This window comes from Tympanuchus pallidicinctus, unplaced genomic scaffold (genome assembly GCF_026119805.1).
Source record: "Tympanuchus pallidicinctus isolate F22 unplaced genomic scaffold, pur_lepc_1.0 scaffold4, whole genome shotgun sequence".
Classification (NCBI taxonomy): Eukaryota; Metazoa; Chordata; class Aves; order Galliformes; family Phasianidae; genus Tympanuchus; species Tympanuchus pallidicinctus.
The window spans coordinates 41347504-41491682 of NW_026294758.1; the positions used below are offsets into that span (position 1 = coordinate 41347504).

The 144179-nt window shown below is 38.1% G+C and overlaps 2 protein-coding genes across 4 annotated transcripts in view; both read right to left on the minus strand.

Moving 5' to 3' along the window:
- Positions 1–9298: 9298 nt before the first annotated feature.
- SH3GL2 (SH3 domain containing GRB2 like 2, endophilin A1) lies at positions 9299–97619 on the minus strand. The gene is made up of 9 exons (XM_052701119.1): positions 97410–97619; positions 30588–30656; positions 28218–28290; positions 23431–23574; positions 20939–21072; positions 19837–19995; positions 17877–17980; positions 14686–14819; positions 9299–12395 (listed from the first exon to the last, which is right to left on the minus strand). Exons 1-9 carry the CDS (start codon positions 97452–97454, stop codon positions 12196–12198), a joined length of 1062 nt encoding a protein of 353 aa, XP_052557079.1. The 5' UTR covers positions 97455–97619; the 3' UTR covers positions 9299–12195.
- Positions 97620–125873: 28254 nt separating this feature from the next.
- The window catches only part of CNTLN (centlein), a 187176-nt gene continuing 168870 nt past the window's right edge, over positions 125874–144179 (minus strand). For all 3 annotated transcript variants that reach the window (XM_052701101.1, XM_052701102.1, XM_052701103.1), the window contains 3 exons: positions 135800–135985; positions 134400–134477; positions 125874–126589 (listed from right to left, as the gene is read on the minus strand). In XM_052701101.1, the coding sequence (XP_052557061.1) occupies positions 126485–126589; positions 134400–134477; positions 135800–135985 (369 nt within the window). In that variant the 3' untranslated portion in view covers positions 125874–126484. The remainder of the gene's footprint in view (positions 126590–134399; positions 134478–135799; positions 135986–144179) is intronic.

Sequence of the window (144179 nt, forward strand, 5' to 3'; positions counted from 1 at the left end):
CTAACTGAGGATATTGCATCTCAGATTCTTGTTTTTGCGTGTCCTTTTGTTTTAAAGTTTGTGACCTTTGTTTTTATGCACATATTTCTTTAAAAATACTATTTTGTCATGACATTGTCATTTTTATGTTCTCTTCTTATCAACCTCCTACAGCAATCCAGAATGATGTGTACAGTTTTGAATGGAGCAAACTCCACCACTCTGTTCATGCACCAAAGGATCACTGTTACAAAACATGGAGGTGAAGTCAGAGCATAGATATTGCTAGATGGGGAAGAAAACCTCACAAATCTTCATATTTTTTCTGGTAGCCTACACAAATATGCAGGATTGGAATTTTGATCAGTTAGTAAAGAATAGCTGTACGTCTTCACTGTTTCAAGTCTACCCTTGCATAGAATTTTGGTAAAGATTTGAAGATTTATGCACCAATAACTCATAAAAAGTTGGTCAGATAATGTAGTCTTTCTTTTTTAAAGATAAAATTTTACCTAGTAAAAGCATCCATGGTATCTCATCAATTTCATTATCTGTGCTGTGGTAATTTTCAACACATCAGAAACTATGCTAAACACTGTCACAAAGTTCACAAAATATTTCAACTGGCAGATCAACACTCTGGGGATGTGTTTTGTTGAAATATTTAGGTTTTTTTCTCTTAAGTGGAAATAATAGAAGTGGAAATTGAGATGCTCACAGAAGAAAATGTTGTCAGACTTGATGGGAAGATAAGAAAATATCCTGAAACATTTTTTCTTATTGCTCTGAGGGGTGAGCATTCCCTCAGAAGTTTCTTGCTATCTGCTATCTATATTTACTTTGTGTCAGCCTGAGCAAGGACCTTGGGTGGCAACTCGCTTGATAGCATCCATATAGGAATTGCAAATTAGTTAAATTACTCAGTCAGATTCCTATCCTCCAGCATCCCTTTCTGCCTTCCTCTACGTATAGAGCTCTCAATAGCTTTTGTCTTCAGCAGCGCTAACCGGGCCCCCTAAATGCACAGGTTTAGCTGTTCCTATACACTGCTAGTAAAAGACACTTAGTCTTTTTTCTCTGTAAGTGCAGCAGTGCAGCATCATCTGAATAATGTCATTACAGTCTATATTTTCATTAGAGATCTATAGATCTTTAAAAGCAAGTCCAAATATTATTGCAGAAAATACAGGGAAAATCTCCTTAGATTTACAGGGTGATATGTAAGATGATGTCTATAGTTGCTAAGACTTAATATGATTACTTCTGATCTTGTTCCATGTCAGTCATAACTCTCAAAAAAAAAAATTATATTGGGATTTTTTTTTTTTTTTCTCCTTCTATACTAAAGGCCTCTTCTCTTGTGTTACTAGTGATAGGACTGGGGGGAATGGCCTCAAGTTATTCCAGGGGAAATTCAGGCTGGATGTTAGGAAGTACTGCTTTTCCAAAAGAGTGGTTAGATGCTGCAATGGGCTGCCCATAGGAGGTGACGGAGTCATTGACTGTAGAGATGTTCAAGGAACATTTAGACATCGTGTGTCGAGGGACATGATTTAGTGAGAACTACTGGTAATAGGTGGATGGTTGAACTGGATGATCTCGTAGGTCTTTTCCAGCCTTGGTAATTCTATGAGTTTATGCTGTAGAAGTAAAGTTAGGTAATTCGTTGCCTAGGCGTAAGATCAAACTATTTGAAAAAAACTAGATGCAAAAAACTTATGACAATGCAATGAATACTTGCATCTACACATATACTCGCAGTGCACAAATTTGCAGGATTTAAAAAAATATTTTCTTGGCTAGATCCCTGTTCTCTGAGTATCATATGGGAAAAACAAACAAACCTACCACCTCCATGAAGTTTTGAAGAATATTAGGTAGATGAGAACAAAGACCAGATACAAAAATGCTGAGGTAAAAAGAGAAGTAACTGTTTTCAGTCTCTGGAACACGGCCAGATTCTCAGGATTTACAAATCATGAGAGACATACAGGTGATGACAGGAAAAATGAAAAGTAAGAAGAATCTTGATAAAAGAGATTTGAAGATGGAATTATCTTTATCAAAACTGTCTCCTTAAGGACTAACTCACTAACAAGTAGCTGTGAATCTTATATGTAAACCAAAGTTATTCTCCATAAAACATGAAAAAAAAATACATAATAAAGACTGTTGCTTCCACCTGCAGACTGGAAAACTAATATGAGGTTAAGACATGGTGCAAGTTCTCCACTAATTTTTTAATATCAAACCTAAGCAGTTCTAGATACCACATTACATATCACCAAAGAGGAGTCTAAGAGCAAATGTTTTAAATATATTTTTCACAGCTAGAAACATTCCTGCAGTTTTTCAGTTTGTTGTTTCACCAAAACCTGGGCAAATCATATCTTATAACTGTGTAAGAGAAGATTACAGACCTTTTACTTGCAAATTTATCTTAAAAAAAAAAAACAAAAAAAACCAAAAAAAAAAAACATAACTGAACATTAGACAATTTCAGTCTCCATATTGTTTCAAAAGGGAGAAATTACAATCCGTCCATCAACCAATCAATCAATCAACAAATAAAATTTTCCTCCAGTGTTAAGTTTTATTAAAGAAAATGTTTTAAAAGCATTTTAGTAGAAAAACAAAAATACAGTGCTCCCCAAAAGGAAGAAAATATTTTTTGAAGGAATGTAACCTCTGGGGTTTTGGTAACGAAACAATGTAATGCAGACAAGAGGATAGCCAGGTAGTATGGCATGGCTGAGTTAATTTTATTAAGGGAAAAAAATGTGGGATAATCTGTGTCAGGTAAAAGAATTATACTTGTGTACATGCACGTGCACACACATAGTGTTAACATACGTAGTTATGTGCATGCTTCCTCTCAATTTCTCATGTCAGGTAGTTCAGGCAGCAGAAAAACTATTTCTCTTCACCTATTCCATGGCAGACTCCGTCTGGGGGCTTGGCACTAATGCTTCAACAGTTGCACCTCAGATCCTCTGTTTCTAAATGCGTCAGATGCCCACATATATACCAACTTTCACCAGTATCTCTTAATAGAGCATTTCACAGCCAAGTGCTGTCTCAGAGTGCTCCAGCCTGTTCAACAGTTTCAGACGTTGTTCTCCTGTCATAGGGTCATCACACTCAGTTCTTGCCTGCACTGTCCTGTTAGCTATGGCTCATCATGCTCAGTCACCCACTCCTGTTCAAGGCAAAGGTTATGATGCTCCCATGGCAAATAAAAGAGATGCTGAACACAAAAAAAGAAAAGAAAAGAAAAGAAAAGAAAAGAAAAGAAAAGAAAAGAAAAGAAAAGAAAAGAAAAGAAAAGAAAAGAAAAGAAAAGAAAAGAAAAGAAAAGAAAAGAAAAGAAAAGAAAAGAAAAGAAAAGAAAAGAAAAGAAAAGAAAAGAAAAGAAAAGAAAAGAAAAGAAAAGAAAAGAAAAGAAAAGAAAAGAAAAGAAAAAAAGGTGGAAAGGAATGATTAAAATATCCTATGAAAGGGATTTACTTTCTTCCCTTACATGATATTTTGCCACGGCTGCTGTGTAGCATAGCACAGAACATGAGATTAATCTGGAATCTACTCTTCAGAAGGTGTGTACATTGTCGACACAGGAGTTAGAGCCTTAAGGAATTCTCCTAGGTCTTAAGGAAAAAAGTATCTGCTGAAGCAAGTGCTAAATCAACTAATGATGCTTTGAAAGGACACAGTAATAAATACAGTAAAGATTGGTTGCTGGAAGGGAATTTCCAGAGCTCATCAACAAAAAGTTTTCTACTCTGCAAGTTCAAGATACTTGCAAGAACTGTACTGATGCTGTCATGTCTGCAGCACAGCTTGCATGCCTTTCCTAGGACAGTGGTATGCAGGTGGAAGCAGCAGCACACATTCATGAAGTTCTAGCCTCTCTCTTTTTTTTTTTTTTTTTTTTCAGCCTCTTTTCCTCTCTTTTTAGCCCTAAATTCTAAAGAGTCAAAATGATAGCTATCACAGGAAAAGATGTCTCTGTTATGCTGGGAAAGAAAATGTATTTCATCATTGGCTTTGCTGATAACTTCACCACTTCACGGTGAAATGCCATGCAGGAGCACATGCACAATGCTTTGTTGTCCTTGCTCCTGTCCCTTCGACACCCTAAGGAGCCTCTGTCTCAACTATGCCAATCCCATAATGTCTCAGATTATTTTCCTTTTACCCCACACATTGTCTCCTCTTGCAGAATGATGTTTATGAGGGGGGTAGTTTTAAAAATTGTTTTTGAGTCCAGTTTTAAGATTTCACAGTGAAGAATACATTTTTTCAGCACTTCAACAGGTGCTTTTTAGTTTAGCTGTTTACCAATATGATAGCTATTGGAATTTCTGAGGATAATACATCTGTACTCCTTAGGATCAAGTTGCCAATTAATTAGATTGTTATTTTATTAGTTCCCTCAGCCTCCGCACTTCCCCCTGTTTGTCTTACATCGTTAGAGAAAAAACAAAAACACATTTGAAATCATGCTAAGCTTATAGCGAAGTACAGCTTGGGACCAAAACAACTACTTCAAGATATGCTCTGGAAGAGGTTGGTCTTAATCACATATTTCTCAAGGGTCCATCTGTAAAAATGGCATACTAAAAAGAATTTTGCTACAAGAAGGGACTGCAGTTAATATGCATGAATTATTTGAAAAACTTCAGATGAAAGGTGGTATGAATGGTCAATGCATTCATATTGTAATACTTTCCCAGAGACAGTTTGGCCCAAAGTAGGCTTAGCCTCCTTATAGCTAGAGGCTGACAGATGTATTTCATGATGAATAATTTGTGCTTGAATGAACAATTTCAGAAGTGATTCTGATTTTTTAATGTTTTCTGAAGGTGAGCATCTGCAATTCTATTATTATATGGGAAGAGGGGAGAAAAAAGCTGTATCCATGCATGTGTCTGTCTGACTGAAATTATAAAGCTTTGTGCTGGAAGGATCTGTGGCTAGGAGACAGCTAAAAATAATTTTATTCAAGACAGATGGGTGATGTGGATATATGGGTGCTATTCAACTGTTTTACTGGACTTTTCAACCCTTTGATATGTTTCATTTATCCACTCTGAAGATCTGCGTGAACAAAAGTTTGCCTATATTATGCAAAAATAAAACACAAAGATAATGCATGAGTAGATAGGATTAACTTAGGCAAATTTCACAGGCTTAGCCTATTTTCCTTTGTTGCACAGTGGCCCTCATGAGAAATCTCTACATTTGTTAAAGTATCTTCTATAACTTCAAATCTGAAGGGGGAAATGTATTTAATAGTTAAAAACATTAAAATTAAATACCAGAGTGCCCTCTACTGGCCTCCAATATTAACATCGGGCTAACAAAAATCAAGTATTTGTAACCTGGCAAACAAACAAACAACAATAACCAATGTGCCATAATTTATGAAAAGTTTACCAGCTGTGTGTAATTCAAAACGTGCCGAATTTGTTAAAAACAAGTCCCTCCAACGTCTTGAAAAGATGGTGGCAACATACAGTGCACGGAGCTTGAAGAGATAGACTGACTTTTCCAGTGGCTGCCAACTGCATGCTGGTAGAATAAACCACATTCATAGTCAAAAAACAATCTGTATTTATATGTCACTGATTTAAAAACATGCTTTGCAGGGTTTGAAAATAGAAACAAATTATGCCCTATTACATTATCTGCAGACAGTGGAAGTCCATAAGCTCAATAGGGACTGTGAGTTTCCTGCTCCTGCAGTCCCTCCTTGCTATTGTTTCCCACATGAGCAATGGAGAGAGAGCTGCTGTCCTATGTTAGATTTAGGAAACAGAGTGATAATTGCTCACTATCAAGAGGGATTTCCTCACTGCAGAGATCAATAAGAAGTTTGTTGCACAGACTGGAAAGAGTTTCTTAGAGGAAGCAGCAGGTGATTGTCGATCTTCAGGAGGAGATGACTCACATAGGAATAGCAGGGATTTTAACACCTGACTTTCTTGCAGCTTCACCTCCTGGCAACTTCCAGAAGTTACAGTGCTACAAGGCAGACCAGCAGTCTTGTTTCTTTGTATGTCTTCAGACTCCAGTGTTGCAGGGAGCAGCAGACAAACAAGGGTACTTGTTACATAATGCATTGCAGAATTCCAAGAACTCCTTTTAGACATAAAAAAAGGGGGAAAACATGTAAGCTGATGGGAATGTTTTTTACGTCGTAGGCCCAGAAAAATAGAGAAAGAGCTGGAAACAAGCATGGTGTGACATCAGTAACCTGGGGATTCCCTTTTAGGCCAAAAGATAGTAATTTCACAGTGCTCTCTAGGGCGAACTCAGGGAGCAGTTTCTGGGAGGAAAAATGCTGAAGAAGCTATGAAATGATCTGTACTGTCCTGAGCCTCTAAAAGTCCCTCATTTTACACAGCTATATCAGCTTCATGCACAGCTGAATACAACTGCTGTTCTGCAGTAAATGTAGTGCATCTAAGCTATTTTTCATGTAGTGTGCCACGTTTTTATCTTTTTTTTTCTGAGAAATGTTAAAATGGGTGCATATACAATCCAGCTGCCTTCTATTTACTTTGTAATTCATCTTGCTTTTTGAAGAGCAAGGCTTAGTGCACCTGTTATCATGCAGGGACTCATAAGTTGCCTCAGAATTGTCCTTTTCTCTGCTCCAACTCATCATACAGAAACTGAGTATAATGCTGGATGAGAAAGTCCTGTATTGTTGGGTGAAACTGATGCGTCTGCAGTTTCCTTAGGGCATCATCACTGATATATGCTGTTGTCCATCACCATATCATATCCTTTCCTCATGGATCAAGTTTATATGAAGGTAACTGAGGTGTTAACAAGCTACTTCTGCTTACTGCACAAGGCTACTTGTCAGAGGCTAGCTTCTTCTCTCACGTTGAATAGATATGCTTGCAAGGCTTTATGTTTGTGCCTCTGATTTGCTCTTCATGTCAGTATTTATTTTAGGACCAAAACCAGTTCTGATCACATTTCACTTAGAGATAAAAATCAGAGAAATTTCAGGAATACAAGCCAGGGGAGAAATTAAATAAAATCCCTTCCTCTTTCACTTACAGAATACACTGCTGTCTCAGTCCAGCAATTTAGCAAATGTGTTTTTCCCCTATGTCAGCTGAAAACACAGTAAGAAGAGAGGATAGCTCCAGCTCTGAGGCTTCCTGCGAACAGACTGAACATCCTTTGTGCCTTTCCTAGAGCTGCCTTCATCATGAAAGCCCATACATGAGCTAAAAACTTATGCATTACTACCAGAGCTTCTGGGTTTCATACTCTTCTCTTGATCTGTAAAAGGGCTCCGGAAGAAGAAGATACAAAGTGTCTGCCTGGGATCCAGCTAGTTAGTGCTGTAAATTTGTAAAACGTGTTTGAAGATCAAATCACCCAAGAGGCCTCAATGTAAATTAAAAAAAAAAAAAAAAAAAAGGGTGTAAGCTGGACTGAGTTCTGCTCTGCTTGCAATATTTTGATCCTGCAATGCAATGTTACTTGTCAGTTGCAAAGAGTAGGGTTTGTCAAGGTTTCAGTGCTCCTGGGTAAGAAATTCAGGCACTTGAGGAATTTGGCAAACAAAACTCGTTATCACCACCAGCTTAAGTGGAAACTCAATGGGCACTTTGAGAAACCAAACTTAGCCTATAAGCACTTAAAACAGACATTTAATCCTTGAAACCTAACCAAGGCATTTGTGGAATTTTCCTAATGCAATTAACTCAGTGTGATTATGCAAGTTCTATATTCTCATTTCCACCATTAAAATTAAATGCCTCACTGTCCTTCAAGTACTTCATGCTGTCAAGCACTGTAGCTCTAAACACTGCACAGAGCCATAACTAGTCTTGATCTCATTAATCCTTAGAAGCAGACGATAAAGGCCTGAGGAACTACGGGTGTTTTGATGCATAGTATACAGCAGTTACATTTTACAAGTCTGTGATTTCATTAATTTCAGTAGATATTAAGAATGTTCTACCTCTCTGTAACAGGAAAAAAGTTTGAAGAATCCACAGCTGCAACATAGAGATGCTCAGGACTTAACTGGACATATGTCTTCTGAGCAGGAGGTTGGACTAGCCCCCTAGATAGCTCTCCAAATCTGATTTTTCTTTGATTCTGTGAATTTTTTTTTCCCAAAATGTCATGAAAATGAATGTCAAATGTCGAATGTAATATTCCAGAATCCCCCAATTAAAAAGAACATTCAGCTGTATATATATAGGCAAGTGCTACAGATACATATACGCAATTTATTATTTTCTAACCTTTCTTAGTCATACAACATGTCTGTAATTTAGCATCCTCATAGATAAACTGTTAATGTATTTGGATCTGAAAACTGGCTGAATGACTGGACCTGCCACATTATGAATCGATGGCACAAAGACCAGCAGTAGGCCAGACAGAAGTAATATACCCTAACAGTCAAAATTAGGTCCAAACACATTCAACATCTTCCCTCATGGTCTGGCAATTAGGCAGAGTGCATCCTCTATGACTTTGCTAATGATAGTGGTGAGAAGTGGCTGATATACCGAAGGACTTTGTTTCCAGCCAGAATGGCCCAAACAGACTGGAGAAACTGACCAACAGAAAATTAACAGGCTTCAACAAAGGGAAACATGACATAATGCTGTCACGTCTAAAAAGAATGTTACCATAGTGAAAGTTAACGACAATATGGGTCTCCATGTAGGACAAAAGAGTTTATGCATTATACAAAACTGGACGTAGATGTTATGTGGGGTATAAGTACAGCATCCTGAGCAGAGCAAGGCAGCTAACAGACACAGCAGTCTGCATAGCTCTGCTGAGAAAGACATGTGAGTCCTAGTGGAACGAAATCGTCAAAACTTGCAGTGAATAAGCCAACAAGCTCCAGGGCTGCTTAAGGCAGTGCTGCCAGTGGGGCTGGGGAACAAACCCTCCCCTCTAATCAGCACTGCTAAGTTAAATTTGGAGTCCGATGTCCAGAACTGGGCTCCCCAGCAGAAGAAGGGCATGGATATATTAGAACAGAAAGGGCTGCTGTGATGGCAGCCAGCCTGGAGCATCATGCCCCAAGAGAGGAGGATGAGAGAACTGGGGCTGTTCAGCCTGTAGAAGACAAAGCTCAGGGAGATCTTACCAGTGTGTACAAATACCCCAGCGGACTGAATGAAGAAGATGAAGACAGATTCTGTTTGGAGGTTCACAGTGAAAGAGTGAGAACCGAGGAGCACAAATAAAACATATGAATATCCACCTGAACACAATAAAACTTTTTAGTTGTGAAGGTTGTCAAACACTGGCTAAGATTGCTCAGAGAGGCCATGAAGTTACCACCTGTGGAGGTACTTAAACCTGAATGGGCACAGACCTGGGAAAGGTGCTCAGTGGGACTAGAGAATTTCGGAGGTGCAAATGAGCTTCATAAACCAGTGAAACAAGATAGCAGTACCTTTCAGAAATTCCAAGTCTGCATTTGGACTACTAGAGACTAAGATTAATAGAGATTACAGAGTAAAAGTCTAATTTTTCATGTAGTCAGCCTACTGGTACATTACAATAAATAAAGACCGAGTTCATTTCTATTGAATGGAGTCAGATTTATAAAGTGTTACCTGAATATGTTAGTCTTTATGTGTTTGTTTGTTTGCTTGCTTCTTACTACCCAAATCTAAATTTTCTCTAAGTTTAGCTGGTGTGGTCGTTCACCCTGCTGGGCAGCTAAACTCCACCACACTGCTCTCATTCCCAACCTTCAATGGAAGAAGGGGAGAAAATACAATGGGTAAGGTCTCAAGCGTCAAGATAAGGACAGGGAGATTACTCACCAATTACTGTCATGGGCAAAACAGAATAAATGTGCGGAGATTAATGTAATTTATTTCCTGTTTCTAGTAGTCTAGAGAATTGAAAACAAAAAAAAATTCCCCCATTCACCCTATTCTACCTTCACCTCCTCTGAAGTTCAGGTGGAACTGGCAATGGGAGCTTCAGCCAGATCAGAATACTACATCTCTGCCGCTCCTCCATGGTCCCTGCTCCATGTGGGTCTCCACCATGGAATGCTGTCCTTCCCAAACTAATCCCACATGGGCTTCCCACAGGCTGCAGCAATCCAAGCAGTGCTTCAACACAGCTTCATAAATATTTCCCATCCTTTACAAAGTTGCTGCTGCTGTATAGCACTTTCTCCATGTCTTGAGAATGCTCTCCCAGAGGCACAAGAGTGTCTCTCACTGTCCAGCAGTGAGTTTTCTAGACAGCTGGAACTGGCTCGTATCTAAAACAGGGCAGTTTCTATGTTCTTTTCACAGAAGCCACCCCTGTAACCCCCCTGCTACCAAAACCTTGACACATAAACCCCATAAAGTCAGTTTGTCAGTGACAGTAACAAGCAAATGATCTCCCCGTATTTATCTTGGCTCACAAGCTTTCTCTTCCCATTTTCTCTCCCAGCCCACTGAGAAGGTACCAAGAACAAACCAGTGGATGGATGTCCAGTTCTTTGCTAAAGCTAACCTATGATCATATCTGTACAACAAAGAATATAAACCCTATTTAACTCTGATACAAAACCTTCAAAATACAATTACAAACTAAGTAAGCCTAAGCATTACTTGGTATTTTTTGAAATGCAGCACACTTTAATAGGAAGTAACCTGTCTCCACAAGATTGCATGCTGATCATAATGACATTAACTTTATGTGCTTGATGTTCAGCCTACCCTATTTATGAAGATCATTTTACATATACGGGTTTAAATTCAGAGAAGATAGGTATAGAATAATACAAAAATATCTTTTTTTCACATTTTCAATTAAGGCTTGTGAAACACATTTTCTGAAACAAAATTCTTGTTAGCCAAAGTTAAGCACGAAATGTTTTTAAACAATAAAATAATAATTCACAAAATTTTTCTAGTTATTCTCTCAGTATTTATTTGAAATATCAATATTCCATTATACAGTTTATATATTAAGCAATAGGGAATTGTCATCATTTCACATCATCCAGTACTGAAGTGGCACGTTCAAAGCAGCACATTAAACCTTTGAAAGAGTCTCTATAGTTTAGATAAATAGAACTTTGTGTTACTAAACTAATAGAACTTTTGCATCTGAAAGAACGCTGAGAGGCTAGGCACAGCACTGTACACACCAAGTGCAGTAAGGAGGAAAAAAAAGAGTGAACTAAACATATGGGGAAATGTTTTTGCATATACAGCCACATGTCTTTAATTGCTCAACACAGAAAGAAATAAGTTTTATTTAGTCCTCATTGAGGGCAGAATACACACAAATGATGTTCGAAGAACACATGGCAGACAGAAATGAAAGTAGGGAAGATTGTATTTGGTTGGTTTTCCTCCACAGTGAATGAGTTTACAAAGACTATCTGGTGCTTAAGCAGCATGATTTTGTGCCAAAACTTGACAAGAAACAGTTAACAGTTAAAACTAATAACAGTTTTATCCCCCATCCTGCCCTTCTACTGGCATTTTATTGAGCATGCTCAAGGTTTCTGAAGGGCAAATTCATGTAGTTTCATGAATTCATGGTTCAAGCTTTTTGCTATAGGAATCCCCTTATTATGGTTCAAAGTTTACCTATAGATGGAAATAGGTCTTTTAATAACAATCAAAAATACAAAAATGAGCAGGGACCAGAAGGGCACAAGTACAGTGGTTCACTTTCTGAGAAACCAGAGAGTCTACATTTATACTGTCTCTGTGAGAATAGCAAGCCATTTTGGTCAGAAGATACAATTCTTGTTAGTCATGGTTAAACTCATGTGAACTGTATCACTAGGAAGGGAAAGATGGAATGGCAAGAACTTTTCCCTCTTTTTATAGAGAACTAAGACTGAAAAGTAATACAGTGGTGATAGGCATTATCTTCCCAATGCAATCTTCACTTCCTGCTACTTCACCATGAGTTACCTGTTTGGCTTGCTATCATCTTCCCAGCATCATCTCAGCAGTACTCTGCCTACCACCAGGCCAGTGTGGTCAAGTGGTCTAACCCATACTATGTTGGCTCAGAAGATACCACACATCACCACTACATAGTATAACAACACATAAACCAAAGATGCTCAGTGGGATTTGACGATTCTAACCACTGCAATTTGCACTTGTAAGGTGTAAGAAGCAGCATTTTGAAAGCAGTGGTACTGACATTACTATCTGGAACAGAGGTGGTTGATCAGCTATCTTAATTGGGTAAAGGAACTAGAATATCAACATAATTGATGGGGAAGAAACCTGACTGGCCATGAAGCATTCCTTCATACCAGTTTTCATCAATCTGGTTAGTGAGGGTAATGATATCACCCTCCTTAAATCCCAGCTCCCCTTCATTTTCTGGTTCGAAGTCATACAGAGCTCGGCAGCATGGCTGATCCATGTGAGCACCTATGGAGAAGAAACAGAAAGAAATAATGTTTTAAAATCCCAGCAGTTACCTTTTTAACCTTGTATTTTGTATAGATTTTGCTGTTTATATTGTATTTCACATGGTGATGAGACAGCCCCTTGACAGCATCTAAATCTGGACTGCTAAACTGTATTAGAAGATAGTTACCAGCTTTTGGCAGTTGGGAATACTGAAAGAACTAAACTACATTCAAGCCCACACTTAAAAGAACAAGTACTATCAGTTCGGGATCTAATTTTTATCTGTTGGCAAAACACAAAAAATGAAGCAAAAGCCCAAATGTATTTCCAGCTTTACTGGCACAGAAATGCTTTGTCTATGTCTCAGGGAAACAGTGAAAGGGTATCTAAAAATAACAGCAAAATAAAACTGTGTCTTTATTTCGAATCTTCATTAGTACAGCTATGCGTATATGCTCCTGACCTCATCAATTTTTGTATGAGGTTTCCAAAGAAAAGCTTCTCATCCCTATGAAATGACTGATGATTACAGAGCCATCAGAACTGGTTTGGAACAGGTTCAAAATGGAATGCTTTCTAATACGATATTTCACGAACATCTAACCATAAACCATTTAGCATGGCCAATGAATATTATTATAATTATTATATAAGACTTTAATTGGTTATATGAAATCTAGAAATTTTATTTTCTCCTTGTTCTCCCATCCTCTCTCAATCCCCAAAGATTCTATAGCTTTAAGCTTACCAAAAGCACAATTGTTCATAGTCAAAATATTTAGGATTTATCAGCACTAAAATGTATTAAGCTTATATCTCTATCTGATTTTCCGTAGTGAAAGTCTGTGCACTTCCACTGGTCAGAATCTAATGATATGTGCCTCTAAATCATGCCAATTCTATGAATATGTGTTTCAACATTTTCACATGAACCAGTTTCAGGATGAATTGATTTCAGATTCAGACTTTTTAAGTATTCATTTCAACTGCTCCTTGTAGCTAGAAGATCCATGCTTGAGCTATTTTAGGATAAGAATATTCTATTTCTATAGACGTCAGTAGAGCAAGATTTAATGCAAAGAGGAAATCTTTGAATAAACTAACACCAATGTACATCAAGGAATTTTAAAAGAAGATGTTTCTCTAAAAATAACGAGCCCCTCAAAATAAAGAACTCCTACTCAAGAAAACGTTAAATACTGCTCTCTGAAAGGAAAAGCACAAGCCTGAGAGATACAGGAATATCAGCTTGTACAACCTTATCACAAAGAAGTGTTCATGACACCACAAAAACACAAGTGAAGAAGAAAATTGTGGTGGTATGACATGGAGATTTTCACTATACAAGACTGAAGCTACAACTCATGCACAAGGAATCCCCAGTTTAACTCCCATCCCTTGTCTACATAATCACAAAACTACTAGTTTACAAGACCACTTCCAGTTGCCAAACGAAGATAAGGTTGCTGCATATATCTGGAAGTTTAAACACTCACACTGGATACTATGAGAAGGAAGAAAATCCTGACTAATAATCTAGTGAAAAACATTTAATCTTGCAACATAAGGTGTGTTAGCAATTGTCAATGAGGTCAGTTGCAATATTTGAGGTCAGGGTCTGGGAAGAGGACGACCGTCATCATAAAATGTATCAAAAGAATGTTATTGTGAGGAACATGTGATAAGGCTTTCAGAGTAAGTGCTGATAGGAAATGAAATACATCTTGAAGATACTAATGAAGTACAATGATATAAATGTTTTCACCTTGTATATGCTGCTCACCAATGGACAAATAACATACCTCATTTGCCTTTGTTTCCGGTTTAGTGATTTTTAATTTCAAGTTACATGTACCATAATGCCTGTTTTTAAAAAGTAGTATAAGATTATGGAGATTTTCAGTGTTTCAGAGTTCTGTATTTTTTGGAAAACTACAGTTGATCTCTGAGTTTTCTAAATGCCTGTTCTATGATCTGTATTTCAAGAGGAGTTTAGTATGGCAGTAACTCTTTTTACTTCTAGTACTAAGGACATTTTTAATCCAAAGATGGATGATCCATCTATGTTTTTCTGCCTGAGGAAATGAGTGTTTTACAAAAAATTCTGTACTGTGCTTTGCAACCAGCCTAGGTCTTTCAGTAGAATAATGTAGTTAATTCAAACAATTCAAATAGTTCACCTGTATTATATTAATTCTCATTTTCCTTACTAAGGAAGAACTAGCTTCTAAGAGGAACATCCACACTGTAGGAAAATTCAGCTAGATTTGGCCTTTTTTTTCTTTGTTCTCATTGCTACTGCTGTTACCTGCTGGTTTTGGAGTGGTGGCATGGGATATTCCTCCATTGTGCTGGGTATTGTCACCACCAGTTGTGAAATCCAGGCTCATGCGAGGTTTGGGTTGGTATTCTCTTTTGGGCTGAGATGAAGCCTCTTTTATTCTGTGAAAACATGAAATTAGTCAAATGTCAAGGCTTACTTCCTTGAACAAACAGATGAGATGCATCAAACAATATTTCTGAGGCTAAAAGTTAATATTTGTCGATCAGCCAGTCTAAACAAGTTTTGGCAATTGGGGTAATTGTTGTTTAACCCATTAGTTTAAATTATCATGTGACATGAGTATGCCACTAATTTAATCATTTTTCTTTTCCCTTAAGAATTAGCATTTTGGGCCAAGATCCTTTTAACAATAACAAGAGCTCCTAATGAAGAAAACCTTGTGATATGATCTAGCAGTGCTTAGAGAATAGCTCTATACTTATTTTTAGATTGACTGAAGCTAGTTATTTTGCTGCCACTGCTGTCATTCCTTGACTGTTCAGCAGTTTAATGCCAATCCTTGTCATTTTATGAGGAGACTATGTGAGAACGTATTGACTTCTGCTGCAGACTTTTTCACCTGTAATTGGGAATTCTTGCTTCATAGAGACACACAACTCAAGTTTTCCTGACTCGCAGAATAAAAATGTTACGCATCATTCATTTCATTTTACTCTTCAAATTGAGAAATCCATAATTTCTAGCAAAGAGCGCCTTTTCAGATTCCTGGCTAGACAGAATTCTAGCAATTTATGCAGAACAACTTCCCATACTGTTTCTAATATCATGTAGGGAAGAATAGCTGAGTCAAGACCTCTCCATTCAAACTAAAGGTTGGTTTCTCTCATCTTTTCTAGGCTGGCCCTAGATTCATGGTTAATAAAATATTTTTATTTATTTACTGAAAAAGCTGCTTATATCTTAACCTGTTCTCATCCTGAAAACGAGAGTCTCCTCACTATTCAAAATACTACCAATATTAGTCAATCCTAGAGACTGCTTTCTTCTTCAGAAACAAAATAAATTCACATATATAAGTAGAAAGCAATGAAGTTAACAAAGGAACTTTAATAAAAAAGGCTTTGTTGCATTTCATTCATTTATAAAAGTTGTTTTTTGGTGTTTTTTTTTTTTGTTGTTTTTTTTTTGAAACCATAAAGCATTGAAAAAAATAGATTTAACCAGTAATTACTTGTAATACTTCTGTTAAGAAACAACCATTTTTCATATTTCATGAACTTGAAGGTGATACTTTTACTGACTAAATAAAAGTTACCTAAAAGCTTAGCATAAGCTTTTTTTCTTAAGAAAAGAAATATCTCCAAGGAAACTGTTCCTGTTTCCTAGCTGCTCTGTCATGATTCTCTGTCTTGATAGCTGAAGCTTCCTTCTGCTTGCTGAAAAAGAGAGTTTAAAAGGAATAGCCTTTCCATGACTTTCCTGAATTCACTGTGTTTTTAAATTTCTTTTGTTTGCTGTTTTTTTTTTGTTGTTGTTGTTTATATCACATTCTTTTAAAATTATTTGAGCATGATTTTAAAGAAGATGCTCTTAACAGCAAGAAGACAAGAGCATGAACAAAGTGCATTCACATCTTTTAATATCATCTGCAAAATCAGCAATATGCACTGTAGATTCTGTAAGATTGAACAGAGTCAGATTTGCTCAGCTTAAAAGTAAAGCATTATTTATTTTGTGGTCCATAACTAAAAAATCAATCAAAAAAATGAAGAATTATTTCTTCTTGGTTGCTTGCTTACTACCACAGGAAATGACAGGTATTTGAATAATAACAGCTTGACATCTCTGCTTAATGCCTTGCACAAACAGATCACAATGCATTAACTTGTGCCCAGTGGTGTGAAGTGGACAATTTACAATTTAGGATTGCACAGTATGCTTATGTAGGGTGGGTTTTTTTATTATGATTATTTTATTCTGGGTAATCAGTAATAGTAATCTGATGCAAGGCCCTTGAAGTTAAGTCAAAGCAAGACCATTCAGCAGAAGTTCCAAAAGAACAAATAATTATCTAATAATCTGAAATTAATTATCTGAAATCATCTTATCTGACACAAGATGAGAAATCTGTTGTGAAGACAGGAATCATCAGTTTGTTGCATAACTTATGGACTACAAAACAACCTACACCCGAGAACTTTTTAATGTTTTCTGTGCAGTATGTGAATTACATTCTTCATTTGAAAGTGTAGAAAATCATTCTGTTAGCTCCTCAAGCAGGCCTGTAAACTGCAGCCAGAAACAGAAACTCGTGATCTCAAAAAAACTTCAAGAGTTAGAACTGGATGAGGCTTACAGACTACATATTCTGAAAAAACAAATACTGGCAGATCCAGTACCACCAGAAACTAGATGTACAGAAGTGACAAAAAACAGCAAAGAATTATCTGCAACCAAAGTGTTGCCTTCATGTAGTATATGAAGACAGGGAATCATGGCTAGCTTTTAGGAGTATCCTTTCAGAAACATGTGGAATCAATGCTATGTTTCCTTGAAGGATGTGTAGGAGATTGGTGAACTTTTAATAAATGTTACGTTCCTCATCTCAAAGCCATACAATCTACTTTGTGTTGATAGAAAAAAAAAAAAAAAGAAAAAAAAAGAAAAAAAAAAAGGAAGTTTTAAAAAACACTGCATTGATTTAGCAATCGAATCGTAGTTAAGTGGATGGAAGAGGTAAACTCAGTTAAGTGTGATTTGATTGGGAAAAAAAAACTGACGATTATTTAACAAGGTGGCAATTACATGGTACTGGGAGATCCCCTTCAGCTAGAATGTAAAATATACTCTTTTTCTAGCAGACATTAAAATCTCTGAAAAGACAACTTCACATGAATGGAAATGAAAACAAAATTGTATGTACAACTGGCATCCAGTGCATCTAAACATATGTATTCAATTAAATACAATTAATAGCCCTAGTGTAGTGAGATTCTGCCTTCAACTCAGATCTCATTCAGTCATACTCAGAAGTATTTGCATCTTTGAAATACATAAATCTCAATTTGTGGTTGCCTACTGAGATCATTTTCCTTTCATAACCATACAATTACCACATTCCAAAAAAACCAAGCTTTTGTATTCTATTCATAGATTCTATTCTGCCTCTGCAACACATAAAAACCAGTTCAATAAACTTAGAAAAAGAGCAATACCTGTCTTCAAGCTTAGAAGTAACTCGCTGAAGGATCTGTGTGGCCTGCTTGTGGTACTCCAGCTGGGCTTGTACAAGAGCAGAAAGCTGGCTCACTTGTTCAATCTGATGATTGACATGAAAACATATCTTAGGTCACATCATTACACATCAGTAACAGAAAACAAACAATATCACACTGAAACTGCAAGGGCAGCCTTAATTTTTTCTTCAAAAATTTTATTTCTCCTTGTAGTTCAAGAACAATTACATATTAGCCTTTATGGACTACCATGTCTGGTTATGACATGATCAGGAATGGTGATGAAAGCTCTTCTCTGTTGATTATCTCCAGTGTCTATCTGCATAAACAACAGCCTACAGATCTTCTTTGTTCCAAAAATACTTTCACTCAGAAAGTCAAAATGAGACTAAAATTAAAGCATAATACATCTTCTCCATTGCAACCTCTGGTGTCTCGGAGGGACACAAAACCACAAGGATCACAGATATCCCTCTTTTGTATTCTGGGTTACAGAAGATGCAATGCTCCTTTGGATATAGGTTATTTGTAGTGAAGACAGACAGCATTTTACTTCATAAAGAACAGACCAGCGAAAACTCTTGTGAGGGGAGCACCTCTCCAATGAAGAAAGGCCAAAGGAGCTGAGGTTATTCAGCCTGGAGAAGAGAAGGCCGAAGGGAAACCTCACTGTGGTATTTTAATAAAGGGCACTTACAAGAACGATTTAGAGAGGTTTTTCTACACTTTGACAATGACTGGACAAAGGGGAACACTTTTAAGCTGAAAGACAATAGGTTTAGATTAGAACCTCAGAAGAAATTTTTCACTATGGAAGAGGTAAGGCATTGGAACAGGTTGCTTAGAGAATCTGTGGGTCCACCATCTCTGGAGGTTGGATGGTGTCCTAGGCAGGGTGATCTGGTGGGTGGAAACTCTGCCCATGGCATGGGGCTTGTAACTGGATGGTCTTTAAGGTCTCTTCCAACTCAAGCCATTCTATGATTCTAATATTCTATTATTCCATGTATTTCTCAGCAGTTTCTATGATGCACAATGCCTCAGTGGTGTATCAAAAGCCTGGACTATCTGGTCATATAGGGTAGTCCCTTAATAGAAACATTAAAATTGAAAATTCAATACACTAGTTTCATTTTGCAAATGTGTTCATTCTTTTAATATCTCCTTTAGAGCGCTCAGGAAACAAAAATGAGCTATTAAGTTATGTGCGAATTTAAACTTTTAATAAATCCAGTCATTTATTTAAACAACAAACTTCAACTGTAATGTATAGTTGTTTGTTTTGTTTTGTTTTGTTTTTCCTCCAGAACAGGTAGATTTATTTCTAGTTTGATTTTACAGTTACATTACTTACACAAAGAGAATTTAAAAACCTGATAGATGCAAAATCCTAAACCAGTCTCTAAGCGAAAAAGTAGGCTTCATAGTCAGGTTTCAGCAGTCATATTAACTCTGCTTTCCTATTTCCTACTGCATTTCTTTAGGGCGGAGATCAAGACAGTTGTGCATTTATCATCTCTGATCTTTACCAGTCCTCTCAGCAGCATATGGACTTGAGCAAAAGCCTCAGATTAAACTCCACAACCACAGCCAGGTAAAAATCATGATTTGCATTTATGTCATTCTAAGAAGGAAGATATTTTGTCTTTTTAACTAATACTGTTTGGTTAGGAAGCACAGTGGTAGTATAGGGGATTTATGTTCCTTATCACTTATCCATCAAGTACTTATTAAATCAGTCTCATATGCGCATGCTGTACATTAACACAGCTTCTGAGCCTATCACTGAGTGCAATGAAGTAGGAAGTACTTTCTCATTTTAAAGTTATAGGACTCTATGGCATCAACAGATTTAGAAGCTTTAGACTCCTTTAGATTGCCTTCACTGCTGAACCAGCATCTTTCACTTAGCTCAGAGTATAAACAAGGGGTATCTCACATCCATCTCCAGAAGGTTGAACATGCTTGACTCAGCAATTTCTTTTGATTCATCAAACTTCTCTAGAGCTTGGCGAAGCTCTTCATCAGGGAGCTTGCCCTGTCTTTTCTTCTTGTAATCAAAATCCAGACGCCGACCTTCCATTTTCTTTAGGTGATGCTGAAAACCAAAAATGCAAAAGAATAAATAAGAATAAAGAGTGTTTCCCAACTCCCCTTGCCTTTCTCTACCATGGGCTCTCTGTAATGTAACTGATACACCACGTACATTTACAAATATGTGCTGTTTGCCATATGTCATCCCTTTCTGAGACAGAAAAAGCAGTACAATTAGGTGGTCTTACATCTCTTTTACTACTTTCCAAATATGAAAGATATTCAGCACTAAAACAGGCTACATACAATGAATAAATACTGTTGATACTTATACTAAATATATGAAAGTTTCTGACATTAAACTCTCTTTGGCTTGCTAAACACTTTTCATGAGCAAAGCAACACAGAATACACTTTTAATTACTTTCATCAGATCATCAGAGTATCTTAATGCTATCTTCTATTGAAAATTCTCTGGTGTATTAATTGACAGATCACTCTTGTCATTCCATTTTGCACTTGCCATGCCACACTGGCCAAAAGGTAATATTTCTAGTCAGAAAACTTAAGATCTTTACTTTTCCTCAGAAAAATCAATTTGTCATCTATTATGATTACTTTATCAGTTTTGTAAATTGTATCAGACTGCCTAAGACATCTTTGTTCCTTGTTTATTTAACCATGTGAAAGAATCAATGATCTTTTCACACAGATGGTACAGAATGTACGTAGATGATACAAATTACAGTACTGTGTTAATGCCTACCAAGGTTTGATGATGCTAATCTCAAAAAGTTCATTTTTGATCTTCCTGACTCTGAACAGAGAGACAGCCATGAAAAGGAAAATTCAAAGCAAAAGAGACTAAGATCATTTGTGAATCTAAGAGTTCTTTTTAAAGTACACAACTAACAGATTTTGTATATATACACACAGAGTAAATATATTCATATATAGATACGCTCCGTAAGGTTGGCACTATGAAAATGCCACAATGATGACAATACCTGTATTTCTCTCAGATCTTTGTCATGGAGATTCTGAAGTGGGTCAATGAAGTTTTGTTTCACTTCCATGTCTAAAGAGTCTTTGACCTCAGAGAGCTCCTTCATTGCTTCTCCCACATCTGCAAGTGCTGGTCCTGAAAAAAGATTTTCACTACATCTTAAAATAACTTGGTTCCAATGCACATAACTGACTCATGGATTTAGTTAGCATTCCATTTTCACCTTCAAGTTTAGGAAAGAAATACAGTATGATGCACCATGTGAAAGGGTAACAAGTATTTTACACTTGCACAGCCCCCAGAACTTATGCTTTGTGACACAGCTGAACTTGAGAATTCACATTGCATACAGTCTGCCTCCTCACACATCAATTTATGCATTCATTTGTTGCTGTGCTGAAGGAAGCATTGGAAAATAATCATCTTTATTTGCTCCAGAATGGTCTCAACATTAGATTTCGTATACAAAGAGTATTTATGCAAGTCAAAATTTTCCTATTTGTATCAGTTAAAACATTGTCAATTTCAAATGTAAAAACAGCTAACCACTGTTTTCTTTTTATTTGATGAAAGATTCATTTAATGAAACTCCCAAGTTCATACACTTAGCAAAGTTAATAAAAGTCAGTAAGAATTAGCTGTCTGAGGTTCACAAAAATTACTGTTCTGGTTTATCTCCTCTGAACGAAAATAAAAGCAAGAAGCTAAAAAATACTCTCCCAGTTTAAGGTGTAAGTTGGTGGAAGAAAGTCTACTTTCAAAGAATACTAAGGGTCTGAAAACTTAAAAATGCAAGAAATCAGGAAGACATTTATTTCCCAAACAGGGGATGAATGCCAGGGATGCACAGTAAAACTAAAGAGTCTGCCAAATCTGGGTGAAGAGTGACAAACAGTTACAATAGCTGTGATTGGTTAAGAATGTCAAAATAATTCCTATATCTATTCTGCCGTGTGCTAATATAGTCACTAAGGTATGTAGAGCAATCTGCACAAACTAAATTCCATTAGTTCTCCATTTTCCCTTTAAGAATGTATTTGAAAATTAGCAAGTAAGAGGCAACCAATTAAAACAAAAAACAAAAAACACACAATTAAATAATCTCTAGTACAAATAAGGCCACATCAGCCAAGATAGTCAGCTCCTAGTCAACAAGCAAGATAGTGCCTTTTCTATTGCTGATGTCTTTAAGCCGGAAACAATATACTGTGAAGATTCAAATAGGAAATAGAATTTTTGAAATCCTACTTGAGTGTTCAGTGTTGACAGATAAAAATAGCAAGAGAGAAGCCTGAGCAGTTATGACAGAGATAAGGGAACCTGCTGCAAATATTACTCTTCTAATTAGACTCCTGCTGTGGATGAACATGATATAAAATCTTGGTATAACACGTCTCACTCCGGCAGCTGTAAACTCATTTGAAACTTGAGTAAGGGGAAAGGCTTTACAGAAAAAACAGTTGGTAACTAGTGCCTTAATTATTTAAGATGGCCAGGAAAAAAAGGCCAAAATACAAGGAATTACGTTTAAATTTATTTTTTTTTTAAACTATTAGCTTTAATTCTTTGCCTGTAATGAAGACAGTAGCAAGAGTTATAATTTTTTTGTCTGAGGACAAAAAACAGGTCACACTGAAAGTAATGCCTCCTACTTATTTTCATGAAAACTACAATAGATAACAACACTATTTGAAAGAGAAAATTCTCAGCTACAAAACACTATTCTTCAAAATAGGTACTACCATTAGCTATGTTTTTTTGCCAGTAATATACAAGCACCTGCTGTTTGGAATGTGGGTTGTCTTTCACATCGCTCTTGCCACTGTTGAAACACACTATCCACTGCCTCACTGTGCTCACATCCACTGTTTGGTCTCCACAAACATTCAACATCAAGGAAAGTCAGTGGGTGCTTTTTTTCCACATGAAGGAACTCAATTCCACACCGTTGCTTCAGATGCACTTCCATGTCAGACATCATTTTGTCAGATTGCCTCTCTGCTGCCATCTGTCACATGGCAACAACATGGAATACTAGTGGGAAGGTTCAGCTTCTACTGCTGTACCACCAACATCCGCTGCTAATGTTGTGGGCCAACATAACAAAATAGAAGGCATTATTTTCAGAGCAGCCCTTATAATTCACAGACAGTAATAACCTTTTCTGAACACATATATCTTCCATCAAAATATAGTCCCTGTAGCACAATCTACATTAAAGCCTAAAGCCTGTATTGATATGGTTCTAAGTGGAAACAATTCGATTTTCATTTGTGAGAAAATATCTCTAGTCCAAACCCACAGAAAATACTGGATCCACATAATGTCAGCAGACCTAGGCCAATCTCAAAGTAGAAGTCTGATGGAGCTGAACATGAGATTCTTGCATAATTTCTTTCTTTATGAAACCATAAGACTTTAATGACGAAAATTACATTAAATTTTGTTATCATTTTTATTCTGGCGTAATGGAAACAGAAGTAATCAAATTACCAAAGTTGCATTCTTCTCCAAGTTCTCGGCCAAATTTCAGCATTGCATCTGCCAGCAAGGCTTCAGCCTGAGGGTAACCCGGTCCTTTTTCCTGGCCTCGAATTTTTGACATAGTGTTGATCATACTGAGTTTAGCTCTGGAAGCTGAAACAGGAAGGTGACAGAGGTTATACAATATTATATAGAAATGTCTGAAATGTCTGTTCACCTGAAATGTTACCGTGTATGCAACGATTGATGCACCGGCGCTCTAAATTTATTTAAGCTTCCTACAGTGTGTTTGAAAAACATTGTCCAAATTTGGGATCGAGCACTGATTGTCAGGAATGATCTCTGGAGCAAGGAAACAAAACATTGTCAATCACTGACTTTTTCTTTTGCTAGTAGTCCAGAGAAGAGGCTCAGCCCTTGTTTTTAAATCAAAGCCTCCCTTGAAACGACACAGATAGAAGAATGCCAAGAAAAACTGCCAAGATATCATGTTTGATGTGTTACAACTCAGGAAGAAGAATTTTTAATCTGCCTCAAAATGCTTAATCTTGAAATCTCTGCCTAGCAGACAGGTACTAGACTGAGCCAATCTTCCCCTCAAGTCCAGACTAGGCACACTCAAGAATAAACTTTTGATGCCCCTGGTGTTTATTTTTCAGTTTTTCCTCTGTAGAGCATGAAATAAAAACTCTGTCCCCAGATATGAATGAGGAGTTGGATAAACTCCCACTTTAATAAGCTTTTGAATGCACTTTAGTTTACATTTTATTTCAGATATAGACAACTACAGATCAGAAGAAAGCACACAATCATCAAATAATGAAAACAAAGAGAGCAAAAATAAATAATTTGCCTGCTTTTCTGCAGCTACAGAATGTAAATAGCTTGCAGACATTGAATTAAATTGAATTTTTCTACAATTTTTGCCAGCTGACTGAGAGTGTGTTTTTCTACTTACACTATTGTATTTAGTACAGAAGGGTGCCTATGAATGCCTCTACCTTCCTCATCAAAAAGATTTGATTTGGCAGCAGCTCTGATAAGTTAATATTTCTACTGACAAAGTGTCAAATAGCTAATGTAATTGTTCAAAACTTGGCCTTGTGCACATCTCTGCAACAAAGCAAATCATTAGCAGAGCTCAGTCAACAAGTGTCTTGCTTTTAATTTATTATTGAAGAGTATTTATCATGCCATAGTTCTTGCTGCTGAATATATTTCACTTTGTGGTGTATATATTTATGCATAGATATAGTCATGGTTCAATGCATGGAGACAGCAAAATCAGACAAGTGTCATAGTACTTACTTTGGCTGGGAAACAGCTAGGAAAGGTTAGCACGCTTTTAACCAATAGTAACAGTGGTTTTGTAAGCTGTCTCAATACACTTCAGTGCCACCAGATCATGCTTTTCTGCATTTGGATTTCTTGATGCCTTCTGTTGCTACTCATTGCAAAATGACCATTAGCAGACTGACTGTTCACTATAAGAAACTGAATATTAATGAAGTGTGTGGCCATTAAAAATTGCATTGAAAGGATAGTGGCAATGGGGAAATACAGAAACACAAAAGAAACTTTGGCATTAACAAAATCAGTAGGTTGGGAAACAGAAATGGATGCATTAAGCTGAAATAAAACAGGAACAAACGTGAATATTTTCAGAAATCAAAGCAAAAACATAAGAGGAGGAAATGTTAAAAAAGGATGTGGCTATGTCCAAGACTGGCTACCAAGAGAAGAAAGAGAAAGGTACGGGAAAGAATTAAGCAGACATGAAAAGAAAACCAACATCAAAACAAACAAAAACCAATAAAAACAATAAGGAAAGGGGAAGAGAAAGGTAACCATGAAAAAATCATATTTCAATGATTCATTTAATCATTAGTATCAAATCTGGTTTCTATACTTAATTGGAAAACTCAGGTCCCAGATAATCTAGTTTTAGTAGGAAATCTTAGAATATGTTCACTGGGCCCTCATTTCTCCTCTTTTAAAGTGGATTCCATTAGCGTCTATGCGAGCTGAGATAAGTCACTGCTCAGTTGATCTAATAATCCCATCCTGACACATTTCAGTTCTATTCCTTTACTATGCTAATGCCATGTATTCCCTTTTCTAATTTATGTCTCAGCCTGAGAGAGGACAGGCAGAGATTTACAAAACAACATATGGAAATGGCTTGATTCTCTTCCCAACTGCACTCCCTCTCCTTTGCACTGACATTCCTGGTGTCGCTCTTGATTTCTCTTAATAACAAACGTTAACTGACCCTCTGTAAAACATAAGAATTATTTATTTTAATTCTTTATACTCTCAATGTCTAAATTTTTCTCCTTCATGTTATAGCAATGTACATAATTTTCCTGGTGAGACTTCATCGTGTTCAATTTTAGCTATTTTTAGATAGCCTTCTACTTTTTTATAATTGGGAAGTCTACAATGCTAATTTTATCATTCACAATAACTTTAGCCCAATATCCCTTTAAAAAAATTCACTTTCATCATTAAAATAGTTATTTTCTTTTCCTCATTCCTCTCTCCCCTTCTCTCCCCTTCTCTCCCCTTCTCTCCTCTCCCCTCCCTTCCCCTCCTATCCTCTCTTTTTCCTTTTCCTTCTTCCTTCTTCCTTCTTCTAGCATCAGTCCATTAAATGTTTAGTGAAGTTGGGCCATGCTGCAGGCCTCCAGTGTTGATCCCTCAAAATACCATGAAAACAATTGATCTCTCACAGGGCTCTATTTTATTAACGAAGTATACTGCTGTTTTCAGGGTTATATTTTACTTCTCAAGAAGTATGTGCCTCAACCCAAACCCTCTTCATCCTATGAGAAACAGGTAAACTTCTAAATAAAATCATCTGTTAAGTATTGCCATTATTTTTTTCACTCATTCCCACCCCACTCTCCAACGTAATGCTTCTTTAGTAAAATGAGAAAGAAAATAGAAAATACAAATGTCCCAAATAACATTTTAGTTAATAGTAACACAGTTGTACAGAGAATTTTTAAAGATCCTTTTTTTTTTCCTTTTATTGAATTAGAATGTCATTTTTTTTGTGTAATTCCTATTGCAGGGAACTCTTCTGCAATCATGCAGCTGGCATAAACCAATCTCAGATCAGGTGAGAGCAGAAAGAGGCATTTCCTCGTTCCTCTTATTCTATCTGCCACCTTTATACAGCTGTGGAATGAACAACATGATCTCATTTGATATGCAAAAACATAAATCTTCTTCCTGACTGTTACAATTTTAATTTTCTGATGTTATTCACATACTCTACAGCCTCTGGTGGCTGAAATCACACTCTGAGATACTTCCAAAGATTCTGCTCTCCACTGTTGTCATGAGCCTCTTTTGTGATTCACATAAATCATGATCACTCACATGTATCAGGATGGGAAGCACAGAACAGTCAAAGTTTATTACTCAGTCTATATGTTGTTGCACAGCAGCGGCTTGACAGTAGTTAACAATTTTATCACTAACTCCATAACGCTTGTCAATCCTACTGCTTTTCCTGCAGAGAGCTTGTTGATGATGAGCAATGAAGCTGTGGACTTGAGTCATAAACAGTGTTCCATCTGTTGATATAGAACCTGTTTTAGTCATCATTATTTTCTTTTTAATAGTTTTCATAAATATTCTTCCTTCTTTTTTCAACCCACTGACAGCATCATCATACTGTACTCTTTTCCTCTGCAATCTAACACATAAAAACCACAAAGTAAGCTATACCAGCAACAGTTCTTCAACCTACCACGCTGGTGATAAAATATCTCACAGTAGTTTGAATTTGTTTTCAGCTATTAAGAAATACTGACTGAATTTCTGTCTGTTCCTTCAAGAAACTCCAAAATACTAATGTTAGGTATGTGGCCTAGTTTTGCTTTCAGATTAATCTTTCAGTTGCTTAACTCCATTGATTCTGTTGGTGAAGCAGGTACAAACAAACCCTTTACATTTCTAGACCAATCACATCTATATGTTCTTGAATTTACTATTTACTAGTGACTATAGCAGCTCCAAGTCATCCTGCATGTGACAATCCTCTGGCAAGACAGCAGCATGCAGCTCTCCATCAGCCCAATCAAAAGGCCATTCTTTCTTCTCCCCATAGAAACCAGTTATTTAGTTCTATTTCAAAGGCTCAAGTTAGCTATCTCTGATTAGGACTGCAGACACCTCCTTTTTTACCAATTCACCACAAAAAGCTCTTTTGCAACCCCCCTTTTCTAGCAACTCTAATGAGGGTGGGAAATTGCTAGAAAACCATGTGAAGCGTGTTACTTCTTGTGCCCTGCAGGAACCAGAGAATCTCCTTCAGAACTTTATTGTTCTTCTTGGGAACTGAGAAGTCTGGCAGATCCTGATCCCCAGCCTAGTCCTGTTCCCATTCCCAGGGAGATAAACAGGGCTGGTGCCTCGCTGCACATCGTGGGACAGGTCCTGACTGAGGCTCTGCTCTGCCTTCTTTGTGAAGGCAGCCACCTCCCATCTCAGGGAGACATACTGATGGCTGGCACATAAACACACTTCATGTCTAAGCATATATTGTGTTCTTACCTAAAGTAATAATATAACAAAAACAAAAATCTCCTAAAGCGAGCTTCCATTCCCTGGCAACCTAAAACAGAAACCCATACTCACCTTTGTCTTTTCAACCCAAGAAAGTTCACTGACTTGGCATTAACTTCAGCTCTACCAGTAAGGAAGAGGGTCTGTCTCATGCAATGCTGAGAAAAAGCATTTTTTCAAAAAGTGCTCCAAGTAGAGAGATTGAAAAATTATATTACCTGGATTGGGCTGAAGATACTCTATTGTCTTAGCCATTATTTCCATAACGGCCCTGCTGGTAACATCCACTTTCTAAAGGACAGAGAGTTAAACAAGAAGAAACATGGAAAGAGATGTCAGACAAGAGGAAGACACTTTTGTCTCTTCTTTTTGCTCTTATGAATTTTTTTAACTGTTTTCATCATTTTAATCTTGTGTCTCTGTGAATAACTGTGGAGCAAATCCAGCCCTCATTCCAGAATGGTGATAATGCTTGAAAAACTACCAAAATACAAACCCACCATTTTTGTTTGTAGCAGAACCAATCTTTAAGTGAAACCATTACTATAGCATATCTTGAGATGATCTATCAGGAATCTGACAAAATTCATTGTGCTATACTGAACTATACTGATGCTTTTCATTACCCTGGAAAATGTCCACAATTAAGAAATATTTTTTATTGAAAGATCATTGAAACTATCTAAAGAATTATTAATCTGTGGTCCCCTAATAGGTGGAAACTAATGGAAAACAAATAGATGTAAATCAAAACCAACCACTAAAGAGAAAATGAGCTGTCCACCTCTTTCAGAGGGAGTTCTGGTAAAACAGGGATAGGAGAGACAAGGTATCCCTCAGTGTCCAATTTCAAGAACATTAGCAGCCAGAAGGCACTGACAGTTTATTTCCACTGAATCACTCCATGAAGAAATATTTTATATTTAGGAACTTAACTAAGGACAACTGTATAGAACTGCATATCATTATTTTCTTCTGCTGTAGAAGGAATTAGAAGGAATTCTTGATTTCTTAAGTAGCTGACATCAGCTTATAGTTGCTCATACTGAAATATACAACTACACTCTCTCAGAATCAAATGCTGTTTTGACAGATCTGGGGTTCATCATAATCTACTCTGTATTTAAGAAAATACATTGCTTTTCTTTACAGGGTGGCTTCTGTCCTACAGAGTGATCTTCTTTACTATAATGGTGAATTCCTATTTTAAAAAAGAGCACCTGAGATAAGTTGTTTGCAGCAAGCTGTAACTGACCTCCTTCCTGTGTTTTTTTGTTTTCCTTTTGTTGTTTTGTTTTATTGCTATTGCCATCTGCCAGGTCTTGCTCTATGCTTTTCACAAAGAAGCAGCAGAGGTCTGCCAACCCTGGGTGAACAAGTAGCTGAACTGCCTGGTGGGGAGCCCAGAAATGGCAAGAACGCTGCAGAGGAGTGAGGGGGCGAGAGAACAGAAGGCCATGGACAGGCAGAAGGAGCATGTCCATTGCGTACTGAAAAGCTGGCAAACGATCTGGGACCAGTGGGGAGTTGGGGAGTAGCCAATGAATTTACTCCGTGCTGTTCTTAACTCACAGTGCTCTCATCTTCAAGGCTGCCAAAGCGTACCTCCCACAATCACCCTGTGGGACTCACCCTTGTTTGCTGACTGTCCTATTTCCAGCTCTAAGGGTAACATTGGGTTTCCAAATCTTCTTTAACAAATTCCAGATTTGATGGCAAGGCCTATGGTTGTAGCACTTTCAAAAGGAAGCTGGGCAAGGGGGAGAAATCACTTCTCTAATACTCTGCTATGATTTTAAAGGATATGCCCTCCACCTTTGATTTTCATCCACAACTTTTTTCCTTGTCTTCCCATACAAATGCACATATATTTATATCTTTCTATTCTGTTTATCTTGATCTGTTATCTATTAGATATACACTCGCCAACCCACATAGAAGTAGTGTTGTAAGATTTGGTGGCATCTCTCAAAGACAAAGTTAGAAAAAAAAAATTGAATTTTTCAACTAACATATTTTCACCACTACACAGAGCTGTGTCACTTCTTCCCATGAAGAAAGTCAGTGCTACAACTGCCACCTTCCCAGAGGATTCCACTGGGGGAAGTTAGTTCTATCCTCCCAAGATGCTATGGCAGCAAGGCTGCCTAAGGATATCTCAGAATCTGTAAATGAATATCCCACTGCTAGTGTCAACCTTCTTCCTCAGACAGCTCTTGCTTCTCAAGTGATGCTCAAGTAGCTGAGAATTACACTAGCACATTTTCCACTGAAATGACCATACTTACAGACAGACTCTCTCTGCTTACGGTGTCCCTCTACAATGATTTAACTGATGGTAATTTGTAGCTGGCATCAGCTCCAATCTCTGAATGAAATATTGACAGTATAAAGGGTACCATATATTATGTATTCCTCCATCAAAAGATAAAGAGGGACACAAGAATCAGAAAACTCAGTCTTACTGAACAGAATTTGAGACAATCAAAACTATTCAAATTACTCAGAGATAGAAGCTTCGGAAATCCATCCTGAGAAAGGAAAAATGAACAGAAATAATGATAGTGCATATCTGTATTAAGACTTACCCTTTCCATTTCTTTGAAGTCATCATCTAGCTTGGTTCCTTCTGCACCTCCTACTTTTTCACTCACTTTCTGCAGTTTAAAAGAAAGAAAGAAAAACAAACATTCAGCAATATTAGGGAAGTGTACCAACTCTGCCATGAGTTGGTACAATGTTCAGACATACTTTTTCTGAAAAAAATTACTTCAATCACATTTTATCATAGGCAATCAGAAAAAAAAAAAAAAAAAAAAAAAAAAAACCCAAAAACAAACAAAAAAAAAAGGACTACTTTGTAAGTCTCAGAGATCCAAACCTTTGCTCGTACCAAAGGAGATACGTACTATCACATCTTTGCACTATCACACCTTTTCTTTGTCTGTGAAGTGGATGCCTGTATCTTGAACTTACCAAGCAACTAATCAACAGTGACAGAGCTGAATTCAGCAGACAGAAACATCCACGATCATTTGTGCCGGTGGAAAACAAAATCACTTGACAGAATGAACGGGGGAAGGAATCAAAGCATAAAAAACTTCCTAATCACAGTTGAAAAACAGCCCAAGCTGCAATGTTCAGCACATAAAAATGCAATACCTAGAAAAATAATCATGTATAAAGCCAAAGCTGAACCCTGACTCCAGTATTCCTGAAACGAACAGGTACCCATACCCTTGAACTCTTAGACACATTTTGACTCAAGCCACAATTAAGCCTTCTGACTTTAAAATCAAGGTTTATAAATAAAAGTGATCCATTAAAAAAAAAATCTATATTCACACCATGCAAGAATTTGAGGGTATATGAGTTGCATACAGTCTTTTCACCCTGGCAAAGGCCCTGGGGGACCTTGTCACAGTATTCCAATACACCCAAGGTCAGCTAGAAAGAGGATGGAGGCATTCATTTGCAAGGAGCCACATTGAGGAGAACGAGTAATAAGCTGCACTGGGAGAAAATTCATGTTGATACTAGAATATTTTTAGGGTGAGAACAAACAATCACTGAAAAAACCTCCCCAGCATGGTGGTAGAATCTCCAGCACTGGAGGTTTTCAAGCTGTGATTGGACAGGGCTCCCTTTTCTCACCAAAGATCAGACCTGATTACATTCTGAAGGTCCTTCCCATCACCGCTGTTCTGTCTGATTCTCTGATTCTGTCATTCCATATACATTACTTAGTTGACAGACCAAAAAACAAAATGTTGAACTTTGCCATCATTTTTTAAGCAAATATTCTGTTTTGCTTTGTTTCTTTTTTAATTGTATAAAATAGTCATCTGGAAAATGAATTGGAAAATGAAACGTTTTCATTTCCCTAATTCAAGCTGGAAGACATTCAGGAGAGTTTCTCTCTGAAGTCAGTAGGAGTGAAGTAGTGGATTTGAATGATGACCGCTACACAGTACAAGTCAAAACGGATTTAGTAATTGCATTTTTTCTGTCACAGATGCATATTAGTGCTGTAACTCCACAGGTCAGCTAGAAGCATGTGACCCAGTGAATGTACTGCTCTTTCATTAGGTTGCCAGTTGCCATATGAAATTCATCAGACATATTAGTTTCTGTTCTCTGTACATTTTCAGTTCTTTGCACTGAACATGATTTAATTTTATAAACTTTCCTAGGAGCTTCTGAATCTTTTTTCAACTGTTTTAACAAAGTAACTACTGACTTCAGTAAAGTGATTTCTGCATCATACAGGCAGAAATTAAGGAAAAAATGCACTTTTTTTTCTCTTTGTTTCAACCCATGCTAACATAGTTTGAAAAACAGTCTACAACCTATCATTTATTGGCCGTTAATAAGATCCAGATATGATTAATTTTATCATCACTATAGTTCATTCCTACAAAGTGGCAAGCACAGCATCACAAAGCACTTACTGATGTAGACTATTATTACATTTTGAATAGAAAATGGCAATAGAAAATCAGTTCTGTTTTTTTCTGTAAGCTTACTGCTAATTAGTGATTAGTAATTACCCAAAATAGTACCAATTATCACTATGAAAAGCTCAAAAAAAAAAAAAAAAAAAAAAGACTACACTTACCCATTCTTCAATTCAGATGATTCTCTGTGGTCTGAACTGCTGAACTACTTACCCTTAACAGAGACCAGTGAGGTACCACAAAAACTAAATATTTTAAGCTCAGTGCTGTTAGAAACAATTCTACTATGGATAACAGGTAGATTAAATATCTGAAAAGGTATTATTCACCCACAGCATCTACAACAAATAGTAACAAAGGAAGTAAAAAAACCCTGAAGTTTTCCTCACCAGCCCATGAATAAGCCTTCTGTGAACAGACATTCTACTGCAGCTGAAATAGCAAAATCTGGACAGAAGCTGCTATCTACTACAAGGCTTTTAGGTCCCTGAAAATACCAGGTCTCAAATATGCTAGTACTTAAATATTCAAAGCAGATTTTGAATAGATGATATTCATCTTTAAGGATAGAAAGTACCTGAAGGTAATTAAAGCTCCCGACTTTTAGATGTAGCTTTACTTTTCATAACTTAGGAGCTCCTCATAGCTGGGAAGGTTTTGCAGACAAGTCTTTTCATCCCCAGTGATTCCCTGAAGATCCCATTTCACATTTACAAACATTACCAACTTCTCTTTCTCCTAATATTCAGCTGAGAAATTCATGACACTTAACAGTGCAGCTCTGTAGTCAGCTAGATTGTAGTCAAAGAGGCAGTTCAGCCCCTTTTTCTCAACATGCTTTCCATTTTTGATCCCTCTGTCAATCACAAATCCACACAGAAGTCACACATCTAAGGTGGCAAACAAAATATCCATGTTGTGTGCAGAAAAAATGTTCTTGACGTTCTGGGTAAAGCGCTGTTAAAGACAACAGGAATGAGTCACATGTTGAGAGACAAGCCATTGAGCCTTCTTGGAGTTGGGTGACTCTTGCAGGGTTACTTACATAATTTCAGGGAAGCACTTTCACCTCTAGTATCTAGACCAAAGTCTAGTTTGGAAAACCACTGTTGACATGCAGAATCAAACTCTGTAACCCAAGTAAGATTACAAAGCAGGTATGGTTTATTCAGCAGTGTGCATATGCTGGCTGCAATGGGGGATAGATCCATCTAGCGTGCGCACTGTCAGGAAAAAGTGTGCTATAGAAATAGGCTGAACTAATCCATAATCAGAAGTTTTCCCAGAATTCAGATACATATTCATTACACCCCCCAAGAGTTCATTAGCATGTAGGCCCTCCCCTGTTGTGCGTGCCTAGAGGGTCATGGGATGAAGATTTGTCTTCCTCATGAAAGCTTCATTGTCTTCCTCACTGTAAACTTTTGACCTTTCTGGGGGCCATCCCCACAAGCTGGTTTCTTTTAGCCCTGTGGACATCTAATCACCTCCCTGCCAGATGTCTCTGGGTTGTTCTCAAACCTTATTGCTATGGCCTTCAATTTAAGAGAAAAGAAACCTGAAGAGTTCGTCCCTCTTATGGCAGAAGACAGCAGTCTGCTCAAAGATACTATGATATTATTATGATATTAAGATACTATGCTCCCATTTCAAGGACATAATCTAAGCTGGTCTAGTGGGAGCTGTGGGCCTGAGAAAAGCAACTGAAACACTTGCAACTCAATCATATTTTTGTCAGCCCATTTGTATCCATCCTCCTAATCAACTGTTTAAGCATTTAATTAAGAGCTGTTGTTCCACAGATATGATATCACCAGACAGGAAGCTACAGCAGCTTGCATCAGCTGAGGATCTGCTTGCTTAAGAGATTCAGAAGCAGTCAGAAACCCATCAGTGCAAGGTTTAGTCTTCTGGAAGCACAGAGGCAGAAGTAGCCTCATGTTTATGAAGGTTTTTCAAACAGGTTCTAAAATGCTGTGATGCTTTGTTAGCATTGCAAACACAAGGAAGACATAGCTGGCTTGCAGAAGTAGTGATAAACATACATTTCAATGGAAAGAAGTCTGTGTACACATGCAGAAGTTCTGCCAATGCTGTGGGCTTTTCAGGAGAAAACATTCAAAAAAGTACATTTATAAAAAGCACAGTCTCCAATCAAGATTTTTTTTTTTTAATTCTGTCATTTCACATTCTGTTGAGTGAAAAGAAACTTGCAGGTTAATATTTCTGCCTGTTTGATTCCCACACAGAATTTGTACTTCAGAATTTGTTACCACAGAAAATCTGATACTTGAAATTCAAATTTATGGCAACAGTTCTGGTTCTCTGCACTCAATAAAAGATACATCTTGTGGCAAATCACACTCTCAGCCTTAGCAAGAAGCAAGAGAGAATATTTTCTGGTAATTTCAGTTAAATTATAATACAGATTAAAAGAAAGAATGCATCTAAGAGGAGCAAGTAAATCAGCTCTATTTGAGACTTCTCTTTTTCCAAATATCATTGAAATAGAAAAGAGGCACCTTTTCCAAGATAGCTATCTCCAGTAAAATAGAAATAGCTTATACTCAGAAATCCTGCAATGCTATAGAAAATATCACTGCCAGTGCATAGCGCCTGACTTTGGACCAGAAAGGAAATCAATGTCTGATTTCAACTGAGGGCACGTAACCTTGCTCAAGCTCTTCAGAAATAGCCAGCTAGGTGAGGAAAGTCCCAGCTTACAAGCCAAATGACCCAAAACCATTGGTCCTGGAAAGCTTCAGGAAATTCAGCAGGTTTGACATAGCTCATCAGAAGCCAGAAATGTCTGGTTTCCCTTACAAGCCATGTCACTCATTTGTTGGAAAAATTGAGCAAAAAAAAAAACAACCATATTTTTGTTAAACACTGAAGATTTCAAACAAATGGAAAGCTTATCACCCTTTCCCTTGCATTTAATAGTCCTTGTACTTCATTCTATTTTTCTTTTAATTTGTAAAAATACTGTACAAAAGAGGGATTGTCAATAAGACTTGACAAGAACAATGTAAAACAACCCATCTCAGTGGTAAAACACAAACAGGATCCCAACTTAACATATATTTAAGTCTAATGAGGGCAGTAAAGGCTATTTACATCTCATTAACAAATTTCTCAACCCTAGCAGCCAGAAGAGCAGTCCCCGACACCAGCTGAATTTCATCAGTACAGGATCCTCTCTGTGCAAAACTGAGAAGCACAGTGACTTCATCACTACAACAGAAGCTGTGAGGAGCAAGGAAAACAATGTGAAAGGCAAAAGAGTAAAAAAAGAGATGTCCAAGAATCTCCAGGAAACTTTGCTGTTTCTGTTCCATTTGTACTAAGACACTGATTACGCCACTGAAGCTTAGCTTTCTCTCTGGTAAGATGAAGAAATACATTTGCCAACCACAAGGTAAAATTGTGAGAATTAATTTGCATCTGCTACTGCTTGTCAGCATGAATGTATCTAGCAGAAATGTTCGTCATGTAGTTAAGGTGAGCATCTGCCAGACACATCTGAGATTCTCTCTTCTGTTTCCCTTCTACAATTTGACAGATATCTTTAATCAGGAAATAATACACTAACTCCCCTGATAGTACTGCAATCACTTTCTCTCTCTACTAGTATTTCATGGATCTGTTCCACCCAGGAGTGTATCATCACAGCTAGGTACATTCACCCTTTCTTAATATTTCCCTCAACTCTGATGATTTCACACACAGTATGACAACAAAAAGTACACTACTCAAAAATCAGGAAGTAAATTGAATTTGGGAGCCACAATAAGGAAAGAGAAGACTAAGACTGGGACACAAGAAGGTTGTCTTGGCCTCCCACAAAGCATTTCCTAAATACTCTTTATATACATATAACAGCTTGGCATTGATGGTGCTCACAGCTGCTAGCAGTAGGGCCCATAGCCTTATAAAGAGCCCTGAGTCCAGAGACAGGTTAGAACTCCTGGGGAATAGGCTGTAACATGACATACAGAGGAGACAGTAATTGGCAGTGCCACTGATGAAGCTTGTCAAGTCACAGGGGAAAATTTTCATGGGACTGGATCTCCAGTAATAATCTGGAGCAATGGCAAAATGTCTCACAGAAACTTTTCCTTTGAAAGAAATCCACTGAAAGAAACATTCATAGTGAATCTGTCCTATGCATTTAATCTCATCATTCAGAATCAATCCATAAATTGGTCTTTTTTCATTTTCAGTTAAAGGTGAAGGGGGATGGGGATGTCTACATCAGCAATTACTTTGTCCATTCTAATACAGCATTTTTCTTTCTGAGTGCTGGTAATGGCCAAACTGTAGAATTCTGCTCTTTCAGAGTTGTTCAGCACTAGCGTACAATATGAAAGTATGCCTGCATCTGTGCAAGATTCTGCACTGATAGCAGTTACTGCAGAGCCTCTGCTGCAGTGCCACTGCATTAGACTGGAGACTGGTGATAGAAATGAAGCAGGATGAGAGCAGAGACAGAACTGCTGAGAAAGTGCTGGGGAGTAGCAGCTGACTGTATTCCTGCGGCAAGTCCTTGGCACCCACTGCAAGAGAGCATGTAAGTAATACCATAGGAAAGACATAAAACTAAATCAGTATTATACATTGTAGTGCCAGACGTGTACTGACAACTGAGACACTGCCATATACCCAAGACAAGCACTGGAATCTATTTCACATATATTACTGAAGTTTCACATTAGCCATACAAGGGCCTCAGAAGCTCGGTTCTCTGTGTGCTAGTGTTCAGTCAGAAAGCTGGTCACAACCTCAGCATCTTTGCTGTTCAAAGTGGGCTCAGGAGCTGGCAAAGAGGAGCTGAGAAGCTGGCAAATGCTACCAGAGAGCTGAGGACAGTCAGAACACTGTGTGCTTTTTCGACACTACCTTTCCATCCCCAGCAGGACATCAGTACCAGCAGCAAAGAAGAAACTGGCATAAGAAAGGTCACTGTATCAGCTAGAATCAGCTAGAATATATGCCAATCTTTTTTTCCTTTTTTTTTTTTTTTCTTTTTTTTTTTTTCTTCAGTAAGCAGAAGGGGCAGAGAATCTAATCCCATATGGTATTCCCACTTCTGATGTCAAGAGTGCTGTGATATAGAAGCAGTAAAAGACCTGCAGACAATAACATGCTCATACACTTATTGCAGTTGCCCAAAGAGACCTGGACTCAGACCCACAATCCTGATGAGTTCTCCCCACAGCAGCAGTGAGAGCTCTGCCATACACTGTACTGTCACACAGAAGGCAGACCTCTGTGCTTTACTTCACAGAGTGCCAGAAAGTATGATAGCACTGATTTTTCAAGATAATGATTCACTCAAATTGGGTAGTGATAACAAAACTCTGAGGAAAGGGCAAAACAAGAATATAGTGCTTTTTGGATTACGAAATTTATTTCCTGCAGAGGTGAGCAGTGCCAGCTTTCTCATGGAATGTTATCAGCAGGCAGTTCCTGGCCCACCATGCTTTGTTACTATAAACAATGTTTTTGTATTTTAGGAGAATGTGCACAACAAAATTACACATTCATTCAATCTGTCATGCTTCTTTCATATCTCCATAGCAACTTTAATGAAATTATAAAGGGAAGATCACAGAAACACAGAATTGTTTGAGCTGGAAAAGACCTCTATAGGCCACCTTGTCTACCTCCCCAGCAATGAACAGGGACACCTGCAGCTCGATCAGGGTGCTCAGAGCCCTGTCTAGCCTGATCTTCGATGTCTTCAGGGACAGGGCATCCACCACAATTCCAGACAACTTGTTCCAGTGCCTCATCATCCATACTGTAAAAAAACTACTTCCTTTTGTCCAGTCTAAATCTCCCATTTTTTAGTTTAAAATCATTTCCCCTTATCCTATCACAACAGATCCTGCTAAAGAGTCTGTCTTCGTAGTTAAGCTCCCTTTTAGACTCTGAGAGGCCTCTGTAAAGTCTGCAATACTCTTATAATAATACTCTAGGCAGAATCTAGAAGTGTAGCTTTATATTCAGTTGCTGCACTTTCAGGCAGTGAAGCTGTGGACATAAAAACTATTACAAAGAAATAAGACAGTACATATAGTGAAAAAGAGGCTAAGAGAAACAGACCATGTATCCATCCAGAAAGCTGCATTATCTGGAGCTCAGGTACATCATGTTTATGGATCACGAATTACATTCTTTCAGGAGCATACAATAACACATGACTGCCCCATCTACGTAGCTTCTGACTTCAGAAGAACCAATGACCACTTCCTTCTCCCTGCTTCACTTGGCTTACCTCACCACATAGCATACATCAGATCTCCAGGTGTCAGGTGCATAAAACCAAGTCACCAGACTGCTTGAGGTCATCGACTCCATTTCAGTACAAAACTGTGAATAAGTTTCTGATAGCAGTAGCTTACAAACTGTGAGGTAGAATTCGCATTCTCTCCTCATGAAAAACATCGTTTGCAGTAAACTTCAGCTTCGAAAAGTTGAGCACCTCACATGCAAGTATGAAGTGTGCAAGGGCATGTTTTTATGCCTTTAAGATCTCCACAGAGCACATAGTCCAAACATGTGATCAGAGGGGGGAGTGCATCTCCTATGAAAAAGGGCTGAAAGAGCTGGGTTTGTTCAGCCTGGAGAAGAGATTCATCGTAAGACAACACAGTCTAGTACAACAAACTGTGCTTTACATGCATACTGCAAATACTTACGTCAGTTCTGTTTTTTACAGACCAAAGTATTGTGGCATACCTACCTTAAGTTTCACAGAAAAGAAGGGGAGAAATGCTTCTCTGAAAAAGCAATTTCAGTTGCTGTTTTTTGTCTGATTATAGTCCCTGTAATTTTAACATGATATGAGAATAAACTATTCCATGAGCAAGTTCAGCTTTATAAAACTGCTAGATTTTATTGATTTTTCCTAAAAATATTATGGAGCCTTCATGCACTTGCAGTAGGGACTCATTTTAAAATTATTTAAATTGAATTTTAAAAACAGATTAGGAAGATTCAAAAGTAGAATTCTTTCCTGATATCAGTGTGGAACTCATTACTCAGAACAGAAACATTTGTCACTGCAGGCTTTAGTCCCCATAAGAAATAAGGGGAAGACTATCAATGCTGAAGTTCTGTCCTCCCTGAGTTACATTATAGACATTTCTGATCACAAAGATAGGCAGTACCTTTTAAACAGTGCATTACAAAAATAAAATCACTGGTATGAGAGGGGAGTAATGTTCACAGTTCAGAGTGCAGAAATTTGCATGGGAATATATTTCTTAGAATTACATACACCTAGTCCTTTCAGCAGGTTCATGTAGGTGAAGAGGCATCCTAATTGCATTCTAGAAAGACAGCTGCATACCTACCAAGTACAGACAGAGACCCGTACTTTAATCCTGCCTCATCCATTTTATAGAGACAGACCACAGCTGTGTTTCACAGGTCAGGGAAATCACCCCAGAGTCCACAGAAGCTGGCTGCCTACACATCCACAGCCATCCCACTGAAACCAGTTTTCTCCTAACTGAATGTATTTTGCAGTATATAGCTGTCATAGGGCATGCTATACAGTCCTTGACACGTGTTCAGGGGCTTTCCAACTGCTGTAAAGTATTTGAAGGTTGCTGCCTGCCATCTGCAAAAGCAGCAGAGAGGGGATGTGGAAAGAGAAAAACCAGAGAGAGAAATAAAGCAGGTATAGTTTTCAGCTGGTATAAACAAACAGATCTGCTTTCAGTTCACCAGATGTCATCCTAAGTGATGCTCTATGCTGTCCCTGCAGTTGAAAAGCCAATCTCCTTGTATTTCTTCTATTTTCTTTTTTTTTTCCTAAATAAAAAAAAAAAAAAAATTAAAAAAAAAAAAAAAGTGTTCAAATGTGTAGGATTTCTCTTCCATTTGAAATAGCTACTCCAAATTCCAATTGAAATGCCAAGTGTATTTAATGATAATCACCTTATAGAGCAGGTGAAAATAACAGTTTGTCTTCCCTTCCTCCTTGACATGTTTTCTGTAATGGCAAGTCTTAAAATTTATCTTGGATTTTAAGATTGAAATATCTTGTAATCTGCATGGAATTTTTAAGCATGTGCGATCCTTCATGGGAATCTACTGATTAAATTTATTAAAACATTTATATTCAACATGCCAGCTACCAATAATTATTATGTGGTGGTAAAAATGCAAACAAACAACAGCAAGTACAAAGCAGGTGAAAATGACTACATTTAACATCAGAATGAACAATAAAAATATAGCATTAGCCTCTTCATGTCATTTACTTAATTAGCCTGATCATCTGACCTATCCACATGCTCAGTTACTGTCCTCTGTACAGACAATTACTGCAGTAACATCTTCATTATAACCATCCAGTTTTATCTCTTGGGGATATAGGGGGTAAATTGATTTGTATTCTTTCACATCCTTCAGGTCTGAACTTGGCTATAAAAGATGAAACAGAGCGACAGAGAGAATGCTAAATACTTCATTGCTTTAGTCTACATTATGATACTTCACAGTGTAACTTAGTCTGAGGAAAGAAAGAATTTCTGAAAAATTCTAATCTCATATGGAATCATTGCTTGCTTTAAAATACTGTGTTTCAATTAGTTTCCGGCAACATACAAGTAGAAATTATACACTGAGGTTGTTGAAATATGTCAATATACTGTGCTAGACTTGAGCTGTCTTAATTCAACTTCAAATCCAGAGAAGATCCCAGATTAGCCGGGACAAAAAGGTCAGTGACAGGTGGAAATTCCTAGCATTTGTTACAGTATCACCTGTAGGTTGTGGGGACACTGAGAACATAGCTTTTTCATTGTTACCTGCTTATGATGACATCTGACATTTATGTAGCTTTAAAAAATATTTTAAACTAACAGGTTCACAGAAGATAAGTAAACAAGGAGGGCTTACATTACAACCAAAACAGCACCCCCTACCAACAGACACCACTTTTGTTCATATGTAGGTCTCAGTTATGCCACAGGCTTTACAGCTTTTTTTCCAGCAAGGTATCATATTGGCTGAGCATGGCCTATGCCAAGTCATTTAATCCACTTTGCTCAGATTTCATCCCTTCCTACACCACATCAGTAGCAGGGTGGATTAGTCAACTAGGATCAGTTTCCACAACAATTTTTTTTTTTTTTTTTTTTTTTTTTTTCTTTTTTTTTCTGCAAAGTACAAACATTCTTAATGAGCAGGCAGCATAACCTCCTTCTTAGCATATATACCATAGCTCCCAGAGCTCACTTTTATCCAGAAGGGACAGGTAGGAAAACTCCCACTGATCTTACTGATAGAGGATCAAGTAAAACAGCAGAAGTGATGGAACTTAAAACTAAAAATTGCTACAGTCTGCTTATCAATAATCTCATATTTAAGACAATCTTAGCAATGTCAAGATTCTCCTCACAAGCCACTAATTCTTCTTCCACGATTCTTGAGTGTCCTGCATTAACAAAAGAAAACTGAAATTGATAATATTGTACTATTCAGATTTCAGAAATACCAGCTCAAAATGGAACAGCAATGTTTGACACATTTGTGAAAACAAACTTTTACAGAAACTTTGACCTTGTAATGGTTTTGCACTTCATTAGTATTTAATGGCTGTTGTTTGAATCCATATAAAACAATCAATATTAAACAACCATAATGTTATAGCCTATGGTTAAAACCATTAGTCCCTTTGTTTTAAGCACTATTTTAACTGATTAATAAGGACACATAAAAGCTTTGCCTACTCCAGGGAGTCTTTTCCAAAAACACCTCCTTTATGGCTAGAAGTACTCCAGCACAGGACTTCAAATGCTGGCAGTACATTGCCAGCAGTTCAAACACAACTACTTCTAACCCTACTCAGGTTTTCACTATGAAAAGCCAGGTGACCTGCCTATACTTGGACTGCCAATACAATTAGCAGTGGTGGAACCCAACCAGGTTAACACTTCTCAGTTGCTAGTTATGATACAGCAAGGGCATCTGAGACTTAAAGATGGCTGCTGGAATTCAGTAGGCATAAATGCACAGTAACATAGAATAATTCAGCATGCTGAATTATGCCCACCTTTGTATGCATGGAAGGCATGAAAAAAAGGAATGAGTGAAAATATACCTATATTTTAACTAACAAGATCTTAAATACATGAATGGAAGCATTTTGATCCTGTATATTAAATGCAAAATGTGGAAGCTGAGAAATTGTTTACACAAATTCCAGTGCTAACAAGCACCATAACAGCATGCCACCTGCTTCCTAGATGATTCATTCTTAACTCTTAGGTCTACAAGATAAAGATGTGACACCATCCAAAAAGGAAAAATATTCCTTGTCTTCAAGAATAAGTTACTATTTGTATCTTAAGTTTCTACACTGCTAATAATAATTTATTGCTAAATTTGCATTGCAATTGTCCATCATGAAGTTACATCCAAAACATGAAATATATATGAATACAGGTGAGGTTTAAATTGTATAGAATTTTGGAAGTCTTTAGGTAAAAGTGTGAATATTTTTCACTGTTGGTAATAGCAACGCAAAACAGGATTCCAGTGGTGGAAAAGTACCTTGAATTGAAGGTAGGGTGTATGGAGACTGAGACATTGCAGCGGGTTTTGCAAGATCTCATTTTTCATTCTTATTTTATGCAGAATATGCCACTCACTCTGAAGTTGTGTAGTCTGCTGGACAGTAAATAAGTCACATTCTGAATATTCATGAATCTGTGAATAACGTTGTCTGTGTCCTAGTTTTTTAGCTGCTCTGTGAGGTGATAATACTCAGAATAAACCATTTTTACATCTTCTCCTTAAAGCATGCATAGGCTGTGATAGCATCCACAAATCAGTTGTGCCTTCTGGTTATGATCTGATTTACTCATATTCTAGCCACTCTGTGCCAATCTAAGCTTCAATAAATGGTTTACAAGAGCCCTGAATAGGTGAGATTACTTAAATATAAATTTTTCAAAGGGCAAAAGAATTCCTCACGCATCTTGGGACATGCAATCACAGAACAGTTGAGGCTGGAAGAGCTGCCTTTTTCTGAACCCATGAGTTCTCTCACTTTTATCTTTCTGATTCCCCTTCACAGCTGGGGAGAGTAAGCAAGGGAGCGAATGGCTGCAAGGGGCTCAGTGGCTTTCCAGGGTTTAACCATAAGGGGGACAATAAGAAAACCAACAGCTCTCAGACCCACAGCTGCTCTTCTTTAAGATTTAAGATTTAAGATGGATCCAAGTTGAAGGAGGGAAGATTTAGGTTGGATGTTAGGGGGAAGTTCTTTACAAGGAGAGTGGTTAAGCCCTGGAACGGGCTGTCCAGGGAGGTTGTGGATGCCCTGTCCTTGGACGTGTTCAAGGCCAGGTTGGACGGGGTCCTGGGCAACCTGATCTGAATGTGTACGTTTGGTGGCCCTGCTAGGCAGGGGGGTTGGAACTGCATGATCCTTGAGGTCCCTTCCAACCTGGGTGATTCTGTGATTCTGTGATTCTGTGATATGCCAGAAAAGCATAAGCCAATACCTTTTTCCAAGAGAAGAAAGTTTAGCCCCAGCTAAACTAAACCATCTCCTGCTTTTTACCAAGAATATGAGACAGTGTCTAGTGATGCTGCTGTCAGAAAAATGGTTACAAGTTCACACAGCCTCTTGACCACTCAACCATTTACTTTCATTTCCAGTCAACAGGTACCAGACTAGAATCTGTGTATCAGTTCTGCCACAAGCCACTCTGATTCAGGTTTTTTGTTTATTTGTTTCAGCATCAGTATAACTGGAGTCTTTCAATAAGATAATCCAGCAGAACGATCAACTCTCATGGTCACTAGCCTATTTCAGTTAGCAGAAAATGAGGAAATTAGAAGCCTTTGCTCCTGAACAGGTTCAATTTCAACTTCAATCTTATCTTACCACAGCACAGTCAGTCTGAAGGATAATGCAACTTTAAATTACTGAGGAAAGAACTACTGTGCTTAATGCAAAACAGCATTTTGCTCTTGTAATTTGCTCTTGTAATAGACACTGTCCTTATCTTTTGGATAGCTGATAAAGTTTCTACTTCTTCTTTGACAAAGACAATTGTTTTATGAAGTTAGTGTTCTTTCAGTTCACTTTTCCTTTAACAAATGAAATTGATTCTGTCAAACAGAGGAAAATAAACAAATCAGTGTTTCCCTTTTTTATACTGAAGGGATATCAGTGGGGAAAACAACAAAGATGACAGTTTAAAAATAAGGACATTTTCAAAAGGTTATTGTATCCTGAATATTTTATCAGCAATAAATTTTACAATCATCAAGAAATTTGAAACTGGAAAAAAAAACCCTAAAATAATGAACCTAAACCAAAACAATTAACAGCAAAACAATTGCTGACCTGACAGGAAAGTGGAGAAAAATCACCTCTGTAGAACTGCAGAGCTGCAGATGCAGTACCCATATAAGCTGACAAAGCTACTAAAGTTTTGAAGCTGGTAACACTTCTTTATCACTGTTCTTTGCATAAATTGTAGTATCTCCCTTTTCCTCTACTTTCATCTTTCTTGTCAATTTGAGCTGTAAAACTGTCTGAGTAAAATTGGGTTTATTTGTATGCAGAATACATATACATCATTAAGACAACTCAGTGGAGACCATGGTCTTGACGTTCCCTAGGTACTTGTGCTAAGAAGATTTACCTACATTTTGAGATGCAAAATTAAGTGAAAGCTTTCCCCCATCAAACTATCGTAGGAAAAGTCTAAAACCTCTCACATTTATCATTACATGAGCTTTATAGCCCTGTGCAAACTACAAGCAAACCAATAAAACTGAGGGTATTATGACACATAGCCCTATCAAGCTCTGTGTAAACAGCTCAGATGATGCAGTATGATGATCTCTCATTCTTTCTCGAGATCTCTTCTCTGTAATAGATTCTGATGACTCAGATGCTCTGCATGAATATAGTCAGGAAACCAAAAGATCAGCGTGTTAAATAACTGCAGAAGGACTTTTATGGTTTAGTGCATGGAAATGGTAATTAGAAATAGTAATTCTGACAGTATGCTATAGAGTAACTTCGGAGATGCTACATATTTCTCAGTTTGACAGATAACATCACTTGGCCGAGTGAAATATTTTCTTGGCAGAGTTTGAGTGGTTTTGGTATGACTTCAGAAACGATTTCTGCATTAATAGATAGCTATTCCATTAAAAATCACGCAGAATAAGTGACTCTGGGAAACTCTCTAACTGAAGAGACTAAAATGCGGGTTTCTGACATCTCAAAGACTTATCTGTTCAACAACAAAAATTACGTTGGCCCAGTTAACATTTGGAAGCAAGGGATGTGGATCTCACACAACATGGAGGAGGTCCAAAGGGAGAGACTACGATCACACTGTTCACAGACAACACTCAAATGAACAGTATATATTTCAGCATACTACTCTCTGCTTTTTACATAAAAATTCCTCTGCTATCTCAGAACTGTTTTCAGCATCATACATGTTAGCAGATTTTCTGTCATCTCTGAAAGATTTATAAGATAAGTAAATCATGCTTTCCTAATCTGATCACTTTGTATCTCATAGAGTTTCCAGGTTCACTATTTTTAAAAGACTCTGTGGAAGACACTTTGCTCTGGAGGTCAATGACAGGTTAGCTGGTCAACTCCAATTCTTTCAGCATGTTGGTAGGGCTGACACCTATTACAATGTTCCTTACTACATAAGGTAGGAAATGAAAAAGATAGCATCTTAAATACAGAATGTATGAATCCACATAAATACAGAGTGTATGAATCCACTTTTTGTGTAAATCATAAAACAACAGGCTTGGTTTTCCCTTCTGTGTCAGCAGTGAAACTTCCTTTATGTAACTTCTGCTTCTTTTTAGACCAGAAATGCTACAATAACTACATGCACAAGAGAAAAACATCCTTTTTTTTTCCTTTTTTTTTTTTTTCACAGCAAAAATACAAAGGAAAATTCTTTGTGATCTGTGAATTTAATTACATAACATTTCTTAATTTAATAACCCATTACAATCCATTATCTATAGCTCTTGAAAAGGGAAATGATCAACCATGCTTGATGAGGGAAAGGCATTCAGGCAGTCATTGCAGAGTTAGCTGCTATAAGACACAGTAAATCTTCCTTTCTTTTTTATGTAACCACAAGTTATAATCTATGTATTTCTATTGCACTGTAATGAGATGTTTGAGTCATTTCACCATAGCCTGCAGAACCTAATAAAAGGTTTTACTGCATCAGCATTCACAAGGGATGAAATATGTGCCAATTATTCACAGCAGAATGATCCTTTCCCTTTAACTTTGTCATTCTTTCCAGCAGAGAAAATGGTCAGAGTTTTCATACAGGTTTTCGCAGAGATTTTTAGACAAAATGCACCAAACTAGTGTGCAGGACTGCAAAGGTTTTTACCCAGGTGGTAGACATAAAAGAACTAAGGAAGCAAAACCTCCACTGGTGCCTAAACATCTGCTTCCACTTAACCTTCAATTCTATATACCTAATTACCTCAGGGAAATATGGAGGCACCGAAACTTGCTGATATTAAGCAAGTTGATAGGTTTGCAAAATTAAGTGTTGTAACAATTCCACTGCAGTGAGAGAGAACATTAGTCCTTCTGAGCAGTTCCTGTCCTAGGTCCTCAGAAGTATGAATTTGATCCTCAAAAGACAGGGACTTGTGCTGAAGTCACTTTCAGAGATAAGATTTGGATTTCCCAAGTCAAACAGGCTTTGCTTAAAGTGAGCGTAACTGTGCTTAAATTCTACTGAAATCTGTACTTCAAGTTTTGTGTCATAGTATGTCCATTTCCCATTACTTTTATGGAGTTTATGGATGACTAGCCCTTTTCTGAAATTTCTGTAATCTAAGTGGTCTGATTAACTGAACAGTGGAAACATAAGTATTTGTAAAACAAGAACTGTAAAGTCCTGGTTTTGTATATAGACAGAATCATCAAGGTTGTAAAAGACCACCAAGATCATGCAGTCCAACAATCCACCTACCACTAATATTTCCCCACTAAATGTCCCTGAGTAGAATGTGCAAATATTTCTTGAACATTCGCAGGGAAGGTCACTCCCCTAGGCACTCTGCTCCAGCAACTGGCCACTCTTTTGGAGATCACTCTTTTGAAGAAAGATCCTTCTGGACTGGATGCAATAGACAATCTCTGCCTAAAACTGGAATAGGATACATCAGTATCAGAAGAAAGCTCAGGGAAGTTTAAGTAGAGAACACAAACTGGAAAGATCCAAATGTAATGACATAATTAGTGCAAATTTACTACTGTTTATTTATTAAGATAATGCAATGGCTGGATAGCTGTTTTTTTTAAGGGCAAAAAGAAAGTAGAACTAATAGATACCACAGCATCTTGCAAAGTACATACATATACTAACTGAAGTCTTTTAGCTTGTAACTGAAAGTTGCATTTGAAATGCATAAACAATGCATCTGCATCCCTAAATCAATTTTTCGTTATACAGTTATGGGAAGAGAATAAGACTTTTCACATTAAAATGAAGTTTTGATCAACACAATAAATTTGTAAGCTGTGAAGGCAAAAGCATTTGGGGCTAACATCCAGTAAGATGTATCAGCATAGATGGATACTCTTTTGATAATAATCACACTGGCCACTATACAAAACATAACAGGAATAATGTACTTAAGCTTCACTCTTTCCCTAGTAAGGAGTCCAGTTGAACACTGTGTGCAGAAATGCAGCATACCAGATCACATTCATTCTTATGAGATAGAATTATTACTTGTTGCAATATGAGATAGAATTATTACTTGTTGCTTTCCTTTGGTTTGTACCTGCATGTAAAAAGAAGAGCATGAATATCTAAATGCAGCCTTAGACTGCACACATTTATAACCATTTTTTCTATTTTAAAATGATCACTAAAGAGATGAAGAATAATGTTTTCACTGCTTTAACTTCTAATTGCTTTCTTCTATGATGAAAGCTATTTCAATATGAGGTATTTCTTGGAAAGTGAGCAGCCGTTGCATGCAAATAATTCAAAAACAGATCTTATTTCTTGTCTTTAGCCTCATTAAACTGACTTCTGCAGCTGGCCAATTCAGTAGCAATGCCAGTGGCACAGGTTTTCCTAAATTACCTATGCTCAAATTAAATATTTAAAGAAGAAAAGCTTTTAAGGCAGCAGGATATCATTAAGCCACAACTGCCATGCAGAGCTACTGAAGTGTCATCTCAAAATACATGCAGAAAAGAAAATCTGCTGGCTTCAAGGCAGATAATTACCAGGATCTATAGGTTAATTTTAAGGATTCAGAAGCACAGTGCATCATCTTGCACTGACTTACAAACTGTGAATATGTATTTCCTGAAAAATCCAAAATTATGCATATTTAAAGTCTAAGAGAAAACAAAAAATAACAACAATATCCACCACATTTTTAAAGCCTCACTCACCAACTGTGATGTCTGTTGAAAAATATGGGAGAAAACACAGGTCTCTCAAAGTAGTGGAGACATAATTTCTATGATGTTTTTCTTAAAGGAGCTAGGAACTAATTGTTCCAAGAAATGGTTAATTTATACCAACTAAGGTCACTAAGTTATGTAAATTCACTTATTCAGGGAAATTAATGGATGTATACATTACTGTGGAAATCCAGACCACTGATTTCACATACCAAAAGCATTTCTGTGTTAGACCTACATTAGAATTCGACATAGAGGAAACAGTGTTTATCATAGATGGGTTTTGTACAATGTCTTTAATATCCACTACTGCACAGAAATTCGCACAGCCAGGTTTTGTTTTTTTGGTTTTTTTGTTTTGTTTTTTTTGTTTGTTTGTTTGTTTTGTTTTATAACAACTCAGAAGTAAAATTCGTTTTAATTCAAAATCAGTTTTACTTTTTTTAAAATTACAATCATATCCTTACTAAAAACTATCTCTCAGGAAAGATAAATACTACCAAAATAGCGGTGGAAATGACAACCCACATGAAAACTTAGTTCTGCTTTTGTTCTTTGTTATGTTTTGTTTTGCAAGCACTCTCAGTGACAGCTAAAAGCAGAACATTCTCATTTATGCTACCACTTCTACATGAATTTCTGCACAGTGTTTGAACTTTGAGGGGCATTCTCTGAGGTATCACTCCTCAACCTCAGACAATCTAGCTCTCACTTCCCACACAACTAGCTTTCATTACTAGCTTGTCCAATCTGTTACAATGCCAGTCACCACTGCTTTCTGTCACGTTTTTTGTGCACTAATCTACCCACTACTGAAGTAACTGCTGTCCAAGCTCTTCTTATTCCAACTAGCATGAACAGGTACTTTCAAGAACTCCGTGGTAAAATGGAAGACACCAGATAGCAGGTATTATAGTACTATTCGACATTTAGTTCTGTCTGTGCCTAAAAAAATTCAGCTGTATGTACCTCCTGGTTCTGCCCATACTGTACCACTAGCCTACAGTTACTTAACAGTCCAATATCCAATGACTTTTGAACCCAATTCTTTCCCCTGAGTTTTTCCTCTTCTTTTTAAAACGTCCGGAATGCTCTTTGCAGCCATTCACTTGCTTCCATTTCCTTTTCAAATCCAGCATCTTCAATTTTATTTATTTATTTATTTTTTTAAGTCAGAGGTAATTCTGCCACTTCTCTTCTGAGTTTCTCTCACTTTATTATCTGCAGAAAGATGAAAAACTATCTGACAGCAATCCCAAATACTGAAATATTTTACTACTATACCTTGGGTGAAGAATCTACATGCTGTCGGAGTAACACTAGCAAAGAGATATCATGTATACCGAAGAGCAACAGGAAATAAATCAAGATTCCTAGGGCATAAATGATGTAACATGTTAGTCTGATGAGAAGGCAAAGGATGAACTGAAAAACTCAGATCGTTTCGCTGCACAGTTTAATAATATTTAGACTTTATCTGTGTCTTATTAAATTTCAGAGACAGAAGACAATTCTTGTTACCAAGTTACCTTGTTACTCAAAAATAAGAGAGCTTTCCCAGAAAAGGAAGAATAAATAAATGCCCAAATGTATATAATCAATGTAACATTCAAAGCTTTTTTATTTTCTATACGAAACATATACTATAACCAGCAATCTCAGTTAACTGTATTGTATATAGTCTATTTTGTATATAGTCTATTGTTGTGCCACAACAACTCTTTTCCTGAACACCTTCATGGACAGTGACTCCACCACTTGCAGACTGTTCAATGCCTAACTACTCTTTCTGAGAAGAAATTGTTTCTAATATCCAACCTGATCCATTGGTGCAACTCAAGGCCAACTCTACCTCACTACCATCTCTTTTCAGGTCATTGTAAAGAGGAATAATGCCTCTCCTGAGCTTTCTCCAGACAAGACAGGTTCCTCAACTGCTCCCCCATAAGACTTGCGCTCTACACCTTATAGCTTTGTCGCCCTTCTCTGGACACACTCCAAGGGCTCAGTACCTTTCTGGTAGAGAGGAGCCCAAACCTGAACACAGCGCTGGATGTGTTGTCTCACCAGTTCTAAGTACGGGGGGATGATCACCTCCCTCCTCCTGCTGTCTACAATATTTATGATATGAGCCAGGATACTGTTGGCCTTCTTGGCCACCTAGGCACATTGCTGGCTCATGTGTGCATATGGAGGATATTCAAGAAAGGTACTGTAACACAACAGTGAAAAATTGAATGCCTATTTCTATTCTTAGACAGTCACTTGCTTTCATTGCTTTTCACACATTGCTCCACCCTATCTCTCTTGGGAAGGGAAATAATGCAACTCCTTTGTACAGTATGTATTTATTTCTAGTGCATTTCTTCTTTGATCAAAGGATCACAGAATCACAGAATGGCCAGGGTTGGAAGGGATCTCAAGAATCATGAATCTCCAACCCCCCTGCCACATGCAGGGCCATCAACCTCCCCATTTAATTCTAGACCAGGCTGCCCAAGGCCCATCCAATCTGCCCTTGAATACCTCTAGGGAAGGGGCATCCACAACTTCTCTGGGCAGCCTGTTCCAGCACCTCACCACTCTTTCTGTAAAGAATTTCCCCCTGACATCCAATCTAAATCTTCCCTCCCTCATTTTCAATCCATTTGCCCTAGTCCTGCAGTTATCCACCCTTTCAAAGTGTTGATTCACCTCCTCTTTGTAGGCTCCCTTTAGGTACTGAAAGGCTGCAGTGAGCCTTCCCCTGTCTTTGTAGAGGAGGTGCTCCAGTCCCCTGATCATCTTTGCGGCTCTCCTTTGGACTCTCTCCAATAGCTTTCTGTCTTTCTGGTACTGGGGGCTCCAGACTTGGACACAGTACTCCAGATGGGTCCTCACAAGAGCAGAGCAGAGCAGGACTATCACCTCCCTGTCCCTGCTGGTCACCCCTCTTCTGATGGAACCAGGATACCATTTGCTTTCTGAGCTGCAAGGACACATTTCTGGCTCATATTAAGCTTTTCATCCATCAAGACCCCCAGGTCCTTCTCTGCAGAGATGGTCTCAAAGACTGCTCCTTTTAGTCTGTATGGATGCCTGGGATTCCTCTGGCCTAAGTGCAAATCCTTGCATTTTGTCGTGTTGAACCTCATTAGTTTCACCCAGGCCCACCTTTCCAGCATGCCAAGGTCTCTCTGAATGGTATCCCTTTCCCTTCCTTCCGCCGTGTCAACCACACAACTCATCTTGGTGTCATCAGCAAACTTGCTGAGTTGCACTTGATTCCATCATCGATGTCATTGATAAAGATGTTAAAGATCACTGGTCCCAAGACAGACCCTGGGGGACGCCACTTGTTACCGGCCTCCACCTGGACTCAGAATCCTTTTTACACTGGATTCAGATAGTTTCCACTCATCTCTATGGGTACAATATTACCAGGAAACTACCAGTACTATAGACTGTTCCTCAAATAACTCTGTGTTGATTAAACTTTAAGTCATATAATTAGGGTATGCAGTCTGTAATTTTAGCCAATTACTATCTACAGGGATATCTCTTAACTATTCATCAAACTCAAGATGATGACACTGAAGACCTATTTGCACAGAATCATAGAATCCTGAGAGTCCATTAAAGGTCACTGCAATGGAGAGGGATGCACACAGCTCAGAGCCCCGTCCAGCCTTCCCTTGAAAGTCTCCAGGGACAAGGCATCAACTACATCTCTGGACAACTTTTTTCAATGCCTCACCACTCTCACTGTAAAAGACGTTCTCCTTATATCTAACCTAAATCTATCCTCTTTAAACTGAAACCATTTCCCCTTGTCCTATAACAACAGACCCTGCTAAAGAGTCTGTCCCCTTCTTTCCTGTAGCTCTCCTTGAGATACTGAAAAGCTGCAATCAGGTCACCTCACAACCTTCTCTTCTGCAGGCTGAACAGCACCAGCTCTCTCAGACTTTCTTCATAGGAGAGGTATTCCATCCTTTGGATCATTTCTGTGGCCCATTTTCTTAGAGATGCTACCATTATGTTAAACTCTACATTGTCATATTTTAGAAACACAGTCATGTCACGCTATTGTTTGCTGCAGATATTAAGAGACATTTTATTACTTACTATGTTTCTCTGAAGACTTTTCAGGATGAACCATTTCCCAGATTCATTCTGCAAAGTGCTGCATTTGTACCTGAACTGAGATAATGCTTCAACTGAAAAATTATAAAATGTGCCCCCGAAAGGCAGCTGAGCTTCAGTGACATCAGCTATATGAGCAATGTTGCTACGATTCAGTGTTTCATAACCAGGACACAGCTTTCTGCTCATTACAGATGGTGTGGGGTTTTTTTATTCCTCTTAGACATTATAATGGTTTATTGCAGGTTCATCACACCGCTAACATCTATCGCTACAAAACCAAAAGCTTTTTTTAGAATCTTCTAAGGGCTATATGAAGTCTTTTCAGAGATCAACTGTTGAACAAAAATTAAAATCAGCAGTAGTTACTTAACGTTTGTTCTGTAGTAGACAACTAGAGAGCATCTGTAGACTCTGTGCATGAAAAGACTTCTCCCTGGGTACATCTTTTTCATTGTTGAGGTATTTGTGTGCTATACTTTCATTTCAGTGTTTAATGTCATATCTTGTTCAGATTACAAAGGAAAATGTACTTGGTTTCAAGCTTACTTTTGGAGATCACTCACTTAAATCATAAAATCATTATTCAAAGTTAACAATCTCTGTCTAGGAAAAGACCTAAGCTTAGACTGACAGGCTGCTACTGTTGGTCATAATCCAGTGCTATCAATCACAGAGGATTGCAAACAAAGACTTCATATGATCCGATTAATGCTCACACTGTCCTTGACATAGTGGTTGTGATCTGAAAGCTCAAAGGCTTTGAAGGAAAAGAGATTTTCAGGTCACTGTTACTAATTGCTATGCTGCCAGATATTATTATGCTTTTCCCACATGAGAGCCCTTAAAAAAATAAAAAGTGAGAGGAAAAAACAAAACAACAAAAACAAAACCAAAACAAACCAAAGAGAGAGAAAGGAAGAAAAAGTAGAAAGTCATCTTGAAGGTGCAAGAGGTAAGAAGCAGACAGCTATCTAAAAACAATCAGGAAGTAGGACAGATCAGACTCCAACAGAGATTGAAATAAAGCATATATTCATTTGTGCAGGATTTACTGTTATTTGTTACTTCTTTCCTTTCATCTTTTTTTCCACTATAGATTACAATTGCAATTTAGCCTCACTTCTGAAGAAAACAAAACAGGTCAGAAAAGTTCACTGTAACTCTTCCTTTCAGATGCTTCAAAACTCCGGTAAGTATTGTCTTTGTCAGTTCTGTAAGCAGTGTCCCAAGTTAGGTTCAAGGACAGTTCTACAATATTTCTGAAGACTACAATGTCATTCTATAAATCTGAAAAGATCTATAAGGTTGCCAATAAAAGTGCTTCAAATAAATACAAGTTAAAACTTTACTTTCTCTAGCTTTTCAAATGAAAGACAAATATTGAAAAGCACATATGCTTTTCAAACAAAGGAACAGTAAAGACAAGAAAAAACAATATTCAAAGATGGAAAAAAAGGGCAAAGAAAAGCACCTAGTACCAAGCTAACTGATAGCATGGACAGAAAAATGAGAAATTGCTAAAAGCAGGAACAAAACAACTTGGACACTTAAATGGAGCACAAGAAAGTACAAGCAGAGATTTTTCAGCTACACAAATCTAAAATGGAAAAGTATACTGCAAGCAGCAATGTAAGCATGAAGCTGGCTAGCTTGTATTCATCAGCATCAGAAAAGCCATGACAGATGGTTTGTGCAAGAGGGAGAAGGGAACCATATCAAGTTAAAATTTACAGCCAATAACAGGCGGTTTTCAGGTAAGAAGGGAACACAAGCAGTGTCTCAGTAGGTGAAGAGAATATGCATAAAAATCCTTCCAATGTGGTTTACATTGGCTTCAGAGACTCCAGTTTTCATTTTGGGACTACATTAAGGTTTTCAGATAGGCACCACCTGAATTAAAATAACTCTATTCAGTAAACACAAGGTAAGGAAAGGATGTATTACAACAGACCCAGAAGTAAGGATTTTTGTTATAAGAAAACCGTATGGCTCTCAGAGAGAAGAATCCTTTCATGTCAATTGCAGTGAAATATTTTTTGGAAAAGTAGGCACCTTTTTTTTTTTTTTTTTTTTTTTTTAAACTTGGACCTAAAGCGCTGTGCTTTATCATGTCCTCATGTCCTTATCTGAATTCTTTCCATCTGTTTGACTCATTGATAATCTTTGATAATCGCCTACACCAAATTTCAGGTAACTATTTTTCCTTAGTTTTACACAGATGCAAAACATTGTGTTTTTGTTTTTTTTTTCTTTAAATCTAAGCAGAAGATAAAGCTACTAAACAAGGATTACATCTCTAACAAATATTCAATATCCTGATTGGGTTCAATTTCTGCTCCTGCTTCTCTCTTTGTACTGGCTGGCTATGCAACAGCAAGAAAATAAGCAAATACTTACAGCACTGTTCTTCTTTTTCTAGTACTAATGCAAGGAGTCATGTGAAGAGAAATTAGCAAAGTGCTTGCACAGGAATTAAGTTCAAATACACCATCAGATAAGACATTTCTCCTGTGAATATGAAATTCATAGTAGTACTTGAAATCTGACATGGTACAAAGCTTTTTTATACATTGCTTCACTCATCCACTCTAGAGAAAATATTGTTATATATTTTTAAGGTTGAAAAAATCTTTCTGGCAACAAAAATAAATCCAAAATTCCACAAGATCTAGATTTGGAAGAGCATTCTAATATTTGCAGTCTGACCTTAATCTAAGGACTTGTCAATAGCCTTAGCAATGTGCTCTACCTGGTTTTGTTTCGCAGAGCTCCTGCAAGAAAATTTTGTTTATATTTGTTATTCTTGCATACAGTGGATAGAGAGTGGATAGAGAGTTGGAGAAACAGCTATACCCTTTAGATAAAGACTGGTAATGGACTACATTCCTTCAAGAAATGCAGGATTTCTCCACTGTTTTGCAAAGTAAATTCAGTAACTCAACTAGCAGATTGAGAAGTTTTTGTCTTAAATCATCTTACCAATAGTCAATCTCTTTTGATGGTATTTGATGGCAAGTCTCTGATTAAGTATACTTCTTGCTAGCTTACAGGGGCACCTCTGTGCATTGTCTTAACTGATGCTTCCCTAATCCTAGGTGAAGTTTTGATTATTGTGATCAGCAGCTATCCAGATACAGCCTAAAAAATACGAGTTCAGTAACTTCTCACCTGAATATTTTCACCCAAACAACTGAACACAGCTTATAAGTAAAACTGAAAACAATGACGCATTAAAATTATGAGTAAAAAAAATCTTCCTTGGACTTTTCTTCTTCCTTAAACTTTTCTTCATTGTTTACTTGAGATCTCACAGCTCCAAAAAAACTTTTCAATTTGAGATCAACTTAGGAAGAATTTTCAGATAATATCAGTTTCCCAAAACAGCTAACTACCATCCCACTTCTTAACTTCCAGGCCTCATACACTGCATGGGTCTTACCATGCTCCATATCCAACATGCAAGATGCATTGCACAATATGCCTAGCAAAAAATGCCTGCAAACTCTAGGCCACTTTGAAAGTCCACAGGGTTTCAGTTCTGAAAATAACCATTCAACCACATGAACACAGAAGATTGATGAGGAAGTGAGGGTGACACTAGTATTCCCTTTATATCCTGATAGGTAAAAAGATGCTTCTGTAAGCAAATGATGCAGAGCGTACACACGTAACGTTTACCAACTCTAGAAGATTGTTGCTCACAGTTCTCTCATCTTAGCATTCTATACCAATTTGCTCCTATTTAGCAAGTTTCCCGCAGCATTTCATTATTCAAAGCCCTTCAAATTCTACTTATATATTCAAAGAAACACAGACACATCGAGAATGAAAAAGACATTCATGATTAACAAGTCCAACCATCGAACTGAACACCAAGTCCCATCACCAAACAACAAGTGCCACATCCACATGCCTCTTTAATACCTGCAGGAACGACAATCCTGTCACTACTTAGGTAGACTAATCCAATGTTTCATCATCCTCTCCATGAAGAAATTCATGCTAAAGTCCAATCTAAACCTTTCCTGATGTAACATGAGGCCATTTCCTCTCATTCTATCAGCTTGTCATCTGCTCCCCTTCACATTTGCCTTCTAGTCCCTTCATCAGCTTCACTGTTCTTCACTTCACATGCTTGAGTATCTCAATGCCCTTCTTGTCGTGAGGGGATCAAAGATGAACACAACTAAGGGCTGCTCTTATTTTCATGTATTCTATTAACATTAATGGGAATTGTCTAATTGCAATAATATATATAATATATCTCAAGATAATAAACTGGGGAGATTTATCCCCAGATTTACTATTCCTACAAAGATCCTAAAACCTACACAGGGGAATGAACAGTACACAATTCTTCTTGAATAATTAAAATATTCTATGTTAATGAACTAAAAGGAACATGAAACTGTGAAATTGTGTCCAACAGATGAAACAAAAGAAATGTTTACAATTCTAAACGCTTTCTTTAGTAAAGTTCAGCAAATATTAGCTCATACCAATTAATACATACCAATAAACATACCAATTAATTCAGTCAGGGATGATTTTGTCAACAGGCAAAAACACCACAAGATTTACATAGAAAATGTAAAAAAGAAAAAAACAGCCTAACAGCAATATTGCTGAGGGAAAGGAAAAAAAAAAAAAAAAAAAAAAAAAAAAAAGAAAAAAAAATAGCTAAGTTCATGAGCAAGAAATTATGTTTTATTAAAATGGCCTTCAGGAAACCTAACTTGAAGTGCTCTCATTGTATTAATGTTGAATCAGTGTACCTACATAATTGTATACTAATGTCACTCAAGCAAATCGATGTTATAACTTGCAAATGGGAAATGAAGTAATACTGCATTACCATATTCAGTTTTTAATATAGAACAGAGAAAAACTTGTGCTGAATTCTATCATTCTACATGCACAATCCTAAGGATGCTATCAAATAGGTCCAGCAGAAATGGTACCTTGTTCACTTCCAGACCGAGATAACCCATAACATAGGCTACAGTATTCGGTTTGTTATATATTCACCTGTTGCTCTTTAGAATCAAAGATCATTTTTTTAACAGCTTTCATAACATAATTTTTCCAAATACAATAGCATCTGTTCAGCTTAAAGGATCAAATTTACATATTTTTCCTGCATATATTTTGCATTTTTTTCCTGTTGGTTTTGCAGCAGTAAGAATTAGAACAACTGAGCTTTCTTAAATAAGAAAATGAAAAACAACTAAAATTTGTTCTTACCATTACCTGCAAAAGAGAAATAACTTTATGATCACATTCTGTGCAGGGAGACCTCTACCTACAGACATAAACAGTAACAGTTGATGACATTAAAAAATTATTTTAAAAAAAAATCTTCTACATTTTTCTTTTCTTTTCTTTTACTCTTTTCCATCTGTAGTCTAGACCTTTAGACTTAAATCTTCTTTTTTTATATATACAAACAGAATTTTGCTTCAGGAAACTATGAGTTCTTGCCTTACAAAATCTTTTTGACAGATAATAATAACACCAGATTCTCTCAGTGGCTTTATATTTTGCTTTGTTTTCTGGAAAAAGTAGGTGGCTTTTTTCCTAGCTTGTGTAACTGCACTGAACAAAACACTTCAATCAATTGTGGAGTGCTTTCAAGCTTGAGATTCCTGTTTAAGAGGAAAGTCCTGAGATAATTGAAGTTTGTCTATTTCTCAGCATTACTACTGTGATTCATTATTTCCAAAGGTCAGACCTCCATTAGTTCCAGTTACACAGACTAGGGTTCATCAGTTTCTCACCAGAACCATGAAGTCAGCTCTGATCACCTCCCACTCCTGCTGAAGTTCTGAATTAACCTTAAAGTTTGATTGTTTTGTAGGATTATCAGTTGTTTATGTTCTAGATCTCATGACTTTGCCTGGTTCAAAGGTGCATATGCGGTGCATGACAATGCATCAGAATAAACAGACACAATCTCATGAAGGCAAAATAGCTCAGGCTCTGTAACTCTGTGCATTGTGAAAAAAAAGTAACTCGGATGACCAAGATAAAAAAAATTAGTATTTTGCATTACCATAGAGTGGCCTGGGTTGGAAGGAACCTCAAGGATCATCCAGTTCTGACCCCACACCACAGGCAGGACTGCCAGCCGCTAGACCAAGCACACAAGAGATAACTGCACACATCAAGCTGGTTTTCAATATACTGACTGATTTAAAGGCAAATTTTCAAAAACTACACAAAATTACAGAAAATTATTAGCTACCTTTAATTTGGCTTTCCAAACATGTGTATTAAGATACAGGGGAAGCTTAGACTAGATATCAGAAAGAACTTCCTCACAGAATGTGCTCAGGGAAATGGTGGACTCCCATCCCTGATGGTACTTAAGTGCTGTGCAGATATGGCACTGTAGGACATGGTTTAGTGATGGGCCTTATGATGCTGAGTTAACAGATGTTCTAGATGATCTCAGATGTATCTTCCAACCTAGACAGTTTTATAGTCATAAGAACCCACAAAATATGCTCCTTCCACTAGTACTTCCTCTTATGAAAGAGATCTTTACCAACCGTTTAAATAATTAATAGAACTGGCACAGCATTTACAGCTTATTTCCTGAAATGCAGCTTTCTGCTAATTTGTTGCATAACCTGGAAAAAGTCAATCCATTAATGAAATCATAATTATTTTTACTATATTGAATAACATTTCATCTATCTACCTCTGTATGCTGTCCAGTCACGTACTGAAAGACCTTGTACTCTGCTCGATGGAATGAAAGTTGTCATGACAACTACTGCTTCAAGAGTCTTGACATTTTATGACTATCATTTTATGTTTTAAAATAACATTACAACAACATATAAAGCAAAAAAAAAAAGCCCTACTTCTCTAAGCAAGGTACTGTGTAAGAACAGCTAAAACGCCCTTTTCTGTAAATCATTTTAAAATCATACTTTATAAAAGCAAAGCAGATTACTTTAATTGCTTCAGCATGCATTTAGCAAAAGCACTCTTTAGAAAGTTTCTAGAACATGAAACTCAGAATCTGATTTTAACAAAATTCAGGAAATAGAAAAATTGCCACACTTTTTAAAGATTAAAAGCAATGTGAAGCAGCTGAGAAAGGCAAGAGGAAAATGTGAGTGAAACAGCTCTGCGGACAACAGGGTCAGTGAAGAAAGAAGGCAGGAATTGCCCCGGGGCACTGGAGCTCAAGTTCTCACACAGCCTATGGAGAAGCCCATGGTGGAACAGATCAACATGTGCACTCACGAAGGACACCACACCACAGAGGCTGCAATCCATGGATCCCACACAGGAGCAAGCTGGCTAAAACTGCAGACAGTGAGCAGGATTTTACTAGAGGCCTCTACTCTTGATGGACTACACTCTGTGGAAAGAACACATGGTCAAGAACTGTTGTTCTTGAGGGACTGCAGCCCAAAGTAGAAAGATACACACTTTAACAGCTTGTGAAGGAGTATATACTATGGTAGAGACTCCCATACGAAGCAGAAGAATAGAATAAGGAAGGGGCAACACAGATGAAGTCTTCTGTGCTGACTGCAACTCCCATACCTCATCACTCCCTGCTGTTTTGAAGAAAGGGGGTAGAAGAGTCAGGAATAAAACTTGGGTAGAAGAAGATATTTTTGCCTTGCTTTTATTACCCACTATCCTGCTTTGTTAATAATTGGCAATAAACTCCCCAAAGTGAATCTGTTTCACCTGTGTCAGTAACTGATGAGTAATACCCTCAACCCACAAGCTTCTAATCTTCTATTTTCCCCAAGTCTTGCTAAGGAGGGGGGAGTGAGAAAGCAGCTTAGTTGGCACATGGCAATCAGTCATGGCATATAGTGTAATTTTAAATCAACTTAGTTACAATTAATTACAGCAAAATGAAAGACACCTTGCTTAAGAAAGAATGAGTTCCAGAAACACAGTTCTATGAAAAGTTTTTTAAAATTGTTTTTAAAAATGTTAAACATAATTTGCAGCAAATACCATAATTTTTCTCAGTGTAGATACAGCACAAAAACCCATATTATAGAAATAGACTAGGATATGGTAGTTGCTAGATATCTGCAATAAAGACATTATGTTTTTTAAGGAGGATATTAATGGCAAGACAAAATATCAGAGAAAGAGGATTTACATTTGAAGATGAAAACATGTTACATGGCGTTAAGACTTTTTAAAATGTGCAAGGTGCATTTTCTTCCTGCTACATTTATCTGGTGGTAAAGCCAGTTTCAGTCAGCAGGTCTCCCAAGCCTGTGAGACTACTTGTTGACTTTACAGGAAGTCCTACAAAACTCTCTAACTTCAGAGTTAAAAGGCTGAAGAGTCAGATACCCTTCGGAATATGCAAGCTATAATCTGATGATGCAATATGCTCCTTAAAAATGTTTGTATTAGCTGCTTTTAAGTAGAATATTGAAGCCATTTCTTTTCTTGTTCTGTGATTTTAGATTAAGGAGAAATGTCTCCAAGCACAGAATCAAGATACATTAAAAAAGTCATAGAATATCCTGAGCTGGAAGGGACCCACAAGGTAATCAAATCCAACACCTAGCTCCCCACAGCACTGCCCAAAGCTCAGACTATATGTCTGAGAATACAAATGCTCCTTGAACTCTGTCAGCGTGGGGCTATGACCACTGCCCTGGGGAGGTGCGCCAGTGCCTCAAATCCTAAGGTGAAGAACCTTTTCCTCCAGTCTGACCTCCCCTAATGTAGCTCCATGCCATTCCCTTGTATTACACCACTGTCACAAGAGAGCAGAACTCAGCACTGCCCCTCCTCTCCCCTTGTGTGGTCTACCCTCACTCTGCTCTGCTCTGGGCTGAACAAAACAAGGGACTTTAACCACTCCTCATACACCTTCCCACCCCAGATTCTTCACCACCTGCAGTCGTTATTACTTTTAGCATCTTAAATCTCAATGAATGGTAATATTTAAACATCATTTCTGATCAGGATGCAAAAACTACTACAACTAAAGGGCAAAATATTCTGTAACTATCTATCTTCATGTTGATTAGCTGTAATGCAGGCTAATGCCCCTGAGATTAATAGCAAAGGATAAATCTTAGGACTAACTTCATCTGTCATTTCTGGCATTGAAGGGAGGCAAAGGGTATGAAGCAAAGCTAATGCTGACCTTTTGTGTTCTACATCATTTCAACAGCACCCTTGCCAAATAACATCCACTAAGTTCCAGAAAAAATCTGGGCATAAAAGGAAAAGACATCAACTCACCGCTATATCACTGTAAACCTTAACATGGAAAAGAATGAAGAGACTGGATACCTCTGAAAGCATCTCTCTGAACTATAGTATGTAGAGTTTTTCTCTTCAGTATATATCCAAAAGTAGGCATTGTTAGGAGTTGAAAAGATACATCATAGTAATTTTAATCTAAAGAGATGACTTTCCGACAGCAGAATAAGACTCTGATGTTCCTCTGCTGGTCGAGCCTGATACATTCTAAGTACTCTTTGGCTTCTAAGTAATTCTTTAAAGAATTGTCCTTGTCATTGTCAACTCAAGATGAAGACAAATATTAAAAGAAACAGTTAAGAGTCAGGCCAAAGTCCTTCATAACAAAATCAGCGTACAAATAAATTCCTATCATGGCTTCGTTTCTTAGAAATTCTTGTTATCTGGTGAATATGGCAGGAATAGGAAAAATGCTTTTCATCTGTTTGTTCCCAGCAAATAGAAAAGCTAATATACTACAGAATTTTATATCTGCATGTACCAGCTGTTCCTGAAAAATGGCAGTGCTTAATAAAAAAAGAACACTGCATGTTTTTACAGAAGTACCAATGCGAAAACCAGAAGTACGTTAAGTTCTGTTAAGTACTTGATATCTGCTTTCGAGATCTGCATTAGCCTCATCTGCTTTCAGATAAAGTCATTCAACCTTCAGAGACCTGTATTAATTGAACCACATTCATAACACTCCACAGCACTCTTTCAACATACAGGATTAAGGTTCAAGGGAAGGAACTGGTAAGAAACCATTACCCTGAATGACCAGTTGTTGTTTGCTGTTCAAAACAACCACTGATATTAGAGAAGGGGCATGCAAGGTGAATTAAGCATTAACTATGCAAGAACATAAAAGGTAGGAAGTAAGTGAGAGAATACTGCAAGGAGAGGACAGAGAAACCTGGTCCAGGCAACCCACAGGAATAGTGTTAGAGACTTCTAGTCTTAGGATTTGTCTTTACTGAAGTTACCCTTGGCATTTGTAATGTGATTGCCTTCACCTGGCTCTAGTGAGACTATCTGTATTACTAAGCCCAGACTGTCCTGGTGGACAGACTGGTAAGGTGTTGTATGAGAAACAAGGTCTTGTCTCAGATACTCTACTGCAGCATTAAAAAACTAGCTGCTTTACAAAGCCAGCAGGAATGTGGCGAAATTTTGTTTCTCTGGACTTAATAAGGCTTCGGCCAATGATGTGTCAAAGGTGTGACTCATATTATCATGAGCAAAGCACTCACAGCCAAGCCCAGATCTTTGGGATGCAGAATATAACCCAGATGTGTAACACTGTCATCTTTTGGAGTAAAGTGTGTATAAATGAAATACAGAAAATTCATATGGTAATTCTGCAATGGAGATTGATGCTTGTCAAAGATCAGCCTTTTTGGTCATGCTTTCTGGGTAAAACTGGAAAAAGGGAGGGAAAAAAAAAGAATTAAAAAACACAATTTTAAATATATTCCTAACAAGCTAACATTATTCCTCCTACTGACATTCAAATAAATCTGCACTGCTGTCAGTTCAGACTCAAATTATTTCATTTCAAATGTCTTATAAGGATGGAGCATGCCATATCCTAACATTCACCACGTCTCTTGAATAAATTATCAATTTTATCTACCTATGTATCTAGTAGTTTCCTACTTTGATTTACTTGCACTACGGCATTTCCTAGCACACAAGCAGAACTGAAACAGGTTAGCAAACTGCTTCACTGTATTTAATATTTGCATTAATATTAATTACAGGGCACCGCTGACACATCAATGAAGGCTGCGTATTACACATGTATATACCCATACACTTTGTTTCAGCAGCACTCAGTTCCTGATTCTGAGAAGATATCTATTATACAGTTCCCTCAAGTTCTTCAGCAGCCTCTCAGAGATTTAAAAGTATCGTGTAATAGATACTAAGAGTTTGGGTTTAATTAGCTATGAAATCTCTGAAAAGGCAACACAACTAACAAAAAATTATTTTTTTCCAGTTATAATCAATCACTACAATGACTGTGTCAGCTCATACCTGCCAGAGTTGCTGTAAAGCTGGTGGTGGGGTGGGAGGAATGTCTGCATTTAGTTAACGAAATGTGAATTTCATGATATACACAGAATTTTCCTTTGAATGCTTAAATACGTCACTTAGGCAGAACAGTGTAGTTCTTTTCCTTATTGTAGGAAAATGGCACTTCAAAGCAAAGCAGAGCAGCAGCTTGCATTCACTGCTGGGGGCAGGAAGGGTGCTGTGCAGGGTCATCTAGCAACCTGCAGCATAGGCAAACTGCTGTCCTCCAAACTTAAATACAGTGTCAGCTTCAAGGGTGCTGACTAACATTCAGCTGAGTTTTCATACGGTCAGCCATTTAAAACACATACTAAGATGTTTTCTGACTATCCTAGTATGCCATCTGTAGCCTGCAGGTCTGGAGCATTGTGTCTCACAGCTGGACAGAGACATTACACTGGCATAATTTAGTTACTAGGCATGTCTTATTCTGTTTCTTATTCTTATTCTTTTCTTCAGAAAAGAATATTGGAATTCATCCTCTCCTCCTTGAAGGAATAGTGATCAAACACAAAATTATCCAATCCTAAATTATTTTTCCTTTGCACGTTGAGATAGAACTATGCCATTGACCATAGTACTCAGCAGTAATGGAAGCCAATGCTATATATTTGTACAAAATAATGTATGAAGTAGTGAACTGCCATGGCTGAGAATGATTAAAAAATTCAACATAATAAGGATACAATTGTTAATTGTACACCACACACAAAACCTGTGCAAAGTACTCCTTAAATGAGACCTAAAGAAAAAAATGGAGAAAGACTCTTCATCAGAGAGTGCAGAGATAGGACAAGGAGTAATGCCTTAATAGAGGGTAGTATAGATTAGATATTGAGAAAGAGTTCCTTACTATGAGCACACTAAGACACCTAAGTATGTTCAAGATCAGCTGGATGCAGCTTTGGGCAACGTGGTCTAAGGGGAGGTGTTGCTGATCCTTAAGGTCCCTTCCAATCCAAGCCACTCTGTAATGGCAAGGCACAGTAGCAGATGCACCTTCTGTATCTATTTGCATACATTTAAAGGATAGGGTGAAATAAATATACTCCTAGAACTTCCCACTGAACTGTTTAAATTTTCTTTTTTTTCTTTTCAATGTTCTTTTTCTTTGATTCTGAAATTATACAAACAAAAGACGTATTAGAAGAAAAATGAGTGTCTCTAAGGAAGAACAGTATTACAGCGTGAAGTCCTCAATATTTTTTAGAAGTCATATATTTTAACTTTTATGTGAAAAGCAGCAGATGCAAACTCCGTTTCTAAGATCAGCTCCAAAAGAAACAGAATAGTTTGCAAGTTTCCATGTCTGCATAACCTAAGCTACATACTACATTCTTTTGCAATATTCTGTGTGCTAATGTTACTACATGAGGCTTTTTTTTAATAATACTCAGCCTTAAAAAAATTAGGTAAAAGTAATTTTTGGTTACAAGTGTTGATAATCGTTGTCATCTGAAGAAATTCAGATAATCTTTGGCTACATAGTACAATGCCTCCATCATAAAGTAATTCCTATGATTGCAATCCATTGTCACCATTTTTAAAAAGCACAATGCAGTACTTTTAAGGGGAACAAAATATTTAATTTCTAACTGACTGCTTTACTAATGAATTTTCAGTGTCATCAAGTAGTTAATTTGAGACCCACTGTTACAGTTGCTGAAAACAGAGGGAAAACAAAAGAAAAGGAACAAAAGAAAAGGAAAAGGAAAGAAAAGTGACTTCCTGTCACTTCTCAAGTAATTGTCTTTAAAATATTTTAAGATAAGAATCTTCTTCTTTAGCTTTAAATATTACAAAAAGTCATCTGAACTGAAGATGATTTACTTCTCCTGTTTGCTATGGATGATACATGAATAATAAAATGTCAAGTGCTTTTTTTGTACACCAGATATGGAGATACCCAGATGTCAAGAGTCACTTACTGCTCTAGGTCTGTCAGAGATCAGGAGTTCTACAAGTATATTTCCTTCTTGCAAGATACTTATGGGGATTATATTCCCCAAGTGATTAAATGTAATAAATGTGAAAACTAATGCAGAGTTTAATTAGCAGACTGATGTTCTTCACACAAGCTGTTCACTTACACACAGCGTCTGTTTATCTGGAAGGAGAGCAAGTGCATCTGGAGAGTCTACTGGGGATTTTAACTAATACAGATATAAGTAGCTGCGACAGTCGCACCTCCATTTTTTGTCCTTACATCTCTGTCTCATTCCTCCACAGATAGATTTTTATCATGCCCACAAGAGTTTTAAAATAAACTTCAGTTAAGAGATTCTGACTGGTGTTAATTTCATGCCATTTCACTGAAACACCGACAAACATGAAGGTGTCTACATATGATTATGACAACACTATTAAAATAGAAAGGCTCAACTTTTAACATAACCAAGAATAAGTATGAGGGAATTAGCATTCTTTCCCTCTCTTTCTCAAGATATTTCCTATTTAAAGTAAAGGTAGAAACTTCAGACAGAAGTAAGTCTTCTTTTTCTTTCTTTTTTTTTTTTTTCCTGTTAAGTTTTCACAAATCCAACACTTATGTCATGAAGTTGTTCTACTTTTTAGCTCTGCAAATGAAGCTGTAAGAGCAACAAACACATAAGGTTTTTCTCTGCCTATGTGTCATAAGTAATGATATGCTACATCCTTGCCTAGCAAGGATGCTTGATAGAGCTGAGGATTTCTCCTTCCACAGATACATCTGAGAAATGCTGCATCCAGAATCCTGAGGAGGATCTTCATGATCCATTCTCCCACTATAATCAATAGCAAAACAGCCTTTGATTTCACTAATAGAAGATGCACATACCATGTAAGTGATATTTCCAAAGGAGAACCACCTTAGAATTTGATCCATGTTGCCTAGCTCATTGCCACAGTTTCCTCACCTCTTACGAAGAGACAAGTACATCTGCGATGACAGTGTAGGAGTGCATGGAAGAGGATTTGTCAGGATTTGTTCAGCTGTATCTCCCCATCTCCTGCAGAGCCCTTCTCTTTTTCTACACGCTTTTTTCCTTTTTGAAAAAAGATTTTAAAGGAATAATTGCACTCAATTTCTAGAAGAATTTCATATCCACAAGTTTCCATGGAAGCAGTGGAAATTATAGGCAGCTTCTTAGTGTAAAGGAACACGTGGGTGAAGTTAGACTCAACAGATGCTATGCCACAGACATTCCCTTCTGCAAAAGATGAACAGCTGTTGAGTTCTGCTTTGTGGGGCCTAGCTATAACAGCATGATGAAGAGCACAGGAATTTCTTGCTTGAAGGCATATGAAAAACAGAGTATCCTTTTGGTCACAATGCCTGGATACATTGATGTATATTCTGTAAATCCTTTTCCTACATTTCAGCAGGTATCTCCAAAACTTATTTGACCCAATTACTCTAAATGCACAAAGTTGTTTGTAACCAACTAACACAGCAGGCATTTAAATACCTTCTGAGGAAGCCAAAACATTAGACTTCACTTTTTTTAAAATTCTCTCTTCTTTTCTTGTCTTACTGCCATTACTGCTTAAAAGACATTTTACACTTACAGATGTCAGTAGGTTCTGGGTGTCAGGCAAAATGAATTATTGTTCATGATGTTTAGCAAGCATGCCCATCAACTCATCCAGAGACCATTTAAAGTTCCACTAACATACACATGCACCACAGTGAGCTCAGTTTTCAGTCTTGTTTGTTCTTCATATTTCGCCTTTCCTCCACAGACAGAATTCAGATCCATTAGCAGTTTTCCAAGTCCTCAGAGAATAGTTAAGGGAAAGGAGCAGAGAAAGAAAAGTTTCAGTAACAGCGCTTTTCAATGGCTTCAGTTAGGTTCTTGTTACAATGCTAAATTTAAAACTCAGGAGAATGTTGGTTAGCATTAAATAGCATTTCAGTATAACAGAAGTAAAGTCTTTCAAGCAAAAGATGTTACGAAGGTTGACTCCCTCACTTTCCCTTGTTCTTTGGATAGAAACCTTCCAAATTCCATGTGGTGACACAAGGTAAGGGAAAAATCACATCTTACAGTCATTTTTCCAGTCGCTCAAAAGATTAAATCTTTTTTTGTTACATCTGCTCCACAAATTATTTATGATTTTGAGGACTGCAAGTTTTTTAAGAAAACTAGAAGATGGGATATTGAGTCTTAGAAGCTTCAAGAAGAAATCTCCCATTTCCTGAATGAGTGCCTTAAGACAGGAAGAGGAATGTGCCTTAAGAGGCATGGTACAATGAATCCACTACAAAAAGAAAGATGGCCATCCCTGCAGTGAGCATGAAATCAAATCTTGCTGTGTGGATCTTAGTGGAAAGCAGGTGAATGAACATCAAATTCTCCAACCCAGTCTTCCTGTAAGATAAGCAAGTCAATGAGCTACTCCGCTGTCTAAGGAATAAGATTCAGCTGGTTATAAAAAAAAAAACAAAAACAAAAAAACAGAATTAAAGACATAGGGAGATTTTAAAAGTCTGTAAAAGTTTGGACACATTCTGAGCTAGGGGGAAGGTAAACAGGATTTGGAATTTCAGAAACAGATTTCAGCTAAATCTGTTTTCACATTCAAGTGTAAGGACATATGGACTATAAAACATAAATAAAATTTGCATTAGAGAAAGGAATCTGCCTAATTTTTATTTCTCAGTTAAGCTTGAAATACGATATTGTTAAATAGGATTCAGGATTTTTTTAAAAATAGATAAAAAATAAACATGTCAGAAAAGATGTAATTTTGGCTGACTTCCAAAGAGAAACTATACAATTGCATAAACATCTCACAGCACTGAAATACTACACTTCCACAGGACTTTACTAGTTGAGAAGTCATATTATATACAGATAAAATTATGCAGAGGAAAAAGATAGTATATTAAATAATTGGTTAATAATTTGTTTTTTAAAATAAAAAATACTAATCAGATGTTGCTTTCTCTGCCTGAGCAAAAAAAGTTCTCCAGTTACTGAAAATATGATAGACTCAGAAAACATCAGTTGTCAGGGAAATGTCACTCACAATTCAATCTGAAGGAAATAAAAATCACAGTTTTCTACCCAAAAGCAGTAATGACTTCCTGTCCATGACAAGTGCACTCTGCATTCAAAGAGACCAGGAAAAATCAGACGGGAAATCGAGCTAGTGAATGAAACGCACTTATGTTCTTAGATGTTAATATCAGAATGAAATATTTTTCCAGTGTTGCTGGATGCATTTCAGGGAAAATTTGACTTACATTATAGAGCACTCTGTAACTATACTAATTTTGTTAAATCCAACTCAAACTTGATCATTAAGCAGTAGGCATGCTTCTTGTAAACCACTAAAAAGTATTCTTTGTACTATCTCCGTTGATCCCTAAAAAGGACTAACATACAACTTTTTTCATGGCCACAGCAATACATCTTCAAGAAAGAAATTCAAACTGAAAAAAAGGAGGGTACAATAAGCAGAAGAATGCCAATACAGACGAGGTATAACAGATTTTAGGTAATAAAAAGGTAATAAGGTAATAAACAAAATAAGTCATTGAGATCACATGAATACAAATTGCATAATATAGCAGTTAATAAGAGAACTTGATAATTTGTAGTGAAACGATGTTTTCTTGTTTCTTATTTTTCTTTGTTTCTTATTACATTTCATTGTATCCACCAAACTACTGCAACCAGCCAAGCAATAAACTCCAAATCACTTTCTCCATGTCATAATTTTATTTTTACTGATAAAACATATAGAGTCTTAAAAATCCATTTTGTCTCAGTGCACAAAAAATCAAACTTTGCATAATAAAAGATAGATGCTCTAGTAGAACTGAAATGTGAGGTAAATCATGAATCAGTTTACAGAGTAGCCACTGAAAAAGATTTCTCATTCTGGAGCACAGAAATCTGATCTGAATAATAACAGTGCATTAAATGTTTTCCTCTTTGTCATTAATTCAAAACAAATTTTAGAAAAATCCTTTAAGACTGGAAGTCCAAAGACTGTATACAAAATAATCTGCACACCACTGCAACAGAAATGTTCCTTTTGACTTTCTGTTTAAGTGACTGATGTTTCAATAAAAGCATATGGAAGAATGGATCCATTAATAAAACCCTGTTAAAAAAATCATGAACCTTAAAAGCTCTGAACAAAACAAAGAAATGACAAGAAATAACGCATACAATGAAAACATTCTTCTGTAGTTCACAGAACATATGAGGAAGACTGGGATGGGTACAATTAGGTGTATAAGCAAGAAGTTAGAATGACTTACCTTACAGGTACCTCCATACAGCCTACACTTCATGTGTTTCACAGCATCCCCACTCTACATTGTATAAAAAGATTTTTCATTATGATTTCTTCAGGATATGGTTTTCTCTGCAGGAAGTGGTAATTTCATAATGACTCACCTTAAGAACACAGTAGAAGAGATCAAAATAGCAGTGCAATTCTAAGATGAATGATTGGCACACTACTCATTTTCCATGTGGTGAATACTGGCAAAAAGGCTTTTTGTTTTGTACCTGGACATAAAAGTCTAATTTACCTAACTATTAAATACAAATCTTTGGTATTGTGTTTCTTTGTCACAAGCTCCTGTAAAGCAACAGAGATATGATGCTTATGGAGTATGTGCTGTATCTCTGAATTCCAGCTTACAGGCTTTGGGCACTTTAAATAATCCTGTGATCAAAAATAACAAACATTCAATTACTTTAAAATATCCAACTTCCAATAGACACGTTTTAATATAGTGGAATACAGCTGACCAGAGGATGAAGATAATGAGATGATAATGATAAAAATTGACTTTGTGGCTTTTGCTGGGAAATTTAAAACCACCATCCACACAAGTAATACTTTGCAAAGGATAGTGGTCAATGTTAATACAAAATACAACAGTAAAAAGGAAAAAAATAAAATTAGTAAACAAAAAAGAAAGTAACTAATTTGCATATATCTCTTTGAATAAGTAGAAAAATATTTTAGACAGCTTTTAAGTCTTCAAAGCACATGAAATTATTCCAAACAGAACTTTTCTGTGTTCCTATGTTGGGTTTATGTAGCAAGATTTTGGCAGCAGTGGGGCTGCAGGGTTGGCCCTGCCCCATATCAGATCAGAGCCAGTTCCAGAAGCTCCAAAAGAGATCTGTCACTGCCAGAGATGAGCCGTGTGTGTCACTGAGTGTGTCCCTGGGAGAGTAGGCTTGAGAAAAGAAAACAGTGCTCTGCAACATACCTGGGGGACAGAAGTAAGAAACCGTGAGAGAACAGCCTTGGAGACCCCAAGGTGCAGAAGGAGGGCAGGAGGTGTTTCAGGCACAGAGCAGAAGTTCCATACAGCCCAGGAGAGGCCCGTGGAGGAGAAGGCTGTCCCCCTGCAGTCCATGCACAGATCTGCACCACACAGAGCAGATCTCCACATGCAGCCACGGAGAAGCCCACAGCGCAGTAGTAAATGAGGCCTAAAGAAGGTGATAGCCCCTGCAGGAGCACTCCAAGCTGGAGCTGCTGCCCATTGGGAGCAGCCTGTGGTGGGGCAGGAGGGCTGGGAGAGATGCTGCCCACGGGTAATCTGTACAGAGCAGTGCCTGAAGGGTGGGCCCTGTGGTATGGAGTCATGTTTGACTAGTACTCGGAGAGCTGCAGCTTGTGGAAAGCTCATGCAGGAATCCATCTGGGAAGGGTGGCATCATCTGGGACTCATGTGGGGCAGTGGCAGAGTGACCGTGGCGGAGTGATAGAAATGAAGCGTTACAAACTGACTGCAGTCCTCATTCCCCATCACTCACTGGTAAGGGGAGAACATTCAAAGAGTGTAGATGGAAGGGAAAGAGTTTTTGTTTTGCTTGTAGTTCTCACTGGTCCAATCTGTTAGCAATAGATAGTGAATTAATTTCCCTAGACAGTCTCTTTTGCCCATGACAGTAGCTACTGAGTGATTTCCCTGTCCTTATTGGAACCCTTGAGCCCTTTTTCATTTAATTTTCTCCCCTTCTTCCCTTTAATACAGAGAGTGAGAGAGTGTGGTAGAGTTTGGTTGGCCATCGGGATGAAACCATTTCAAATAAATCCTTCAGAATGGATGTTAACTGGTGTCCTGCCACTTTGATACAAATCTACACAGACAGCTGGAGCTGTTGCAGAGAATAGTAAGCCAGTTTTCTGGAGGCTTTGCTTTCATTTATCCACAGAGAATTGAAAATTTATTTATTTATGTATTTCTGAAGGGAGCATCAGTTTTGGTAATATAGCTTTGCGTATACTTAGCTAAAGGTTCAGAAATACTGACCAGTATTCATGCCAGTTTCCATCTGCTTCACAAAAGGACATGAATGTTTACTATGAGAAACTTTTAGTCACTCTAGTCCCTAAAAAATCTAAGTAGATGACCTACAAAGAAAAGATTCTAGGAGAAATAGCATAATATATCAAAATTATAATGCAGCTGAACAGCTTTGGATTTCTGATTTAGATCATCAAACTATAAATGAATACTTCCAGTATGGTAAGGCATGTATCAGAGTTTTACGATGTCCTGTTCAATGGAATGAATAATCTCCAGGAAGCTTCTGCCGAACACATGCTTATTCCAGAAACTGCAGCAGTTAAGTAACAGGCTAAGACAGCTGGGTTCAATTTAGGTTGAGGATTACTTATTCAGTCAAAAAGATAAATACTGTTAGGCCGGTGAAAGCCAGCACTGTTATTAATGAACTCAGTTGCCACATTCAGCTTTTTTCTATTTATAAAACTTCTAAAAGACTGTTTTTTATTGGGGGGGAAAAAAAAAAAAAAAAAAAAAAGAAAAAGAAAAAAAAAGAGAGAGAGAGAAAAATACAATTTCTAAACAATAGTTCTCTCTTAAAAATAAGTACTATATTGAACACCCTGGATTAGTATAAATTGAAGAAATTATAAACACATGTACATGAAATTTTTGACTTCTTTGAAAACTCTTCATACAATAATTTCCTACATTTTAATATGCAATTGATTAATTGATTTGCTCTTTTCTGCCTGAAATTTTTTGCAGAGGGGAGAAAATCTTTATGGCTGGACTTTTACAGATCATGGTAAAATTCTTTTCCCTTATTTAGCTTGTAAATACATTATAGAAAATAGCACTGTGAACCAAGCATGGGTGTATTATCTCAGTCTATTTTATTTTCCAGCTATCTCAATTTCTATCTACGCATTTTCCGTCAAAAATATCAGTTAATTGTTCTACGCTGACTACGTAAACAAAGGCACTGCAAGATTCTCTGCCATATTTTCCATAGAACACCTGAAGAAATATTAATTGTCAATACACATCCTAGGATTCTACACAATACAGTTGATAGGCTCAAAGTCAAAATCACTCCCTATTCTGTACCTATTTCTGGTTTTAGCAATACTTTTGAATCAGAACATGGTAACTGATACTAAGTTTTGCTGAAATACTTGAAGATAGTTTATGGTGAAATGCATTTCTCAATTACACATGTATCTAGCACATAACCACAGATCTTCCCCTGCTTTTTCTAAAATATGTTTTAGGGTGTAGGACTTATCCTTTCAAAGATAAGTCTTCAGAAACTCTTGACAATGCAGAGAGAAAAATGACAAAAATGTTGCAGAAGTATCACATTGCTTTCTTGCATTATACATAAGTATGTAATCATCTGTAGAAAATATCAGTGATTTTTCTTTGTGTGTATGTAGCTTTAATGACCACATCTTTCTCTGTGGACAGAGCTGCTTCTTTGATTTCAAATCTCCACTCACTAATAACTTATCTTTTATTTCTTCACATAATCATGATCATTACTTTTGGGATATCTTCTCTGAAAATTATGTATCTTCATGCTCACACACTTAAGACTTGTATTAACAGTGGACAGTGCCTTCAAAATCCAGGTGCCTTAAGTACGCAATGCTTGCACACAATACATATTTGTGTTGTGACTTGCAAAGATTACACATACTCAAGGATGAAAACAAATATTTCCACTGTTATTTGGTTTCTGGATCTGGTAACTAAATTAAAGGCGGTGGAAACTTTTCATATATGCAGCTGTGTGCGTTTTAAAAAAAGATGAGATGTCTTGTTAGTAAATTCCTTAAGAGTTGGCCTTAACATCCCTAATAAAACTCCACATGAAATGGAATGGATGTTTCTACAGAAATTGATAAATATTGGTCCTTAGAATAGCATCACAGCAACATACATCCCATGTATCAGTAAAGAGCCAGCCCAAGACAAATGAAGCCCCAAGCCTGCATTTGTGAGACATTTTGTAACATACACATAAGGCATATATAGATTAATATAGCATGTAACTAAGTACAGCCTTTGTATCAAGCAGATAGAAACAAGTACATTATACTGCTTTACCAGCCAGCGATAAATCAATTTAGGAGGCCATCGGACAATGCAAGCCCAAGAAGAGCTAGTAAACCATAATTTCTGTGAATAGATGACCTCAGATATAGGATCTGCTGCATTTGTCTCTCAGGACACTGTAATAATGGTGTTATGTAAGCACTGTAATACTCTTAAATCAATGGGAAAAGGCCAGGCACAGGGCAAAGCATGACTGTCTACCTTCCCCCCCTCCTCCCTCAGTGCTATAACTAAAATTAGCTAAGTCAGGGCCTGACTCCATGCTGTGCGGAAGATCATGAAGAGGCTCACAGCTGCCTGTCCAGTGTTCACTTCATATGCTCCTGTGGCACTGCCCTCTCCTTAGGGGTAGCAGCACCCTCAAGCACCAGCCCTGCCCAGCGGGTCCATTCCACAGCACAAGCAGAGTCTGTGTACCTGTTTGCATTGCAAGCACTTCCAGTACAAGCCAAAGTGAAAAAAAAAATGCATCCAGGAACAAGAGCATCAAGTATGGATGGTGGCCTTTACAATTTTGTTACAACTTTTCAGACAACGAGTATTGCACTAACATAGTGCTCTGCTCCCTATAAAGAGACTCATGCAAACAATCAATGTAGTTCTTTGAAGAACAAATTTAAGAGTTTGGCACAGTTGCTTTGAGTTCTGCCAGGCAGAATGTGTTAATTTGTGCTACTAACACAGCTCCAGCACATTTGACTATTCAGAGATGAGGATGAGGACAAATCTTCTACTGCAAAAACATGTTCTAAGTACAGCTTATCTGGTATCAATTGACTTCTGTCGATGGAGGATTTTTTCTGCTGCTATTATCTCTGGGTTTATCCCAGTTTGAACTAACCATAGATAAAAAGAGAAGAATGTATTTCACAAGGTTGGATATAAAGATTCAGCTCTGATCCTCTAATGATGTTCTTTCTATTCTCTGTCTCTGCAGAATATAAACCAACCACAACCCCAGCCAGTGGGGCTTGAGATTCAAGATTGACATGAACTGTCTTACACTTCTAGTCATGGATGTTCCTCATTTAGCACTGAACAGCCAGTCACAATAAGAGATCACCATTAAACAGGGGCCAGAGCCAAGGACTCTAACTGAAGCTACAATATCCTTCATTTATATGCATGTAAAAATGGAATTAATTTCCTTACAATGAAAAAGTAAGGAAAAAGTAAGAAAATATCTTTTCAAGATACAGTCTTGAGTGGAAAGGATGCTCATTTACAGCCAGAAGCACAGTGAGAGCAAAGCAATACTGCACAGATCTCCATTGTATCCATGAATCCACTTAGGAGCAATCTTTACCAGGCTCTAAATCCCCAAGGACTTCTCCTTCCGAGTTATTAATAGCGAGAAAGTGAAGGAATAGCAAGCTCAAGAAATTGCAGCTGTGTTTCCTGTATCCCCAAAACGCCATATCTGAACTGCAAAGCTTTATTAATATTTTATTATTTTGCATAGACATGAGGCTTAAGTGGAAAATAATAATAAATACACTGATGACATCACTGTTCTTCTTGGGCAGTCTGACTGTACACCACTACTCAAAGTTCTTTCATTCAGCACTGAGAATATGTAAAATATTAAGATAAATTTTTCAAGTAGTAAAAAGCCCTTTTACTTAGTCTGCGAGCCATTTTCCAGCTACCAGCAGATATTCAGATCCCCACGCTGTGTGTCTGTGTTACCAGGTGGTCGAGTTAGAATAGACTGCTTGTTACATGAGATGCCCAGGGAGACTGGTATTGAAACAAAAAATACTTCATTTCCAGCCAGTCTATCTTCAGTCTAACTACAACTGATCCTCCTGTCACTCAACTCCATTTCAGTTTTCCACAATGCTTTCAACAAAAGAAAGGATCCAGCCCTAAATGGCAGTAAAAGTTATTTCAATTTTCTGTGTCATTCTGTAAGTCAACTGATGATCCCAAATTAGTTCCAAGAATGTACTGAAATTATAGTGAATACTGGTTGACAATAAAGATGCTATGTTATGCTAATGAATAAAGAGGGCCAATAGCTTAAACTCTTTCAGAATCAAACCATAAACTTAAGTTTAAATTATTCTATGATTATGCTGAGCTAAGTGATCAGCATTCTTTGGGCCACCAGAAAAAAACCTGTTCTAATACCCTGCACAGAGTGTGAATGTAGAGGACCTTCACACTAGTCTCTCCTAGCACTTCAACTCATCAACAGTCTAATTTCCATTGTTTCTACTCAAGTGATTTAAAAGAATCTAGAACATCAGATCATCATGATAGCATAACTTGCCTTAAAGAACACCACAGACTTTCAGAAAAGAAATAATGAGATTTGCATCCAAGCCATCACTGTTTCTAGCCTGGCTTTAAACAAGTTGCAACAACTGATGGGTGGCAGAGAGAAGGTTACTAATTATGCCACCCCCGCTGATAACTAAGTGAAGAAGAATGGTATACAAAACACAGGCACTCACAATAGCCTATTTTCTTTTCTCATTTCTAGTGAAGGTTGATGCTAGCCGCTAAGAAACATTCCCATTATGAAAACTCTGTCAAGATTTTTTTCTACCTACAGCAATAGTCAGCCAAGCTTCCGTATCTGCCTGTTGTCACATTTCAGACAAAAAAAAAAACAAAAACAGAGGACAAACAACTTAGAAAATTTGTGTTTCAATTTTGTTCCCCATCTAGACTGCACAGGTAAGAATTAAACCCACAAGCACTTGGATCAAGCACTTTTTTCCCCACTGAAATGAGTGTTTGTCATCTTTGTAAACAGCCAATGGTGCTATTAAAAAAAAAAAAAAAAATCCAGTAAATAAAAACAAAGAAACAAGTATTTTCTGCTGAAAATTATGACAATTTTCTACTACTTCAACAGTATAAATTAGCAGAGTTGGCCTGTTTTGTTGTTAAACAATTCTGAGTACTTAATTTATGAGAAATTTATAATTCCATCAAAAAAGAAAATACAGTACACGTAAGATAAAAAGACTGAAGAACCAAACAGTGAATGCCAAGCTGACAAAAGAAATTCTGGTTCCCATTAAATTTCATCAGACTTCACCATCATGGCAAGAATCAATCTTGAGTGATAATACTATCACCATGACCAGCTTATTTCAACAAGGACACCACTACAACTTTTTAAAGAAAAGCCAATGTCATAAATCCTCCCTCCGCAGCACCCCCAGCATAAGAAGGACAGAGCTTCTTGTTGGACTGGGACCAGGGGAGGGCCACAAAGGTGATTGGAGGGCTGAAATTACTTTCTTATGAAGAAAGGCAGAGGGATTTGGGCTTGTTTACATTGGAGAAGACTCCGGGGAGACCATATAGAAGCCTTCCCCTATCTAAAGTACTTGAAGGACTGCAGTAATAGGACAAAAGACAAAGGTTGAAAACTAAAATAAGGTAGGGTTATATTAGATGTTAGGAGGAAATTGTTTACTCAGCAGTGGTGAGTCCCTGGCACAGGCTGCCCAGAGAAGCTGCAGGTACCCCATCCATGAAGGTGTTCAAGGCCAGGTTGGATGGGGCTCTGGGCAGCTAAGCTGTTGGGTAGCAGCCCTGCCTATTGCAATGGGTTAGAACTGGAAAATCATTAAGGTACCTTCCAACTCAAAGCAATCTATGATTTCATATTGCTACTTTAGCAAACACTCTACTTTCATGTATGCTTGTGTCTTCATGCACCATGAAAGTGGCTACAAAAAAAGAATCAGATTTATATTCTGGCAGCTTACTGCAATTTAAGTAAGCCAAGACAGACTTCTCAAAAAGTATGAACTTCTTAGTGTGTGCTTTTAATTTCTGCAATTTTGTATTTATTTCAATGCCTCCTCAAGATCAGCAGCAAAAATTACAAAGGGAAGAGGTAAGAGAAATACAAGATTTCCTTCAGTCTCTGTTTTGCAGTAGACATTTAAATTAAGTCTGAGTGGAAAAGAGATGTAAACTAAACAGTGTTCCAGTGTAAGAAATGTAAGAGAAGACAGTAGACAGAGTTCCCCATAGACAAGTTTTAGGCTGAAATAAAATAAAAATAAGAACTAAGAATATAGGCAGCTTCCCTTTAAAGAGGTCACATAGGAGTAATATGCTCTGGGACACTGCCACACAACACACTCAGTGCAGGAAACAAAACACTTGACTAAAAGTACTCCCTGCCAAAACAGGCATCACTGTTCCAGTGTCACCGATCTCTGCAGAAGTAAGCACAATAGAAAGAACAGAGGAAGACTCAGTTTTCAAATCAACAGTGTTGTGACGATGCCTAGAAGAATTATGACCTTGTAACGTCCCACATATATTCACCATTAATGGCCTGATGTGAATTTCACAATCAATGCTCACTTTTCTGCTGAACATGCTTTTTTCTGTATTTCTTCAATTGCCAATGCTTAAAATAAAGTCTCATCCAGAAAGCCAACAAAACAATGAACTTATATTTCACTGTCTCATTTGAAAACATTTTTGACAAATGAAGTAAACTTTTTTTCATGGACTCATTTAACCCTTAGTTTACTGATAATTCATCTGTTTTCAAGTATCTAAATAGAATCATTCAGTTGGAAAGGATCTACAAAGATCATCTAATCCAACTGCCTGACAACTTTGAAGATAAATTAAAATTAAAGCAAATTAATGAAGGCATTATTCAAATGCCTTTTCAGCTTTTGACTGACGTGCACAGGGCATCAACCACTTCTCTAGGAATGCTGTTTCAATGTTGGGCCACCCTCGTACTAAGAAATTGTTACAATGCCCAATCTGACCCTCTTCTGGCAGAGCACTGTACTGTTCTCATCCTGATGCCAGTTCCCAGGAGCAGAGGCCAGCACCTCCCACAGTCCTATTTGGATTTGGAAGAATATAATTCTGACAACAGCAACAGAAAGAAAAAGCCATCCACACTTACTCTATGGGGACGCATGCTTTACTGATTTTGAAAGTCCTGAGCTTTCCATTACCTTGAAATTTTGCAATTTTGTTTAATATTTTTAGAAAAACTCCTTACCCTGGAAGCAAATGATAGTTTGAAAAGAAGTGTTTCACAAAATTTTGCAGCAAGTATTTGGTGCCAGAACTTTTTAGAAGCAAACATGAGTACCCGAAGGTTCAGATAAAAAACAACACAGAAGTCCAAAATCATCTTCAAAATTTTGTATTTTCAATAGAACTTCTCAGTATTGCAGTGACCCACTTCGTAACTTCAAAGTGTTCACAGTTGTCCACGCTACTTATGAAAATGCTTGTCTCATTAAACAGTCACAACTTACAACTTGAATGTGTGACATAAAATATTTACCACCACTTCAGAAACCACTTTCATCCTTTAATTTGCATCAGGATACTGCTCTGCTTAAGTCCGCTCCAAAAAGCCTGCTAATGTTCATTCTGATGCTATTCACTTCTGTCCTTTTGTTTGTGTTTGCAGTGGATAGAAGTACAACGAAAGCACCACTCTTCCACAAAATAATCAAATACTGTATTGCATCTCAGATATGTTGTGCTGGTCAGATGGAAGCATTAACTTATAATTTTCCCATACCTACCACTTCATTTAAAATTCTGCTCAAATTGCAGTCTGCAGATTGCCAGAGATGGAATGTAGTTACCTAAAAATCTCCTGTTCTGCCATGTGAAAAATTGGAAACATATACAAAACTTTATGTTCCCTTTGTCAGCATATAATGTGCTCATCCCCATGGTGAAGAGTGTTTGATACATAATCATATACAGATCTGCAAGCAGGGGATGTATTGCAGTAATCTCACTGCAAGTTCCACAAGGACAAGTAAAGCAGAGAAACTAGGAATGAAAAAGGCTTGCATGTCTATGGGGAGACACTAATTGGATTCCAGAATTTTAAATCCGTCTCCAAACGCAGAGACGCAAAGAGTGACTCACAGGCATTTCCACAGAGCACACAGAGGTGAAATTAGCTGGGAGGATGAGGATATTATGTGTGCAGCAGAACTGGTATAAAAACAAACATTTTTGTTTTGTAAAAAAACAAGTGCAAGTAATGTATTTATAAAGCTCCTAAGAGCTTCATAGATCCTAAGAGAGGACCAGGACCAGAACAGAGGAACAGTTAATTGCCAAGTACAGCAACACCTGTAAAGCAGCAAACTGTCAAGGCATCTGAATGAAAGCAGGCAAAGCTGTGTCAGTCTCAGTGACATAGCTTCTCTTCATGATGTCACTCAAACAACCCAGTGGTAAAACCATGCCTGCCAAGTTAGCAGTGCGTGAAGGAAATGACTGGGAAATTCTTCCAGTGCTTTTTTGCTCTCACAGACAAAGGTTGAGTACTTCACGCATATATAGGATGCCACTCAGACATGTCTCTCTCTGTAGTTATTTCCAGCATGAGACAGAGCAGACTGAGGGCAAAGCAGTCTCTCTGTGCTGATATCTAGACACACGTCCTCCTCGTGTCTGTTCTGTGCAGGTCACTTAACCATTCCACTGAAAAAACACAATACAATTTATTGTGGTTGAGGTCTATGAACAGCTCTCCACAAGTGATTATTTAACATTAAAGAGCCAACAATTAGTTGCAATGATAATCAGTGATGCCATTAAGTCTTATGTACAGAAATTTATAATAGTCCTAAAAACCACAAGTATGCTAAAAGAAAAGAGCTGTCATGAAGGCTATTTACAGAGCTACTGATAAGCATTACTTGTGCAGTATAACAATAAAGTAAGCACACCACACATCTAGTATTCAATTTTAAATAAGATTTTCGGGGAGGAAACAATAAATAAATTAAAGATAGATAGATAGATAGATAGATAGATAGATAGATAGATAGATAGATAGATAATGAACAAAACAAAAAAACCACTAGAACGATCTAGCTTGCACGAAAGGGCTTTCTGAAAACCTTGTAAGTCCATACAGTCTTGAAAACTTTGACATCTGCATGCCCCCTTCAAGTCTATAGAGACACAGAGAGACATGCAGTGAGATATTTATATATCTCCTGCAGTTACTCCTATACACTACATCATCTTATTCTAGGGATACAAATAACATAAAGAAGACATCCCATGACACAGAGAAAAAGACATCAGAGCATTTTTAAAGGTTTCTTCACTCTGCTTAGCAATATGTTCAGGCTTCAGGACATCCTGAGCTCTGGGAGTTAGCAACACCAGTAACAAACTCAAGATTACCAAATGGCAAGATATCTTATAGATTCATAAAACCTATTAGCAGTGAATTCATTTTATTGGAGCTCAGTGCAAGCACAGAAACCACAGAACTATAGCTCAATAAAACTTGTCCCAAAAAAGCACAGATGTGAAAAGAACAAAACAAACAAACAAAAAAACAACAACCAAACAACCAAACAACCAAACAAACAGATCCAGAGCAGCAGGCCCTTACACTGTTTCAGGAACTGGGAGTGAGAATGTCTCTTTTTAAACGTTTTGAGAGAAACCAGTACACTGTTGGTTTTTTTCCTTTAACATCTGTGGCTGTTTTAAGTCTTTATGATGCGCCAAAGTAGTAACTTTTTTTCCTCCTGAATTTCAGCTTTTTTTGGTTCTCATAAGTACTTGTAGGTTGCCATCTAGACCTCTGTACATTGAAAGAATTTCTGGCATTAACAGACATTTCACCTTACGTGAATTCATAAAATAATTAATCACTAAAAAAAAAAAAAAGATTCCCCTGAAATGCACGGTCCTAATACACAATACTAAGTCTGTTGAGACTACTCTCTTACAAATTGTCTTTTCAAATCTTCCAGAATTTACAGCTTCAGTTTGAAGATCAGAAACAATAGTATGCTTGTGGATAAGTACAGTAACAGCAACAGGACTGCTGCACTTTGAACCACAATGGGGGGCACCATACACATAGAAGAAATATCCTAGATTCCTTCCACAACTTAATCTTCCCAAGTGGTCACAGTCCTTTTAATAGTGCAGAAAAAGATGAACAGAACAAATAATATATCAAGAAATGTCTACCTGTTTGATTGCAGCAAAAACTACAAATTCAGCCCAACTTCCTAGGGCTTCTCTAAATTCCTCAGCTAACAGGCACACCTAGGGGTATTTGCAAGCATCTCTCACTGTCTTATCAAAACATGCTCTTCCCTGCTAGTAGGTGCACAGGGTTTGCACAGATAAAATTGAATATACACTTTTTTTGTCTATTTTTCTGAACCTGTAAATCATATCCATGCACCTCAGGTTCAAGTTTGCTCCAGCAATATGCTTGCAAATTAAGAAAGTCTGCAAAACAGAAGCAAATTCTGGAAGCATTCTGTGGAAAAGCATTTAACCTCTATCTCTCATGTAAATCAATGATTAAACAGGAGGTATATGAATTTAAATTAAGAGAGAATATTTCTCACAGCGTATGTTAATAAAGCTCTAAGTTTCTTGATAGATTAAAATATTCCTCTTCCTACAAGGAACACTGGATATCCAGTGTAGATAAAATCCATCAGGTCTCCAGTCCCACTGAATAGGGCAAAATCTTACCTTATATCCCATGGAAAACAGGAGGCCTAGCTCTGATAGAAAAACTGTGTCTTTAAAACAAGATATTTAAAATCAGTAGTAAGACAAAAGAATAGCAATTTACCAAATAGAAATTATATCACAACTCTCTGCAGCCAGGTCAAGCAAGATCATGCTCCACTGTACTTACAGGGTAAATGCGCTGGTTGCATCAGTACATTGGCTCCATACAGGGACAAACAAAACAATACATAACAGCAATAAAAACCAGGATATAGGCATTTGCCTTAAGGTCCTATTTACAACAGTCATCTTTATTGGCACACCAGGAAATGAAAAATTCACACAGACTCCTCACTAGCTTGCAACTGCTCTTTCACTGTCTCAGATCAGGCAGCCATGTGAGCCCTGATATCTATATTAGTTGGCCTAAGAAGTAAAGGATCCTTAATCACTCTTTTTCTGTGCACCTAGATAAAAGCTGAACAGTAGATAATCCTAACAACTAACAAATTGTAATACCCAACAGCAGCCCAAGCTTTGCTGTGAGTTTCTCTCCCTCTTTTGCATTACTTTTGTTGCATTGATATGCCAAAACTGTGTCCTCTGCTGGACACTGTATGCTCTGCACCAATTGGTCAATTCTGCAGACCCATGCCTATTTCACCGTATCACTTGCCAAAGTAGACATAGCCTTAGAATTTCAGATCAGCAGATACATCACTCAGTGTGAAAGAAAGCAAGAGGGAGAAGTATAATCATGCTTCAGTCAAAGTTCTGGCACATATTTCAAACTGGAACAGCTCCCAGAGGAGATAGATTGACAGGAGACAAAATGGCTCAAAGGAATTATTGCAGGTCTTTGCAGAAGTTGTCATCTGCCTCAAAATTCTTAAGATTAGATTTATCCTCAAAAGAACCTAAAATTTAAACTTTGAAATCACAAGAATTTACAAAAGACATAGAGGACATTACTATTAATTTTTAAATGACTCAATTCTGCACTGTTTTCTTTGTTTGGTTATATATGCTGTATAAAACACAATTCAGAAAATAGCTTGTTAAAAGTCACTCCTGAACATTTGAAATATAATAAGCAAAATAATACAAATTAACAAAATTTAGTCAGCTGAATGTTTTGTAGTTGTTGCTATTGTTGAGTAAATGTATGTGGCATAAACATTAGTGATCATCTCTTATTCACCTAGCTAACTCCATAGTTCACTTCCAACAAGTTTTAGGAGACAAATTTGTGGCATTAATGTTTCAGTTTTGAGTATGCATTGCTTGCTTCCAGGTCCTTTGATATTAGAAGATCATTGTCTGCTTTTGTGAATTGATCTACCTTTTAAATACCATGTTTAAGAATTGATCCATACTATGCTGTTTTATAATCTAGAGCAGTTGCTAAAGACAGAACTCTTTTTTTTAATATGGATATACGAATAAGGTATAATAAAGTATAAAGACAAACACCAATCTTTCCAGTATTCAAAACAAATACGTTCTTTCAAAAGGGTCAAAGGGACACAATTAATTAGTTACTTCTCTTAAGTTCCAGCTCCTTGATGACATAGAGATGCCTGTAGAGTAAACCAGGTTCCACAAATCCTGCCAGAAATATCATAGGATGGCACTGAAAGAGAGGTGAAAGTGGCTCTTCCCTGTCTGGTGCTCAGTGCTCACTTTGCAGCAGAGACTTGCATGAAAAGGATTACTTGGGAATAAAAATGTTGCAGAGTAGTGCACTGAAGAAAAGCTTCTCCTGTTGGCCAAGCCTAGTGAGAACTGGAACAGGAAACAAAGTTGCTGTAACTACAGTTTGGTTTCTTTAAACTTTTTTTCCCCCACTCATTCCTGAGCTTTTGCAATGGAATCAGTTATAACAGAGATCCTATCTCCTTCCCTAAGGGCTTCCTGACAGTTGAGCACAGGGAAGCCAGAAATGACTGCTACTCTTCTATTCAGTGTACAGAAAGCAATGCCAGCCACAAAAGTGAAAATGGGGCAACAACACTTCAAAGCACTTTTAGCTCTCAGCTGGGACTACAGTGGAGCAAGGTCACATTATCTCATCCAGGATTATTCATAACTCTAAGTTTCAACATTGCATGTCTTATATTTATGACCTCAAATATATTATGACCTGTGACTCTCTTAGAGCAATAGTGGAGACATTAAGACAGAAGGTGGACACTGCAAGATACTGCTGATGTCTGATACAGTCACAGTAAGCTGTCCTACAGTGACTCCGTGCCTGATGGCACCGTAGAAAACAAACAAAACAAAAAAAACCACAAACAAACACAATGAGAATCAGAGCTTCCCTCATAAACTCTTCTGTAACAGTGTATAGCCTAATAAGCTTCCTAAATCCGAGAAAGTGAAGGTAAGGTCTGGTCCCACTCCCTACCCTTGCTGGCCTGCTACTGTCTTCTCCTTCCCATGCTCTCAAAAGCTCAAGGATTCAAGCAGGCTTTGCCTCCGGTTTAGCAATTGCACAGGGATGTTTCTCATACTCCTGATCTGATCTTCATTCTTTTACATAAAGCTCATTTAATATTCATGGCTTCTCTCTCAGCTGCTTAATTTACCTTCCTAAACTTAATTTTATTGCAATAAAAGGAATTAAGATTTTAAAGGAAATACAGTTCTTGATAATAATTATTTTACAAAGTTTGAAGAACGTTTCAAAAAGAAATCAAGGAATAAAAAAAGTCTACAGCAGTGAACGTGCTTAAGTTCATGCAGATGAAGAAGATTCCCTGGACACAAGTGTAGTTAATCTGCAAACATGTGAGAAAAATATGGAACTGGAACAGTCTATTTTATTGAAGCTTCATTAAATTTTCACTATTCCCTTACTCCAGCGCACTGAGCATGGAGAGAAGAAGTCCTTCACAGGATGAAAGTAAACAAGATGTAACAGCACTACTTCAGCACATGTCAAGAGAACTTCGTGAATCTGTTTCGGCAGACTGCCTCTTTTTCATCAAAGTTATTACAAATTCTATGTACCTAACTTTAATGTATCATTTGGAAAGCTCTGTTATTCTCAAAATGAGAGGTGTAAATCAGCAGTTACCTTTACAGAGCCCAAAATTACAGCAAAGGAAATGAGTCATCAACTAATTTTCTGCTATACACTGTCAGATATTTTTAAATTTAAGACCATCAACATTCTATTTTTTATATATATATTTTTTATATCTTAGGATAATACCAGAAGTCATGAATCAGAACTGGAACCCAAGCATACCCAGCTGTACGCTTGTCTAGTATACTGGCAATGTGCATCAAGAAACACAAAACACCTGCTCATGGAGTTGAGGCTTTCTAGACCAGTGATTAACAGAAGTATGTGTAAGGGGGCTATAGAACATGGTCGTTTATGGTAGGCACAGATCAGCACAGAACAGGATAGCTCCTTTTCTGAAAAGGCACTAGAAATTTTATCTGCACCAATATTTTCTCACACTAAAATAGCACAGTCTTCTTGCTGCGTGAGGGTCATGAAGAAGCAAGAAAAACTGAGACAGTCTTGTCCTGACTCACACAAAGTCATAATAAACCAAATACTGTACTTTGCCTTTGCAGTTTACCTAGGTATTTTCAGTACCTGGCTGTACATCTGGCCCTAACACAGATGCTATGGTATTTCACAGAGTCAAGGGAAAACTCTAATGCAGAACAGTTTTGACTTCCACTAATAATCATAAGAATGCATAAAAGATTTCAAGCAGGCACTTTGTTCATCACAAGCTAGCAGAATTTTTAACATCACTGAGGAAAACTGTCATGTGCTTAAGGACTGCCACTCTGTCTAGGAGAGCAAACTCACTCCTGGGGAAGGAAGAAGAACAAAAGTTACTCAAGGCTCACTTTCCAGTGACTGTTCAACATTTTTTGTTATAAGAGTATCCACAGATTAGAGCTCTCCCATATTCTCTTTGCATTTCCATATTCTTCCTCCCCAGTGAAACAGGAAATTTGGAAATTATAGGTTTATCTTCTCAGAAACAATGTCAGCTTCTTCAGTCTTAGTCCATGCTTAGTCATGTTTGATTCCACGTGCACTGACAGACACCATAAAATCCATACTGACCTTTTTAATCTATTGGTTTTATTCATTTTATCTGTGTGTTTTTGGAATAGTGGCCATCTTGTCTTTTGTGCTGGAACACCACATATTGTCATAATGCCCAAATGAGGAACTGATGACACTGAACAGTGCACTAACAAAGCAACTCCAGTCAGAGTTATCTCCACAAATCTGAATAGATTTGCCTCTGCTCTGTTTTTAAAGCTTTCTGCTGAGAACTTTACTACTCTTTCAACCTCATTCATCTTCATTTCAGGAATCTTACTCCCACCCATCTCCACAGCTAAATAATAACTACAATACTCTGAAGAGAACACCAGAAGCTCTATAATCCATCTCAGTCACCACAAGGATGTATATATTTTTTTTTGCTTTCAAAATGCAGCTATTCTGAAACATGCCAAGCCAGATATTTGAGTAAGGATTTGACGGTTTTGAAAATCACAGGTCCCAAATCATCCTGTTTAGAATTATTTTGAATTAAGACACTGCAGAATAAAACAAAAAGTTATCTGCCTTTCAGTATCAGTGGTTCTTATTCTAGTGAGAGAACCCTATTCCTAGCATGCGAAGATAACTAGGCAAGACTAATTGGTTAATAGTAAAGAATGAAAAGGTATTTTTCTGCGCTGAACAAGAAAAAGGTTAAAGATTTACACATTTATTACAAAAGTATCCAAGCTTCTCTCTGCTTTCAGCAATTAAGCCTTCCTTTCCTCCAGAAATTCATATTTTCCCTGTCTGTTCTTAATACATACCAGAGGTACGGTATATCATACATACTGCCCACAACAGTAACAACAAAGGATCTGCCCATATGTACTATGATATTTTTTAGCACTTTTGTGGAAAGATTTTCCCTCAGACTCAGAAATAAATTGTCCAATTTTTAAAACAAATAATAAATAGACATATAGATCCAGTTACTCTTCCTGAAAGACAAACTTTTGTTTGTTTATGCTAACACATAATCCTTCAATTAGACTCCAGTCTAATCAGTAAACTATGTGCACACACGGTTGTTATGCATTTTAAGGCATATTTCTACATTCAAACTTTTTGGTTTCTAAACAATATTTGCATATAGTTGAAATTTCCTTATGCTGCAGCTGTTTTAAAAGTTCTTATTTCATTTCAAGTAACAGGAAATAAAGTCAAATCCCTTCTATTCCTGGCCAAAGCAAGAAATGGGATCAGAACACTTAAGACCAGCTTCTATGTGACCAAACCTCTTTTTACTTCATCTGAAGCCACGGACAGCTTTTGTTTTAGTGCCAAGTGTAGCATTCCTAAAGAAACACAAATTCAGCTGGCAAATTAATTGAGAACAATATACCATTTGGTCATCTCTAATGCCTTGGCCAGTAATATGCAAATATCCTGATGCCAATGGAAAGGATGGGGCTTGATTTGTTGTCTGCATTTCCAAACAGTACCAATTAAGTAGAAAAGACTGGCAGGAGGAAATCCATCCATCCTCGAGTTATGTTTGTAGAACTGCAGTGCTTTAAATCTAGTCCTTAGTTTATGATGCCATAACTTTCCAAGACAGTCTAAGTGACTCATCTAGTAGGACAAACACTATTTTTGACATTCATGTCTTATGAATTATTAACTGGTTTACTGCATCTAGATTGATTTTGCATGAAAAGGAAATCTTGGCACATTGTTGAAGACTGAAAATTGAACAGACTAGAATAGAACTCAGCAAAAATTATCCATTTGGCTAATGCTGTTTGAAGGACCAAGTGTTAGTCTACGAAAGTCATAGAAGATGAAATCAAGAAGAGTTTTCAGGAGAATGTTCTTTTTAGGATAGAACAAACAAACATATCCTGACATTCTACCACCCAACATGCCACCCCCACCCAAAAAAAGTCAAGTCCAACTCCTGGCTCCACACGGGACCACTCAAAAGTCAAACCATATGCCTGAGAGCACTGTACTATCACTTCTTGAACTCTGACGGCTTGGAGCAGTGACCAGTGCTCTGGGGATCCTGTTCCAGTGCCTGACCATCACCTCAATGAAGAACCTTTTCCTAAAATCCAGCTTGACCCTCCCCTTATGCAGCTCTGTGCTGCTTCCTCTGGTCCTGTCACTATAACTAGAGAGCAGAGCTCAGTGCCACCCCTCTGCTCCTCTGGTGAGGGGATTCCTTCAGTCTCCTCTGCTCTGAGAGCCTTCCTTAGACACTTCCTTAGAAATTTTATGTTTTTTTCTTATATTGCAGAGCCCAGAAACACACATAGTGCTTGAGGCAAAACTGCACCAGAGCAAAGCATCTTTTCTCACCCAGTTGGCAGTGCTGGGCCTGATGCATTGCAGAAGAATCTCTTTTGGACTGTGTTCTGCCATCACACTATTTTGGCTGCCATCACCCTATTTCTGCCTTGATTTAGCAGAGGGTTGTTAGAGTTAGGGTAGCATGGTTGGACTCAACTATCTTTAAGGACTTTTCCAACGTGAGTGATTCTATGATTCTATGATTCCATTTGTTGTGGTGGCACTTTTCCCCACAGAAACAAAACAAAAATAATGCTCCATGCTGATGTATTAAAGTAGAAGAATAATTAATTCTGTTCTCAGCGCTACTGAATTTGAACATTGAATAAATTCATTAGCACAAAAGTGAAAAATATGCCCGATTTCAAAATGTCCAGTTAAATTATCTTCACACCTAAAAACCTTTTGCAGCCACCAGTACACCATCTAATTAAACAAATAATTGGCACATTGCACATCATTTCAAATAAAACTACAAATCATAAAAACACATAGAGGCTGCCATCATTTTAGAAACGTGTGGTGTAACTACACCCTCTGTGCCATCAGAGTAGGCAAGAAAGGTGGAGAAAGTCAGCATTTTTCTCTGTTGAGAACTTCAGTTTACAAGAACTCAATACGATATCTCAATCTGACAGAGAGATTTCAAATGCAAGACAGATGACCAAACCAACCCAATGTAAATTGCAGTAATATTCCAGTTGTTCTGTGGCTAATTAACTCAGCTAGTGCTATCTGTTCTTAAGAAATATGGATCCACCCTACTAGCCCTCTCCGGCATGACACACCTGTTAGCTGAACCAGAACCAGCGGCTTAATTTCTCATTCTTTCAGGAGGTCCTCTGGCATCACCTCAAGCCTCCTTTACAGGCTGCTGCTAGCAAGGTTACACTTTGCTGTGGTTTGGCCTAGCAGGTGGCTGAGCACCACACTGTTCGCTCACTCTCTCTTACCAGTGGGATGGGGGATAGAATTGGAAAAAAAATGTAGAACTCATGGGTTGAGATAACTATTTACTAAGATTGAGGAAAGGAAAAATATAATAGTTATGTGTCACATATATATATGACGGTATGTGAGAAACGATGCAGAAGCAATTGCTCACCATCCCCCAACCGCTGCCTAGCTGAGCATCCCCGAGCATCAGAAGAGAGATTGATGAATTCCCACTCCTTCCAAAACTCCTTCCTCTTGATGTCATACTGTATGAAATATCCTTTCGGACAGTTCAAGTCAGCTGTCCTAATCCTGTTCCCACCAGCTTCTTGAACCCTTCTGAGAATGGTCTTGGCTCTGTACAACACTGCTTAGCAGAAACTATAAATACCATAAATGCACCATAGCAGACACCCTGAAGAAAACAATTTCCCCCCAGCTGAAACTATGACACACTTGCTGCTGCCTCAGAAGCACCTCTACTGGGATCAAATAGCACCCTTTCTTTGGTAGGTGCATGATGACTTGAAAGGCAGGTGATACCAAACCATTGTCCCTTCATGTGGCCCATGCTATGCTGCAACAACTGCTTCAGTCAGTCTCAGTCTAAGTAAGAGGATTCTTTTTAAAATGCTATTTAATTGTACAGATATGGCCTCCAGCATGGGCAGAAGAGCATCATCTGTATCAAATAAATTACAATGACAAATCTATGAATCATCCTGTCTAGGACTGCCACAGTATTTTCCACTTACACACACAAAAAAAATAGAATTACACTCAATTTCAAAAAGAGTCACGTCTTCTCAATTTTCTTCCATAAAGACCTACAAGGAAAAAGGGAAAACTTGTGAAAAACACTAACACAGTAAATGTGAATTTCCATTTTTTTAATCACCTCTCTGGGGTAAACAAACAAATAAACAAACAAACAAACAAAATTTTAATTGCTATCACTTCTTTGACAAACTGAATGTATTCCTGTAAGATCTGCTGTGACCTCAAGTTTAAAAGAAAGCCACTCTTTTTTCTCCAAGATTAAGTGCTAGGTTACATAAGAGTGGAAGGTAATTCTGTGTTCACATCATACAAACACTGTGCTGTGGCTTAGTGCTCTTTCATCTACATAAAGCCTTACATTTAAGCAGCACCATTGTCCATTAGCAGCCAGAGAGAAGAAAATGAGAACAAGAGTAAGAGAAGTTTCTAGAAGGCAATGCAAAACAAGACCTTCTGGTTCAAGGAAAAGAAGATGTTGGAAGCAAGTTTTGATTGCCTGCTAAGGGAGCCATGAGTTTGCTTAATTCCAGGCACTTAGAACCAAATGCTGCCCATTCACAACTCATATTTACTCAAAGAGCTGCAATAGCTCCCTGTGGTCAGCAAGCGGGATTTCGAGTGCTCTACCTCCTGTCAAGTTTTTAAGGTCAAAGATTTCACCAGCACACTTACAACATCACAACAGCTTGTGTTCAAGCTCCTTCAGCTTTCAGTCTCCATTAAAATATGCACAGTCACCCCAGCACCTCACTTAAGTGTTCACATAGCACTGCAGAATCTTCTGCAAAGTAATGTCTGCAAAGTCCATTTCTATCAACCGTGTATACACTGCTTCAGTGCTTTTTATGGAATGCCATTAGCCCTTGCTAGTCACAAGGGCACATTTAAATCTTAAAGACACGGTTGTGCATGGATGACCAAGAACAGCCCACTCTTCCTAATTCCTCGCTGTGTCATTCTTTCAGTGCAGATGAAATCAAAATAGAAAATACAACTCCAAACCAAGTTATGTTTTGAGCCCAGCATCCACAGATATTCTGTTTCTAAAGACCAGTGGGAGCACTGTTAATCATCCAACTTTATTTGTATGTACGTACAAAAAAATGGAAACTGTATATATCAAGCGGAAAGACGCAGTGATAAAATTTTATTTAGAAATCAAGATATTTTATTATCAAGAAATAATAATAATAATTTTTAAAAAGCCATTATGTTTTTCACATACTAAGTAGCACTTCTTCCTATTAGATTAGAACCAGAGTTAGAAACTGGAACAGACTGTTTAAGCCATCAACAACTCAGAAGGGTTATACAATAGCCAAGCAAAGGGTAATTTAGATTAAGGTCAATTTTTCATTCTTTCAATTACATAATATCAATAAAAGGACATGTGGGAATGATGCCAAACATGAATACTGCATCTGATAAACAAGCTACAGTGCACAAATAGAAGGAATTTCCCTATTCACAGTTGGAAATATTCCCCTCTCCAGATAATTACATAACTTTCTTAAAAATAATTCTTTATTTCTGGATCAAAAATTTGCTCACTTTCCTTGACCTACAGGTGTACCACTCCAAACTGAGAGAAAATAGAGTTCTCATAGTACACTGTCCTCTAAGAGATTTCAACATCTAGTCTGAGCACTGTCCTCAGAGTCATGACACCTTACAAAAATCTCTTTTTCCTCTTTCTTTCATCTGCTCACTTGTTACATGTTGCAAAAGATAGAGGCTTCTTAAGTCCAATATATGCAACATAAAGTGCAATAGCTCCACCAGGAAAAATACAGTAAAAAATACGGTACTGTCTAGCTTCTCAAACTTATCCGTCTACTTCTACATATAGGGGAACTAAACCAAATTTCACGCATAATGTTGAGAGGAGACACAAAAAGAGATAAGCAGACACAGTGTGAGTTCAGACTCAGTCAAAGTAAGTGGGAAAAGAGAGATGAAGTGCCTTCCTTGGAAAGGCCTAGGCTGGCAAGCATGAACAGCTCCTGCTAAACGCAGAGAGATACTCAGGTTTGTATTATAGAATATGGGGCCGGGTGGGGATTTAGGAAAATAATGACATTGATATATCACTACCCACAATCTCTATCAGTAAGAAATAAATGGTGTAACAACTGGGTAGTTGCAGTTGAAGAGTTCAACAGGGGCAGAAGACATTACGTTTCAAGAAGGGCTGTTTTACTCACAGCAGTGGAAATTATTTATGTACTTTACAAGTTTATATGGTTTCATGCACTCAGAAGGTTTGCCGCACTCTTCCTAATAAGCAGACACTCTTACAGTACACTTTTAATCCACAGGCTCAGTGTTTTCAAATTCTGCCTCATCTCTAATGAGGTCTTTTTGCAAATGAACAGTCATTCCCACTGAACAGCAAATTCCCACTGAAGGCCAGAACAATTTTGCAATGCATGAATTCATGCATCATAGCAGAGCAGGGAAAGAGTCCCATTTGCTCCTTATTAATCAGTGGGGTCAGTCTCACCATGCACTTTACAGGCTGCCTTGTTAAAGAGGAAAGCATGGTACTTTCCACCTAAAAGGCTGATTCTGACAACTCTGAGTGGCCTGGAAGCAGTTCTTTCAGTTTTCCTTCTGGAAATAATCCCTGGAAATAATAATTAAAAAAAAAAAATGCACACAAAGTTAATTTCTACCATGGTGTAAAGACGAATCAATTTGTGTCATAAATAGCAGAATTCAGTAATGAAAAAGAAATTATATTACTGGCTTTTTTAATCAATTCAGCCCATTTGGAACTGCTATTTAAAGGTTAGTTTAATTTCTTCACCAATTGCCAGGGAAATCTTGCATATGGCCATTCCCAACATTTTTGTTTATTTCTTTACAAAACCTATGTAGCAACTTGCTTTAGCAGGGGAAGTGGACTAAATGATCTCCAGAGATCCCATCTAACTCCTGCAATTCTGTGATTCCCCATGAAATTATCCCAGTTTTGACTGTCCCTCACAAGTACCATATTATGCTGTGAAAGCAATCACACAGAACTGGAGTTCTTGATATTCTACAACAACTCTCTTTACATGCCCCAGACTGTCAAATCTCTACAACCAAAAGCCATTCTGGCAGGGTTAACACCACCCACAAACCTGCAGGTTGCAATAACTTCTCCATGCTGGCATAGCACTGATAGCAGAGGAACTTGCATGGCCAAAGGAAAACTGACCATTTAGTAGTACAGCAACTAGCTGCTCATTTCAGGAAAAAAAAAAAAAAAAAAAGAAAAAAGAAAAAGAAAAAGAAAAAGAAAAAGAAAAAGAAAAAGAAAACCCACATAATAATTAAAAGTACGCTGAGTAATGCTCTTAATTCAAGGATGACAGACTTGCAGCAGCACAGTTAATAGGCAAATGTGGTTATATTTCTTCTTTAGATGTTCTGTGGGATACACACACAAACGTGCAGTCTAGCCTGTTCAGTACTTCTGCATTTGTCAGTCTAGTATCTTGTAATTTTGAAGGAATGTCACAATTACAGACTCATTCTTGTTTTCACAAACTCAGGAATATTTGTTCTAAACTTTATGATGCTGCACAGAGGTAAAACCATCAATATTGTTTTCTAAAATGCAAAAGGGGTGAACACCCCATTCATTCTGCAAAGATACCACCTGCTTTCCAATGATGTACTGCAGCAGTTGGTGCAAGGAATTTGACAGACATTAAGCTCTTCAATAGGGCTTCTGGTGAAAAAGTAGCATTTTTTAATGCAGGTGAGCCTGACCTCTCACAAGTTTATATACATATACACATATATATATGTATATATTTGAAATGAAAACACTTAGCAATAAAACAATCTAGACATACAAGTCATACGATTGCAAGTTCTGCCAGTGGCTTATTTCTGATAGAAAAACATTTTTGTAACACTTAAATTGTGACACGTATCTTTATGCTTGCAACTAAAACTGTATTCCATAATAATAACATTGTATACTCATAATGCACTTGTGTGTGAGAGGACTACTAATTTTACAGCATTGAAGGAAGAAAGAAACAAAATGAAAGACTTCCAAATGCTTTACTGGATTAAAGGGCACATCAGAAATAACTTTGTTACAGGTGTGACTTTGACTGCAGTACAACTGCATCATACACATGTTCTTCCAGGGCTAAGAACAGCAGGAAAGACTCAGTCTTCAAAACTTCCAGTTTGTTTCGTCCCATCTGGGAAGCTCCATTCACACTTCACCTGGGGATTAATCCATTATCAGAAGTATTTTCCCTGGAGTAAGGGCAGCACAATCAAGGCCTGGATTTCTCACTTATGCTGAAAACAAGCCAATAAACAGATCTGTCTTGCAACCTACTTGTGAGTCATTCTCATACATGAATGTGTCTTCATGCCCTGCATACAAACAGTCTGTGAAAGTCATGGCTGGGCCCAAAAATCATCTGATCATCTGATAGCTGCTAAATCTGGCAACACAAATGTACTATTTTGGCTCCAGCCAGCTAAAACTCTTCTTTCCTTCTACATTACAGCACTGCTGACAGTCTGTGTGAGCATGTCATCTGAAGGACAGAACAGCACTCACAGCCCTTCTGCACCAGGCTCACTCCAGAGGGGATGTGCACCCCCACTGCTGTGGAGTTACACTCATTAACTTACACTAATGGTGAACTGAGACACACTACTAGAAAGAGAACTTTTCATTGCCTACTTCTTAACTATGGAAGACACAGATCCTGCAATTCTTACTTATTGGTATGAGAACTCAATGTAGTACTGATGATTCCTGGGTTTGCAACAGCACTATAGGTAGCAGGGAGTGATAAAATGAAGTAGCAGCAGCAGATGGACACTGCAGCATGGGCTCAGGCACGCTTAACCGCTCCTTACTGCATCTGTCAGGAGTACAGCAGGCTTCTGTGGAGACTGTTCTACCAGTGATGCAGCATAATTTGGTATGAAAGGTGAGACACAATGTCACCCTGCTCCTGCATGGGCCTGTGGAGGACTTGGCACATCCCACTGCACTTATAGTCAACACGGGTATGGTATAATTGTAAAGACAGCAAGAACTAAAGTTGGGACAAATTCTTGTGAAAAGGATCATTCCCTTAGGCACAATTCTCCACAGAGCAACAACGGATGAGATGAAAGAGAAGAGATTGATGAGAAAGGGAAAAGCGTAGGTGTTGAAAAGCCTAATGGCTGCAGTATCTGCAAGTCTGCACCTAGGGGCTGCTTATAGCAACATACACTTCTACCTGAAGATGCAGTGACAATCAGTGAAAATTACTAGGAGTTCTGTACTTACTTGCAAAGAAAATAATGGAGCCTCACACCAGTCTCAGAGTATAGCTTGTAAATTCTAATAAATTCCCCTGACTTCTATGAAACCATTTTGGATTTATCTAGGGATACAGATAAGCACACCAAGTCCAAGCTCAATTCAGAAACTGTACCCTTACGGACTACAGCACACAGATTCTGCATTACGAAACAAATCGAAGCCGGGTGAAACACCCATCCTGACCTCCTTGCAATAACACACCATGCCTAAAGCAACAAGACCAAATCTCATTATTCAGATTTTGCCTGTACCCTGAGTGGGTCGGGGGGAGGAAGGGAGGGGAGAAAAATAATTTTTAAAAAGGTCTGATTTAGAAAGCCAGCCTAAATCCATGCCGACGGAAAACCGGCGCGCAGCCCGCAGAACGGGTCCGACGCCCACTCGGGCACCTGCCCTAGCTGCCCAGCCAACCCCTGCGGGATTGGCACCTGCGCACCGCTCCGCACCGCGGTGCGGCTGGGGCGGCGGGGCAGCCTGCGGGGCACTTCGTGGACCGCGCACTCACGCGAGCCCGCGTATGCTCACGCACCGCGCGCACACACACCACATGCACCACGCACACTCGTGCACACTCGTTCACACAAGCGCCCAAGCGTGCCCGTGCAGCCGGATACGGGCTGGGAAGCCGGACCCAGACCAGTACCTCGCACCGGACTGCGCCACGCATCCGCGTTCCACGCACCCGCGCACGGCCCTCGCGGCGCGGGGGGCCGAGGCGGTACCTGGGTCGCTTTATGGAACTGCTTCTTGAGCCCGGCCACCGACATGGCGAAGGCGGCGCGATGCAGCCGAGCGGAGCCGAGCGGAGCCGAGCGGTGCCGAGGAGCGATGGGGCCGGGGTCCCGCCGACGAGGAGCTGCTGCCGCTGCCCGCTACCCGCTGCTCGCAGCCCCGCGCACCCGGCGCTGGGAGGTGTCAGGCAGCGGCCGCGCTGCGGGGGCGCCCTGACGTCAGGGTGGGCCGCACCGCCTCCTCGCGCGGCCCCGGGCCGCCCCGCCCCGCCCCCGGCCCCGGCAGCGCTGAGCGGGAGCAGCCTTCGCGCGGCTGGAGGCGGCGGGCTGCGGGATTCTGCCGGCATCCCGAGGGCCGCTGCCGACGGTCCGTCCTGTGCCGTTTGTTTCTCGTCCCGTACGGCCCGTTCAACTCGCCTCGGCTGGGGCGCGGGCAGGCGGCGATGGTGGACAAGTAAACCTAGGACTGGGTGCAGGTGCTAGCGTGCCGCTTCTTCAGGCCTGGCTGGCCTCCGTGGGACGATGAAAGCTCTGGTTCCTTGTACGCCCTCAGTGTGTGTGTTCTTCCCTTGCGATGCCAGTGACACACAGGCAGCCAAACTTACATCCTGCCCCACTGCTGGCACACTGGTGTGACTGTTGGCTTGAAGGTAAAGAGCATCAAACCCAAATAAATGTCAATAACGTGTGCTTTAGCAATTTGGTCGGACTAGCAGAACAGTAATTAACAGTCATTGTTAGTTCTGCCAGGAAAAGCCTAAGCAGTGCAAGCAGTGTGATCCAAATGTAACAACTCTTCTTTGCAGGCTGAGCCAACCACTGTATATGTATGCTGCATCTAAGCCCAGCTGGGATGAAAGATTGCATCTGCTGAAAGCAGCCATGCTGCACTGGCAGCTCCATCCCTGCTAACAACCCACAGCAGCTAGGTAGGGCAGTTCACAGGAGATAGGATGGAAACCTTCTGAGAAATAGCTGTAGTTGTTTCTAATCTGCATGTGGACTTGCCATGGCGTTAGCACATATGCTTGGTGCACCTAAAGCAAAACAGGCGCTGTGTAAGCCTACGTATCACCTTAGCCCCATGAGGTGTGGGACAGTGCTGTCTCCACAGTGCCCAACTTTGAATCATGGTTCTGTAAGGGACTGCAGTAGGAGAAAGGACTGTGAATGCAAGTCACATCAATGCTTTCAGAAGTATCACCAGCGTTGTTCATCATAGAGAGTGGCAAACAAAGAACATCCCTGTGCTCATGGGGAGCAGAATGGAAGAATGTGATGGCCTCCTCGTGGGCACAGTAGGAGGCATTTGCTTCTGATCTAGTCCAGCCCCAACAATGAAACACGTCCATTCTTTTTAGTGTTAGTATTATTTTAGAGGATGAACTTTGAGACCGTACAGAGATGACAGGTGAGGAGTACAAGGAAATTTCTTGTGTTAGTCATAGAATCATAGAAGATCCTGAATTGGAAGGAACCCACAAGGATTACCAAGACCAATTCCTGGCTCCACACAGCACCACCCAAAATTCAGACTATATGTCTGAGAGTGTTGTCCAGACACATCTGGAAGTCTGGCAGTTCAATGCCATGATCACTAATCTGGAAAGCACTCCTCAAAAGACTATTCTACGATTTGTTAAGTATTTTGCATGGGAATTATATAACTGAGGGACAATGTGGTCTGCCAGATCCAGTTCCTGGTATGCAGAAGTACATGGTGTCATTCTCTAGATATTGTACTCCTGAAGCTCCCATTGCAAGTTAATCGAAATCACAGGTATGCTGCCCGTCTATATATCAGCACAACTAGAAGGCTGGGAAGCCCTGATTAATTTGTCTTGTGTATTTCTATTCACATGGGTGAATGCTTTTAATTGTACTCATGCTTTTCACTATAATTTTAAAGAACATCTGTATTTCTGAAAGCTCAAAGTAGTTTCTTGCTTCAAACAGAGTTGATGCCTGTCAGTCTCAACACACTTAGAACTGCTTTGACTAAATTAAATGCTGGCATTTGTCAAAGAAAGCTTTGTTTACTGTCAGCTCTACCACCTGTCCCTTCATTTATGACTTCTCTTCAAGAATCTGTATGAATAATGCTTTGAACTCAGAGAGCTGAATTCTGTTTTCAATAAATTGTAATGAGCAATAACAAGATGCTTGCTTGTATTGTGTCGTATCTCATTTTGAAGTATTTGTACTTCTTTACAAGATACACACATATACAAAAATGAATTAAGAAAATATCATTGCATATTCAATCCAAATGCAGTTTTTTTTATGTGTGTCTTTAATCCTGATTTTGTGCACAGTGTCATGACTTTGGGTTGTTAATCACTGTTTTCTTAGATAAGAAAAATAAAACAGACTTGATTTTGCAAATTTAGAACTGCATGCTACTTCTAGCAGTTCGTGTGTGCATCTGTTACCAGTTGATATAAAGAGCAAAAACTAAGTTAAATTTGTTATGCAAGTACAATAGTGAGTAATAGTGAGTAATACATGGAAAATATCTCATATGATAGAGAAAGAGGGTTTTTTATTATGTAAGAGCTGTTGTGTGACCTGGTAAATATTGATAGTGTGGTAAAGATCATATAAGAAGCACTTTTAATAGTCTAAATAATCATATTATTCTAGAGAATTTACAATAACAAGAATTTTCTCCATCTCACCTGTTGCCCACTTGTGAATTCTTCATGTTTTTTGTTGTTGTTGTTGTTGTTGTTGTTGTTTGATTGTTTTAAAGAAGGCAAAGAAGAAAACAGGCGAAATAAATGAAATAATAGAAAACGAAATAGTAGAATAAAAGTCCTACTTGATGATCAAAGAAGCAGTTAGTTTGAAATAGTTGATATGTTAAGCTCCTGTCTTATTTTCAGAATTCTTACAAGTGGACACTGAACTTAATGGGAGTGAACATTACTTTGGCTTTCTGTAGTGGAATGCATGGATTTTCACTTTTATTCTTTTTTTTTCTTCTTTTTTTTTTTTCTTCTTTTTTTTTTTTTTTTTCCAAAATGTAAGCCATCTAAACTGCATTTTTCAGCAAAATATGGTGGGAAAATCATTTGCAGCTAGCTACATAGCAGCATTAATTCTTTATAAAATGCAGCAATCTGCAGCTCAGTGGAGTAGAAATCTGAAGCCTCATGGCAGAACAAGAATTCCACTAGTGCTTGAACATGACCATAGATAATATTTTATTTAACACACATTCTAAGACTTGTTTCCATTCATCTTGCACCTTGATTTCAGTCTGATGTTGTTGGTACTTCATTTGAATGTAGACAAACTAACACATCCTTCTTCTTCTCAAAAATCTTCGTTTCAATTATTCTTTTGCAGTGCTGTTTCTCATATATTGTCCACTCATTCTTACCTTAATTCTCAGGTTCTTCCTCATGTTTTATTCCAAGGAGCTTAAATCTACTTTACAGTGAGAGAATAAAAGGGAAAGACAAGTAGCTCACATATAGGATTTGGAGTTTGATCTAATTTCCATTGTCAAGACATGAAGATGCATAGCAGAGTTCCAGAAGACTTCAGCCTCTAGAAATACAGAAATCTAGGCATCTCTGGCAGTAGCATGAGGTAGAGTACACCCCATGCTCTTCTCATAACGTAAGATGTTTTGAAGATGTAATCTGCTGCACTGGCTCTAAAGACAGTATGAATTGAATCTGCTTTAGTTGAAAGAATTTCACCGTTGTCTCCTGAGTTTTTCTTTGTAAGTCTCACATTCAAATTCCGAGCAAGTTGAATGTATTTTAGAAATTGTCTGTTGCTGCTAAGCAAGGTGATATAGCTAGTTTCATTCTGAAAGTCATCATGTGAAAGAAATGGAAAAATTGTAATTTACTATAGTAGGAGATCCTGAAGAATTCGACTTCTACATTTTTTGGATGTTGGCTCCATCTTAAAGTTTGGTGTCGTTTGTTTTTTGTTGTGTGTTTTCTTGTGTTTTTGTTTTTTGCTTTTTTTAAAAAAAAATTTTTTTTTCTTCTAACCCAAATAGCATTTTCAACCACACAAAAGTATGTAATGAAATGAAAAAAATGAAATAAAAGCATTAGGAAAATGTACTTGAGCCTAAGGAATTAAAAAATGAATTCCAGGAGGATATGCTGCAGTTACATATTATAGGCTCTTGCAGAATGTTCATTGGAAGTGAATCACTCTATTCAGCAGATATAAACTAAGTATAGACCATCTGAAGAAACTTCTGACTCTTTGGACTACAAGTTCTGAGAATCAGTGAATAGACAGTTTTTCCAAACTTTCTGCTCACTCTTGAGATTTCTTTTGAGGAAGCACAGCTTTGTTAATAGGAACCAAAATATTTCAAACATATGAAATGAGAGAGAATTACAGAAATACAAGATAGAATTAGGGAACAGCGAAGGTACTTTAAAGTGGGGTTCACATTGCAAAGGTGAAAATACCTTCAGAGATCTAAATTATCATCGCAGCTAGCATGAAACAGCTTTATAGTAAATGATGTAAGAACATGACATTTGAAGAAAAAACAGCAGTTCTAGCTCTGTAGCAGTCACTGAAATAGCGATTTTTGATTCAGTGGTGTGCCATTAGCTCTTAATCTCTATCAGAAGAAAATGCACAATTTTTTGCCCATATATGTATGTTTCACAGAATTACCATGGATCAATGTGTGTTTTTGGGTACAGACTGGTTCTTCTATGCTGTTGAATGTGCAATAATAACTGTATTAAGAAAACATTAAGATCATTTCCTGTCCAACTGTTCATATGCTTGTCCACAAGCTGAGAGACCATTCCATCTGTGCTTATTTGATATCCTGAGAAGACTTATTTGGCACTCATGGCATGGGTTATTTGTAAAGATCACAGATGTTAAAGATGCTATTCACAGAGCTCCTTAATACAGGAATAAGGCATGTATGCAAGTATATGGCTCCATAAGCTTGAAACTTAGCAATGTTTTAGTCTGTGCAGAAAGATGGCTTCTGAGATTTATGTCTAGATGTAAGAGGTCAGAGGAAGGACATCAGAGGCAATGGAAGAGTAGATGATATATTCAAAGCCTTCAGCTGAAATAAGACCATCCTGAAACACTGATTTTGGGGGGTCACCTTGTATCCCTCTCTTTCCTTTTCAAGCTTTGTGGGGTTTTTTTTGGTTTGTTGATTCACTTGTTTTGTTTTAATTTAATTTTGATTTTATATTTTAATGAATGGATTATCATCTCCAGTAAAAGTCTTGCAGTAACTAACACATAGGAATGCTATGTGCTCAGCCAAGTACTGAGCCAAAGACCTCAATGATAGATATATGCATCTTGAGTATTTGAGCCATATTTAAGCCTGGGAAGAGACTTCTCCTCTGTAGTGTGCATAGCACTCTGTTAAGGTGAACATTTTTACATTTACTGGTTTTAGTACTATAAAAAACAATTTTAATATGAGGTTTGGAGGCCCCAAGTTCTTCCACCTGCATTAATTACTGTAATTAAATAAAATCACCTTTGGTGAGAGAACATAAAACAGTGTCCATTCCAGTGCTTGGCATCAGCCACACTGCTTTCACTTTACAGACTCCTTGTCATTATTTAAGTAACCAGTACACTTCTCTCATCTAAGAATATCATTAATATTCCATCTTTTTGCAACCCAGAAGAAAGCAGGAGAGGCTTTCGTAGTGTTTTTTTCTTCTGTTTTTATGACTAAATTAAAGTTATAATAGATTTTGTACATAAAAATGCATCTGCAGTGTATAAATAAATTATACAATGAATGAGCCTGGTTTATATAATAGAATAGGAATTATAGTTTGGACTAGCCTCAAGGCTAATTTAGAAAGTAAAATAAAAAAAGGAACAATTTTTTCCACTTCTAGAAAAACAAAGCAGGTGAGGAACAAATTTCTCATGGACACTGACTACAATAAGAAGAAACATTTCTGGTCACACACTTGTGAAACAAAGATTATTCCTCTATTTCCTACAGCCTCTGTTTCTTTGCTATAGGGCTTCTTATATATTCCACTCAAAAAACCGGACAATTCACCAAAATGTTATGGGATAGTTAAGGGGCATTTTCACATAACATTTTCTATCCATGCATGAGGGAAACAACACAGCCTGAGCAGGTAGGATGAAACTTGCAGAGCTCCTGTGCCTCTTCGGCACTGCATTCTAGGGGAGACAGAGGCTCATGGAGGCAGACAATAGACTTCTACTGCAGCACATTTTTTCAGAGAGACTATGGTATTACATTTATTAGCCCCAGAAGAGCAGTAATCTTGTACATGTGCTTAGTACTCCTAAAAAATGAATCTAAATACCCCAAATGGGTGTGGAAAGTCAATGAGAAAATAATGAATACCGAGCACTCCGCAAAAGTCTAAAACTATATTTTCCTGAGCAGCTTAAGGAAGACTTGACTATTGCCTGACCTATTATTTAACTCTTAATATCATCTCTGGGATTCTCTGATACATGTTCTCTTCAAACATAAGAATCTCCTTATGTGAAAGTCTAATATCCAGCTATAGTGGGGACTGACATTTGTTTTCATCTATAATTCCAGAACCATACTTTTTTTTCAGTCTCTAACCACATTTTTCTACTCTTTTATAGAATAGAATCATAGACTCATAGAACCACCTAGGATGGAGAAGACCTCCAACATCAAGTATAACCATCAACCCTTCCTACTGAATTCGATCACTAAACTGTGATGGTTAATGCCACAGCCATATATATATCTCCTACCATATATCTCCAAGAAAAAGGACTGTTCCACTTTCCTGGACAGCACACTCCAATCTTGACCATCCTGTCCGTAAAGAATTTTTTCCTTTCAGCCAGTCTATATCTCTCCCGGTGCAACTTGTAGCCTTTTCCTCACATTCTTCACTTATCACCTGAGAAAAGAGACCAACACTGACCTCATTACATCCTCCTTACATGTAGTTGTAATGAGCAAAGAGGTCACTCTCACTCTCTTCCACAGTAAATAACTCCAATTCTTTCAGTCACTCCTTAAAACTCTTGCTTTCTTGTCACTTCACCATCTTTCTTACTCTTTTTGAGCAACCCAGAATTCTACTTGTAGTGAGGGGCCCAAAACTGAACTCAGTACTCAGGGCATGGTCTTCCCAGTGCTGTATTCAAAGGGACAATATCTCCTGTAGTCCTACTGGCCTATTTCTGATACAAGACAGGATGCCATTGGTTTTCTTGGCCATTCTGGGCATACTACAGGCTCATGTTCAACCTACTGTTGACCTACACCCCTAGGTCCTGCTCTGCCATGCCAATGTCCAGCCACACTTCCCCAAGCCCGTAACAATGCATGGAGATGTGCTGATCTAAGTCCAGAACCCTACATGTGACCTTGTTGACTACCATACAACTGGACATCGATCCAGCCAATTCAGATCCCTCTACAGAAGGTTCCTACCCTCAGGTAGATGAATGCTCCCACTCAACTTAGAGTCATTTGCAAATTTACTGATTTACTGAGGGTCCACTCAATCCCTCATCTAAATTACTGATGAAAATGTTAAAGAAAACTGATACCAATTCTGAGGAACACCACTGGTAACCCAATGCCAACCATATTCAACTCCATTCTCTATGACTCTGAGCCTAGCCATGATGCCAGTCAGAAGTCTGTACATCTGTCTCCAGGTTATATATATGCATATATATTCTCACCCGGTTTTGTTTTGGTTTATTTTGTTTTTCCAGCTGTAGATTAGAAAGTCCAAAGATACAATATTTAGCAAATTCAAAGCATTTTACCAGGCTTCCCAATGGGATAGTTTTCCTCAACTGTGTAGTAGTAGTGTTACACATCTAAACCCATGCAGTGATGTACAAATCAGACTTATGTGAAAATGCTACACTGTTGGAGGCCAGGGAAATCAGATAGGAAGAACTGATTCATGTAAGCATATCATACTTAAAGCAAGAAAACAAAAGAAATTGTGAACATTCAAGGATTTTCTTCTCATCTAGTCCTTGCCTTTCTCACTTAAACCTAGGCCAAGTTAATTTTGGCTAGCAGCCAGGTATCCGACATGCTCCTCTCTCACTCCCCCTTCTCAGCAGGATGGGGTAAAAAATGATAAATAAGCTCATGGATTGAGATGAAGACAGGAAGATCCCTCACCAATAATAAGGCTGGTAATTTTGTAATCACCACAAGCAAAACAGGCTAAGCTTGGGGAAGATTAATTTAATTTACTGCCAGTTAAAATTAGAACAGAATAGTGAGAAACAGTCAAAAAACTAAAAACATACTCACTCACTCTACCATCCTTCCGAGGCTCAACTCCAATCTCAACTCTAAGCAGTGGCTGGGGAAATGGGGAGTAGGGGTTATTGTATGTTTACAACAGTTTGCCTCTGGTACTCTTTTCTCCTCATACTCCCCTGCTGGAGCATGGAGTTTCTTCCACAGCATACAGTCTTTCACAAACTGTTGCAATATGGATCTTTCTCAAGGTTTGCATTTCTTCGAGATCTGATCCAGCGTAAGTTTGTATAATGGGATCCATCCTTTAGAAACAAACTGCTCCAGCATGGGTCCTCCACAGGCTGCAGGTTCTATCCAAGTATGTCCATTTGTTCTGGTGCAGGAGCGCCTCCTCATCTCACAGAGGCAACACTTGCAGGCCTCCTGCTATCAAAACCATAAATCTGGTACAGATATATGTAGAAGAGACATCTAGACTGTCTCCACTGACTCTCTTTCTAATTAACAAAATAAAATATTTACTTCTATAGCAGAAGTTAACTGACTTAGCTATCTGTTTCCAGATGGCAAGAACTGCCTTTCACATATACCATTTCTCTAATTCGACTCTAAAAAATAACAAGACAACCAGAATAAATGCAGATTTTTTACAGTGTACTTGCCTAAAATTAGCTGTGATTAATCTCATTTAAAGTCTATGTCATGGTTCTATGTTTTTTTGTTTTTGTTTTTTGTTTTTGGGTTTCAGTATTCCACATCAGAACATCATGTAGTGTACGGGGCATTAAAGTGTCACTGCCCCAATCCCAGGTTCCTATCCCTGTACATTACAGCAGTCACGGGATCTGGCCCTTCCGGGTGGGGGGGGGCGCTCTCTTGCTGCCTTGCAGTGGGTGCTGGAGGGTGCTTTCCTGGCCGTTCCAAGCTTTTCAGGTTTCACTCGGTCCCGGGAACTCTCTCTCTCATCTTATCTGATTTATTAATCTCAATTTCAATTAAATTGTATATATTGTGTTATCTTGTATTCCAATATTATAGTAAAATAAGTTTTACTCCATAGATTGTTGCCGCTGCTCTTTTCCTCCCTTTCTTCCTTCCCATTTTTTGTGGGACTGGGTTGGAGGGGGGGAGGGCAGAGGCCTGTCGCCCCTGTCACGGACATAGATTGATCTGGTCAACTCCGTGACAGTCTACATTCTTGAAGATGTTGAAACACAAAAGAACATGGCTTTAAACAAGCCACTTCAGCTGACTTTGTTAATCCATAATTCTTCCTCTGACATTTGGTCAGGCTATAGATCTGAAAACAATAATAACAAACAATACAAAAAAAAAAAAAAAAAAAAAAAAGGAAAACAAACCTAACAAAACAAACAAACAAACAAACAAAAAGATTCTGAATTGAACTAACTCAAGCAGTAAGAACAATTTCTTCAGCTCCTTTTTCTGAAGAGCAGTGACTTGCCTTCGTCCAGCTTGGCAGAGAAAAGATTTAGATACACGTTTCTATTTGTTTTTTATTCACCAGATTCCATTAGGGTCTTTAGAACTGCTTAAATTGCTACCACCTTGCACTTGCCTCTTCTGCAGTGCTTTAAAATTCTTGCACTGGAAAGGCCTAGGATAATGTAGCTCTGTACTGTCATCAGTCCATGCTTGCTAATGTTATTTTAAATATGCTGTCAACATTAGTGCATACAAGACAAAATAGGCCAGCCAAGAGCCAGAGTGCCAAGAGTCTGAGCTGATAGTCAGAAATGAACAACTGAAGGAAGCACTTACAGTGTTCCCATTCAACATTCAAGACTTCAGGCAGTGCCAGACTATAAATATCTTCAGCTCAAGCTGCTTAAGGTCACTGAACTAACATTAACAGCAAACAATCATTAATGAATTAAAATCTCATATTACGACAATTAGAGTACCTGCTTAGAATGGAAGTATTATAGCGTAACTGTCACCAAGGAATTAAATCTCTCAGTGGTATATTGTGATTCTGCACTCAAAGGAAAAAATAGGCCAAAATCTTTGCTACTTTGTTCTTATAGCTCTCAACACGTTCTTATTTTACGTCACTTCCAAAATCTTGGCATTGTGCTTTCTGGAGTTATTTATAGAGTTTGGGAAAGGGCCAAGTACTACTGTTATTCTATGGAGTCCTTACAAAAAGCCCAAATCCAGATCTTCATATTCTGAGCGATCTCTCCATTATCACAGAATCACAGAATGGCCAGGGTTGGAAGGGACCTCAAGAATCATGAATCTCCAACCCCCCTGCCACATGCAGGGCCATCAACTTCCCCATTTAATACTAGACTAGGCTGCCCAGGGCCCAATCCAATCTGGCCTTGAACACCTCCAGGGATGGGGCATCCACAACCTCTCTGGGCAGCCTGTTTCAGAACTTCACCACTCTCTGTATAGAATTTCCCCCTGACATCCAATCTAAATCTTCCCTCCCTCAACTTAAAACCATTTCCCCTTATCCTGCAGTTATCAACCCTTTCAAGGAGTTGATTCCCCTCCTGTTTGTAGGCTCCCTTTAGGTACTGAAAGGATGCTATGAGGTCACCCCACAGCCTTCTTTTCTTCAGGATGAACAAGCCCAGCTCCCTCAGCCTGTCTTCATAGGAGAGGTGCTCCAGTCCCCTGATCATCTTCATGGCTCTCCTCTGGACCCTCTCCAACAGCTCCCTGTCTTTCTTGTACGGGAGGCTCCAGACCTGGAAACAGTACTCCAGATAGGGCCTCACGAGAGCAGAGGAGAGGGAGACAATCACCTCCCTGTCCCTGTTGGTCATCCTTCCTCTGCTGAAGCCCAGGGTACCATTTGCTTTCCAAGCTGCAAGAGCACACTGCTGTCTCTTGTTAAGCTTTTCATCCATCAAGACCCCCAGGTCCTTCTCTGCAGGGCTGCTCTCAAGGACCGCTCCTTCCAGTCTGTATGGATGCCTGAGATCCAAGGAAAATTTCAAAGCTGTAACTGACAGTCAGGAAAGCCATTTTTTATTCTTCATATTTCCACTTGCTCCTCATTCACTGAACAAATCATTTTGTTACTTTCTCTTTGTACTAACGTAATCATTCTTTCTCTGGATATTTGATCTGGTGGCTGCCATGTTATGTATTGCCTTTGTTTCTCAACAGCATTTTTCTCTCCATTGCATGTCAGATTCAACTGTATCTGTGTGTCACATTCATCCTTTGATCTTCCCAGTTCTTTCCCGTCAGCCACAAGGATTTGGTAGAAAGCTGTCTGCATGTACTGGGAAGGTGTTATTCTTTCTCAGGACTGAGACAAAGGAAACTAGAGAAGCTAATAACAAAATCTTCCTAAAACCATCGTTAAAATGTCTGTTCTTACAGGATCCTTCCAAAATTAAGCTGGAGGAATTAGCATCTCCAAATATTATCTTCATGCATTTGTGTCTGGTTCCTATCAGCTCACTAGTAAGACATTCACATCCTTGGTTCTGTCAAATAAATACCGGTAAATATTGGTGTATTTTTCGGCATACAAAATATAGAAGTGAGTGTATGGAGATCCTTCAAACTGAGATTTACAAATTGTCTTGCTTAGTAGGTGAAGCAAGACTATCTGCAAAACAGATTCACCAAGAACAAGAAATAACACACTACCAGTTGAGAAAGGACATAATTATTTCCAAAATGGAGTCAGAAATCCAGGATTATTTTCAAAACTATATCCATTGATGCCTGCAGCAGTCTCAATCTGAATGGATTTTCCAAAGAAAAAAAAAAGAGAATGGTTTTCCAGCTGCGAATTTATTAAGACCTAGTTTTCAGTGTATAAGCACCTACATTTTTCAGCTAGAAACAAAGAAAGAGCAAGAAGAGTTTGGGGTTTTTCTTTTCAAACATATATATGAAGCCTTGTTTGCCTTCATTTCTACTCCTGTACCTTTACAAACTTTGTGGTGGTGTGTTTGGATTTCAAATTAAAAACCCACTTCCCACTTTGAGGTAAGAGCAATTTCAGCATCGATAGATAACTTCAAAGTGCTCTCTTTCTCTATACAAATATGCCTTTGCAATGGTGGCTGTGACTGCTGATAAAGACAACAGCACTACAATACCATCCTTCAAGAAAAGAATTATTAGGCTTTTTGAAACCAGACAATATGAATATGAAAGAAAAAAAATGTTCCTTTCAGAGTAAAGCAATCTCTAATGTGGTAGAGTTAAAATGTGCTGAAATGCTGTGCCCCATAGGAGTTTTGAACATAACAACAATCTGTTTATCTTTTAATTTAGCCTGAGCACTCAGTACTCTAATGCCTACAGTGCCCACAGAACTGGCTGAAGATGGGTGTTACTTAATCCAAAGTTTCCCAGAGGCAGGAATTTTTCAGTTAATTCAAGTTCAAGTTAATTTACTCTTCTGTTGATACTTCTGCCTGTATTCAGGAACTCATGAGGCATTTATGAAGGAGAGTAAACTTGGAGGTGGTACCTGGGGAGCTCTGTAGTACACCTGTTAAACTGTTTGCATTACAGGGCTGTGAGGTAATTTGTATTGAACTCTGCAGTGCAGACATACTAATGAAGTTGGAATCAGAGTTGAAACAATCTGTCTACCCAAAGTTTAAATTGAAGCCTAAAGATCAGTATTTTAACAGTGGGACTATCCTGTTTGCCTGTAATACATTGTTCATAGTACACAAATACTATATAATTTTCTACACGTTCCAATGAATTCTATTTTGGGGATCTTCTCCTGCATTAAGCACTCTGAGCAGATTGAAATGTATGGTTGCACATGGCAACCAAGAGGGACTACACTGACTTCTGTGTTCTCAAAGTGAAATCTTTATTCCATGTAAATCAGCAGGGAGTCTGGCATCCCATGTCATCAAACTTTGACCCATATTTTCATTCCTGCAGTGTAGAGGAAACTGTATTTAGAAGCTCAGCATTATCTTTGGGTCCGTACAGAATGCTTTATTATACAAAGGCTATTGCAGGTGAAGACAAAGTAGATCTCATGCAAGCAGATTAGGCCATCAGCTTAAAGTTGCTGCTGCTTCTGCCTCTTCCGCAGGCTTATGTTTTCTTTCCCATGCTGTGACTGTCTGGATTTCTGCAGCTCTACTGCAATCTGTGTTAGAAAACTGATACAGCTGAAAACTAAATAAATGGGAGGTAAAAAAAAAGAAGGTTCCATTTGCTTTTATCCATAGTAGTAGCCCAAGAGTGCATGCAGCCAAATCAAGGAATGATGGAGAGATTGTTGCTTTTAAAGGCAAGCAGCAGTTTGTTTGCTGACATAAGACCACAACCTAAGCAATACCTGGTTACCACTTATTACTAAGCCAGGAAAGAAACCCTGATGGGGAAGATGAAGCAGTTCAACCTGCACTATAGTTTGAAGTCATGTAGAAGGGTACTACATAGGGAAATAAATAATAAAATAAAAAAGAGAAAACTTCATTTTGTGAGCAATAATTGATTTTGAAGTCCATAATAAATTAAACATCTTTTTAGTTCGCTTGGGTGCTGGCAACTGAATTGTATGAAATCAAGTGATTTCAAAAAGTGATACTCCATATAAAAGAGAAATGGAAAAAGACAATTCTATTTTTAAAAAGAAGTACAGAGAGCAAATGAAAGTGGAGAAGAGCATGTGGCTAACCTTACCAAAAAAAGAAAAGAGATCTTACAGTTTTGGAGGGCTGAACACCTGCTGAGAGAGCAGATCAGGAGCAGATTCAGAGACACTCCTAGGACAGGACAGGGAGGAGGGGAATACAATGAATTCCTGTCAAAACAGTAAGACTTTTTCAAGGTCAGGAAGTTAGAGTCTGTTAAGAAGAAAGGTGAGAGTCCACAGCACATTGTAACTGAACATCCAAATACTGGAAGGAACAACATCAGAGGATGGCAGCTCTTGCGATTTATCCCTGGCAGGAAGACAAGCAGCACATTGCCACTCACTCCTTCCCTCCAGTGGGGTGGGGAAGAGAATTGGAAGGGTAAAAGTGAGAAAACTCATGGGTTGAGATAAAAACAGTTTAGTAGGTAAAGCAAAAGCTGTATGCACAAGCAAAGTAAAACAAAGAATTCATTTGATATTTCCTACTGACAGGCAGATGTTCAGATGCTTTCAGAAAGCTGAGCTCTTAACACACAGTGGTTACTTAGGAAGATAAACAAACATCATCATATCCATACATCTCCTCCACCCCACTCCTTTCTACTTCTCTTCATACAGCTTTTATTGCTGATAACATCACATGGTACCAAATACACCTTCGGCCAGTCTGAGTTAGCTATCCCGGCTCTGTCCTCTCCCAGCTCTTTGTGCATGCACAGCCTCAGTTGGCAGGGCAGTGTGAGGAGCTGAAAAGTCCTTGGCACTGTGTAGCCACTGCTCTGCAGCAACTGAGCCTCAGTGTTTTGTCAACACTGTTTTCATCACAAATTCACAACATAGAGCCATATGAAGAAAATTACTCTATCTCAGACAAAACCACTATAAAATGTTCAATGGGTAAGATATATATAAAATAAGAAGTGGAGATATATATGATCAAGTCAGTTATTAAGATTCAAGAGAAACAGAGAAGAAATAAAAATCAGAATTTACATAAATCAGCAAGGAAGATAGCCAACGTCACCCCGGTCTTCAAAAAAGGCAAGAAGGAAGACCTAGGCAATTATAGGCCAGTCAGCCTCACCTCTGTCCCTGGAAAGGTGATGGAACAGCTTGTATTGGATGTCATCTCCAGACAACTGGAAGAAGAGGAGGTTATCAGGAGTAGTCAGCACGGGTTCACAAGGAGGAGGTCGTGCTTGACCAACCTGGTAGCCTTCTATGATGTTGTCTCTGGCTGGGTGTATAGGGGGAGAGCAGTTGATGTAGTCTACCTTGATTTCAGCAAGGCATTTGATACTGTCCCCCACGACATCCTTATAACAAAGCTGAGGAAGTGTGGGATAGATGAGTGGACAGTGAGGTGGGTTGAGAACTGGCTGACTGACAGAGCGCAGAGGGTTGTTGGTGGTGGTGCAGAGTCCGGTTGGAGGCCTGTAAGCAGCGGTGTTCCTCAGGGGTCTGTGCTGGGTCCGGTCTTGTTCAACATCTTCATCAATGACCTTGATGAGGGGATAATGGCCACCCTCAGCAAGTTTGCTGATGATACGAAGTTGGGAGGATTGGCTGACACGCCTGAAGGCTGTGCTGCCATTCAGCAAGATCTGGACAGGCTGGAGAGCTGGGCAGAAAAAAACCAGATGAGGTTTAACAAAAGCAAGTGTAGAGTCTTGCATCTGGGGAGGAATAATTCCATGCACCAGTACAGGTTGGGGGATGAGCTGCTGGAGGGGAGCTCTGCAGAGAGGGACCTGGGTGTCCTGGTGGATGACAGGTTGGCCATGAGCCAGCAGTGTGCCCTTGTGGCCAAAAAGGCCAATGGCTTACTGGGGTGCATTAAAAAGAGCATGTCCAGCAGGTCGAAGGAGGTGATCCTCCCCCTCTACTCTGCCCTGGTGAGACCTCATCTGGAGTACTGCGTCCAGTTCTGGGCTCCCCAGTACAAAAAGGACAGGGATCTCTTGGAAAGAGTCCAGCGGAGGGCCACAAAGATGGTGAAGGGCCTGGAGCATCTCTCCTATGAAGAAAGGCTGAGTGAACTGGGTCTGTTCAGCCTTGAGAAAAGGAGACTGAGAGGGGACCTGATCCAGGTCTATAAGTATCTAAGGTGTGGGGGGCAGAATGGTGAGGCCAGACTGTTTTCAGTGGTGAGTGGAGACAGGACAAGGGAAAAGGAAACTGCAGCATAGGAAGTTCTGCACAAATGTGCGCAAGAACTTCTTTACAGTGAGGTGACGGAGCACTGGAACAGGCTGCCCAGGGAGGTGGTGGGGTCTCCTTCTCTGGAGATGTTCAAGACCTGCCTGGATGCCTACTTGTGCTACCTGCTATAGGGGGCCTGCTTTGGCCGGGGGGTTGGACTCAATGATCTCTGGAGGTCCCTTCCAACCCCTACGATTCTGTGATTCTGTGATTCTGTAAAAGGTGACATCAGTAATGTTTTCAGATGAATTTTTCTGGCAGTGGAGATAAGTCTGGACAATTGTGACAGTTATGTATCAGATACTGTAGGCAAAAAGAGTGCCTTAGCAATGCAAAATGTTGTAGAGGAAGTGAACTAACTCCAGAGTAATGATGAGCTTATCCAAATTTAATAATTCAATTACAATTTAAATAAATTAATTCAGTTCTATGAGCTTTTGCCTTCAGACTCCATTACTTTAAAATCAGGGTCTGAATCCACACCATTAATTGGTTAATCACCAAGCAAGGTATCCTGAAAAGCTGTTCTTTGGTCATAAACTATTGCCAAGTTTCAAAAACCTCATCTTTATCCCATTCTCAGGGTGTATAATTTACCTGTGATTTAAGTTTCACTAGGAATCAACATTTAAGATATAGCCATCTTCTTCATTGAAAGTTCTTTTTATCCAATTGTTTTGTTGATTAAAAATATTAATATAATAATTATTAAATAATAATTACCAAGCTGATCGGAATAATTATGTTTATAAAATCTTCCCTAAAAATATTTTTTTTAGCAATGACACCTGATATTTTTTCATAAAGCAGAATTAGGACAAGTGTGCTCACTGTATGAAGGCTAGAACATGGCTAATGCTTGGAACATGTCTAACACTGAGTTTAACTCATGGTAGGTATCACACAGGTTATATTTTTTCCTTTTGGCTTAAATACTGTCTTAATATAAATATATAACTTCAATATAGAAGTGTAAGTCATTTGTTACTGCAAATGAAGGCTACAAAAAGAACTCATTAGAAAGAGTCAAGAGTAGACAAGGGAGAACATACACATTTATATTTCATTAAGCCAATAGGGATGATATATAAAACAATGTAACGTCAAAAGCAATTTACTGCTACTCAGGGTTGAAATCTACTAAAAATTTTACAAGCATCGATCAGGATTATTTTGTGGGACCAGATATCTATGGACTTGTTAGAATTGATTTATTTTGCTCTCTATATTTTGATAGACTGCTGTGTAACCTCCTTAAAGTGTCACTGGATATTTCACAGTAAGAGAAGTTTGCTTTTCTATCCACCCTCACTTTCTTTCAAACTGAGTCATTGATTACTTGGGGGACATCGGCACCTGGTGAAAAGATGGGGCCCTTTTCATTTGCCTGTTGGAAAGTCACTGTATTTTTGGCAGTATTATAGGATTTATGACTTCAACCTACAGACCATAACAAGAAGCAGATTCTTTTTGGTTTTTGTGTGTGTCTAAAATGTCACATACTAGTAACAAGTAGCATGCAGTAAAGCACAAACAAGACAGTGAGTCACTGCTGTTTGTAGCCAGCAGATTTCAGAGCAGTATGGCTTAAAAATGAATAGCCATAATTTGTCCTTGCCACAGAGTCTTCTTAGAAGTTTGCAGGGATTAGAGAGGGAAGGATTGAATTACTGATATAAGATTTTATTATTGGGCAATGTAAATACTAGCATGATAGGTTTGCTTCTTAGTTTGATAATAATTTTTTTTCTTTTTTTTTAAACATTATAATGTGATATTTTATTATTGGAATTGTTTGTAAAAGACACAGTGTGACTATTAAAAAGTGCTTTTAACTCTATTTCCTTGTTCCAGTTCTTCTATCCTTGTCATAGTATTTGCATAGACCTCAAGTTCTTCAAGTGTATAAATACAAAATCACTAATCATTTAGGTTTAGATTTCTGAAATACAAGTCAGTGACACAGGTCACTGTGCAGCAAAACAGCATGACAGAAAAAATCTGTCTTGGCTAAGAGAAACACAAAATCCATAGGGTGACCTGCCTGATTATGACCCGTGACCTACATATTGTAGCACTGGGAAACAGAGTTCTGATTTTTCTGCCTTGCTTGGTCAGTGAGTTATTGATTCCACATCTCTGGAAGGTCCTCATGCTCCTGCCCAAAAATTTCAGTTCCTTGTATTCTTCAGATGTAAGACATAATACTAGATGGCTGATTTCTGTATATTAGCTTTTATCACTGAATTAAATATTAATTACCAGGCAGATGCTGATGCTGCTCTAGTTTCAAATGCTGCTGCCTTTTGCCACCCAGTCTCAGTCATACAGTTCTTTAGGAAAGAACTCACTAATCTCAATATTTGTGCACAAATGCGCTCCGGAAATCTGTTGAAGAATAGATTTCACTTGCACAGTCAGCTGGGAGACTTAATTCAGCTAATGATTGTGATAAAAAATATAAGATGAAAATTATGACTAGGCTATGTTTACTGTTAAAGGAAGGATTTCTTTTTTGAGCAAGTCTCTAGCTAAATACAGGATCATACTGCAAGTTAGTGAAAGGATCAAATGAACGGAATCATAGAATCACATAATTGTTTGAGTTGGGAGGGGCCTTTAAAGGCCACCCAATGTAGCTCCTCTGCAGTGAACACCTACAGCTTAGTAAAAGACACCTACAGCTCAGATTGCTCACAGCCTCATCCAGCCTGACCTAGCATGTCTCCAGGGGTGGGTAACTCACTATCTCTCTGGACAACTTGTTCCAGTGCCACACTACTCTTATAATAAAAAACATTCTTCTTGTATCTCACCTCTTCTAGAATGAAACTATTTCCCCTTGTCCTAGCACACAAGGGATTAAATGAGGGTGGATTCATGTCCCTCCCCTCAACACGTTCCTACATGTCTATGTCTCTCCTGTGCTGAGGACTCCACATCTGGACACATTACTCCAGGTGAGGCCTCAGCAGCACAGAGTGGAGGGGCAGGATCACCTCCTTTGCTCTGCTGGCCATACTTCTTTTGATGCAGCCCTGGATACAGTCGGCTTTCTGAACTGTAAGGGCACATTGCTGGCTCATGTCCAGCTTCCCATCCACCAGTATCCCCATGTCCTTTTTGGCATTGCTGTGCTCTACTCTTTCATCCCCCAGCTTGTACTCGTAATGGGAACTGCCATGACCCAGATGCAAGACATTTTTCTTGGCTTTCTTGAATCTCTTGAGGCTCTCCTGGGCCCATTGCTGGAGCCTGACTAGGTCTTTCTGCATCCTAAGGCATCCTGTCCATCAGGCATGTCAACTGCAATACACAGCTTGGCGTCATCTGCAAGTTTGCAGAGGGTGCATTTGATCCCACTGTCAGTGACACTGATGCAGATATTAAAAAGGACATAAAGATCACATGCTCATTGAACAGGAACATAAAAAATAAACAAACAACATAGTGAATCATTATTGTTTGAAAAAAAAAACCAAAACAACAACAACAAAAAAAGAAAACAACAACAAAAAAAAACCAAACAACCAAGACAATACTGTCTAGCAGAATTTAGAAAAAAAAAAGGGAAAAGTCATGAGAAGGAATCAGGTCATCTCTTACCTCTTTAGCAAACAAGTGGCAAATAGCCAGTTGCAACAAGTAAGCTACTTGACATAGTCTCAGACTTGTTCAGAATAGAAAGTCAGAAAGTCTTTTCAGTGCTCTGCTAAATTTAAGACACAAATATCTAAACTCTAAAAGTGACAAAAACACAAAGGTAAGAAAACTTATTTAAAGTCAGACCAAACTGGATTGCATTCAGTATGATACACAACAGGTACACACAAGAAGGCAGGAAGGAGGCATTTTCACTCATCTGGTATCTGGTGCCTGTGTTGCATCATCTTTCTTTGTTCTTTTAATAACAGAGCCATCAGTGACTCAGGAGCAGTTGCCTAGGGGATCTCATTGTGCTTAACATTCAGGAGATACTCAGTTTCCTTCCCATCTGTGTTGCATCACTGTAAGCCCCTCATGCTATTTTAGAGGAGGATAATACTAGAAAAAGCTAATCCAGTTAATTCCATGCAAAAAGAAGTCCTATAATGGAACTTAGTCACTTCCTGTACCCTGCTTGGGTTCATAGTATGCATTAGTGCCATCCAGTGTTAGACACAAGGTCGTTTACATAAAAATAAATAAGTAGATAGATAGATAGATAGATAGATAAGGCAATAATACCTGATTCTTGCATACTTCATTCCCACATTCACTTTTCCAAATTCACAGCACATGCACTGAATAGCAACCCCATGACTGTTTTAAAAGTCTGTTAGAAGCACTCCATTTTTAATTCAATTACAGATTTCAAACACTAAACATTGAAAATGAAGAGGATCACAGTGATCTGACAAATTCTGTGCCCCCCCACAAAAAAAAAAAAAAAAAAAAAGATTTTTGAATCCTGTTTATCTTAGTGGCAGTTCAATCCTATTCCAAACATGCATGCACATTTTCTCTGTTCATTCCTTGTTTGGAGGAAAGTCTGTATAATTTAGAGGACATGACTGTCTCAGACCTAAAAGACTGAGAACATATCCAGAAACCACTCCCTTTCATAGGAACTTCCAGTGTGTGAAGGATAATACTTCATTGAGGGAGTATTTAAAAAAAAAAAAAAATCACTCTTCTTTTCTTTTCTTTTCTTTTCTTTTTTTTTTTTTTTCAATTGAACTTACTTACTGCATAAGAGTCAGCAGCATTACATTGCGCTCTCTTTTACAGATGATGATCATCAGTCAGTGATGAACTAAGATAATAGATTATTTTCATGAGCACTTTTAGTTCAGAGGCATATACTTTACAGGGCTTTTAATATAGTATGCATTACTTCTGAAATAATATATTAAGATAACAGCAGCTAGGTTAATGAGGCATGAACATCCTTTAACTTCACAGTCACATAATCCTACCAGTGAAGACTTGCACAGAAACCAAATCAGGACTGGAGCAGAAACCAGGAAAGTGCAAGTAATCAACCCCGAACTAAGACACAAGCAACAAAAGGGAGCCTGAAGAGCAGGAGTGAAAAATGATCTCTGATCTCCAGGAAAAGCAAAGAAAACACTGTCACAGCCATGAATTGGGCTACATTGACAAGCTTCTCTGGCAACCTTCAACCAGCACCCCTGGTTTCACATCAGGAGCCCTTGCATGCTGGGGCTTGGGCATCTGCACAGCATGAGTCATGTCCCAGGGTGTCTGTCCCTGGCCCTGTCTGCTGCTGCTGCTGAACTGCTGTTTGGCTTTCCAGGGCCAACCTTCGATGTGAGTCATCATTTCACTTTTTCCTAAAGATGGCAGGCCTGCCACTGGAACCTGTTGTGATGGCTCTGTGGTAAGTGTTGCAGGAGCCATCCTATCACATCTGGGACTGGGCACTGTAGTCTCAGATCTCCTTTAGCCACAGATGTGGCAGAACCTCCTGGAATCAGCACAGTGAGGCCCTACTTTGTAGTATCTTGGGGATTTCAGGTCATTATCTCTGTCTAAAAGAGATCATAAATTCTGGGGTAAACTCATGTCTTGCTTGTTCCAGCTTGTGGCATCACTTGTTTTTTAATGCTTGAAAATAAATTCTTGTCTTGTCTTGTCTTGAGCCGTATCCATGCTTTTTGGAGGATATAGCACATCCGAATCACTTAATTTTCTATACATACATTATTCTGTATTTTTAGAATAGCAATAATTATATTATTAATTTACAACTGCAAACCTTGTTTTTCACATTGAGAAGCTATAGATAACACTTCTGTTGACTATAGTTATTTGTGATGATGGCAATACACAGACGAGAATCTCTTGAAATAAACACTTAGCTGTGAGTTTCCAGTGCAAAACAGTTGCTAAGTGGGTTTATGCATTCCTGCATAAATAGGTACAGAAAGATAGACTGGAGAATAGCACTACTTCAGAAAGGTAAGCATATTCACTAGGATATTAAGACAACAGCATCAGCAAGCTAGATCCTCTGCTTACTTATCTGGCTTTGGAGATGTTTCACCTGATATCCAGATTTAGTTACTCAAAGCTATCCAACAGTGATGCTCAAATTGAGGCACACTGCCACAGAAAGTGGCATTTTTTCATGTTCTAATTTTCAGCTGATAGCTAATTAAATATTAATTCAATTGTAAAGGTGAAACATAAAAGGCAGTTAACTTAATTAAGTGAATGATGGTCAGAATTAAGAATACATACTTTCTTGACTTCATAACTTCTGTGCATTCCTGGAGGAAAGAAACAAACCTCTGCACGTGTAGCAGCACAACTGAACTGATCTGTGAATATATGACTACAGCATAGTTAAGGGAGTATTCTGTACTGACTTGATCATTCATTATACCCCGAGAAATTCCAGATCAGAATATCTCAAAAATAGACCCTTATTTTATGTAAGATAGTAGTCCATAACAAAACATAATAAAGCATGGAAGTAAATGGAGTTGAAGGACTCAAAGGTCCAGAGTATTATTTTATTCTATTGACACTACTACACCTGACTTCAAGACATCCAGAGAAAAACAAAGATGCAAATAGCTGTATCATTTTTAGATAGCAAAGATTCAGATATTGCTTGACAACTACTACATAAACATTTTGATCTGTTTTGATTTTCTCCTTGAATTACTCTCAACTGTGACCATTGGGTCATACTATATTGCTGCAATCTCATATATGTAAGAATTTCTATTGCTCTATTTCGCACAACAGAAGATAACAGGATTATGTAGGCAATGGGGAAGTACTGAAGCACGTGGGGAGACATACCTTTTCTAATGATAAATCCTCATGACAGAAACAGATGGGTACCATTTGTCATAAGAGGTCTATCTTTTGGAAGCCTCTGATTGGTTCCCATCAAGGTAAATCAGGATTTGTGTGGGCTAGACAGATGGCACTAGAGAAACATAAAGTGAGAAGTCATTACTGACAGATGCAGACTTTGACATTTTAGAGTACAGAATAAAGATTTTTGAAATGATTAGAACATTTTCACAACTTTGAAGCTCTGCACAATTCCAAAGTTTTCTCTCTATGTATATACATGTGTGTGTGTGCGTGCGTGCATACACACACATATACATGCATACGTTCATATAGATACATATGTGTCTTTTAGGAGCTGCCCTCATATAAATACACACAGACATACATGTATGCATATATTTGTATTTATATGAGGACTGCTCTGAAAGCAATGCCTTCTATTTTATTATGTCAACCCACAGTTTTAGAAGTGAATGTTGGTGGTACAACAGTAGAATTTGAACCTTCCCAACAGTATTAATTTTGTTGCTGTGTAACAGATGGCAGCAGAGGTGCTGACAGAAAGACCTGACATGAAAATATGCATGAAGCAAAGGTGTATCTCTGAATTACTCAATGTGGAAAAAATGGCACTGATTGCCTTTCATGGATGTTTGCTGAATATTTATGGTGACCTAATAGTGGATGTGAGCACAGTGAGGTGGTGGGTGGTACATTTCAGCAATGGCAACAGTGACACAGAACCCAAGACACTTTCCAGGGAGCCACACACAGCTGTTACACAATGAAATAAAGAGTATTTCCACCAGGTCATCCATATGAATTGACTAATGGCAGTGAGTATGTCTACAAATAGAGTTTTGTAGCTGAGTATTTGCTCTATCAAATATAAGTGCTCTTTGTATCTTGTCTCTGCAACACCTCACATAATGGCTCTAAATAGCCAATATATCTCACTTTTCAATATAAATTATTATAGCCTGAGTGTCAGGTCGTCCTGGCATAGCGCCTCAGAGTTTCCAGGAATAAAATATCCTACTTGGGATGCACAGGTGAAACCACTCACAACTGAGTCCAGAAGTCAGCACGGAACCCATTTTTTGTGAAAGTTTGCCATCTAGAGGTCATATCAGAAAGCACCAGAATGTAAAAGGACAGAAACAGATAATTTTGAGTGTTCATTTGTACAGTTAGTCGAAAATACCATCACCTTTTATAATATTTTATATTTACATTTGTTAGCAATAGCATCTCAAGAGATTCAATCTGATCCTTCTCCTCAAATCAGAATCAATTCTGTGCTAATTTGTGTTGTAGTTGTACAGTCCACAGCTGGTCCGTATGAGAGAGGATATTTTAACCGTTCAGAAGCCCTCACTTCTTCTGCAGGCAGGACAAAAATGAATTTAGAAGGAAGAATTAATTATGGAAATAGAATTTAACATTAGTAAAAGAGTTATGTGAAAAATTGGTTTATTCCAAACGTCAGCATGTTTTTTCTTACAAAAGTATCTCAAACTAGATGAAAATGTTTCTTAGAATAACGCTGATACTTCATTTTTCAATTTCATTATTATATAAGATGTGTTGGAAATAAATATTTTTTAAAAATACCTTTATCAGATTGAGAAACATTGTCAGAGATACTTGACAAGCTCTCCAGTGAATTCTCCAGAAAGAGCACCAATAATTTCTGTGCTATAATTTCACTGAACACATGGACAGTAATAAGGTGTTTATTTGCTCTTCTTCATCATAAAATCTAAGATATGTTTTTACTTGTTTACTTGTTTTTCTTCTGTTTCTCATTATGGTTTTAGAGTTTTATGTCAGCTATAATCGTTCTCCTCCCATCTCAGCCCAGCCTCTCAACAGACATATACAGGGATAGATCAAATTGGCACCTGTCTATGCAGCTGATTCTTCTTTGGATGCATCCAGAAAATCCCCCATGCAATGACACTGCCCAAAGAGGAGCAGGCAAGGTAAATTGCAGTTCACCTGAATAGTAGACGAGTTATGTGTCATGGTCATTAAAGGCTGATGATGACAACTACTTACACTGACTTGATACAGCAACCTTAATCTTGCCGCACTGTGCACTGTATTTAATTTTGCATTTGATAATGAAACAAGCACTTTTAAATCTGGAATATGTGTAGTGCAGGGTGGGGTGGTACTTATTAGCACGTGAAGGAAGTCTAGCCAAAGCCCACAGTACTATGGGGAGACTGCTTTCTGAACATGCCATGCTTACAGCATGTTGTACATTACAGCAGAAAGAGCAGAACACCACAATCCTGCACTTTTACTGAGAGACTGGCATTATTTCAGAAGTGTAGTATTTCCTTCCTTTCTCTTAAAAGATTCCCCTCTTTTCCTGAGATCAGTGCAGTCTTCAGTTGTCCACATTCAGCTCAGATGCTGAGCTTTTCTTCAGTCCTACTGAAGGAGAGATAGGAGAGAGCAGAGGTGGTTAAACTTTTTTCCCCACAACAAGCGGTCCTGATGGTTAGCTCTGCAGAAAGTGCACTGACCACAGGAGGTGTCAGAGCTGGGGGTAAAGGCTACAGCTGAGGTCACTTCAGCATTGCCCATTCTCCTCCTTTCCCACCAGGAAGGCACAACAGGGGCACAGGAATGAAGATAAACTAAGAATTCCTACGCTCTATGCTGAGGATGAGTCCAAGTGGGCTGGTCTGGTATTTCCATGGCATGAAAGAATGAATGAGGTAATGAATAACAATCTGAACCTTGCTCACCACCTTAGTGCTCTTGGAGGCTGGAAGCCAATTTGCAAAGAAAAACATGTGCCACTGACCCAAGGAAGTAATAGATGATACAGAAGAGACATCAAAGACATCAGAATCCAAGGGGGACCATCAGTATGTTCATGTATACCTATTTTCAAAATGTGCTTTTTGCCACATTTCCTTATTGCATGTCAAAGGAGACAAAGAAACATGACACTTGTGTTGGGGGTAGAGGTTTAAAACCTATTTGTTAAAAGATATCATTTAAGATAATCTCCTCCGAGTCAGAAGGAGCAACTTGGCGTAGCAAACGTAAGGGATTCCTGCTGCCTCCCTTTACATTTGTTTATCTTAGGGGGCACCAGTAAGAAAAAGGCTACTTGGGAGACTGAGAAGTGTTTTTTGTTTTTGCTGGCGCAGACAGCTTGCATACACTGGCTCCTCTAAGCAGACCAGCAGGGATGGCAGAGAGAAATTGTGTCTTTTTGTAGTATTAAATTTAGAAAGTAAAAAAGCAGTGCTGTACAGACCATGATGGATTTTGAAAGCTCATTTCATTACCTTAGTAGATTAGAGAGCATGGAAATCTATGGCTGAAGCAAGAAGCCAGGCCTCTAATGAAGCTCTCTGATGTCTGCTCTCTATAACAGGCCAAGTACTTCTGTCCAACTAAACATCTTGAAGCCACAGTGGGGAATGCCATGCAATGCAGGCTCAAAGTGGCTAAAAGTAACATGGGTAATACAAATTTTTTATTTTTGTTTCTGACCATTGTGTCCAGTGCTTAACCATGTGCTTCATCACTATGAACTTAAGACTTGGAGGTTTGTCTCATAGTTAGGCTTCCAAGCTAACACGTGGACTAGATGGGCAGACAGCCTATTAGCATGACACTGTTAAGCACAGGACTGGGTTTTAGGGGGTGGATGCAGGGCTTGGCTTTGAATGGATGCGAGCCCTAAGGGTCTGCCCTCATCTTATCTCAGCTGGCTCTAGCTCTGGCTCTAGCTCTGGCTCCATGTGCACACTACAGCCCAGTATTGTGCCCATCACAGGGCCCGGAGTGCTGCTAAACATGGGGCTCAGGGAGTGAGGTGATGGCCCTGGGCTAGAGAGACACTGATGGAAAAATCAGAAACCAAGCAGGGCAGGAGAGATAAAATAAAAGGGAGTACCTGATCACAGAACTGATGCCTATGCTTGATGCATAAGGGACACTGGGGCAGAAGAAAGGCCAGGAAAGGTGCCAGAGGTCCCCAGGGAAGGGAGAAACAAGAAACATACTGACTGCTCAACCCCAAGTAGCAAGGAGCAGGAGAACTGTGAGCAGGGAGCAGCAAAGGCAAGCTGCTCCCCAACTGCTTGTTTATTTGTTCGATTTCTCATTACCAAAGTGAATAATAAAAAACTTGTTAATTAGCAATAAATTAATTTGAGGGAAATTCCACTACATGGAGTTGTTTCATTGCCCAAGACAACATAAAAGGTCAAAAGTTTGCTGATGATATGAAGCTGGGAGTAGCTGACACATCAGAAGGTTGCGTTGCCATTAAAGGGGATGACGACAGGCTGGAGAGTTAGGAAGACAGAGGAACCTGATGAGGTTCAGGAAGGGCAAGTAATCAGTCCTACATCTGGGGAGCAATAACCTCGCATATCAGTGCATGTTAGGGGGTGATCTGCTGGAAAGGAGCTCTACAGAGAAGGACCTGGGCAACCTGGTGGACAGCAGGTTGGCCATGAGCCAGCAGTGTGCCCTTGTGGGCAAGAACGTCAGTGGTATCCTGGGGTACATAAAAAAGTTTGTGGCCAGCAGATCACCCCTCTACTCTGCACTGTTGAGGCCACATCTGGAGTACTGTGTCCAGTTCTGGGTTCCTCAGTTCAAGAAAGACAGGGAACTTCTAAAGAGAGTCCAGCAGAGGGGCCTAGAGCATTTCATTTTTGAGGAAAGGCAGAAAGACCCGGGATTGTTTAGCCTGGAGAAGACTGACAGGATCAGTACTTGTATCAATATTTACAAATATCTAAAAGGTGGGTGTCAAGAAGATGGGTCTAGGCTTTTTAGTGGTGCCCAGCAACAGGACAAGGGACAATAGCCACAAACTGGAACACGGGAAGGTTCATGTTAATATAAGAGCTTTAGAGAGTGGCAGAGCACTGGAACAGGCTGTCCAGAGGGGTTATGGAGTCTCTTTCTTTGGAGACTGTCAAAAACCCTCCTGGATCCTTTCCTGTGCAACCTACTGTAGGTTCTCTAAGTCCCTGCTAAAGCAGAGGGTTAGAGTCGATGACATCAAGAGGTCCCCTCCAAATCCTACAAATTTGTGATTCTGTGAAAATGTCCAGTGTATGTTTATGTCACAGGTGTGTCCCACCCTTGGCTGCCAAGGAGCAGCTGAGGAAGTAGTGGCATCACATAAGGAAAGTGAATTTGTTGGTACAAATGGCCTCTCATCAAAACCAGGCACAGAATTGCTTGGAATGAGAAAGCTTGTGATACCCAAAACAAAATACCCATTCATGAAAAAACATTTAGAAGAGCTAAATGTCAGTAAAACATGAGCTCAGGAATCTTTCTTTCTTTTTTTTTTTTTCACATAGGATGGCTGAAAAGAATACAAAATGTTATGATCAAGGAAGGAGGAATCATTTAGTACTGCCAGAGAAATCTTAGTGGAAAAAAAAAAGAAAACTCTATACCATTTTCCCAAACAAAGTGAGGGCTTGCAGTTTGATACTAGCTGAGGAAGAACTGAAACTCTGATGGAACTACTAATTGAAAAAAAATTCCACATTGGAAATAACTTTATTGTAGTGAACTTTCAAAAATATAATTGAATTCATCGCACACAGTGCCTTCCAACTTAGAAGAAAATACAACTTTTCTGAGGATTATTACTCTGCATTGTATAGTTTTCCTTCTACAATCATTCATTTACTGACAGAGAGAGTGCATATGTTATGTGGCATATATCGTAAAGTTGGCATTTATAAAAAGGCCAAAATAAGGTATTCAAAATGGCAATTATATTCTCATATTCTTTGTAAATCCTAGTTCTACCATTCTGACCAGTACTATCAGGAGTTACTTGGGTGTTATCTGTATTTACTGAGTTGTACGGATTTTTATTGGTCATATCAAAAACATCCTCTCTCTACAAAGCTCATGCTGCTATGCACTGCCAAAGCATTTAAAGGAAATTCAAGTTTAACTTTGTATTGATGTGCAGCAATTTTTGTCTTCAAGAATGGAACAGAATGAAACACTACACGTCTTTATAAACAGGAACATAATTAATTCCTCTTGTTCAACAATTAATTAGTTCACAGCTTCTTCTTATGTATTGAACATGCATATTGACAGTTCTTTATGCGACGAGGAAAAACATTGTTAGACAGCACACACTTTAGTCGCCCTTTTTGAAGATTCCTATGTTACACTGTGCTTCATGAGAGAACTGTACTCTTCTCCGAGTTTCTTCTTCTCATTTAATTTTGCCAGTATGGCATCCAGTAAATATGAGGCAAAAGGAAACTGAAAAAGAAATATAGCAAGAAAAATGGTCATTTAACTTTATTTTCTTCATGTTAAAAACATTTAAATTTCCTTCGGCTGTTAGATTTCACTTAGTTCTGACAACTACCATACACGCACAGATCTTGAACTTTGAAGTTCACCTGTCTGGTTAGTGCCTAGAACTTTGCACACCACCATAAAAATGATAAAAGAACAGAGTAAAATGAAAAAAAGATAAACGCCTTATTGAACAATTCATGCTTTACTGACCATGTTAATGATGTAAACTGCAGTACTAGCATCTCTGCCATTTATCTTCAACCAGCTGATCAATAAGGGGTTACAGTCATCTCTAGGGCATGCAGAAGTGGTAGTGCATGTTCTCTACTCTCAGGAGGATGAGACAGAACTACTAGTACAGCCCACAGTGTTGTGGCAACCGCAGCAACTTAAGACACATACACGAAAACCTGTTAATAAAACCAAACCTAAACCCCCAAGCCCCAGAAGCTCTGACTGTATGGACAGGGATAACAGACAAAAACTTGCTCCTCCAAAATACGTTAGCAAAGATTCGCATTTACGTATTTGCAGGAAAAAAAATAATAATCAAAAACCTATTTGATATCTCTTCTGGTATAAAAGATTTGCAGTGTCTTCAAAGAAAGTGACGGTATATATTTTCCTCCATCACTGCATTATCACAGACTGCATGAGTTTGCGGTGTGTTGGGAAGTACTTGTGGAGGGAGTACAGAATGCTCCTCCATGCAGCTGCACCCACAGGGGGGACAGCTCTGTGTCAGAGCAGAACCCAACAGTTTTACTGTGCTGCTTCAGAGAGCTCTGTCAACCTTCTTGAAATCCTAGCGAGACCCGTGGTGACAGAAAAAGTAATAGCCATCATTCATGTCAGAAACAGAGTTCATTTTATTTTTATAAGGCCACTAGAAATAAATTAGCAAAAACTTAGCAGTTAGTTGAGAAGATCAATCACCAACCAAACACCAAACCAAACACAAATGCTATCTCCTAATGTCTGAAATTATACAAGGGCTGCTTTGAAAGTAATGCCTCATATTTCACTGTGTTGGCCCATGACATCAAAGGCAGATGTTGGTGTTACAGCAGTGGTGGCAGAAGCTTCCCATCAGTATTCTGTTACATGTTGTCGTCGTGTAACAGATGGCAGTAGAGGGGAACACTGACATAATGGTGTCTGACATGGAAACATGTATGAGGCAAAGGCATTGAATTCTGCCATGCAGAAAATCTTGTACCTATTGACATTAATTGATGCTTGCTGAATGTTTATGGAGGCCAGACAGTGTGAGCCCAGTGAGGTGGTGGGTGGTGCATTTCAGCAGTGGTGACAGCAACTGTGGGTCACTTCTGCTGGTGCAGATTTTGATGAGCATGACATACTGGCTCTTGTTCACCACTAGCAAAAATGCATAGCTAATGGTAGTGATTGTGTTGAGAAAGCATTTTGCAGTTGAGAATCTGCTCTATCAAAAAGCTCTATTGTGCTCTTTGTATCTGTTGTAGTTTTCACAGAAATAAATAGGAGGCATTGCTTTCAGAGTGACCTACATATCTGGAGAGAATCCCAGTCTACTAATACTTATCACCATTAATAAGTCAGAAAAAAAATATCTAAATTATTAGCAAGGAAAAACTTGTTAACAGCAAGTACCTGCCATGAACTGATTATAATAGGACTCCTGTCTTCTGTTCAGCGGTCACTTTGCAGTCACAGGAAGAGACTGCTAATATGCATTATTACTCTCTTCTATTGGACATGGTATTCTGTACCTGCTGACCAGACGTGCCTCCATCTGTCACAAATAACTTCTCTCTATGATAAGAATTTTCTAGTATTCATCTACAGCTGTCAGCCATCTCCATCTTTTCTGGTGAATTTTGAGGAATAGAGGGATCCAACTCACTAAGCATTCAGAGTAAGCAACACCTAATTTTATCTGAAATTCTGTGACACTTATTTGCTACCGTGCTTTAAAAGCACCGACCCCGGCATCCTGTTCACTCTAATTGCTCTCCTTCCTTGTCTAAATGTGTTTTTACGAGAACACGATACCATTACCTCAATGTCCCTAATTCTTCTTCCTAGCTTGAGTGCATTCATTTTTGATACATCTTACCTCCTTAATGTTCTGTCCAAGATGAATGCCTTCTTATTGATGCCTCTGGTTCATATCATTCTATCTACATTTTACTTGCCGCTCACTACTCTCTGTGGCTTCCATGTCATAGCAAACTGATTTTTAAAGAAGTCTTTCCATTTAAATCATTCATTTAAATCAAGAGCATTTGAAAGTTGAACGTTATGTCATTATTTCACATTTGCTGGTTTCAGAGAAAATGCTGTACTTTTTTTATCTGGTTTTATTTCCGTGCCGACACCCAGAGCTGGATGATCTCTACAGTCTTCATCTTTAATAGAAGCCTGTCAGGTTTACTTTTAATGATGACTCTTTAACTATCCTGGGAAGCTTCCCTTTACATTTCTCCCCAGAACTTCAGAACTGTTGAAGATGTCTCTACTCCAAAGTATTTATCCCAGTTTCCAAACTTGCCATATGCTTGAGGAAGGCTTTGGGAGTTCAGCGAGTGCTAAGTGCACACCTAAGGAGCATCTTGTTTATACCAGTGATAATTATATACAGAATGATACTTCCTTCAAGTGGTTTTCAGTTATCTGTGCCACAGGCAATTTATTCAAACACTGAGCACTGACAGCGATAGCAATCCTAAATCAGTATATTACGGCAGGCTTTAGGAGTAGTATTTAACTGGCTTTTTTGTTTGTTTGTTTGTTTGTTTTAATTCAGAAAATTTAAGAGAGAAAGCTCACCTACATTTGAAGATTCCTTGTTTATTTACCATTACCAAAATTACAGATTTCTTTCCTGAGACTAGAAAGCCATGTGGGTGAAATGGCATATTTCTTAAACATCAGAGAGGTATCTTGGTATCCGGTAATATGATCCTGAAGAGTCAGGAATGGTGGTAGTTATTCCTATTTCTTTCAACTATCTATTCCTACTTTGAGTATGCTTCTTCCAAAGATCCCTTCCGAAAAAAAATATACTAGTTATGTCTGTTGACCTTACACTATACTGTTGAGTCTCACATAACATGTGTGTGCACAACCACACAGCCTCCTGATCTGCCAGTGAAAAGACTGGTCATGAGAGCAAGTAAATGTTGTTATTCCAATGAGGCATAACATCTCAACTCATGGACTCTATCATTATTTGGCCTCTGTTTCACAAACTCTAAAATGTGTTAATGTACATAGAAACAATGGTATTTTATTTCTGGAATATACAAATTAGTGGTTACTGCTATTTTAAATCTCCCCACATGGATCTTCAGGGTAATAAATTTGCTCAACAAAACATGCTGAAAAACTTCCTCAACTCAAATTGTGTGAACCACAAAGAATGACCTCAAGCAAAAGTGCAGTAATGCCAATTTTTAATGACCCAAACTTCCAAATATCACTGTAACTGTAAGACAGTAGAATAGAATACTGAGATATGCCTCATTTCATTATTATTCTTTGTTTGCTCTCCTCTGGGATAGCTGTATGTATATGATGTTAACAGTACCCAGAGCAAGATTTGATCTGCACCACTGCTGCTTTTTAAGGTGCAAATATGTAAAACACTGTGAGGTGGTGACCGTGGTCAGTGTGTGCATGTGTAAGCAAGTGAATGTGCACGTGTGCATTGAGCAGACAACAGGCAATGAGCAAGAGACCTATTCAAGAGAAGGATTAAGAAAGATGCAGACTGGAGAGAGACCAAAGGAAGCAGAACAGGTGAGCTCCAACCAGAACATTTGAAAGGAAACAACCATGGCTGTTGTTGTATATTCGCAGATGAGACCAGAGGAAGTCTGCATTTAAAATCCAGTGTAAATCCTAAAAATGGGTTAGAGAAAATCCTTACTGATGAGGAGTGAATATGCTGTTCCAAGTCTGTGTTCTAGAGACAGATTATACAAATACCTACAGAGAGCCCAGAGAACAAAGGGGAGGGAGTTTTTCTGGAAGTTTTAACTACTGGAATATGATTTGTATACTAATAATGAGGTCATGAGAGGAAAGATTTCATTAGGCAGCCTCATATGAGATGCAATATCCTGAGGAGTTCAGGAAGAGGGAGGGAAGACAAAAGCTGCTCTGTGTCTGATAAGGGACCTGATAAATCAATTCTGACATTTGGTACAGTGCTTGGAAGAGTTACGCAAATGGTTTGTATTTTACTAAAAAAATAGTTCTGAGAGACTTCCGTTAGTAATCTAGATTGGGGTTAACATGTACTCACGTACAGAATTAATAACTGATTGTTCAGAGATGCTCTCCCTTACAATCAATCACAATGAAGGAAAGCCTTGAGTGGTAAGAAATCTTGTCTAAGCTGTGAAAAGAAGTCAGCCTTTCAATTTGATTACACAAGGCTCCTTGTAATAGAAAAAAAGCTAGAGAAAGTTTTTTTCTTGATTATAAACAGAGAATGTTACTACATTGTGTCAGGTTCAAATAACAAGACATACACAAGCAGGTGATGTGGGAGAAAATACCCCACGTGATTAAAAGCCTCATGCAAACTATCGACATACCTGTATATCAAGACGTCCATAATTGTACCCTCCTTCCACAAACACTACAAACTCCCAGATACCCAATATTTTGTGATGCAATATATTTCCTGGGCTCTCTCTCCCATGTCCACACACAAGGAGTTCAGTGTCTCTATACATCATCAGGGACACTGGGTATCTGCATGCGTTCCTGTGAAGCCTCTCTACAAGTGAGTTCTTCAAAGGCAAGAGAATCTCCTAGCTGTCATCCAGTTATTAACTGTCATCAGTTATTACGATGTTTCATTTTTATACTTCAGTGACTGTAGTCCTTGGGTATTGCAGTTTGAACACATAAAGTGGAAAAAGCACCTGTTGGCCATTCCAGATGTAGGTTTAGACAGCTCGTGATTTTTACTGACTGCAGAATTCAGAACATGGGTGTACTTCCAGATTAGATGATCCTTTTGTACATAACTACATCCTGAAGCAGAGATGTCTCTATCAGATTTTAAGTTTCTTCCTATATGGTTCTACAGCGGTTGGTAAAGTGGCTACACAAATTCTGACTGGGGACATTCATGAATGCAAAAATATTTAGCATGGAATTATTAACATTTTTGTAAAGCTGAAGGAAATTACACTTTCTTAAGACATAAGCATGCAGCAAATAAAGGTATGGATGAGGTGTAAAACAGAGGTGTGCTATCCTTTATGATTACACTTAGGGGAATCTATAAAATGACAGTAAAAAGCAACTAGTGCTGCCCCAGTCCCCCCCAAAAATCTCATGCAGCAGTAAAATGGCGTATGTCAGTAATAAAAATAAAATGTCTATGACATTTTAAACGTTATCATACTGTCATGGTGGAATAAAATTAGCTTGAAGAATGATCTAAAGGGATATGATGCAGTTCATTATGTACAACAGCAACAGCAGCAGTTTCCCAGTGTTCATAAAGGTTTCTCCATTAAATTTACCTCCAGTCAATAATTAGGAGTCCACAAATAAACCTAGGCAATTAAATCAATACTGCTGGGCAATTATGTTCCAAAGTCCTGGCTCAATGGCACAAAAAGACACTATATCAAACTGCAATATTAAGTGATCTGATGCAATTTCCTTCTGAACATTTTCTCAGATTAAGAGAAAAGAGCAAGCCTGCACCTTTTTTTTCAGAATACAGAGGAGTTCAGCTTGTCAACCTGTACCTCTAAGCAGTTTCTTCTGAGCAAAGTTCTAGCAGAAAGCTTTAATTCCTTCATGAGCATGAGTTTTCTGATCAGAAATACTACTGATGTCTAAAAAAGGAAATCACAACCAATCTTTGGACAAGGCATGAATTAAGCAATTAAAAGGGCAAAAAACTCTTCTGTGAGCTGTGCCGAAATTAAGAAATCTATGCAATTTCCATCCATGTGAATTAGCAAGGACAGAAAGGAAAAGCAGAGCAGGCAGCACCTAAAAAAGCACTAATTCCTTTGTGATCCTAAAGATTGATTTGCTAAGAATTACTTTTACCTTCGGAGATCCTCCAGAGGAACCCCACAAGATGGAGCAAAAACCACTGAAAACCACTGTGAACTTGTACACAAACAGATGTAGCCAAGCGCAGTCAGCTGCCCCAGCTTTCGATAAGGTTTGGTTACACGGTGAATAACCCCCCCCCACTCTCCATGCCCTGGCTCTGGCTGTCTCCATACATCGAATGAGAAGTGATAAAATTCTGTGTAGGATTTTCTAACAATCTGCTGAAGAACGACAACAAAAATACAACCAGAATTCCTCATCGTATTATCTGATTTATATTTTGGAGTCAGTAATATAAACAGAATATTGAAATTGATAGGTTTTTAAAAAAAATTACGAGAGCAATTTCATGAATAGGAGTAGTTCTCCACTACTTCTGAGTTTCACGTAACACTACAAAGTGTTTAAACTAAAATGCTAATATTTCTGACCAAGCTAGTAAAAGTAAACTGATATTTCCATCTCCACTGCAGCAATTAAGCAGACTTAATGGCAGAAAGTTTGGATAAAGACAGAGGAAAAACCTGTCATTTCTTAAAAAATCTGGTCACAGGTCATAATCTAAGCATGAAAGCTATCAGTGATAAAACATTTCAACCTGAAAGAGATTGTTCCCTTGAAATGATTACCAAAATATTTTCAATCATTCACATGAACGGCATCTCAAATGGACTCACGCTAGTGAATATGCATTAGGAACATCGGATTTATAAATCAAACTTTATTTCATTTCAGATATCAGCTACACATTGCCTGAATAAAGGAGACAACGAAAGGATAATGGAAAAGTTTCAAGAGTCGGTGTCTGTTGTCAGTGATGTCCAAACAAAAGCTGACTATGGCTAGAAAAGCAGGGCTCTCACCTGCCAATAAACTGCCCTTGATCACTTACAAGAGGGGAGCATCCCAGCAGACTCTGTGTGTATTAAAAAAAAGACTTGAAAGAGAAGAAGAAGTATCACACAGGTCACAGCGGCAGTCTCAATGGACCCCTCAGGGATTTCTGCTAGTCTCAGCCTTGTCATCCTCTATGCAGCTTTCCTCTCTGCCCAGAAAATGTCGATAGGAAAATGTTTGAGGGGCCTCTGGTGGAAATTTTTTCATTCTTTCTGCATTGACAGGATGCCAAATCAATATTTACTTCCCACTAACAAGCTGCTCGAGGTCTCAGTAGAAAATATTGTAGAGAATGCGGGAAGACACGATAATAAACAGCTGTCTGGCTATGAGGAAAACATGAATTGACTGGAAACAGGTCCACAGTAAAAGGTCATTGAAACCCATGAACTCCTCAGGTGTCCATATCAAATACTAACTTTAAAGGCACATAGTAAAAAATCTCTTTTTCCTAAGAGGTATGAGAGGATGGATCCTTTCCACTGTCTCAATAATTTAATTAATGCATTTGCCAAGATCTGTGCTGGTTTTCTTCAGCACTGTTTCAGCTTTCAGCTGTAAGTTAGCTATAGCAAATTGTAGGTTAACATACCTTCAGTTTTATCCACCAACTCTTAAGATTTCTTAAGAGAAGTAAAAAGGAAATGCTACCAAAACAAGGATTTTACGTTACTTTACATAATTATTGGTGGCATAATTACAAAGACAATGGACAAATTACAACGTAAAAACACTTATCTATTCAGAGGAGAAAGTTGTAATTTGTTAAGGGAAGAAATAAATTTATAACCTGTGCTTCAAGAAGTTTCTGTATACACAGCAGCCATTCTTTGTCTTTTTCAGATTCCATTTTTGCCTTTGCTGTTTCCTAAAAATACAGATACATAATATTTTAACACCATCTGAGAAGAACATAATGAACAGTATAGGATATGTATAGTAGATACATGTTAAATAAACAGCATGTGGAAGTAGGAATGATGCTCTCAGAACCAGTTACTTGAAGCTTGTCTACTGAATATGAGGGCTCTGCTAAATTTATAAATCCATGTTAGTGCATGTCTTGAATCATATGTTCTTTTCTATATAGGTACATGTGTATAGGTACTCTATATGGAAATCTTACACGTCCAATTTTCTTACACACTGATAAATGGAATATGTGTTTAAAATTTATGTAGTGAAATCTCTCATCACCTATATTGAGTATATTCATGTTTTACACATACATTCCCAACATTGCTTAAAAGAAATAGGATATAAAAGTCTCTTTGAGAATGAGGCAAACAGACAACAATTCTGTCAAATCCAATTGCTTTACAAGGATATATAAGAGTGATAGGGTTTTTAAAGGTGTATAAGCAGGGAAAGGATCAGTCCATTACATTTATATTCATGGTTGTAACCCATATAGATACACATGCATACACATAAAAAGCAAATTTATTTAACTCATTTGAATATCCTCGTTTGTAAATGGTGAAATGTAAAGCTCCATTAAGGCTAAGAGAAGACTAAGTCTTCACTGAAATATAGTTACAGGTCAATGATGGTCAACTCCTAGACATTTCTTAAATATAAGTGCAGAGGCTTTTTCATGTATTTCTTGATCAGGTCTCAGTATATCTGGATAATGACAATTCCTATTACTATATATATTCCATAAAAGGTGATTTACGAAACACTCAAATATTTCACAGTAAAACAGAAAAATGTATTATAGAATCATCAGAAAAAGGCAATGGATCCTCCTCCAAAAATATTTATCTACAAGAAATGCTTTTAATGAGTATCACAATTCAAGAAAGTAATCATCAACGGAATCAATTTGGCACAGCAAGATACATTCTAATTTTGTTTTCATTAATGCAGAAGTCTGTTTAAAATGTATAACCCTGCCAAATATTCCCACAAAAAAGGAAACTGCTAAGGATTTTCAAGTAATGCTCTACATCTGCGTGCTCAAAACAGTATATTCATATTTTATTTATGTATGTCCAAAGTCTTGACACCTTAGGAATCTCTAACCTGACCTTTTAATTTAAATTCAACAATTCTGTTCTTTATTCATGCTAGATGATGCACAATGAAATTTCAGTCTTTAACTAGATATTCTCTTCCAATTAGAATGGAAAATTACAGCATCTTCAGATCTCGCCCCTTTTTACTGAAGTCCTTAAAATAACTTACCTCATCATCTTCTACTTCTAATATCTCCTCAAGATCCGCTGTTGAAACATTAAGGATAGACGCTGCCAACTGAACAGACTCTTGGGAAAGGCCTTTTTTACATGCCCTTGCTTCTTCCATTTTTTTTGCCTGTTTGACTTTTATTCTCAGCTCTTGTACGCTATGGTGTATCTCTCTGGTGAGAGCCTGGAAGACAAAAGCAAAAAACACTGCTATTTTTCTTAAAGTACAAACACCGTGGAAAAAAAAATACCATTTACACTAAATTCTTTTATTTAGGAACTGACTTCATTCTGTATTATTGGTTGAAAAGAATACAGTCTGCAATATGAAATAATATGTTTAGAAAACAAAGTATGAAATAATACATTAAAACATAAAGCGTTCTGAAATACAGGTATATATTTTATGGGTATGTTTTTAGCAAATTATTCATAATGCTGTTTGACAAAGCAGCTTCTGCAGAATCAATTAAAAATCGTTTTCTGATCCAATCTACTAGAATTCATTTCTGTAGTGTGGTATATGTGGCTAAACCAGAAAGATGTTTGTAGCTTAAAAAAATCCAGAAAAATAAACAAATATTGCTGAGAGAAAACTGACTGGTAGGGGGCAGCTGTTTGAAAGGTTTAAGTGATAAGACACGAGCACCATTATCTGGAATGGAAAAAAGGGGCAACTAGGATTTAACAATCCTGATGTTAGCTAGGAAAAAAGAGATCACTGCACAAAAAACCCTGTAGTCTCAGAAGAAACCCAGTGGGTTGAAGCTGCTCTCTTCATTTAAAACCCGAATAAAGGAATCAGCACAAAATATCCTGCTGAAGAGACTGCCTGAACGTCAATGAGAGCTGAATGGGATTCAAACCAAATTTTGGGTTCTGTTCCACAGTACTGAGCTTGAGTACACACAAGTACTGAGCTTGAATAATATCTTCCAAAGCTGAACATGTGCAAACTGCATAGTAAAAAATCGATGTTAAAGTTCCTACCTATCCTGTTCCTAAAATTCTCTGATTCAGTGAAATAACACAGTGTTAGCACAAAACATCAGTTACATAAGTGCTTTGTTTCAACATTTATGCAAGTATGGCAGAAAGATTTTGTAAAAGGCATGGTGAGACTATTTAAAAACTGTTGGCTAGGAGACAAGAGCAGTAACTCCACGTCAGAAGATCCTCATAGTGTATTTAATGATTCAAGCTGAACAGTGAGGGTCAATATAGATACACCCGAGCTGTTTAAAATGAGAGAAAAAACTTTTTCCAATCACCATATGTGTTGCGTTTCTTATTGAATTATCTCTCACTGTGTAGCTGATAAATTCCTAAAAAACATTTTGCTGCAGAATGCCTTCATCTCTAGAAAGTGACAACGGGATTATGAAGACTGTTTATTGGAATTTGAGGTTAAACAATCTACAGCCTCCACTGGGCCAACACTTTCTAGAGCCTCCAGTGTATTCAAAACATAGTCATTGCAGAGCACTTGATAATAATGTTCAAAGAAAAGACAAGATTGATTTGATTCCAATGCTTGTTTACTCGTCCTACGCTTTTTCTTTTTAACATTTTGCTCTACTTTTGTAAAATTTAATAATTAAAAGCAAAATTATCCTACCACAAACCACAAACCTGAGGAGAGAACATACAGTGAAATTTGGTTTGTCTGATTCAAGCAAAAGTCCCTCCTTCTGCAGTATTTCTAACAGAATACCATGTACACAATCTTGTCTGCAACTAGAGGGCTGATGGGAATGAAGAAACACGAAATGCTTTACAGGCAGCGAGCTAAGGTCACTTGGACAAAGTTCACAGAAGGAAACAGACAAGGAAAGAATACAACCCCAAGTAGAAAAGCTGCCATTATTAAAGAAAATTATAGATGCATCATTTTTTTTTTAAATTTTTATTTTTTAACCTATGGACTTTAGATTGGATACTGAGATCAGCTATTTTTCAATATGCCTTCTTCACACTGTCATGTAGTAGTAATAATGTTTTGAAATATATTTTTCTCGGAAAGTGCCTTAACAAATGGCAACTTCCTTGTTGACATCTTATTTGTCATAAACAAATAGATCTTTGCACTGAATAGTTCTTAGTTTTTATAATTTATGTGTCAGTTTATACTTTATTACAGAAGTGTTTAATGTCAAAGCCATAGAGGTGTTAACTGTGTTAGGAAGAACCATTCCCAAATTGAAAATGGCATAAAACTAGGAGCTAACCAATTTTTAAAAGCTTTTATTGATGAATGTACTGAAGTCAGTACAATACCATTCTTTGGATAAGAAATTGATCTAATGCATTCTAGAGCTAAGTGCAGGATTTTAAACTACAACATTTCTCACTTTGTATTTCAGAATTGTTTTTTTTTTAAAACTTATAAGCATACATAGGTAGTACAAACTGCCTGCAAATGAAATCAATGCTATATTGATACACAGTAACACTGATGTTGTTACTATTAGCACTACTACGATTTTTCTCTTTGTTTTTCTTCGGTGTGAAGTCTAGGGGATATTTTCTTGCTAAAGCCATCCACTCATCTGTTACCAGCAGCTATTCTGGTGGGACACACTTAGCCTCCACCAGCCAACTAGAATAGGAATCCCTGATTAATTTCTGAAAACAAATCTACAATATATCTTGTCACACCAGTGCAATTGCTGCTGGCCCAACTACAACAAAAGTAAGCTTAAAATTCTGACAGCAAGTTTAAATTACACAGTTCTTTTTAATTGGTAGCAACTGTTGCATTATCTCCTGCTTTGGTGGACAGAGGAAAAGCAAAAGACATCCTCTATCTGGATTTGTGCAAGGCCTGTGGACATCACATCCTCATCTTGAAATTGAAGCAAAGGCTCCAGGCACCTCACTCCCAGTACTTGAGGATGACTTATAAGCTGGAGGGAGACTGACTTTTTACATGGTTTGATAATGTTAGAACAAGAGAGAATGGCTTTAAACTAAAATAGGGGAGATTTAGGTTAGATGTTTGGAAGAAATTCTTTACCCAGAGGGTGTTGAGTCCCTGTCACAGGCTTCCCAGAGAAGCTGTGGCTGCCTCATCCCTGGAGGTCTTCAAAGCCAGGTTGAATGGGGCCCTGGGCAGCCTGAGCTGGTGGGGGCCCTTGGCAGGGAATTGGAGCTCAGTGATCTTTAAGATCCCTTCCAATCTGAGCCATTCTATGATTCTGTGACTCCAAAAAGCTATACAGCATTTATTATGTCTAATGAGTTGCATGAAACTCAAAAAACACTTCCCTTGTAAGCTGCATTTTTACAACCCAAAACATTCACACAATAAGTCTTCAACTTTGGTTTCAGCAAGCAAGCAAACACTTTTTTAGTAATATAATTCTGCTAGGTTTGAAATCTACGAAGTTGAGGATTTTTGTTTGTTTGTTTATTTTTGTTTAAAAGGTGACATTTACGTAAAAGCACAGGAAGTTGTGGTGATACACAGACAGTGAGAAGACAATTTTAATATTATCTTTGTACCCCAGAAGCTTAGACACTATTCAGTCCTGGAATTGACACAAATTGACCAACGAGCCCCCCTCATGCTACAAAAGCAAAACAATTCCTAAAGTTATTCTCCTAATTTCTGTGTTAATTTACACATTCTATTGTTATTGTTTGTAAATACTTACAAACAATGCAATGTTTATGCTGCTTCAGCAAGCAAAACAAGCAACAGCACTTTCTTTAGTGTAAGTACAGTTATGTGGTCCCTTTCCTCTCTAAAACTGATTTTAAAAGTACACTTCAATGTCCATCCCTGGAGGTTTGCAACACTTTTAATACTAATGTTTAAGCATGATGAAAAAAAATCAAGCCTGCTGTATAGCGATTTCTTTTAAATATACACATACACACATTATTTAAGTTTCCTCACATACCTTCTTCACTTAAACAAGTATACTTCCTAGCTACCTAGCCATTTATTTGTTTGTTTATTGATTGATTGGGAAAGGGACAACAGCGTATATGAGAAATAAAGACAAGACAGACCACTGCAGCAGATTTGTCTGGGCAAGGGCTATAACAAGTATCATTCCAACCCCTGGGAATCAGTTAGCCTCAGGAGGTTCAATTAATTCTTATGATCCCCAGAGATCACATGTGATTTCAGAGCCTAGCAGATGCCCTGAAAGCAATGAAACTGTGTACAGAACATACAGACTGGTCTCATCTTTCATTCAAAAAATGTATATCTAAGCTATATGATTCAGCTCTTAGATCTATCTGTGTAGGTTTGAAGGAATTAAGATAGACTTCCTCAATCTTTTCTATTAAGACAAAAATAAACAAACATTGACAAGATGTGGAATGTTTTAAAACCCAAACAAACAAACAAAACCACACTCAAAGGAGTGTTACAGTGACAAAATTCTTTAAAACTTAACAGAGCTTTAGAGTTTCAAAGGCTAATTCAATAAAGAGCTGAAATGGATAAACATGCCTACCAGAGCTAGGTACCTGACTGAAATATATGGTTTAAAAGGAAAAATCTTACAATCTTATGTTGATTAGCCTTGACAATAGTACTCATAACTTCTGAGAGACAGTGAAAGATGAAAGCACATATAGCCTAGAAGAAATGTCTGTTGCCTGATGACCCCTAGGAGCTCCATTTTAAATAAAGATTGAGAAATTGCACTATATACATACAGAATAATGTAATACTGCAGCTGCATCCTCAACAAAATTTTCTACTTTTATTAACTCAAGTAAGTCTGAACATACATGATTGTAATTAAGGATCTAACAGACAGTACTGAAAGATTAACTGAAGTCATTTAGAATATTACCAGATTCTTCTACCTTTGGGACAAAAGCTATCTCCAATCTGCAGTCCAACAAGTCCAGCATTCTAGCACAATCCTGTCTTCTTTATGGCTCTGATTTATAGATGATAGATGGCGAACCAGAAAAAGTGAATTCAGTAGTATCCCAAAACCAATTACAGCAAGAAAATCAGGAGCAGAGTGGACAGATTTGTACAGGTTTTTTTTTTGTTTGTTTGTTTTTGTTTTTTTTTGAGTTAAATCCAACATGGGTTTCCTGACTAAGATCTTGAGTCATGCAAACTGAGAAGGGCCTCAAGATTTCACTATCTGAACATAAACCTCAACTACCTACCATTTAGAATTGGACGACCAAAAAAGTCCATCAAAATGCAAAAATGAAGAAGAATATTAAGGTACAATGACAGAAATGAGAAACTGTGTTGACTAAAATCTTGCCATTTCAACACATCGCAGACGTGATTGGAATTTGCGCTATGTAATGGTTAAAGTTGATTATTCCAAAGTTGCGTTATTCCTCCTTGTCATTAGGGGAACAGAAGAGAGAACATCTCAGCTGCTAACTTTTAAATACTGTCTTTATTCACATTTCTGCAAAACATCCTTGCTAGCAATCTCATTCTATGTCACTTACCTAAGTACCATTCCATGTTGATTCAAACTCAAGCTTAACTATTTTCAAGTTGAAAAGTGAAAATATTCTTTTGACTTAATATACAGTCCTAGATGCCAAAAAGGCCAAGGCCAGGTTGGATAATGCCATTGGCAACCTGATCTAGTGGGTTGGCATCCTTGCCTGCAGTGGAGAAGTTGGAAAAAGGTGGCCTTTTAGGTCCCTTCCAACTCAAACCACTCCGTGATGCTATGAAAACCATGGGAAAAAAGATTCAAATGTATCAGTTTGACACTTATGAGAAAAGTAAGTTGACTGTGTGGCACTATTTCCCAAAATTCGGTACAATTACCCATAAATAAATAGAAAAATGATCTAGGTCACAGCCAGCTTTTAATTTTAGACTGTTTTCAAAACAAACCATATTTTAAACAATGATGGAGTGGACTTATTCTGGACATTTACAATGGAGTTTGTGCTTAGTAGAGAGAGAAATAGTGCTTAATATTTTTAATTACTATATTACTACTTAGGCATATACTTCTAAAGACAATCCCTTCGTAATCCAAAATTTTGATCTGCATAATTATTCAGCTTCTTCTCTTTCTCTTTTCTAATTCTCTCTTGATAAGTGTTTACTTATCACCCTTTCATTTATGCCTAAAATCTTGCATTAAACTCTTCTTCTTTTTCGAGGATTGTTCATAACATGACTTAGTGTGGAATGAAGCCTCTTCTGTTATATCACATGGGCACTTCATTGATGGTTCATACCAGCAATACTGGTAGAGAATGAGTTGAAATGTGTATCAGTGTGCGTGTGTGAATGACATGCAGAATATTTCTGTCAAACTACATTGGTTTCTAAAATTGTATTTATGTGAAATGAGAAATAAGAATAATTTAAAGTCCTATTTAAATCCCACCTCATTCACATGATTCTTTTTTCCTGCTATGTATTCTTTGTTTTCAACAGAAATTACTTCTAATTTACATGGGTGCTATCAAAACAAACATCATTTCTTTAAAATGTCATATATTACAGTTATTTACACAGTGACAGAAATTGGAGCTTTGCACACATTGTAAGAGATGGCTAGGATCACAGAGAACTTATCACCTGAACAGTCAGGACAGATAAAGACATCACAGTTCTACCAGCCAGGGCAAACAAAGAATCACAGAATCACAGAATCACAGAATCACAGAACTGTAAGGGTTGGAAGGGACCTCCAGAGATCATCGAGTCCAACCCCCCTGCCAAAGCAGGTTCCCTACAGCAGACAAAAGAATATTCAGGGCAGACCAAGAAGGACCAAGGTGAAGCAACCTTCCAAAGGTCACACTGAGGGTCAGTGACCAAGATGTGAAAAACACCAAGATTTTGCCAATACTTAGCTTGATGTCTGAACTTATGCCGTCTTTCTGTGCAGACAAAAACAAAGCATAAGGACTCTAAAGCAAATGCCCCATGTAAGACCAGTGCACTGCTGAAACAAACATATTTGATGCCTAATTTAAGAGGCCAGCTCGAGCACTTCCTATATTTTGTAAGACATTCCTCGTGTCAGTTGGCAGCTTATGAACTGCCTTTTCTTAAAACACTGTTGCTGCTATTTACGATTCCCTTCCCCTAGAGCTATTCCCATTTCTCTGGTAGCCCTTTCAATGTGCATTTTGGGGCACTCCCTCAATTCTCACCTTTCTAAATTACTGAAGACTTCACAAGGCTCTGCCTGTGGATGCCTTCTGTTCATTCTGCTTCAGCTTTCTCTCACAGTAATCTGACCAATATTCATCAAACAATCATTTCTACATGAACTGTTAAATCAATCATTACTGGAGACCTTTCTCCTCCTTTTCAAGTTCTCCTATTTTTCCTGTCATTTTCTCAGTAAGTTTTCCTATCAGTTCAAGTTCAGACCTATCTATCTCCCACATTTTTCAGTTTACAAAAATTGTTTCTATTTCTCAGACCCCAAACTCACCATTACCTTTAAAATGGGCTTCCTTCAGTATCTCAAGATTATCCACCGAGCTAAATATCGGATTTTAGAAAGTAGTCTCTCCAAGTCATTTAAAGGATCTACAGCTCTCAGCTGAGCCTGCTGGAGCTTCTCTCCAAAATTTGAAAGAATTTCTTTTTTTCCCTGAGATAGAGTAGGAAAGCATACACATGTTGCTGAAAATACTCCCCTGTTCAGTTTTGGTCTTTTGGATCTGGTTGCACAGTGATTAGTATTAGTGGGCCACAGTCTGTGAGAATGCTTTGCAACCACCACACAAGAACGGATCTAGCAATAATATCAATAAGATTATCCATGTGAATCAGACATGCACCTAAACTTTGCATGAGACGTGCATGCATAGTTAGACCGGTTGCATCATTTAACAAATTTTTCTAAGCTGGTAAAACAGAGGGGCATATGAAAATATACTGTGCAAAATATTTTAAGCCATATCTGTTATCATTCTTCTCTACTACAGCCATAGAAAACAAAGGAAAATGGTATCCTTTTAAAGCTAAGAAGTAAAGAAAAAAGAAGAGTACAGAAAACCTTTCTAAAATCTTTCTATTTATTCTTCATTTTTAGTAATCAAGTTTTTATCTATTAAGACATCCACATTATATTCTGTTCCTGGCAAACTGTATGCATCACTTCCCATATGCCTTCTGTAAACTACAAGAGTTCAGCCATTTACTTCATTCATTAAAATTCACAGAGCCTATTATTCTGTTTACAGTCTAATAGATATTCACTGTCACTATTCAGACCTCTGATTCAATTTGCCTAAATCCCAGATGCAGAGTAATCCTGATGGAGATTAGCTTAATTTATCACCAATTTCTTTGCAGAACCAAGAAAGGTTGGTATTTCATAATAAAAGCTGTGGTTCTCTCTCCTTTTTTTTTTTTTTTTTTTTTTTTTTCCCCTAAAGCAGTATGCATA

What these genes read in the sequence shown, in the direction of transcription:
- SH3GL2 (XM_052701119.1), bottom strand. Translation starts at nt 97,454, where the DNA reads ATGTCGGTGGCCGGGCTCAAGAAGCAGTTCCATAAAGCGACCCAG. An exon ending in GTATCTTCAGCCCAATCCAG is followed by an intron (nt 23,575 to 28,217) that starts GTAATATAATTT and finishes TTCCTGTTTCAG; the next exon opens with CTTCCAGAGCTAAACTCAGT. An exon ending in TGGAGAAGAATGCAACTTTG is followed by an intron (nt 21,073 to 23,430) that starts GTAATTTGATTA and finishes ATCTTTTTTCAG; the next exon opens with GACCAGCACTTGCAGATGTG.